Raw genomic sequence first — 132,375 nt, forward strand, 5'->3', positions numbered from 1 at the left:
CAGGACGGCTCGAGGAAGTCGGAACCGGCTCATAAGCCAGTCGTCCTCGTTTGCCAGCACGTCTTCTTGCTGTCTAAAGATGCGTTCACTCCGAATTCTTCCATTTGCCACATCTTCTAAGAGTGCAAGATCAGCCATTGTGCGTCATTACGCATTGTGATGGAACATTTTATTTCCATCCATTTATTGCATCTGACAAGCTACAGATGTCGGTAATAATCGACGTGGAAAAGGGAAATTGTTTAGCAAATGTAATTTCTTGTTGCTTTTTGAATGGTTGAGACATACGCCATACATTGTTTTATCAAAAATAAAACAAACTAAAGGCATATGCATGAATACCATAATTCTGTAGCTTATGAAGAAATATTTTACTATGAAAACAACTTTCCCTAGTGGACAATTAATGCATCTCTCTCTATCTATCCATCTGTCTGTCTGATTGCACCTATATCTGCTCCGCCAGACGGACACACTGACGAGAATATCAGTTTTGTACATTATTTCGTTCTGTTAACTATTATTTATGAGGATGAATTGCACAACATGCCAATATTGCAGAACATATTTCACTTCTCTTTTTCCAAATAAGTGTTCATTTGAATTTCTGTTGTAATTTTCGTTTGATTTTTTTTATTTGTTTCACTGCTGATCGATCAAACGGGTGTTCGTGTAGGCTGTTAATTGTAAGACTTGCTTTGTGAAGTCGTCATGTTATTTCTGAGAGGCAGTATTGTCATTTTCACTTTCACGTGTTTCTTCCATCTGCCGACGGCGTCGCCGTTTCTCATTTCACCCGTTTTTGTGCGTACGCCTGGGTCAGAGCTTGCGTGAAGGACCGCACATTTTCCCGTCAAGTTTGCTTTTTATAAATCTCAACTATTGCGTAGAGAGTGGTGTACGCCTTCTTTTGTGCGTACGCAACGTTTATAAATGAGGCCCCAGAACACAGAATTTTTCCATGACCATCAATTTTTACAAAAAATGTCCTTCTCAAAAAAAAAAAGAAATAGAGTGCAATATGTATTTTTCTTGTTCTAGGTGAAAAATATGGCAATGGAACTAGTAGAATTTGTCTTGGCAAGATTATTTGGTAACGCTTTATAATAGGTGTCCTTAATAAACTATTTATAAGACATTAACAAGCACTTTTAATGTTGTAGTAAGCTGCTTATAAAGACATTTATTAGCAGTTGTAAATGTCTTACAACTGACTCACAAGTTCAAATAAGCTGCTTATAAACACATTAAAGGACTCATTAATAAACTATTTATAAGACATGAACAAGCACTAGAAAGGTTGTGTATTAAGCTGCTTATAAACACATTTATAAGCAGTTGTAATTGTCCTTAATAAACTATTTATAAGACATTAACAAGAACTTTTAATGTTGTATTAAGCTGCTTATAAAGATATCTATTAGCAGTTGTAAATTTCTTACAACTGACTTACAAGTTCAAATAAGAGACTTATAAACACAGTAAAAGACTCATTAATAAACTATTTATAAGACATGAACAAGCACTAGTAATGTTGTATTAAGCTGCTTATAAAGACATCTATTAATCCTTCATAAAATGCCTTATGAGATAATAACAGTGCTGCTATTAACAGTTTATTAAGTGTTTTGCAGCCCCCCAATCTAAAGCGTGATCAAATAGGGGTTCATATTCACAAGCCATTTATAAACTGCTTGTATGGGATTAATAAATATATTTACAGTGTTCTTATTAACAGTTTATTAAGTGTTTTGCAGCCCCCCAATCTAAAGCGTGATCAAATAGGGGTTCATATTCACAAGCCATTTATAAACTGCTTGTATGGGATTAATAAATATATTTACAGGTCCCATGTTAAGTGGACTTACATTTTCTTAAGTCCAGCTGCTATGACTTAACCTCAAAACTACACCACCTGGATAAATGAGAACCTTTACTGACAGTTTGAGTGTTTTGCAGCCTCCTAAAGTGTGGGCTATGTTTTGCCACAAACAAAAGCAAAGTACAGAATATGAAAAATGCCCTTTATAACATTAACCAAAGCCACAAACATATAACAACTCTAACACATCACAACAACATTGTGGATAACATTTTAAACTTTCAACAAACTTTAAAAAAAAAAAAAAAATCAATATCCGCCCTTCCTACATTACAAAAAAAACATTAAGTGGATCAATTGTACTTTTTCTTAATGTCGTGTAGTAACCGTCCAAGTGGACCACTGTGATATTTTTTTGCAAGCCATTCATTCCATTCAATCAAACAGAGGTGATCACGTAGCATATCTTCAGTTTGATTCCCCCGAAGCCTCCATACTTGCTCTTTATAGGTCCGCCATGCCCTTTCTATATGTTGTGTGTGAGCACCGTTCTGTGGATTTACGTAAAACTGACTGTGATTAACAGTGAAGTGTTTGTACCCAAGAGCAGGAAGGATGCGATATGCTCGCCACTCATCACTCATAATAGTGGACCCGGGTTTCACGTGGCGGGCAATGAGTGGTACAAGTTCTCTGCGAGTACGTTTCTTCACAAGTCTCAAAACTGGCTTTCCACTCCTCTGCCCCTGGACTCCTAGCATACCAAAAACCCACATCTTTCTCTTCCATGCTCCCGCCATTCTTCCTTTCCCATACTGTTTAAAAAAATGAAAGAAAAGGATTAACACAAAAACAGTAAACACAAAAATTTTTGGCTTATGATTTTTTTTAATGTAAAAAAAGATGACTGACTAATGGTGCAAGAATAAATATTCTGAGATTTTCATTATATGGACACCTACTGTATTGGATCAAGAATTGGTGATAAATTATACTTCTTTTAATATTACACACTGGTTATTAACAACTACTTGCAAAATTACAAAAACATTACATGTGTACGTATTGAAAAATGTAACAGAAAACATCTTTTAAAAAATAGAAAGTGACTATTTGCAGGCAATTTTCAAAATAAGATGAAACCTTAACCCCTTTCCCTTCCCAGATGAAGGGGTTAAGGTTAAGATTACGAGTTAGGGTTAAACCAAGTGATTCCTGACTGCAGATGTTTCTGCAGCTCACCGCTCCTCCAGGAGAGCACATTTCACACACCTATGTACGTTACAGCTAATGGGACTTTAACTTTATGTTTAACGTTAAATACTTGCAGCCAACAACAACATTCAGCCACTTAAAATACATGCAGGCAACACACTGATGCGCACCTTGGCTGCACATTTTACGTGTGGCCAATATAAATTTCCATCACTTTTTTGTGCTGGTTGCACCATATGTGAAAGTTAGTATTTGATGATTATTATACCCCAAATACTATTTTGAATGAATGCTGTTTGTATGACAGTTGTTATTTCCAAACACAAATGCCTTTGCTTGTTTCAGTATAGATGTCTTTCTTTGGGGCTTTTTTTAAAGGCTGATGTTATTCATACATATTTATGTGAGTTCAAGCACAAAAACTGATGGAAATTCACATTAGCCACACGTAATTCGTGCAACCAAGATGCACATTTCTACATGCCAGCATTTATTTTAAGTGCGTCCAAGGCTGGATTTTGTTGATGGTTGCATGCTTTTGAAGTTAAAGTCAAAGTTATATTAGCTGTTACACACCATAAGTGTGTGAAATTTACTCTTATAGTTGACCCATCTCCTGGGGGAGAGGTGAGTTGCAGAAACAGCTGTGCTTGGAAACCACGTGGTGAATTAATCTGACCCTTATCCTAACCGTAGCCCAAAACCCTCTTCTGGGTTCATGCAGCCAAGAAAAACTTTCAGCACTGGTCACACGTATTTAGAAATTTATGTGCGAATAGTCACTTTCTGTGTATTCTATGCTGCCTTCTGCTTACCTTTCTTTTATGTCGGAAGTGACTCTCATCAATCACAACAAATTCATGTCGTCCACCAATGATTTGTCCCTTGTGTCGCCTCATTCTTTTAACAGCAGTAATGCAGACCTGGCGTAGTTTTTTTGCCATTTTTGTGAGAGTGGTAGAACTTGCTGCTATGTTATCTGCTATCATATCAATCTGCCGTAGACGCAAACCTTGGGAAAATCTGAAGAAGAGAAAACAAGTACAACCTCAGACAATTAATGTTTTTATGTCAAACAAGCTCAAATTGCCTTAAAGACACACTCCAATAAACATCTTTGTTGTGTGTTTTTAACATGTTCTTGTAGAATTTTTCTCATGCTGAAGGACTTTTAGAAAATAATTTAAAATTAAAATTTAATGACTTTCTTTATTCAAATTGTGATGGATCAGGAACAGACCAAAACTTGTGGTTTAAATTTTTTTAAACCAGCAAAAATTTATTTTTAATTTATTTAGCATTTGGCATTTCTCTGAGAAAACTTGTACATTAATACCTTTATGTATTAAATACAAAGTATGAATTTAAAAAATCAATACTTTACTACTTTGGTATTAATACATAGATGTATTAGTATGTGAAATTAGTTAATATCAAAAAATATATTAAAATATTTTTCTAGCTGCCATACCAAATTAATTTCTTATGTTAGATTAATGTAATTCAATTTTATGATATTTTATTCAGTTATTATTTTTTTCTTTTTTGCATGCTTGCTCCTACGCCAAAAGCATACTTTATGTAACATATTGGTACAACCTTTGAACATCTTTAAACCTAAACAAAAGAAAGGTCAACAAAATGTACAAGAGCAGTTTAATCAATGGAACGTGTATGAAGCTGAAGAGTTTCCTGGTTTTATGTGTACCACCTTAAAAAGCAATGATGTGAATATCATAGTTGGAGACAGTCACATACCTGTATATGAACTGCATCCATTCAAAAAGGGATATTTTTGAACGCTGGAATAGAGACTTGTGTCGAATCGATTTCACCCTTTTTTTTCCTCTATGCACAGCACGCTGACATTTCCTGCAAAGTCAAATTATATCAACTTAATAGGCTTCAACCAAAATTTCCAACACAACATTTTTCTTTTAATAACTGCAGCCATTATGTACTGAAAAAACAACAACAATCATACTTACCAAGCATAATGGTCTTTTGTCTTCCATTTTTTCAATTTCATTCGCTTGTGACAGATGCTGCATTTCATTTCCCTTCTTAAAAGATGATTTTTTTGCATCCATTTGATCAGTTTTAAGGCTTTTCTTTTAGATTTGCCCGCAAAAATGAGCCTCCGCAGTCTGGTAACTAAGGTCATTTCTTACGTTAATAAAAGCGCCTTCCTGAGTTTCATACAACCAGTTTGAATTTATTGCCGCCAGTCTTTTGCCGCCAATTTTAATCTCCAATCATTATCGACAACTTTGATCCCCCCACTACGAAACGGACTGTCGTACAAATTAAACGCTACTGGATTGGTTGCTTACATTTTCTTAGTGCGCAGGCCCAGCTTTTGTTCAATCGTTGCTAAGCTTAGTAAGAGTTTGCTGCTCGCTATAGTTATCCACTGTGTCTGTCCCACAAGTCCGAAGCCGCATGTACACCCGCTCTGGAGCTGGAAGGGCGAAGTCGCCCGAGCTGAAGAAAAGTATGAAGAGGAAGCAAACAGATGAAGCACGTCTCCCTGGTAAGCTACAAACAAATATGTCAAGTCCTTCTCTGAAGACCTAAAATAGCTGAATCGTGTTTTAATTATATTTTGTCAAATAACTCAAAATGGGTCAGTCCATTAATATTTATTTTGTTTATGACGTGTTATTAGGGGTGTAACGGTACACGTAGTTGGACCGAAACGTTTCGGTACGGCACTTTCGGTTCGGTTCACGTTCGTACCGTTTCGGTTTTCGGTTTGTTTATTTTTTCCCCGCAAATGTATTAACTTTGCGTTGAGGCGGAACTAATGTTATTCGTGGTATTCCACCGAGACTCTCACTGGTTTCTGCACTCGCGCGCCTGTAGGAAAGGGGGGGGGGGGGGGGGGGTTGTCGCGCGCAGCGCAACAGTTTCTGTGACCGCGCGTTTAGTTTGTGTAGCTCAGTTATGGAGAACTGCAATAAGTCCACACGGGTAAGTGAACCCCGAAGGAAGATCCGCCTTCCACGGCCAAAAACGTCATTGCACTTCAGCTTCAACAGCTATCAGGTGATGGAGGTGACAGTGCGCATGTCCACAGGATCAGGATGGCTAATGCTTAGCTTACGCTCTCCTGTGGGGAATGCTCTGTTGTGTTGACATCGTTACTCAAAGATAGTGTATGCCACAGAATAGATCTGTTAATGCTCTTAAAACGGCATGACCCGACTGTTTCAGTCTACAAGAAAATAAATGTGCAAGTTAATTTTTCATGCCAGTATTAATTATTCAAAGTTTTTAGTTCCTGGCAGCTAATAGTTTTTCTTATTTTATTAAGCAGATCCCCTAGAGAGGTCAATTTTATTTATTCTTATATAAAACCAATAAATGCATTTTGCAAGAAATTATTTTCTGGCTTTTTGTACAGTAAAAATACCAAAATATATGAATTAAAGCTTTATTAATCTCCCAAGGGAGAAAAACACACACAATAAATAACAATAAGATAATACTTTATAAAATATCAGTTCATATCAGGCAGATTTGTTAAACATCAGTACCAAACCGAAACGTATCGAACCGAGCCCCAAGAAACTCTGAATCAAACCGAAATGAGATTTTAGCGTATCGTTACACCCCTAACGGTTATGCTGCTTTCAGACAGACGTATTTTCACATTGGAGCGTTTAAACCAGTGGCGATTTCTTTAAGACTGCAAGGGAAGCTCGGCTTCCCATATAATGTCACAAAATTAATGGTGAAATATGTACTATTGTATTAACATTTCACTAACCCTAACCCTCCCATCGCGGATTTCTCAAGTTCAGTCGAAATAAAAACTGCTGCAGCACGCACTTCTAGCAGGCTAAGACAACGTCACGGTATTCGGACCTTTTGATTGGACATAAGTTTCAGGAAGTCACACGCAGCCTTGTCCAGTTTGACACAGAGCTGCGGAGCACTTTCTGATGTGTCCTAGTTAAAAACAAAGCTGACTGCAATGTACGCCATGGAGGATTTTTTAGGAAAATCTCCCACTTATCTTGACTTCCTTCATCGTAAAAATCTGAGTGAGATCGTGAAGCAGTCATACAGATTTGTGTGTTTGGCGCTGACCATCCCTTAAAAATTGTACCATAAGAATGTTACTTAATATTTGCAAAACACAAAATGTATTCTTCAAAATGTTGTTTTAATGTTGTCTACCAATCCCAAATAGTCTTTTAAATGATAAACTTTTATTTTTTTCCCCCTAACAGATCAGGCTGAAGTGTCACCTACTGCCCAGCTTGTAACAAAACAACAGCAACAACAAATCAAAAAGCTGACAGAAAAAATTCAGAGGCAGGAGGAGCTCATCAAAGAGCTGTCAGCAGAAAAAGATTTTCTGAAAGAACAGCTAGGTATGTGCAAGCAACACCACATACTACAAGTAGTGTTGTTGCCTTTTCTTAATAAAAGTAGTAGCTTAAAAATTACACTGTGCTTTTGGGTTGCAACAATTATATTTTTGTTCTGCAGCAAAACATCCTCCACAAGCCTCCACAAATGACATAATGCTGCATGGGAAACAACAAAAAACTTCCCAAGTTCAGTCAAGTTCATCTGCAAGTACATCAAGCAGTTCTTCAGACTCGAGTGACTCTTCATGCAGCAATTCTTCATCTGACTCTTCGTCTGAGTCTTCATCTTCAGATGAAGAGAAGAAGAAGAAGAAGAAGAAGAAGAAGAAGAATGGAAAGAAGAAGAAGGGAACACCAAAAAAGAAGAAAAAAAGAGGCAAGAGTGGAAAGAAGAGACAAATCAAAGCCCGCAAACATGTCAGAAGAGGTAACTTCAGATTTTCAATTTTTCTTGAGAAATAATTGCTATGGTGTGTCCCCTTACAGAGAGGTAATAACATAGACAGAAACCCAAATGTGACAGGTATAGATAGTTAACATATAAAAATGATGAGATGTGTATTCCATTAAAGGGTAACACAACAGGACAGTTGGAGACTCCACTCCCAGCCCGGATTTAAAAAATGGGGAAAAAAAGTGGCGGGGCGAGGGTTGGTTACACTCACACTGCCTATTTAGTATGGGGAGTGATACTGACCTCAGCAATGCCCAACAGTGGGGCTGCTTGCACAGCTGAGGGTTTGCAGAACCATGTCTGAGTGATAAAATGAAGCTAACATAGTAGCAAAGAATCCTGAGTGAAAGTTCATTCCAAATCCCATCACCAGGACAGAGTTTTCTGGATTAAATGACAATTACACTTAACAACTGTTGTCTAACTTTCACGTCCGACCGTTACACAATCTAAGATGGGCAGGGCTTTTATATGCTGGAGATGTAAAGTATGACACGAATGCTCTGAATTGACATGGGACATAGACATAAATAGACCAATCGTAAAATTCAACTTTAGTACCTTGTTTTAACCTCTAGGGGGCAGCACACAGAGAGTTTTAGACCATCAAATCAGGAACATATATGTTTGATAATTAATATATGTCATGCAAACATGCAGAGTACACAATTTCAAAACATTGCTTGACCATCCTTTCTATGTTTCAGCACGTGTCCCAGATGAGGTGGTGGAGCGTTACAGAAAGGTCCTCAAGGCCTTCAACAAAGGACAAACATTAACTGCAGCATTCAGAAAAGTGGGAGTAGATCGGAACACCGTTGTGTGCAGTGCTGCGGTGGCAGAACTTGCCATTGCAGCCCCACAGAAGTACTCCGAGCTAAAACAGTTTCACAATCCCAAAAAGAAACTTAGCGACTTTACAAAAGCTTGCATCGACACAATTGATGCAAATTCACAAATTGAAGACACAATCAACACTTTTAAAAAAAGTGGACAGTTACTGCCCCTTGGGAAGGGCAGATATTGATTTTTTTTTTTTTAAAGTTTGTTGAAAGTTTAAAATGTTATCCACAATGTTGTTGTGATGTGTTAGAGTTGTTATATGTTTGTGGCTTTGGTTAATGTTATAAAGGGCATTTTTCATATTCTGTACTTTGCTTTTGTTTGTGGCAAAACATAGCCCACACTTTAGGAGGCTGCAAAACACTCAAACTGTCAGTAAAGGTTCTCATTTATCCAGGTGGTGTAGTTTTGAGGTTAAGTCATAGCAGCTGGACTTAAGAAAATGTAAGTCCACTTAACATGGGACCTGTAAATATATTTATTAATCCCATACAAGCAGTTTATAAATGGCTTGTGAATATGAACCCCTATTTGATCACGCTTTAGATTGGGGGGCTGCAAAACACTTAATAAACTGTTAATAAGAACACTGTAAATATATTTATTAATCCCATACAAGCAGTTTATAAATGGCTTGTGAATATGAACCCCTATTTGATCACGCTTTAGATTGGGGGGCTGCAAAACACTTAATAAACTGTTAATAGCAGCACTGTTATTATCTCATAAGGCATTTTATGAAGGATTAATAGATGTCTTTATAAGCAGCTTAATACAACATTACTAGTGCTTGTTCATGTCTTATAAATAGTTTATTAATGAGTCTTTTACTGTGTTTATAAGTCTCTTATTTGAACTTGTAAGTCAGTTGTAAGAAATTTACAACTGCTAATAGATATCTTTATAAGCAGCTTAATACAACATTAAAAGTTCTTGTTAATGTCTTATAAATAGTTTATTAAGGACAATTACAACTGCTTATAAATGTGTTTATAAGCAGCTTAATACAACCTTTCTAGTGCTTGTTCATGTCTTATAAATAGTTTATTAATGAGTCCTTTAATGTGTTTATAAGCAGCTTATTTGAACTTGTGAGTCAGTTGTAAGACATTTACAACTGCTAATAAATGTCTTTATAAGCAGCTTACTACAACATTAAAAGTGCTTGTTAATGTCTTATAAATAGTTTATTAAGGACACCTATTATAAAGCGTTACCGATTATTTTTTTAAATAGGTTGTGATGTCCTGCCCTTTTAAGACCACATCAAATCTTGAAGTTAGCTGTAAAGACTCATATTTAGAGATACCGGTTTGTAATTGGAAATATTACATTTGATAATTAGTGTGTATTGGTTAAAAAAGTATGTATATCTTTCAAATAGCTTTATTTTAAATGCGGCTTAAAATTATATGTAATTATGTGTTTAATACAAAACTTCTGTCCTGCTGCTGTTAAACGCTTTAGTACTTTGTTATGAGTCAAATGAAACTTTCTAGTTTCCCTCAATCTCAGAAGTCTTTTTCTTGCAACAGAACCACTCCACATTCAAACATAACACTTGCGCCTAAAATATTGAGATGTTTAAAAAAATAACTTGGTTCAATAGAGATATTGCATGAAATAGAATGTTTTCACTATCAAATGACTCAACAAAATACTCGAGATTGGTTGTTTCAAAACAAGCCAATTTATTTTGATGACACACACCAATGAAAATTGTGTTTTTGGTGTTTTTAACATTTGTAGTATTTCTATGATGATGGAAGATGTATATAAAGAAAATTAAGCTTTAAGTTGTATTTCTACATATTTCTTTAGACAAATACGTGTGAATCAGAGCAGACAAAACAATGCTGTTGGAAGAAACTTGTGGTAATGACGTGGGTCCTACAATCGGCAAGCCACAAGCTCCCTGCTCTGCTACATTCTGATGCGTCCCATTTTAGACAAATAGATCCATGTACGTATTTGTCCTCTGAGCTGGCATCTGGCTCAAAACTGTATGGCTGGCAAGCTTCAATACTGCTCGCAATTTATGTTGCAGCGGTAATGTTGAATTGGAGTTGAAAGTGGCTGTAAGCCAGCAGGAGAGCGTGTAAACAGATGGATGATGGGAAATGGAGGTGGGCTTACTCTTCCTAGGATCTGCCCACAACTCAGAGGCACATTTCTAATGAACTACTGCTGCTCTGCACCAATTGTGTCCTCGAAAATGACACAGGATTTTTTTTCAGTTTTAACTAAAAATAACAATCATTATTAAAAGACCACTGGAAACACTTTTAAAATAGATCAGAAGATTATCAGAGTGAAGCTTTAATGAACAGCTACTAGAAAAGTAGTTTTGTCATATATCAAGTGTAATAAGCTATTCAAACTAGAAAGTAGACGAAAATGCTTGGTGAGATTTTGTGATTTTGCAATGAGACAATGCAGTTAGCTAAGGATGTGTTCAGTCAAGTGGTAAAATATCTGCAAAGTGACTGTCCTGATTCAATATACACCACAGCATTCTTACTGTTTTACTTGGCTGTACATCTCATTCAAAAAAGTTAGCATCTAAAGATAACAAAACCTTAGACTTGTCACTATGATATTATACGGTCTGTAGATTTGTGGACTAAAGAGCAGTGATGTCATGGAAGAAGTTCTTTTTAGCTCTAAATTCCAACTCCATATCTTTCACCTGAAGGAAGCTTAAAGCATTTTTCTTGGAAAACGTGTTTCTGGTATTTGGATAGATTAAACAAGGGTAAGATGAGGAATGAAAAGCAAATAAATGAATGAGTTCCATCAGGAGTTTTATCAGGAGTGCACTTGGACGAGGAATGCAAGTTCACTTCCTTACCTTCTGTATCTGACAGTAATTACAGGCCTGAATATTTCCTGCTCGAGTCCACAGTATTAAAGAACTGATAGGGTCCCCACAGCTCCAAAAAAGAAAAATCCGGTCTGTCCATCTATTTTCACCAGTCCACTAATGGCTGAGATAAAAGTAGTGTAGATTTCTCTGATAAATGAAGTTCTAAGAAATGTGTTTATCAAAGCTTTCCTTACAGTTGTCAAATGTGCCAGAACAGCTCAGATCAGTGGAAAAAAGCTCCATATTTCGGGCACCGTTTAACTGAAATATGTGGAAATGAATTATCTGGGTGTAAAAGTAAAAGCTGGCACTTTTTTTTAACTGGCATGCAAAGATTTGAGAAAACATTTTTATGCTGCTTGGAAAGGTGGGGGAATGAAAACAACGTGGAATGAATGCAGGGCCTCAGACTGCTGTGTCCAGCATGTGCTGACGAAAGCCAGAAACCAGTTCTGATTCACACTCCTGAACACCAGCCCTTGAATCCACCAGCAAATCCGTCCACTCATGCACAAACACCGGGGAAAATTGCTTATGAGGCTAAAAATGCAAAACCTTTGGCATCCAGCAAAGTAGAACCTGAAAAGATGTCATTGTTTAATGCTCTTTACTCCTTGTAAATAAATTATAGAACAGCTATAATAAGCATTTCTGAATTTTGATGCTTTTTGAATAATAGTAATAATATTGGACGGATTTTTCTGCGCTTTTCCAGACACTCAAAGCGCTTAAAATCTGTTTCCATTATTCATTCACTCGTCAGTCATACTTGGTGATGGTAAGCTACTAATGTAGCCACAGCTGACCTGGACCAGACTGACAGAATGACTAATTGTACGATGCAATAATAAAGCAAGCATTTATTTTCTTGATACCTAAAGGTCAATGATCAAGCCAACATGATGTCTCTAAATGTGCACTATTGCTGTGGGAGTTCAAACCGAGTTTTTGTTCCTCGCCATCATCCAGGACCAATCACGGTTTGAAAGAAGAGAGGAGAGCTGAGTTGGCAGAAAAAGGCGAGCAGTCAGGGAAATCCAGGATGAAAGTACAAGTTCCAGTGGCACAGATGGAACACGACCCCATATTTAATGAACATTTATTTACCTGTAAGTTACAAATTTCCAATAAATCATCACATCATTGACAGTGACAGACCCTGAAAAGACAAGTCCAGAAAATGTAAACTTTGGTGGTGTTCTGTGTAGCAAATGAATCAAAGGGGAAAACAATATTTTGTCATTTTACAAAACAAATGTTTTTTTGCTGAATGAAACATCTAAATCCTTATAGATCTTTGAGTTTGAAACAAATCTTGAATAATCTGAGTTAAATTGTTAGTTGTGGTGTATGATAATAAGATTCAAAGTGCAGTGCAGGGACGCATTGTAGGATTAAGGTTTTGTCATGTGATTGGCGATTGTATTGTATTGTATGGCAGTGGACCAGTGTATGTGGGTGAATGGGACTGTAAAGTGCTTTTTACCTTGATCAAGGTAGAAAAACGTTACATAAGTATACATCATTTCTGCAATTGAAACCTTAGTTTATATTATATATATATATTAGTTTAGACTTACAGGCTGTGTTCTGTCTAGCAGTAAAACTGATTTTGTTTTTAGTGACCACAGATGAAGCCTTTTATTAAGGCATTTAGGATGTTTCAACAATTTACACAATATACATTATACCTCGCAACAATATACACTCCAACACACATGCACACACACACATCCCTGAGTTCTCTGGCAAGACCAGGAGCTGGGGATCACGGATACTTGTCCTTGCCCTCGATTACTGGGCCTCACCAAAACTCCAACAGTTGGTGGGCCTGGTCGGGCCATGTTTGCAATGCTCTTTTGGGACCTCCACTTCTCTTGGCGTCCTCCTCCTGGGCTGGGTTGGGTTCGGTAGGCGGAGTTCCTCTATCTGCTATACCGTACGGGTATTGGGGGTCCTGGCTACCTCTGCTGCTTCAGCGGGGGTGTTGGTGTAAGGTTGACCGGGAACTCTCTCTCTTTTTTTTTACATTCCATCGTCCACCCCAGTAGAAGACAAACACTCGCCTTTACACAAATGGCAAACAAGACTGAATTAAATGTTTTACATGTATTGGTTTGTATGCATAAGTATGTGTGTGAACTGTAGTTGTATTATGTACCTGTTGACATGTTTGTATATGAACATTTTTGGAGCCAACAGGTATGTTGGTAACATCTGGGTGAGTGTGAGGACAGGCCCCGCCCCTTTTAGACTAACATTTACATCTGACAGCAAGGAGTATAAACTTCCAGCAACTTTATGATTCCACCCCACTATAATCATTCTTCTATTCCCTTAACCTCCACTTTTCCCTCCTCTTTTGTGCCCTTCCCCCCCCCCCCCCCCCCCCCCCCCGACATGCCTTTCTGTTCTTCACTCCTCTTCCTAAACCCTAATTACAAAAGGGGTTTATACAAATATACACATTGTGAATCAGATTATTCATGACCCCAGTAAACCGTAAAATATGTCCTACACAAGAGGCCTTCACCTCTCATCTGTTTGCCCAGCTTTTAGAAAGGACAAGTAAATAAAGAAAGATGTTTCAATGACCAAACCAATATAGTTTCCTAATAAAGGATATCTGCTGTGAAAACCTTGTTTTTCATTTCTGAAATTATAAGACTGTAATTTTTAAAAGTACAATGTTTTATTTAAAAAAAAAAATTCTTCCATGACTCATTAGTAACTGCAATGTAACACATTAATCAATCCATCTTACTGTTCTACGCAGCACTTGCTCTCCCTCTAACTACCCCTAAAGGGGGAACCGAGACAGAACGCTGCTGCAGAACTGGTCCTTTAAGTAAGGAGTAACAAAGGGGCTGAACGGAGCAGCTGCATGAGAAGGGGGTTAAGTTAGGTTGCTCAAACTAGAACTTAAATATCACAAACCAACATTCCAGCAACATAATTATAAGTGGCATAAGTTTACTTTACGTGGAATAACTGTTCCACGTGGTGTTGATGCTTCACCCATAGAGAAAAAAAAAAACTTTTCCTGTCTGTATCTAGCCAGGTAAACATTCTTCCTGCCTGAACAGCGGGCTTACACATTATGAACATCTGCTGACAGTTTAGTGGTTTGGAAAGCATTCAGGCAAGGTAGTGCTCAGAGGAGGACGCACAAGGACCTGGGTGATCATTCGTTACAGTAAAGATGAAGTCATGAAATCACTCCCTCCTCTAACATTTAATGTCCTATGAAGACCAGATGAGAGCATATCTTGCAACAGGCCTCTGATCAAATGCTGGAGGTCAAAGTAAACTGATGTAACTAACTCACTCATCTAATGAAATTGCTTGCTCACTCTGGCCGTACAAGTAGCTGCTCTTTGAATCAGTGGGAGTTTAAGAACAAAAGATTGAAAAAGGCCCCCTTTTTCTTAGTACAAGCTTTTCTTGGACTGTAAGTTTCAGTCCAGATGCCCCCGACATATGCAATGTCTTCCTTTCAATCATTGTGTGCAATATGTTGGACATCTGAAAGCTTCCAATGTTCATCATGTAAATATTATGGAGTGTTTGGTTCAAACGTGGGTTTGATTATTTTCCTGAGTGACCTTCTGTAATGGATTCTTGTTTTACTTGGTAGCACATAAAGCATGTAGTGAAGCAGCAGGACTGTAACTCTAGAACCAAGCAGAGTTGGCCCAAATCAATCTCTGAGCAGTTCATTAAAACCCTCTTTAACTTAGATACGCAGGGAATTCTTCCCCTCTGAGTACCGTTTTGACCTAAATAGTAGACCACACCTTTAAAAATGGAAACATGAGCTGTGCAGTGTGCATGTACAAAAGACTATTACTCAAAGGAAAAATACATGACTCAATCCACGACTACAATTTTAGCTGCTGTTTGGCCAGTTTGCTGTTTGGAGAGTGCAGATCTGAGCACAAAGAGTGAAGGAAAGCCCCTCATGATCTTCTTGCTTCTCTGTGCACCTTCACCCGTCTTCCATGTGGGAGGATGCCTTTACCCCAGTCCTGTTTTTGTGTGTGTGTGTGTGTGTGTTTACATAGTTAACTACGACACTGAAAGAAGCCACCACGCAAGTTCAGCTATTGCACAAGCAGAGGCAGACTGTACTATATGGTCTTTTAGCAAATCAAAATATCAGCCCATGCTCTAAAGGCATGTCTTTGGCTTTCTGGGAAAAGACTATGCTGGTAGCTGTATCAGGATAAAATAAACAAAAAACTCTGAGGTTTTTACAAAGGTTAGGGAAAATGTATTTTTTAGAGATCCAATTTTTATTGATAAATGTTTTTTTTATGTTAAGTAACCTATGAAACAAGACTACCACATTTGAGCCTTTTTCCCCCTTTCTATCAGAATCCAATGTAAAGAAAATTGAACAAACCAAACTAAAAACTACATTGACCCTTTTGAGTCAAATTTGTCTCCGTTGTCATGCACATGCACCACTGCGTTTAGAAGCGTTTCGTCTACATTTTTTGCTGACAGCTTCTTTTTCACAGGCTTCTCATCATTACTCATTGGTGACATTCAATTTGTTAGTGTAGTATAAAGAGTCTGGCTGCAAAAGCTCAATTTGGTCTCCGAGCTCAAAGAAGACACAATCTCTTATCACAGCTCAGTGAGCTCACTTCAAAGATTTGACAACTGTGCTGCACTGTAGCTCTTATTTTCTTTATTTTGTTTCATAGGTTTATGATAACCAATGTATATACCTAAATTGATGATGATGATGAATTGATGATGATGGGCCATTTTTCTAAAGGGTATTTTTTTTGTCTAGAAAAAGAAAATAATCAATTCAACAGATTAAATCCTTTTTCCTCAATAAAAAAAAATGAATCTTCAGTTCTGCTTGCTGTTGAATGCTGAGAACTCCTGTTTCCATAGGATATTATTCAGTAAAAGATATCAAATCTCACAGACAATAGGCAAAATGAAGCTGCAGTTGGTTTCTGCTTAAACTGCTGAAAACAACAAAATGTTGATCTGTAATTGCTACAAGATCCAAGATAGGAGGCCTCTGAGGAGACAAAGAGTCTGAGCACTGAACCGTTTTTTTTTTTTTGCATGGATAGTCACTCCTATAGAAAAAGAAAAGGAAATGCAATTGCACCCTATTACTTATGACATATTCCTTTGACATGAACCTCTGGATTCAAACAAAAAGAAGAAAAATGTACATTTATTACAGCATTAATTAGATTTGATGTTGTTTTAGTCTGTGGATTGAGAGATCATAAGTTAGTGTGCTTTTAGATTTGATTAAGTTAGATCAGATACAAAATTACTTTATTGTCACTGCACTGTGGGTACAAGGCAGAAAAATACATTTTTTTCTCTGCAAATTCCATCTATTTGTCTGCAGAAACTACTAATTCAGTTTTGAGTTCACATGGATGCCAGAGCCAAACCACATAACCTTGGGCGAGGATGGGACACACCGTGAACAGGTCACCAGTCCGTTGCAGGGCCACAAACTTACACCTAGAGGCAATTTAGAGTCACAGATTAACCTATCAAATATGCTTTCGGATGGTGGGAGGAAGCCAGGGTGCCTGAATATAATCCATGCATGCACAAGGAGAACATGCAAACTCCACACAGAAAGTACCCAGCCTGGATGTGAACCAAGTTCTTCCTGATGTGAAGCGAGAGTGCTAACCACTCCTCCACTATACTTTAACATCCATGAAGCACTATGAGGAACTAAAAGTATATTTTAGTGTGCAGTGGAAGACAAATATGATAAGTCCAAATCAGTAAAGAAATAAAAAAAAAATTATTTATTGGATTAGTAGGACAAAACAGAAAAAGTGTTAGAAAGAACTGAAAGTTTCTGTGAGCAGAGGTTTTGACAGAACCTCATCTGAATCAGAGTAATGGCAAAAGACAAAAACATTTTGTCAGATTTAAAACTTTGATACCTGAATTTATTTCCAGTCAAGGAAAAAAAAAGGATCTAACTTTTATTTTTGTAGAAACTAAAGGTAATTTTGGAGTCAATGTGGTTTGATGAATGTTTGCATCAATAGGCGTCAAGGAGGTGACTTTTCTAAATTTAAGCAGAAAAGTCAAATCTGGCCATCTTCTGCAGTCTGTGGGAGCAGCTGAGCTGTCAGAAGGAGAACAGATAGGATGAAGACGTCTGTACATCAAAAACAGAAGTTACTGCATCCGCAGCTGATCCACATCCTCACAGCACTGGCTCTACGCAAGACTCAGACGACCTAACCTGAAGGGGTGCGCAACAGAACACAGCTGGTGGACAGGCTGCAGGTTAAAAAAGGAAAACCTCTGTGTAACAAAGCCCATATAGCAACATATTGTGGGATTCAACTTTAACATTCGGATCTTCAACTACTATGAGGGCAGTACTGCATATGCTACTTTCCTGAAGTGGAGAGGGCGGCTTGGGGGCTTGGGCCATTCTAAGTAGTTTCAGCTGTGGTTTGTTTTCAGGGAAGAAAGGTTCAAATCCTCAGAGTGGTGAACCACCGTAAATCTGTACAGAACGTCAAAGCTTGTTATGTTTGCAGTTTCACTTTATGACACTGTACACTTGGTATGTTTTGTATTTCCTATTGAGTAACTAGATCTATGATCAAGAGATTTGTGAGGGAGAATAAAAAATAAAATAAAATAGTCAAAGTCATGGTCTGTCACAACAGTTACCGAGCTGACAGCCGATCAGCCACCATAAGTCATCTTTAAAAAGGATGTTTTAGGCTCGCACACAATCACCTACTGTGTCTCCATCCTCATTAAGAAAGGCGATTGCCTATTCTTGGTCAGTCCAGGACATCTCTGCAGGCCCTGCCCTGCTGGAGGAGTTCATCAGACTGCCAACAGAATGAGAAAGAACAGTCAAGACACAGTCTGCAGAGTGACTCACGCCTTTTTAACTGCCATTCATTGTGACATCTGTCTGGCACTGCACTGTATTATCACCTTAATAACAGATTGGAGCAAGTCTCCTTTCTCTGTGATGCTTTACTGTAATGCTCAGCAGAGCTCAAACTGCCCCGGGGTGAGTTCAGAAACTCAAGCCTGAAAGAATGTCTAAAGTTTGGAGAGAATGAAAGAGCTGATAATTCCAGCCTTCTGTACTGAGATGTGCTGTTTAATCCCACATAAGACACACACATGTATGACTAAATGCATTGTTGCAGCTACTTTCCCCATTAGTTGGAGATTGGAAATGTGGTTTCCCATTAAGCCTTTGTATATTTAACACAAAAGCAGCCAAGGTTAGTTGCAGACTTTTTTGTAAAAATTGTTTTAGTAAATTTTAAAAAGACAATAAAAACAAAATGCATGGAAAGTCTTTTTTGTGCAGTTTCATTTGGGTGAGAAATAACCTCAAAATGTTTTTGTTTTTTTATTACAGTTAAATTAGAACTTTTTTTTTTCTGCTGAGGAAAAAAATTCTGCTTAAAATGAGAACTTCAGTGATTGAACATGATGATTCAATTCAGGATTCAATGTCAGGATTCATGAATCCTGACATTGAATCATGTTCCTAATTTGTCCTGCATTTAGATGTAATTTCAGTCTGTTCTGCTCTGTTGTCCCATTCAATATCTGCCTGCACAAACTGCCAAAAGGTCATTTTTCATCATCACAATATCCCTGGAGAAAATATTGAAATACCCCTTCTTTTCTCTTTTGGAGGCATTTCATTTTAATCCCAACCATTGCTCTGGTGTGAGACCATGTGCTCAGTGATGGACACAGCTCATACACTTAAACATTCACCTTGCTGACCTGAAACTGTGTAGCTACGGTGCCGTGTGACAGTTTAGCGTATATTTATGTGAATGTGCTGTGCAGCTGATTAGCTAAATGCCTGACCCAAAGGCAAAAAGACGGGTGATGACACTTGGTTCTTGATGTGAGCCGTCTGGGTGCTGGAATGAGGAGACAGTGAAGGAGTGTGATAGATAAGCACCTGAGTATGAGAAAACAAGCAGCTCACAGAGATGAACACACAAACCCTTCAGCTACACCTCCTGAGTGGCAAGACCTTTTGTCCGACCGGCTGACAGCTCTACTCGCTTTATTGAAACTGCTTATATAGGGTTGTTGATCCATTTATATAAAAGAAAAGTCTGTGACTTTTGACACAGTTTTCCAATACAAGAATTAAAACTGGGGTCAAAGGAAAATACTTAATTATAAAGAAAAAAAAAGGTTTCAAAGTAAGAAGAACCCTCCAATCTTGTGTGGGAGCTTTTTGAGGTGTTATTTAAAAGACTGTCAAAATCTATGAGGGTTTTATCCAAGTACTCCTGCTTTATCCCTGACAACATTTTTAGCTGTCAGTGATAAAGTTGTCAAGTAGTTTTTGGCCTCATATTTCAACACATGCTTGCAGACAAGTCTTTGTTGGGTTAGAAAGATATCTAAAAATGATCTAAAATATCATAATTGAACCAATTTAACTGGGATAAGATGGCTAAAGACTAATAACTGTCATCATTGCCTAATTTTGCATAGAAAACATTGAATTTTTTTGCATTAAAAATTGTCCAATGTAATTTCATGCTGGACTGCATCAATGCTCTTTGGAACATGTTTTCCATGCCAGAGGGCGCACATAAAAGCTTGCATTTTTTTCAAAAAACTATTTTTTTTTCTCTGGTACTCATGAAGATATAAAAGGTTCTAATACAGTTCTTATCTGCAACTGGCTGAAAACTGGCTGTTAATAAACTAGACCAAGTCGTGGCTCCCACTACTTGTATCTGCGTTGCTTTTCGGCCCATTGGGCACTCACTGGATTTAAGCCCGTTAATGGTCTCCACTGTAAATCAAATACAAACACGTTTTTTCCTGACACAGGTGTTTGATTGTGTTTCCAAACCTCAAAAGATCAAGTGAACGCTAAAAGCTCATCTCATGGGAAAGCCCAGCTTTGACTAATTGAACAGATTTGCGTCTATTAGGCTGCAGGTGGGCTTGTTTCAGGCAAACAGAAGGGAATGCTCTCAGGTGGCACCATTTAATGAAGCCGATTCATTTGGACACAGTTGAATTGGTAATGATTGGATGCGGGAGCAGTTTTATCTTGATCGTTAAGAAATGGTGAAGATGCGGTGCATGTGGATTTCTGTCATTGCTCCTAGCTGGTGAAATGCGAGCTGAGGGATGCAGATCGTTTTAAAGAAACATGCAAATAAAACCAGATGACATTGGCACATATAGTGTGTCCAATTAGCAGTGTTAACAGACAAGCAGCCAGGAGACTTCCTGTGGAGTAATTGGTGCCAGCGCTGGATAAGTGTGAGTTCACCAATGTTAAACAGAACACAGCACAGACAGAAGCTTAAAATATATAAGACTACATCTTCTATGCCATCAGGAACTAAAACAACTTTAAAAAATTAAAGAAATGAAGAATTTGAGCATTTATTTGCTTTGTAAACTACAACTAGATGCATAAATTGACAAAAAAGGGTCACAAAATGTCTTTCTGTGTAGTATTGTCTAGCTTTTCCTATCAATTTTATATATTTCTATAAACTTACCTATGTGCTTCACACTTATATTCCATCAAAATCACTCACCATGTCTTTTACTCATACTTAAAAAAAATTTAGCCTGGCCCCATGGCCCATCAACCCGTACTATGCTTTTTGGGGCACTGTCCATTTCTTCTCCAAGTGGACCGTTTTTACAGTTGAATCTTCTCAAAACTAATGTTTTCAGAGGATTCCATGAAAATTCATGATGTGAATAAATGCAGGGAGGAGCAGTACTTAAGACTTTAATTCAATAAACTGCATAGTTCTTCTCTTTGTTTCCAATGTAAAAGTGATCCCAGCCGTGTAAGCAAGAGAATTGGTAAAGTTGTTCATTCTTAATATCAGAATTTACATGAACAAAATTAAGTGGAGTAAAAACAAACTTAACATTCTAAAGAATTGGTCTACCTTTTAACATGGTACACATTTTATTGTCCTCCTGTAAATGATGAGTGTTCAACAGAATCCCGGAACATTTATCTAAGGTTTTACATATTCATGTGTGAGGAAACCACATCCCAAAATGTACGATTAGGTAGACAGAAGCTTCTAAAAATGTTCTGTCAAAGACCAGATTTTGAGCATAGTTTGATTTTAGGGCAGAACCTAAAAAAATGGTTGCATGGGAAAATCTTTCTCTAAGTTTGTGGATCTGAAGCATTGTTGTAAAAACATAATAATGTGAGACTGAATACACTGCATGATAAAAAAATACTTTTCAGATCAAATTCTCTCATGTGTGTTTGAAGGTGTTTAAAAACAACTTTTATAGTTTGGAAATGTAAAGCATTTATCAAGGTAGATCACTTTATCTTGATGCACAAACAACATTGAGATTAAAAAGGTTTTAGGAATTAACATTCTGTGATTGCTATAATCCAGATATTTAGGTGTCTTTTTTGCTCAGGTAGAAATAATGGTATAATACATTGAATCTGTATAAAATGCAAAACAAAGCTGCATAAGCAAAAAAGAAATACCATGCAGATGGCTTACCATATCACGTAGCAGCTGCCAATAGGGAGAGCTGATACAAATTTGCACGTTTTTTTCTCACCAAGGCTGCCAACTTTCAGGAAGGCTGGGTGGCCCAGCTCTCTGGCTAATGTTAAGTCGTGTGATGAGGGCTGCACGGTCGGATGTTAGTCTTCTCTAGGTTCTCATTGTCTCCAGCTCAGGGGCACGAAACATAATTCCTCCTGCCCACAGACTTGAGTATTATACCCTAATTAACATATTTTCCCCTCCTGATAACCACATGCATAATCTGACCCGCAAGGGTATGGGGCAGTTATGCCTCCACTGCAGATATTATCAGATGAACTCTTCTCTGTAAAGCCTGTTTTGTTCATTGCCACATTTTCCAGCCATTTTTTTTTTTGTTTTCCTGGGGCCTCGTCTCTTCACTATTTCTGAGGGTTGTTTTGACATTCCCCATGTTTACATCATCCGCAGGCACAACAATCTGTGGTCAGCCCGGACCACGCAACAGTGTATCCCAGGCACGGACTCTTGTTATTATCATCCGCGCCCCAGTTTATAGAGATGAAGAGGGCTGTCGCGACCACAGTTTCACCAGTTTCCTAACAGAGCGGAAGAGTCCACAACCCTCACACAAGTCCCTTATCCTGGCCCTGCACTCGGTGGGTTAAATAAAACAAAGCGAGCCCGTACAGGGATGGGATCTGCTGATTAAGATCTGTTTAGCACATTTCCACGGGACAGAAAGCTGGAAGGAGGAGGGAAGAGAAATGTTTAAACGGTTTTGAAGAGGGACTAATGTGTGGGCTCCAAGGATCTTCCCATGAAACACATTTAACTAAAGACCCAGTCAGATCATCTTTTGATCTTTTTTTTTTAAACCTTTCCAGTGGTCTTTTAATTATGATGATGTAATTTTTAGCCAAAAAACCTGTGTTGTTTTCTAGGACATAGTTTCTGCAGAGTGGCAGTAGTGCCTCTGAGTTTTGGACTACTGGTGCAGGGAAAACCCACCCCCACATTCTGTCACCCATCTGTTTACACAGTCTCCCACAATTTACAGCATCTCACACTCCCAACCTAACATTGTAACAAGAAGGGCAACAAAAATGACGAGCAGAAGCGGATCTATCCAGTCCAACAGTTTTGAGCCAGATTCACAACAACACAACAAACAAAGATGTCCAAGAATCCATTTTTCTACAAGTGGATGCATAACAATGGAACTTACCAGGGAGCTTGTAGCTTCTAAATCAAAATTACAAGCTTTTTTAAACAGCATTTGTTTTGACTGCTTCTGATTGACAGCAATTTGAATAAAGAAGTACTCAGAAATGCAGTTTTAGGCTTAATTTTCTTCATATATGTTCCCCATAAGAAAAATGCCACAAGAACATGGTAAAAACCCCATTTTCATCTGGTTGGGTCTTTAAGCACCGTGAACTTCAAGTATTCAGAGATTTGGGCAGATCTTTTCAAGGCTCCACTGCCCCCACAGAGGGGGTCCTGTTGTGCAGAGGTGTAGACAGAATCGCACTGGCAGAGTCCCAGGTGGATGATGGTCAGGTCAGATCTGTAAAGGCTCAAAAAGACTTTAAACGAGAAGAGCTTTTTTCTCTGGAAAATCTGCACAACTGAAGTGCTGCAAGCTGGAGCAAAAATACTTAGGCATATGCCTGCAAGTGTTAAAATAACAAATAAAACCATAAATCTAGATATCTGAGATTGTCCAGCTTTTAGCAAGCCTTTAAAAATAATATTTGATGAATGGAGTGCTGCTCAGACGTGAAGCTGACCTCATTTTGCTAACGTTTTGTTGCGGAACAAAACTGTTGATGGTATTTTAGTGAAGCAATATGACCTTCCACTGAATTCCACAAGCACACATAAAATTACAGCCTGGTGCTGCTGAAAGCTGCACAGAAATGCAGTGAGGAAGTATTTGGAAGGAAACAGGCTTTATTCACATGCCATGTACCAAAGAAAGAAATTTTGATGGTGGGGAGGATTATTTAAAGCACCATTAAAGTTTATAACCAGATACTTCAGTCACAAAGGAAACTTTGTCATGTCAGTCCTCCCAAGATTTATTTATTTTTTGGTGGTTCTTAGTTTGACCTGGAAAAACTGAAACGTCAGAATAACCAATAAAAACACAAACAGGACAGAGCCACTCTGCTATATCAAATTAGACACAGTCTGAAAAGACAGTCGGGAGACAAATCCAGGCAGTTGGGAATTCTAACAAAGCAAGAAATGCCTTGGAGTGTGGAGATTAAAGCTGTGGGAAGGAAAAATATAAAGAATCTTAATAACATAGGTTGTGTCCTCTGTATCTGACAGGCAAAACAGGACGTGCCCAGAGAATGCAGCATGCCTAAAGGAGTTAGACCACTGGAGAATTAACAGCAGAGAAACAGCCATATCTAGATGAAGGATGACAGTTGATCGAGAAATGAGAAAAAGACAAAGAACTTGGAAAAAAAATCTGGGTTTGGCATCGTGACAGTTTTATTTCTTCCTCTTATGAATTACATTTAGATAGTATTAAAAAAATCAGCAGATTTTATCCCTTTATCAATCTTTATTGAAAAGGCTGTGAAAAAAAGAGGGATTATTAATATAAAAAAAGGTTTCATTCACCTTTATCTTGTCTTTTCTTGTTAGGCATTCCACAACCAGCATGACAGTTTTGTTTATTGCAAGATTAGAACAATGTTCATGACCCTGTCCCTCAAAGTGCTTCATAACAGTGAACACACCTTTAACGTTTTCTTCTGAGACTGCTTTAAATGGAGCATTATAAAGAACATGTGACTGGCTTACCTGAGGTGTAGAAACCAGCTTAAAGAATGCAGAAATTCAGATAAGGGAGAAAAAGAGAAGAGATTTTGGTTTTACTATTTAAAAACCTGAACTTAATGAGAGGCTAAAGAATCTGTTAAAATTTGACCTTTATTATGTTCAGCTGCTGCTCTTTCAGAAGAGAGTTACTTTCAGTTTTCTTAATGCACATAATAGTGAGTCACCTCTTGTGTTTGTCTGCCATGGCTTGCAGTACCTATCTAAAACAAGTAAACAAAAAGGAGTGATAAGAAAATAAAAGTGTTTTATTGCACCGTATGACAGAATCTTTGCCCAGCAATGGACTAATGTCCCATCCAGGTTGTACTTCGCCTCCTCCAACAATGGCTGGGATAGGTTCCACAGCAACCCCATGACCCCAAGAGAAGGGTGCAAGGTGGTGCCACTTTTCACTTCACAGCAAGAAGGCCCTGGTTCAAATCCTGAGGGATTCCATACCTTTCTGTGTGCAGCTTGCATATTATTAATGTGCATGCATGGGGTTTCTCCAAGGCACTGTGGCTTCTTCCTACAGTCCAAAAACATGCTTCATAGGTCAAACTGTGTTGGTGTAAATATGAGTGTCAGTGGTAGTGTTTCTGTGTGGTCCTATGATCAGATCATCCATCCATCTTCTCCATCCGTCTTCTTCTGCTCATTTGGGACCGGGTCGTGGGGGCAGCAGTCTAAGCAAAGATGCCCAGACTTCCCTCGCCCCAGTCACTTCCTCCAGCTCCTCTGGGGGGACCTCAAGACGTTCCCAGGTCAGCCGAGAGACGTAGTCTCTCAAGCGTGTCCTGGGTCTTCCCTGGGGACTCCATCCAGTGGGATATGCCTAAAACACCTCCCCGGGGAGGTGTCCAGAGAGCTTCTAATCCCTAATTTTAAGGGAGCGTCCAGCCACTCTACAAAGAAAGCTCATTTCAGCCGCTTGTATTAAGGACCTCGTTCTTTTGGTCATGACCCAGAGCTCATGAGGTGAGTAATGGAACGAAGATTGACTGGCAAATTGAGAGCTTTGCTTTCTGGCTCTGCTCTCTCTTCACCACAACAGACTGGTACAGTGACCGAATAACAGTGGACGCTGCTCCAATCCGCCTGTCAATCTCATGCTCCAATCTTCCCTCACTCGTGAACAAGACCCCAAGATATTTAAACTTCTCCACCTGGGGCAGGAGTACTCCACCCTCCCAGAGAGAGCAAACTACCTTTCTCCGGTTGAAATCAAATCAAATCAAATCCAGCTTTACATATTAGAAAGTGCATTTCTGCCACACAGCTCAAAGTGCTGTGCAGTTAAAAATAAGTAGACAAACAAAATAAAAAATGAAATGTCAAACCAACCCACCCCTTTGGCCTCCTCCTCCCCTCAACTGACACATCCACTCCCATACACAATGAATACAGGCATGAAAACACGACTGTAATTATAAAAGAAACTGATGGACGGGTGAGCCATCCAGGGTGTACCCCTCCTTTGCCTGAAAGTAACTGGGATATGCTCCAGCATCATCGAGACCCCAGAAAAGATCAAGCGGGTTTGGAAAATGGAATGCAATGACAGGATCTGTACGAAGTGATGCTTTCAGAGGCTCAACTGTCATTCACAAGGGGATGTTCTGTGTTTATTCTGTAAAGGAGTGCAATGTTAAAGACAGTGGCAATTATCTTAATTCATAAAACAAGATTACACTTTCCCCAGTGGTGTCCTCGTGTTGACCTAGGACACCACATCATATGTCTCATAATAAAAGTGCAATTCTGTTTTTTTCATTGATTTTTTTTTTTTACAATAGCAGTGGTTGAAAATAAGCATTGCATATCCTTACCCATGCAATAAAGCCAACAGATGTTCTGAAAAAATAAGTCTACATGATCATTTGCAGTATTTTAGCCCTATAGCATTAATTGAAATGTCATGTGTGGCACTTTGTCAGTTTCCCTAATCTTGTCAGGATTTTATGAGCCCAAAAAAAAAACTCAGTTATGTTTTTTGATGAGTCGTTCAGTTCGCTGTCAGCATTTTCTCAGTGATACACAGATGAAAAAGTAAAGGCACAGTTTGCTGGAATAAACTACGACGTTTTTCAGTGATTTAGTATGCACAGAGCTGTGAGAGGATGATTCATGATGGGGAGCAGAAGGTTAGTACATGCTGGACTGAATCAGAGCAGTTTTGTGGTGCAGCAGAGCACATTTTGATTCAAGTACAGACTTTTTTGTATTTAATGTAGAGAAAAACTTTTCAGAATGAGCTTTAAAGCTTTATCTACAGTTCTGAAAAATTAAGACAAGTACTGTCAAACAAAAAAAATGTTTTTATAGGATTTGACACAAATTAGAAGGATAAAATAAAAGAGACATGAAATAAAGCTTTTCCTCCAAGTCAACTTTTTTCCCAGATTTTTTTAAAGACTTTTCCTGCCAAGAAAAAAAACACGTCAGGAAGTTTGTTTTTAAAAGCAGGAGTTGAGTTTAGAGGAAGTGTTCTAAATAAATAATTGTAGATATGAGCACAGCTTCCTCTCCTGTAACTCCACAGGAGGATTACCAGAGACCACAGCCACCATAACAGAAAGCTGTTTTGCCTGCTGCCATCAGGGAGTCTATGTCATCTGGTAAATATCATCACAAAAGGAGGAGGAGAAGGGAGAGGACTGCATTCTATGGAAGAATCAAACTCTTCAGTGAGGCAGATTCACACTTTCTATAACCGCTTTGCTGTTTATTAGCCATTTTGCAGTTGCTCTGCTGTTTGATTTGAGATGTCTTTTGTTACTGTGGTGATTTATTTTTCTTTTATTGTGCAAAGAAAGAAAAATAATGCTCATTTTACTTCTGCCATGAAAGAAAATGGAAATAAAAAATGCATTATTTATTTTTATTTCTAAGGCAGCCAAGTGGTTTTTCTCAACAAATAAAAAAAAATCAACAGTAGAGAAAAATACATTTGGGCCAACTGTCCTAACAGTTTGCCAAGGCAGAGCAGAGTAAAGAAACCTGTGTGAGTCAACTTATTCTTTAGCAACAGAGCAACTTTAGCATTATCTTTATGCCTTTAGGCTTAGTTTTCAACTATGTTTTGATAAACTACTTGAAAAACAATATATTCACCGTGTACTACCATACACTAAACAAAAGTCGAAAATTCTGAAGTTATCAACCAGCTGATTGGTGGATGACAGCAATTTATTTTGGAACTTCTTTCAAATGTTGGATCAATAATCCTTCATGATGGATCAGTGTCACTGCATCTCACATATTTGAGAAATTTTCTTATTTTGTCTTCCATGTGCATCCCTATATTCCTTTTTTTGACTACTGACCCTCATTCTTCCTCAGATGGCTCCATGTCTTTCTGAGGATGACTGCAGACCAGAGATGGAAACACATGAAGGTAAACTGCCTCTTTTTCTTCTGCTTTTCCTTTTGGCTTTTCCCTTCAGAGGTCGCCACAGCGAATTAGCTACTTCCATCTAACCCTTCCATCTTCTACTCTAACACAGATATCTTCATGTCTACTTTCCCTGCATCCATAAACCTCCTCTTTGGTCTTCCTCCAAACCTCTTGCCTGGAAGCTCTAGACTCAGCATCCTTCTACCATTATATTCACTGTCTCTCCTTTGGACATGTCCAAACCATCTCAGTCTGGCCTCTCTAACAACATACTGGTCACTCCCAAAGAGAAGCTCAGCATCTTTATCTCCACTACCTCCAGCACTGCTTCCTGACTATTACTCAGTGCTACTGTCTCTAGGCTGAACAACATGGCTGGTCTCACCACAGTTTTGTACACCTTTCCTTTCGTTTGTGCTGAAACTCTTCTATCAAACATCACTTCTTCCTGCAACCTCACTCTTCCACGTGGGTCCCTCTCATTCGCACACATGTACTCCGTCTTACTGCGGCTAACCTTCATTCCTCTCCTTTCCAAGGCAAACCTCCACCTCTCTAGCTTCTCCTCCACCTGTTCCCTGATATCGCTACAAATCGCAATATCTGCAAATATCGTGATCCTCCTTTTTCTCTGACAAATGACAACTAAACACATATTCTCTACATTTTGTTTCAATTCTTTATTGACTTATGTTTGTCTATTTTTTCAAGGAAACAATACGATTTGAATACCAGAGTTGTTTGAACATTTCCTGAGTGGTGGATAAACTTTATTTCTTAGAAAATTGTGACCTGTGACAAACAATGGTAACAAGTCTCTAAAAAGAAAGAGGACCACAGAAACTGAGCCCTGCAGAGATCAAAGCACCCCTATTTTTCCGTTTTTTATTTGTATCAAACAAGCCTTATCCTATTATATAAGCTCTTTGTAGTTATTTTAGGAGAGCTAAAACAACATTTACAGTCAAGTATCTATCCGTCAATGATTATGGACGTTGTCCCACTTAAACGATAAGAGAAGTCTGTAATGTTCATCATAAATACACTTTAACTGTAAGTTTTTGGTCAATAACAAAAGTTCACCTCAACACTTTGCAATGCAATGCAATGAAACAAGTCAAACATTTCCTGTAGGTCTTGACCAGATTTGCAAAACTCTGCAGTTGCTTTTTTAATCCATTCTTCCAAGAAGATCTTCTCAAGAGCTGTAATGTTTTGGGACTGTTGCTAGGCAATACGGTCTTATACCTGCCTTAACAGATTCTCTAATTGACTGAAGTTTGGACACTGACTAGGCATTCCAGAACCATGAAATGCTTTTAACCCTTGTGCTATCCTAGGCACTTTAACGTTGGGAGTCGGGTCATCTAGACCCACTAGACAATGCTCTGAAGCTTTTTTCTTCAAAGATTTGTGATCTTCACTGGTGTCCAAAGATTATATGAAATCTTTCCACCTTTATCCACCTTTGTCATGGTAGGAATAACACGTTAATGTAAAGGTGGGGTCATCTAAGATAGCACAGGGGTTAATGTAGTCACTCTTTCAGGCCAATTTGTTTGGGATCATTGTTCAGCAATAATATCTGACGTATTTCATTTAAATAAGGAGAGATTCTAGGAATGGGAATAAATAAAGAATTATTTGCGATACAAAAACATGCATGAAATAGTTCATAGTCTCTTGGTGGTTAGGCTCTGGCCAGATGACGTCTTTATTCTGGTGGGATAAGCTCGGACCATAGACGGATAAACCCCCAGAACCTATACTGATATTGGTTGAGGCCAGTCAATGAGTAGTATTGGTGGAGAATGGGACAGAGGAGGGCCACCAAAACTGTCTAGAACATAGAGATAAACGTCCATGAATTTAAAAACAGAAATATGATTATGATTGGCTGAGAATAATTTATCTATAATGCTAAATTGATGAGTGGCTTGTAAAGTGAGTGCGACCCGGAAGTGAAGTAGATCTTCCTTATTGTAAAGTTTCACTATCAATTGCCAAAAATCCCACCATTCATGAAACTATTCAACCTTTCCTTAATACAGATCAGTTGTGCTGACACCTTGACAGAAACGCAGCCCCACAGCAGCCTCACATGTTTTTACATAATTATTTGTTGATTTGTGTTTAACTTTATTTTAATATTATTCAACATCAAATATAACCTTTATATCTTGCCAGATTCTTATGATTCTGACACTTTCTAAACACGTGCACAAAACATATTACAGTACATGTACATCAATAAACTACATCATTGTCAAAACTAAATTTTGTTGTAGAGGATCATCTTCTCTTAAATCATCTATAAACTAAATATACAAACATACATACATACATACATACATACATACATACATACATACATACATACATACATACATACATACATACATACATACATACATACATACATACATACATACATACATACATACATACATACATACATACATATATGTGTGTGATGCTACTTTTACACTTTAAATGGTGACAACATGTCTCAATCAGACAAACAAGAAAAAGACAATGAAGTTTCAACGTCAAATGCCAAAAAGAGACTCAAACTACTCAGTAATTATATTTTTAAACATCTTGTTGTCTCTGTTCTATTTATAGTGTCCTGCAGCTTTTGAGGCACAAAAATCTAAAACAAAAATAGCTCAAATATCTCTAAATACATCTTAGACTGTTAAATTTAGTTGTGACGCTATAATGAGACACAGTCAAACAGGAAGAAATAAGTGAAGCTTTTTCCTGAAGCTGTGTAAAATAAAGAATAGGTAATTGTCATTTGCCTTAGTCATTATACCTGCAGACAATGATTAGTAGAAGCTGTATCGTCTCAGCCTGCAGGATCTGACAGAGCTGTGCATCACTGTTTATGATGTTGTTGGCAGAATGACTGACCCCTCTGAATTCAGTCAACCTGATCTCACTTAGCATGAGCTCACGCACTCTGATCCATGGGATGTTGACTGGGTCATGGGTTCAAGATGTGGGAGAGCCACAAAGGTCAAAAGAGTTTGTCAGGTTTATGTCTCATGTTTCCAAAAGTCTTAAGATCTCGATTTCAAATATGTCAGATGATAAGGATGATTTGTTTAAAATTAAGTGTCACTCATAGGCTCATTATTAAAAGGTCAAGTTCATTTTTATTGAGTTCCCTCAGAGTTGGAGTATGCTTAATCAATTGCATGGTATTCCATGATTGTGCACTCATTGCATTCAGACATTTAAATATCAGTTTTTAGCTGACAAATACTTAAAATCAATGTGGCCCACTGTGACCCATATGACTATGCAACAATAGGCACCTCAAAGTCGAGTATTTAACAACTGTGGTCACACACTGATTTCTGGGTGGTGGCTGCTCTCAAATCTGTGATCATCTCCAACTATTTTGTCTGACACAATAGACAGCTTGCTCTTTTCATATGTCCGCTTGTGCCTTTCATGTTCCCGGATGACTAGGAGTTGTGTTACACAGTCAATGTGAGGAAACATAAAGCACATTGTGCAGTTTGTAGTGCTGGGAAGAAGAACAAATAGGTTTTGTGACCAAGGATCAGATTTCTAAACTCGGTGAAAAGGTTTGATGTCAAGATCCATGATAGATGTAGAATAGGCAAAGCACGCAATTTCCACCTCCTTAAATATTCTTTCATGTGTGTGCAAAATTGATATTATATTTTTTTTATTAAATCTGCACAAACTAAAAAGGTTGTGGTGGTTTTCAGCCACTCAGTCGTGCTGCAGCATTGAGTTAAACCCTGAGGAGCATTTGTCCACTATGCAGAGAGGACCACTCCGTCTGTTCCGGATTGGTGGGGGTTTCTGGTTTAAGCCAATAGGCAAGAAGCAACGCTAATGTCATCTCACTGTGACCGCCGAACAGCGCCACAGCGCACCGTGCCGGGGCTGAAATCACTGCGCTGTGGGGACTGCGTGCGTAAAGTTGCATTTACGCGCGCCCTGCGTCTCCCGTGCAGCCGGTTTCAGGGGTTTAAGCTTATCTCCTCGTGCTCGAGGAACAGGCACTGTCTCTGGCTCGGCTAGTGTGCTACAGCCTCTCTGGACTTTGGTGATGCAAATGAGACGCAATCGATTTCCTCACATCAGGAATATTGGTGCTGGATTCTGTTGCAGTGAGTGACCATTTTTGGAGGTTAGTGGAATAAGAATCGACTTTTTTGTGAGTTTTTTTAGATGTTGGTATTAGATGTATGCTGTCTTTTTGTGTGTGTTTGTATCACGTTCTCCTTAGGTTTATGCTTCAAACCATTTAAATGCGCAGATGAAAGAAGAATCCGATTTGACTCATGCAGAAGTGTGAAGATGTGTTGGAGCAGCAATCTCAGTGCATGCTTCTCACACTCAAACAGCAGCATAGAGTGCCATCTTAATCCCCCCGCTTTGCGCTTTTACGCAGCACTTCTCCAAAAAGACTCGTCTCGCGCTCCGTGCGCGTGTTGCCGGAGTAACTTCATACCTGTCACACTGTGAAGGCTCGGTCAGACGCGTCAGGGGTGTAGAAGTGTTGGCTCCCTGGGGCCCTCCAGATGTATGGACTCAGCTGTCGCCTGTCACTTTGGTGACAACTGGTTTAGTTGGTGACCGCTCTCTGTCAACTACTGACTTCTGTTTGACTGTCAAAAGTGCTGCTCAGTGAGAGGTACCAGTCAATACTGATCTGTGGAGCAGTTTTCGAAATATTTTATGATCACACCTATGTGCTGGTTATTTTAAAAATATTTTGCCATTCATTTACTCAAACGTAAGTAAGTGCTTTGTGAACATGTTCAATAATAAAAGTGGAAAAAAAAGAGACGAGGGACAGCTAAAGTTGAGCATTCATCAGCCCTCATAGACCTTTAGAATTACATATACCTTAAATGACTTTCATTTCCATTCTGAGTGCGCACCCTCTGCTGTGAAACTACCAGACATATGGGAGTAGTTACTGCTACATATTTATACTTATAAACCCAAAGCTTTCTGCTAAGTTTTGTGCTCTGATTGGGCTTTAGTGAACTCTTTTATAAGCCATTAAACCCATTTTGCATTCTTGGTGGTTGACAGAAGGACAGACCCACCTGGCTTGTACCAAACTGCTCAGATATCTGTCACTATGAGCACAGCTGATGCAAACGGAGCACGACTGAACCCAGAGCACTCCACTTAGATTGAAGAAGCAGCGCAGGAGATGGCCTGGTCTTTGCTTTGACATATTTAATGTGTCATGGAAACCATTTTTGTGCTAACAAAAGAAAGCAAAATAAGGGGCACTCGTCCCTATGTTTGATACTATACTTTGGACCACCTGAACTGCATAAAGAGCACTTGACTGCAGCATCTACTCAGAGTCAACTGTGCCTCTCAAAAGGTATTACTCTGTAAGTAATGGTACTTGAATCTTTTTTTAAAGTGTTACTGCTCCCATTTACGATTGTAGCACTTACCCCCCCAAAAAAGTTTTTCTTTTCTTTTTTCTTGTTGGAACACTGGCCAGATGAGAAACATTTCATGTAGAGAGGGACGGCTGGGGAAAAGTTGCTGGCTCGGATGCGAGAGAGGCAGTTCATTACAGGACAAAGGTAGCGGTGTCACCTAGTGGCCAGATCGCAGGTTGACACCCTGACTGCCTGTAAAGACAGAAGACATCAAAGAAAATCATGTTTTTGGTGTTTTTAACATGTTCATGTGGCATTTTTCTAATGATGGTGGACGTATATAAAGAAAATCAGATGTGAAGCTACTGTAGCAAGACAAAAGCTCCCTGCTCTATTCACAAAGCTCCATTCTGTTGCATCCACTTGTTGGTGACCAGAACCAAATGCATCTTTGTTTTCCTCATCCAAGCTGAAATTTGGCTTAATACTGTACGGCTGGATAGCTCCAACATAGATTGCTATTTTTGTTGTACGGGTAATGTATGGTTGGGGTTGTAAAGGGCTGTAAGCTATCGGTAGAGCATTAAACAGATGGATGTCAGGGGAGGGGTGGGCTTACCAACAGTCAGCCAACTACTCAGAGGTGAATATCTGATGAACTACTGCCGCTCTGCAGAAACTACGTCCTAGAAAAACAACACAGGTATTTTGATTGTGTCTATTAAAACAACATAATCATATTTAAAAGACCACTGGGAACACTTTTAAAATAAATCAAAAGATGTTTGGAGTGGGACTTTGACCAAGAAATTGGAAAAAAAAAGGAGAAGTTGGGTGTTTAACTCAAACAGAAATGTACATGTACAATAGACAAGACATTAAGATACTGTGTTTGGACAAGTGAGTCTGCTATTAAAGTAATTTAAAAACAGCATTATTGGTCACAATCATTGTTCATATTTCCCATTTCCAAAAACTGAAATAGAAAAGAAGCACCATGGTGTCCAAATACATTTTAAGAAATTTGGAAAGCAAAAGACCTTTTTCTTTGATCTATTTACCCTCTAAAAGTTGTTTAAAAAATTGAGTTTCTGATTGCAGATGCAGTTTCACCACATATGATCTCATCGTGTAGCTTCAACCAGAGACGCTATAGGCCTCTAACATAAGCACACTTGGTGGCAGTAGAAACAAATCACCAAAATGAAAACAGTTTCAGACATAAACAATAAGCCTGTCATGGCGTGTGTGTCTTCGTCCTGACATGGACAGAAAGAGTGCTCACCTATTTAAGCGTGTAAAAGCTGCAGAGTGTACGCACTTGTCGCAGACACCCAGCTGAGAGGGAATGGGTGGAACGCACCGCCTGGTGCCAGTGTGTATACATTCGGGCGCTGTTGATTTAAAATCCCAGAACCAATGAAATGAACACAGAAGGCTGTTTGTGCAAAGCCAGAATGAATCACTTTGCGCCCGTTTAAATCGCCTGCAAGCCATAACACTCTGGCAGTCTTTTTATCCTCAGACGTGGTCCAGCTCACCTCAGAAGGGCTAAAAGCAGAGCAGCACAGGGCCAAGTGTTGTGAAGAGCTGTCAGACGAGGCCAGTCTTTCATGGCTCTGCACAGGGAGGTGTAGTTGCGTTGCCACAGTCAGATGGCAAAAAGCAGAATCCATTGACTGTACACTGGTTGTGTGTGTGTGGGGGGGGGGGGCTGACAGAAGCATAGTTTGTTTAAATACCAGTGGTGCATGAATCTGCAATTACTGTCCTTGTTTGCTAAATGACAGGTAGCAAAAATACTCAATCTAAGGCAGTGTGACAACAGTGTGAAAGAAAAATCGTTTTTTAATGTAAAAATCAGCACCTTTTTTAGAAAGGTTGCCACAGACTCTCTTCTGATTCAGTAAAATGTTTTGAATTGCAATAAAACCCAGGATAATGAACTTTAACCAAATGTATCTTAGTACAACTTTTTAAATTGTTTTTTGTAGTACACATGCTTTTAGGCAATCATAATATTGTAATTGATAACTGGAAAAAAAAAAACGAAATTAAGATATTCAGGTGTTTGAGACAGATGGAATCACAACTGAAGTAACAACATGTAAATAAATGTGAGATCTCAAAGAATAAAAATAACTTTTTCCATTGCTTTTGTTTTTGTGGATATGAAAACCACCAAATGGTTCCCGAGCTGTGTCTGCAGCTCACCGCTCTTCGGATGGGTCAAATGCGGAGAACACATTTCACACACCTAGGTGTGTGACAGATAATGGGACTTTAACTTTACTTAACTTTAGCTTGACTTTGAAAAGGATTAGCTCTTTTAACTCTAAAGTTTTCAATCATCCACCTTAGTCACATGTGTGACTCAAAAATGACAAAAAATGCAGATATGTTTACCGGTAACGTATCTACTTCAAATTTTTATCTATTTTAAAGTGTTTTAATTTTGTGGTCTTTTAATTATGATCATGCTGTTTTAAAAACAAAAAAACAAAAACTTGTTTTGTTTTCTAGGACATGGTTTTTCCAGAGTAGCAGTAGTAGAATTTACTTCTGTGTTGTGGGCAGGTCTGTTGGTGTGGAACAAACCTTCCCCCACTTCCCAGCATCCATCTTTCTGCACTCCCTCGTGCTCTCTTTCAGCCCTTCGCAACCCCAATCTAAAAATAGCGGTGCAAAAAAATACAGTGAGCGATAGCTATCCTGCTGTACAGTTTTGAACCGGATACCAGCTCAGACAAGGAAAACATTGATGTACATGAATCTATTTGTCTGCATTGGAATGGAGCGGAGCAGGGAGCTTGTGGCTTGTGGACCTTGTGAATGGTTCCATGTAACAACTACTAGCTTTTTCCAACAGCTTTTTTTGGTCTACTTCTGATTCACAACGATTTGAATTAAAGAACAAAATCAGAAATTCAATTTGAAGCTTAATTTTCTTTATATTTGTCCTTCAACATCAAAAAAACACTACAAAAACATGTTAATACACCAAAAAACACAATTTACATCAGAGTGGGTTTTTAAGGCTTATAGCATTAAAAGTGTTCACTCATATGAAGAAAAAATAAAAATTTTAGCTAAATTATTTCAATTGAAAATGACCAAACTAATCTCTGTTTTTAGAGATTGTAGCTTTGTGCTTCCCCTACTGCAGCCTTAAACCAGCATCATGGGAGTTAGTGTGGGATCTGCCTGAAGCAGTGGCACACATTGGATCCACATGTAAAGCATTATTCTAAAGTGATTAAAGGTAGTTAGTGATTTAGCGCTTCGAGGCCCAGCTCTGTTTATTAGGAGCTGCAGGATGATAGAGGGAAAAGGGTTTGGCTTGCTCGCTGGGGTTTGATGCACCGGCAGATCTTTTGTAACCACACAGCATAATTGCAGGGCCAAAAAAAAAACGAAAGAAAGAAAATCAGACCACCACGTTGATGAAAGTCCTGCTCCACACACATGTTTCGCTGTTACCACCATGTATAGGCATAATGTTGAGCTTTGCACATGTAGTGCATAATAACCACAGTGCAGTTCTGCGAAGCTGCTTATTATCAACATGCCTGTAAAGGGGAAGAACAGACACAAAACTATGTCAGCAATTTCACGGATGGAGATTCTTTCTTCTGATATAACGTGACATGGGCTTGTATCTGAAGGGTCTCCAGCCAAGAATCTTGAGACAAAAAGCAAAAAGGAAACTTTATAACCCTGATATGGTCATTAAAAAGTCAAGCTCATTTCCCCCAGCACACATCAGGGGATTTAGTTAAAGCTTTCCGGACATTTGGCTAGAAATATGCTAAACGGGTCGCTCCCACTCCCCTTCCTGAGGCTCTCATTCCTCCTGTTTGTGCTATCAGATGGGTGGAGCCAGTGAGTGTGGACTACAGCAAAAGGTCAGTGAGGTTTAAAAGGGGGACTATGCAAGGCGTTTTGGGCTGACAATGAAGGCATTTCCTGAGATTTTCTAGGAAAGCTGAGGGCAAAAGCTGTTTGTGTGTCCGTTCTATTAAATACTTTTTCATGATGGGGGACATATATGAGGAAATTTAAGCTTAAAATAGCATTGCTGAATATTTCTGTATTCAAATCATTGTGAATCAGGAGCAGATGAAAAAATGCCATTTGAAAAATATCTTATTTGTTATGATGCTTCATTTGGATGCATCCTCTTGTAAACAAACAGTTCCATCTTTTTTTTCCTCCTCTGGCATCTGGCTCCAAATTGAATGGCCGGATAGCTCCAATATTTCTCGCTGTTTTTGTTGCACCTGTAATGTTAAGTTGTGAGGAGCTGTAAGCTAGCGGGAGAATGTGTGAAAAAATAGATGATGGGTACTGGGGGCATAGTTACTCCGCCCACAACTTCTGCCATTCTGCAGAAACGACTCAGGTTTTTTGATTTTGGCCAAAAACTTTATTATATTCATTAAAAGAGCACTTGGAAACGTTTTTACAATAGATCTAAAGATGATCGGAGTGAGTCTTTAAATAAGTAACATTAGAGTTGTTACCTTTTCTTTGTTGTTTTCCAGAAATGTTCCAACTTTACATTGAGTCCTGTCTCCTGGTAGAATTATGTGAGTGCAGGAAATGGTCTTTCAATGTTTTTTATTTTTATTTATTAATCTTGGAAAGAAATTCCAAACATTTTGTAAAAGCTTTATAGAGTAAGGGATTTGTCCGCCATCCCTACCGTCACTTTTTAAAGATTTTTTACATATAAATCTGCAAGAGTTCTTGTGTTCTATTTACGACTGATTTGAAGAATTGGACTTTGTGGTCATCCACAGGTAGAGGGACATTGCTTGATGACAGACAGATGCAGTCATGTTGACAAAGGCCAGCTGGGGACATGTGCAGCGGGACAGCAGCTGGAGGCGGGGGGGGGGGCTCGCCTGAGCTCACTGAGCTGATGCAGAAACAGTTGGTTTGGCCACAACAATCCAATGGCGGCTTCCCGGTGAGAGGCCACTTCAAAGAGGCGAGCTTTTGTTTGCTGTGCTTGCACTGTCTTCCTGTGAGGGGCTGGGCTCCCAAAGAAAACATGAGCTCAGCAGATGTGTGCATCTGTCCTGTGTTCACGAAAGCACACGCTTTTATAGTCCAGCACTGGCGGGATATTTGTTGCAATGAAAAAGAACATTAAGTGAGCAGCTTTCATTCTAATCAGCTCCATGTTCTGTGGCTCTAAATGGTTTGGCATTAGCGACTCCAACATAGTTTGCTGGTGGTGACAAAAACAGACTCATTACATACATAGTTTCCGAGAATAAGATCCACTCTTCAGGGATTTATAATTTGGAAAGTGATAATGCAGCCATCTGTGTGCATACAGAATCTCCCGTCCAAACAGAAAAACCCTAGTATTCACAGAAGGATCTAGTTTGCACAGAATATCTAAGAAACAAACCAAATATTTACTTGTATTAATGTATTATTATTTGTATTTATTTATATATTAACCCTTGTGCTATCCTAGGCACTTTACCATTGGGAGTTGGGGCATCTAGACCCACTAGACAGTGCGCTGAACTTTTTTCTTCAATGATTTGTGATCTTCACTGGTGTCCATGGATTACATGAAATCCTCTCCACCTTTATCCACCTTTGTCATGGTAGGGAGAACACGTCAATGGTCATCTTGACCCCATAGGATAGCACAAGGGTTAAAGTGAATAAATCAGAGGCTTTCATGTTGTTGTGTTTCTCAGCGTAGGCTTCTTTCAACACAACATCAGCCTAACCTAAAATATAGTTTCTCCTTCTTCTCCTTCATCACCCTGGCTCTTGCCAAGGATTGAATGGAAGAGGTACGGAAGGGACAACATTCGGCAGGTTTAAAAATAAATACATTATTACTTATTCTGTCTAAGTTTTAACATTTGCATGTTTCCTCTGAACAACCCTTTATGTATAAAAATAACCTGCACATAGTGAAAGTTTTTACAAAAGAAGGAAAGGTAGACATTATGAGGTGGGACTTCCTATTCTCTGCACTGGATGGTTCAGTCATTGGATGGTTGGTTTTATTTTGATTTAATTGCCATCAACACAATGAAATTTAATAAGATCCTGTAATTTGAATCACACAAACTGTCATTTACTAAAATAGGCTAAAAGAGTGGATGGGTTGATGGAAATAACTAGGATAAAAAAGCAAAAAGAAGGGTAAGGGTAAGGGTTTGATCACTGAAGAAGGTTTGGTTTAAGAGGTTATCATGCAGCAGCATGTTGCACGGTGGCGCAGTGGTTAGCGCTCTTGCCTCACAGCAAGAAGGTCCCCGGTTCAAGTCCCGGCTGGGGGACATGAAAAACACAACATCAATGGGGGACCTTTCTGTGTGGAGTTTGCATGTTCTCCCCGTGCATGCGTGGGTTTTCTCCGGGATCTCCAGCTTCCTCCCACCGTCCAAAAACATGCTACATAGGTTGATTGGCAACTCTAAATTGTCCATAGGTGTGAGAGTGAATGGATGTGTGATTGAGGATATTCCACCCTGCGACAGACTCGCAACCAGTCCAGGGTATCCCTTGCCTACGCCCAAGTGGCCGGGATAGGCTCTGGCAACCCCGTGACCCCGAAAGGGAATAAACGGTTAAGAAAATGAATGAATGAATCATGCAGCAGCCTAGATTTATACAAACATGGCTAAAATAAATGGTTTAAGTTGAAATAGCCTATCTGGGAATTCATTCATAAATACAGATGTAAATTTTATGACTTAATGATTTACAATTTGGCATTATTCAGTTAAATATCAATAAATTGGCAAGTCTTTTAATTTTAAACCAATTTTGTTTGGTTAAAAACTATCAAAACAATGTTGTTGTTCACCTTTTGGCATATCTCTTCAGAGCTCGCCACAGCAAATCAGCTTTCACTGATTCACGCAGATGATCTGGCAGAGATTTTTACACCGGATGGCCTTCCTGACATAACCCTGTATCCGGGCTGGGGACCAGCACAGGGAGACGCAGAATTGGACATCCTTGTGGCTTCACATTTAGACAGTAGTGCAAAACTTCTTGCCCAAGGACAGATGCTGGCTGAAGCTCATCATGCCCCTGGGAAACAAACCCTGATTTCCTATGTGCCAGTCCGGCATTTAACCAACGGAGCGATCCAGCTGCTTAATAACTAAAAAGACAATAGAGATTTAAAAAGAATGTGACAAAGGGGTGGAGCTTCATAACATTAGGAATAATTTACTGAAAATCTAAAATAAAGCTTAAATATTGTCGGAAAGTTTATTTTCTGTTAAAAAATCAAAAGTGAATATTTTAAGTAAAAATTGTTTGAATAAGCAATATTTTAAGTAGAGTGGCCCTGCTTTCCCAACTTAAATGGAAAATATATTGATAATTTATTTTTAATTCCTTTAAAAATCTGATTGGCTGAAGTTTTAGTTTGTAGATTGTGAGTAAACCTTTGCCAGTCCCAGCCATATATATAGAAGCAGGAAGCAAATACGAGTGTTAATAGTTTAGTTTAGTTGCTAGTTTTACTTCACTATCAGTTAAGTAAATTCTCCAATTAAAAAGTTGCATTAAATTAATGAAAAAATATAAAAAACAAAGGCTTTGAAGGTGAAACTTGAGCTCCTATGAATCTCTATAGCCATAATAGACACATATGTCAGCAAAAGTGTCAAAACTCCCATCAAGTGATGGAGTCAGTCACCAGAGAAATATGGTAAACATATGCACAGACACACTTGTAAATGTTTTCCTCTGACTCTTAGACCTGGAAACATATTGACCTCTTTATGCACACACATTAAAAATTGTCTTTATAAGATATTCAATTATACAGACAACATTATTGACTTTTAAAACCTTTTTTTGTTGCATTTTTACCAAATGTAATATGCTTTAATATCTTTGAGGTACAAAAAAAATCATATGAGTGCAAACAAAAAAGTGAAAATGACTCTTTAATTTTTTTTTTTATCTCAAAACAGAATTGACCAGATGAGCTAAAACTGTATGAAACATTGTTTTCTCAGCTGTTTCTGCCCTTTTATTACCACTTTCATGGTTTCCATTATGTCAAATTAAGCTGTGTTGGAAAGAAGCATCCCAGTTGTCAGAGTTCTGCCCCTGTGCTGTAACTGCTGTAGCATGTGTTTAATTAGAACACCCTAAAAGACTGTACCAGAGTTTTTCCTCTGGAATGTTAGTCATTAGTGGGATCCTAAAAAGGCAGCTCCGAAGTGTTTCAGTGTATTGTTGGATTCTATGGTTTGCCATTTGAAGCCAAACAGCTTTGGAGAATGTTTCCACATGTGGTAATTGTCAACCTTTTCTTCCTGTTTTTTTTTTTTTTGAATACTATATCTGTTTAAAAAAAAACAATCCACTCACACCCAAGGGTTCTCTGCTACTGCAGATTCTTTCACTTATCCGTTTCAGTCTAGGTTTGGGGGGAAAAATGCAGAATTTTTTTTTTTTAAAACAAACTCTAAAAATCCATATGTGTGAGATGCCTTAAAGTGGCCTTTAAGTTAATTTCTGTCAAAGGATGTGTTCATGTTCAAGAGCTTTACATTTACCAAAGAATAAATCAAACCTGGGCATAGAAGTGTTTTTAATAAAAAAAGGCTGCCACCTTTCATAACTGAGGGGAGGATTGGGACTTAAATGAAACAATAAAATGACAGCTTAAAAAGAAAGAGTGCTTGAACGTGTCATCTTAAAATTCATGGACTTTGATATCTATGCACATCTCCTGCTCATATCCATAGAGACCACACAGAACAGGTTTGATTGTCTGCTTTTGTTAGAGCAAGTGTGTAGTGTAAGAGGAACCCCATTCATCCTGTGGCTGCTTTGTGTGCAGACAGCCACAGGCTTTTGTTGAATTATGACATCCTCAAATAAAGGGCCTTCCTCCCTTTAACAGCTCCAGAAGCTCTGCTGCTCTGGTTCCCATTGTTGCCAATGAGCTCTGACTTTTACAACTACACAAGAGGGTGTCAAATCTGGCTAAAAAATGAAGAATGAAGAGGAGACGATGAAGAATGAGCCTGTCTTTTTTACCTAAGATTTAATTTATAGATAACGGCATATGGAAACTACGTCTTTTCGCAATAATTTATGGCAAAAAGCTTCAACATCAGGACATAGGAATGCCATGACAGTTGTTATCCTTCCATGTCACCATTTAAATTTACAACGTTGTAATGCAAAATATTAAGTTTTGTTTAATCATTTCACAAACCTACAAAATACAAAAGCAATTGTAGCTTTCTATTATTGCAAATTTGATTTTCAGCTTAGAAATGCCAATGTTTTATCACCAAATTTGGTTCTTTAACTCTCAGATCTTATTTTGTTAACACCCTCACTCAGCCCACTCAACCTGTTCACCATCTTTAAGTCAATTGCTAAATCAAAATGGATTCTTGTGTTATTTTAGAAAAATGTCACTTGTGAGACGCACATTGACTCTGTGGCCTCTATTGTGTCAGAGTGGAACAGTAAAAAGGGGTTATGTGAGGGTTATGGGACTAAGAAGCTCACAGTCTGACCTGGGTTTGTCAGCACCAATCTAGCTAAGTCAATATCAATGCACTGACTGCTCCACCAGTTGACCTTTTCCTCCTTCTTTCAAGGCCTAAAACAGGATTGTTGTTACAGAAGGGTGATAGGCTTTTATTGGCCTTTATAACTGAAGCTTTTGTTGAGCCTGTATCCTGCTAATACCCACTGGCAATTCTTTTAAACCTTAAGAATGCTTTTTTTTTTTACAGGGCAGCTCACATGGAAGTGAAAATTGGTGCTTACAATTGTCATTGGTGACTGGAAGGTTGAGACTGACCTTCCCTTTGCCCCTTTCATTACCCCAATTTAATCCATGTCCCAGGAGCAAAACCTAAACCGGTGATGTTTGGGTGTTGGTCGTGCTTGTGTCGTCATGTCATGGCAACTCACACGGCTCAATCCCAGGATGATGAGTATCAGTCTAAAGCGACGTGTCAGAGAAGAATGAACTTTTATCATTGGGTGTTGGTTCGGACTGTGATCGTCCTCGCCTGTCATTGTCAGAACACGCCGGACATGAACCTCCTGGCCATTAGCACAGGGTACATTTTTCCCCCTTTTTTCTTCTCCTTTTACAGCAGTAGGAAGGTTCAGACCAGGTGTGAGATGCTGTTCAGGTCGTTGTGGCTATGACTGGGGTATGGGCCATAAAGCCCACAGGCAATAGATTTATGGGTCATGTGGTGTTCTTTAAGGTTAAAGGTCAGGGATGCAGTACTTCTCCAACTTTAGACCATTCAGATGTCCAACCTTTTACCATACAGCCAGTTGTCTAACTTTATTTGTTGAGTTTATATGCCAATTCAGACGTTTATGGACGTTTGTCCTAACAAAGTATCTCAGATTTTACTTTCTTTTAAAGAAAATTTGTTGAAATTGTGAACAAATTGTTTAAAATCATAATCTAAAAGACCAGACACTGCCTCTGAACTCTTTAGTTAAGTGATTTCATTTAATCTTATTTTCTGAAGGGGGAATGCATTGCCAGTTCTTACCTTGAAGACTTGCTAATTGAGCAGGGGTGCTGAGTCTTTTGCAACAGCACAATAGCTTCAAGTTTGCTGTGACAAGGCGCCACTCCTCCCTGGCCTTGGCTCCTACAGTGGCATTGTCCGTGCACCTACACACCTCTAAGCTAATCAACACTTGTCACCATTTAGTACAAAAAATACCAGAAAATATGTCAGATTTAATTATTTTTTACTGATTCGACATACACACTATTTTAGGAAAATATATAAGGGGTTTGGAAATCCATAGCTACCATTCATCCAATCTAGAGAATTACATCCAAAATGTTCAAGCTGGTGCTGAAATGTTTCCCAAATCTCCTTTTGGCTCAACATGTTCCCAGATTCTTTCCTCCTAATTAAACAGCTCCTATGCTTTATCTCACTGCCTGAAACATTGTAACATTCCAAAGAAGAAGCTTTGATTTGTACAAGGTTGCACTTCTTTCTCACTTTGAAGCAAAATGATCACACCAACTTTGCCACCAAACAGCCATTAAGAGCAGAGTTTGAATTAACAGCTTCCTCTTGATGTCAAGAGGCAACTTAAGAAGAACCTGGTTCTGACACTCAGGGAGAGTTGAAGGAGAGGCTGAGGTCAATTGCATCCCTCCTGGGGAGTTTTACTGAACAAGCAGACATAAAGGCTTTTATAGAACATTGTAGACTGACCGATAAAATCCGCTCGGAGGCTAATCTGAGATTTTGAAGATGGTAGTAAATCCGTATAAAGCGTGTCTGTGAAATTTAACCACAGGCCTGATGTTCAAATCATCAAACTGATATATTTTTTTAGACATTTCAGTGAAATGAAAATGTAAAAATCTGCAGTTGAGGATGGCCCGTGAAGCTCTCCACTAACTAGTGTTTTACGCTCTACCCTAGTTCATGTCAGCTTTGCTAGTGCTTCTCATTTGGGAGCATGCTTTGAAGTACAGGAGCAGAGTCTCCGGTGCAGAGACGCCTTGCTCTGCGATGCCCTGCCGTTACTGGCTGCTCTGGGGTTAAGGGGCCGGCCTGCAGGTTAAGGGGCCTGGAAGAAGGAGGAGGAGGAGGAGGTGGAGGAGGTGTGGCGGCTGAGAGAAACACGGGTGGGATGACCATCTGGTTGGGCTACTCATGGACACATGTGTGTTTGAAACTCTCTCTTAAACTCTCCCATGTCTACTCAGATATCTCCTGATTTTTTCCATTCTCAGATTTGACATGGGCTGCTCCAGTGCAGACAGCTCTATTCTGGAAGTCTGACTACTCCTGTCCTGGATTTAGAGCTCCCAGGATCTTGCACAGATATGGACCCCAGAGGCTGGAAAAGAAACTAGGGCTGGATATAGTTGTGAGAAGATCTTTTTTTTGTCCCTTTTTGACCCAGGAGAGTAGGCCAAACTTAGGTAAGAACAGCACTGATTGAATGGTTTCTCAATGGCATCCATTCTGGCTCTGTGATGAAAGGTTAAACTGCTAAGAGAAAAGTTTATGTAAAGCATTGCTCTGTCACTCATCCTCAAATGCCATTTGGTGACGGTCATTTTTTTCAATTTCTCTCATATTATGTAAAGATCCACAAATGTGGAGTGTGCAAAACACAAGTGCTCCAGTTGGAGTTTTCCTTACAAAGTCTAAGGCATCAATGAGTATGCTTGAGTTATGTTTTTTATTCAACAGCATGTCACTTTGAAGGAGTATTTTGTAGTAGCATACATGTTGAGCCTGGTCCGTGCATGCAGGTGGTTTAGCTAGCGTGTGGGGATGTCACAATTCCATTCCATTTGCTTTTGGAAAACCACTTTCTACACCACGAAAGGAGCAGCTCTGCAGCACATCCACATGGATAACTTGCATTCATCCACTCCACTTCCACCTTTTCTATTTTTTTAAGCTACTAACGATTCTTTTCTTTGCTAAACAAATTCCACAAATAAATTCCCTCTGTGCAGCTTTTCAGCACCTTTACAAAAATCATTCAGTTACAAGTTTTCGGTTTGCTTAGATGCACACAAGTCTGTCGGTTCAAACAAGGATGCAGTTGTCTAACAAATTCATTTTGTGTGTCGTTTGAGTACATTACATGTTTTGGACAACATATATCAAACAAGGTTCCAAAAGTTAACAGAGTCACCTTTTGGGAAATGTTTGCCAGTACAAGAAGAGCAATAATTCATCACCTTTTTTTTATCTTGTCTGAAATGGAAAGAAATAAACACATTTATTTGAGTTCAAGCACAAGTAGGGACGTACAAGTTAAATCCTTGTTTTTTTTCTCCAACTGTCTGGCAATTCTAAGGCAGCAGAAGCCAAGTTAAACATTCTGGGCCGATCCAAACTGACTGAGAGCACTGTGTTGGTTTGAATGCATGTCCATCATTCACTTCCTAGAGGAATATAGACCCTAATTCAGAGCAGAGGCTGCTTATTTTTCCTCCACACTTTCTGCGGGCTTGTTAAATCTCAAGCTCCAGTATCTAGCTTTTAACAGGGAACTTATGTTTGAGGTTTGCTGAGAGGTTTTTGAAAATAACACAAATGTTTTGTTTGGGTTCTTAAGGTCAATTCTATATGAGGTTTTATAGAGGTTTGAATGTGATCAGGTGATAAATAACATGCTGCCCACAACTAAATCAAGTCCCAGAGTTTTAAAGGTCTATTCAAAAATGATTTAAAATGTGAACAAGTTGGTATTTTGCTCTTCAATGACTCACATTTGCGTCCAACCTTTTAATGTTTTCATGTTGTACAAAGCTTGTTGGAATATAAGCTTCACTGTTTGATTTTTTTATAGCACCCAAAGGTCCTTGATACTTGTGGGATGCATTCAGGTTTGAGCCGCCTGAGACCTTATAAATGACGTGTTTGAGCTTTCATCCTTCCCCTGGCCTGACTTTAACTTCCTCCCCTTTTGTGCAACACAACGTTAACTATTTCATACATGTTAGTCATCCCATTTCAGCTCCAGTCTGGTCGCACCCCCACTGCCCTCTAGCCCCCTGTGGGAAGATCAGTCAGATATGCAGGCCTGCAGCTCCCAAAGCCATGTTAACAAGCACTTTTACAAAAGAGTGAGAGGCTGTTAAACATTCAGGACTGCAGGGGTCTGGAAAGTGTGGGAGGAGGGCAGGGGATTGGGGGAGAGGGGGTGAAAAAGGGGGGGAATTGAAAAAGTAATTTGACAAAGGATACATCCTTGTTGGGAGCCAAACCTAAACAGCCATAAGAAGGGACGAGTCGGCTTAATCACAGCTAGAAGAGCTGGCTCGTGCTTCTGTCATTCATAGGGAAAGGAAGCCCTCTGGGCAAAGAGAGGAAATTAACCAAAAGACGGTGAAAAGAAAAAAAAATGTGGTCAGATAGGAAAGGTGCTTTGCTGAACGCCAAGCTGGGCACATCCTGTGTTCCATTTGAGGGCCTGGCTAAAGTTCACGCCTGACATTCCTGTGAGTCAGGTTTGGCTGCGTTGGACGTCTTTGGTGCTAGTTGGCCAACAAAGCAAACATCTATGCAGCTGGTGACTGATTTAGTACCTGATGTAAATTCTCCTGATTGGACCTGCCTAAAGTTAAGTCATCCCCCATGTGAAACCCAAACCTCTCAACAACGGTTGATTTTTTTACCGTTTTTTTTTTTGTGTCTCATTTGTGAGTCAATACTTGCAACTACAAAGAAAAATACACATTTTTACCCTTCGCTCTGATCTAAAGACACATCCGCCTGCTGAGCTAAATTCCCACCGGCCTCTGCATCACTCATTCCAGTGGCCACTCTCAATGAAAAGTCTATGTAAACACGTGCTTTGGGCTTTTGCAATTAAAACTCTTACATTCAAGCCTCGCTACACAAGTTTCTATGACTGTTTTCAGGCTTTGCATACAAAACGCGCGGCCATTAAATGCACATTGTAAATGAAACCCAGTCCAACTTTGACCAATCAGGAACTGAGATTTGGTCACGATGTATGGATGGCATCCCTTTTAATTCATGGAAGTGCCAACCATTTGAAAAATAATTAAACATGATTAATTATTAATTGGGGTTTGTTCCCAGCCAGGAAATATGGAAATGGAATAGAGCTGTAAAAAAAAACACCTGGCGCAAAATTCACAAGATTTAAACAGCTTCAACATTTCACACTGAGCCTCTTCTAACTGTAGGTGGGGGACATATGGAAGTAAACAGTAGAAAAAGACACGGAAAAAGACACGGAAAAACACTGCTTGTCCAGTGTGAACGTCATGGGCTAAACACGCATTCGTGAATGCATTTCAAATACCTGGTGTTATGCATCTTCATCCTCGTCATGTGTGAGATTATTCACCACAATGTCAGGAACCAAAAATAAAAGACAGTTTGACAAACAAGCCTTTGGTGTTCTCAACAATGACTTTATTGTTAAGAACAAGAGAAGCCTTTTCCTGGAATATTTCAAACACCTGACCTGACACTCTGTGGCGCAACGCCATTATGAATGAATCAGCAGCTACTGCTAGCCATCATAATTTACTGGGCAGACTTGCAAGAACATGCCGGCCATTGATACTTTTACGACCATTGTTGCTACTTTGTCCTTGAAGATCCATTAGATGGTCCAGTGGTTCTATTGGGTGTCTGTACTAAATCTATGTGGATTCCCGCCTCAAGCCCTGAAATCAGTCATTCTAGGAAGAACTGTTGGTTTTCAGGCCATTTTTCTCTGTTCAAAGGCTGTGCTTCACTGTGCCTGGTTTTCTCAGCTGTCCTCCTGGACTCCTCTTTGCCCTCACCAGCCATGGGGGGTTGAAGCTTGGGGGGAGGTGGCATAAAAGGCAGGTTCCTGGAGGGTGGCTGGGTTTCCCTATTTGATCTCAGCCAGACTCCAAAGCCTGTGAGAATTGCCTACAACTGGACGCACATTTATCATCTCCTTGTTGTCCAAAACTCTGACCAACAAGCACTGCTGTTTGGATGAAGCCGATAAAGGCTCTGCTTTGGTTTTGTGTTTCAAAAATACTTAATTCACCAGCATTTTCATTTGCCGGCACTGCCAAAATCTTAGATTGTGAATTTGTAAACATTTTATGTCAAACAATTGTTTGAATTCATTTAAATCTATGAGTGAATGCTCTCACGCTTTGATCTTCTTGCTCAGTTGTGATTTTTTGGTCTACCCGGACTGTCCCGTACCAACCTTTTTACCTGTCTGTCACTGCTTTTTTGTGTCAAAGATAAAAGAACTATCAGATGCTTATTGCAGGTTAGAAAACAAAAAGAAGATGGGAGGAAAAAAAAGAGATAAGAGGTTTGAAGACATTCCCCATATGGTGACTGTCTTCAGGCCAGGCCTGTGTTTATTCAGACTTCACACTCAACTTCTGAAGCCTCAGATCCCATGTGTCCAGTCTCAGGAGGACACAAAATGATGTAAAGCCCAAAAGAAAGCCAAAGATTTAGAAACCAGTGCCTGATCGCGACTCATGCCTTCATATAAGTGGGTGAACTGAGTAACGAGCCATGTCCGAGAGTGCACAGCTTAAGTCTCATGTGTGTATTTCTAAATGGTTTTCTGTTTATTGTCAGCATAATGAGATCGGATATTACCTCATGAAGCTTTGGGAATTTCCTAATGATTTCTGGATCCACAGAAGCCGCACGAGGAGGGCGCGCATTAAACTGCCACCACAATAGCAGTGAAAGGTTGTGGTGCTCTATATGGGAGCTTTTATGTAGGAAGACTCATCACTAGACATTAACCAACAAAAAAGGCCTGCTCAGATGCCATAATTGGCTCTTAAAGTTGGACTTTGAATGAAAGAAGTGGTGATGATGTGTTTAGGCTTTTGAAAACCCAGGCTAATTATGGATTTCATTCAATTAAATTAAATTTTATTGACATAGCCCAATATTTACAACAATAGTCATCTTAGTGGGCTTCGTGGCGGTAATTGCGTTAAAAACATGAATCATAAAGAACAAGTCATAGAATTCAAATAGGTAATGACTAAACTAAGCAGACTTAACTAAATTGGGCATCCCTGTCCTTAGACTGTCCTTTACTGTGTGGATTGACTAGTTGTTTAAATAAGGAAGAAAACGCATTTTTTTTATTCTTTTTATAAATCTTTATGTTTTTTTCTGTTTTTGTAACAGAAAGGGGGTCTGATGAGTGCAGCGGGGACAGCAGCTGGCTTCCATAGTGGGGCACGCCAGCGAGACTTCATGATGGAGCAGAAAGTCAATAAGCTCACCTCTGGCTTCCAGCGCAGCTCCACATCTGACGACGACTCCGGCTGTGCGCTGGAGGAGTATGCCTGGGTACCACCTGGCCTTCGGCCTGAGCAGGTAAGCAGTCTCTTCCTTAGCACAAGTGTTTGTTGTGCTGTTTGCAAGTACCATTTGCAGCCACTTCAATGGTTTGGCCCATTTCTGATCTGAAAAAGCTGCATGACATACTTCTCTTTAACTGTTCGTTTCAACACTTCACAAATCATTCCTTCCCGAAGCCATCATGGTGAGTAATGTTCATCCCCTGACAGAGAATAAAAACAGCCCTGACCTGATTTTAGCTCCCTTACAGCCCATTTTGCTGACCCAGATAAATGGCATTCATCACATTAATAAATAACACATCAGCCTCTAAAACATGGCATCTGTGAAAAAGACAACCTATTTCAGAAAACCTGCAAGCTCTTTTTGTGTTTGGTGTACTCTTGTCAGTGTCAGGCTCTTTCTTACTGGCAGGATGTGTGTACTTTCATTTACACATTGCGGTGCGGCAATGTCTGCTTGTGATTATCTGAGGTTTGTTTGGAGGAGGACTTGGTGCACCGAGCCTGCTGCTCCTGGTGGAATAAGGAATCAACGGGCTATCGTTTAACTGGGCCTGTTTAGTTGTGTCCTGAGGGCAGCCAATGTGATGTGGCACTTAGGAATTTTCACTCTCATCACTCTTTACTTACTTCTCCTTTTCCCAATCTCCCTCCATCCAGCTTTGCTCATAAAAAAAAAACCCACACATGAAAGCAATAAGTGGGTGATGGGTTAGAGAGGACGAGTATTCAGCAGCAGTAAACCCAAAGACTTAAACATGCATGGCTTTTTGTTTAGGGAAAAACCAGAGGTCAACTGTAATGCCTTTACTGCTGCCAATTCCCTAAATGGGCTGTGCATTAGGGGTCATCATTGCAGTGTCAAACCACATAGGTCCTTTGGTTATGGCCGACTGTTCCACAGCCCCTAAGGAGCTAGATGACAATTTAACGGCGGCATGAAGATGTGCATAATTTATGGCGGAGGCAGTAGGGGTGTTGAAATGACCCTCCAACCTCTAGACACTCGAAGCTGCAAGAAGTCCCACAACACACAAAACAGACACATCCCACCTCTTTATCTGGCTGAATGTAATGGCCCCCGCCTCATAAAGTTTAGATTTCAGTTGCCTGCTCCAAGGGTCAGGATGCAAGACACATTGCTTGGTCCTGGGCGCCCCAGGGATGAGCATATCCTACAAAAACCAGCTGTTTAACTGATTGGACCATCTGAAATCTGAAGTAGATTCAGGAGTGGTGCTATTCTTTTTACAAGAAAACATAGAAGTGGGTCAAGGAAAAGTTCAAGAAAGCTCCCCAAATACATTTCCAAAGCGGTTTATAAAAAAAAGGAATTATAACATACTGATGATTTAGTGCTCATTTTCCTAAGGGGAAAAATGGTTTGAATGCTTATTTGCTTTTTCTGTACTGCTGAGAATTTATAACTATAAACTGTAAATCAATGTTCTAACCACTTGTGCTACACTTCATAATTTTTTTTATGTCAATATTTTGGTAGTGAGAGAAGAAACCAATCCAGATATTAGTCATAGAGTAATTATTCATCTATTTAAAGACATTTTTACTGAACTGGGTAACAGATATATTAATATTCCTTAAATTATGTTGCAGGTTTGAGGATAGAACAAAGCTGCATATAAATATTCTGACTTTTTATTTTAAGTTGTACAGTTAACTTGCATATTGATCTAAATTGGCGTCCAAAATTCCCCCCAAAATAAAGAATTCAATGCTTACACTTTTTTAGTCTTTGGTACTATAGTAAGTAATGCTATGTACACACCGGACATGTTCACGAAAGCGGTTCTTGAACTTGTTCTTAGCATGCAGTGTTCACACTGGACAGTTGCTACCTGCTAGCATGTGTACAGCACAGTTGAAGGTGGCTTGGTGTGAAATGTTGAAATGGTGCAACTCTCATTCCAGGTTATTACATTCACAGCAAAGACTTGCAGTCATACAGTTCACCCGGGCACCAAAAAATATCAATTTCTCCTCCATGATCAATTTTCAAAAGGTTGGCACTTCCGTGAACTGAGAAGAACTGTTTGACTTTCAACATGCGTTCAATGGTGGCGGTTTTTGTACAAAGAGCCAGAAAATTGACTTAAAATCTTGGGTAGAGACTCGTGAACACGAACTTTAAACGTGAAGCCCAAAACATGTTTACATAGACTTTTTTTTATTAGTCGCTAAAATGTTTCCAAGCCTGGTATGAACGTAGCATGAGAGGTTAAGTGTGGTGTAAAACAGCTAAAATATTGCAAAAAAATCTATAACCTAGATGTATCGGTTCTTCCAGGTCCAGTTATATTTCTCCTGCCTTCCTGAGGAGAAGATTCCCTACGTGAACAGTCCGGGAGAGAAATTCAGAATTAAGCAGCTCCTGTACCAGCTGCCACCACATGATAATGAGGTGAGAACCATTTGTATGTTGAAGTTTCCATGCACAGCTCATAACTGATCCTCACATGTAGACGCATAGAGGAGGGTAAACTCCTGGTGGTGTTTGAGTCAGCTGCTGGATCTGTTTCCTGCTGTGCAGAAGTACCACTATCTCTGTACCAAAAGTGAGTCCTTGGCATGCGTGTTGACTTCACAGCAGAGGTTTTGTGTTCCACCCTCTTGTAAGCATGTAGTGTGGGCACAATGTGACTTTTGACTTGATGGCTTTATGATGTTTGCCAGAACCCCCCCCCAGAACACCCCCCCCCCCCCCCCCCCCCACCAGAGGGATTCCTGTCATAGCAGTGGTTTTTATGAGGCCTGCTCAGCAGGGGAGAAGGATGCGGTTTGAAAGAGACTTTATACGATGCCACCACCGCACTGGCACCACACTTCGACTTGGCTGCTTCTCTTCCTTTGTTGCCCATCCTCTTGATTTCCCTCTAAACACAGCCCTTGTTTGTGTAAACGTCTGCTTTCTCTCTTGTTAAGGCTTTAGAAAACATCAAAAAGGCCTGTTGTAAAAATGAGCTTCTCCATCAGGGACTGTGGGTGGAGATTTGTTGCCGTGTGTAGGAAGGGCGACCTGGGGTCAGGGGTTGCTTTTGTTCAGCATGCTCCAGTATGAACTCTGTCAGTCTTACCTAAGTTTACAACTGCTAATATGTTTGCCACATTCTGGCAAAAGCATCCTTTGAAGATTTATGGAAAGGTCCCACTTGAAATACAATTTTGTTTTTGCAGAAAAGTGGAAATCATCATAGTTTTCATGCTTATCGTGAGTCAAAAGCTTGATCTTTCCATGCACAACTTATTGCATCCTTTTGTAGGTTCGCTATTGCCAGTCGCTCACCGAGGAGGAGAAGAAGGAGCTCCACATGTTTAGTATCCAGAGGAAGAAGGAAGCATTGGGAAGGGGAACAGTCAAACTGTTACCCCGCAATCTTCTGAACAACATCTGTGAGCTTGTAAGTTGCATCGACGATGCTCCATTTTGAAATATTCCCACTTTGCCCACCGGAACTGACAGTCTCTGAGGGACTTTCAAACATTTTTAATGTTGCTTGCAGTGTAGCGAAAACATCAACGGCGGAGAAATGGCTATATTTGCATCAAGAGCGAGCTCTGGCGTATGCTGGCATCCGGGATGCTTTGCCTGCTCTACGTGCAGAGAACTGCTGGTAGATTTGATTTACTTTTACCATGAAGGAAAGATCCACTGTGGAAGACACCATGCTGAGTTACTCAAACCTCGCTGCTCCGCATGTGATGAGGTAAAGAAACCGCATGAGTGAATAAAAAAAAAATAGCATGCAGAAGGATTCATATCTGTCATTTTTGGCCTTTTGAAAACCCAGTTGAGAAATTATTTATATTATAAATCCAACACTGCACGTTTTCCACAGATCATTTTTGCTGATGAATGCACAGAGGCAGAGGGCCGGCATTGGCACATGAAGCACTTCTCTTGTTTTGAATGTGAAACAATTCTGGGAGGGCAGCGATACATCATGAAGGATGGCAGACCGTACTGCTGTGGCTGCTTCGAGTCTCTCTATGCCGAATACTGTGAGGCCTGTGGAGAACACATAGGTAAGATCCTTCTGACCCGCAGCAGTCTTGGCCTGCAAGGACAATATTGTTGATGCAATTCTTTCCTAACAGCGGCTTTGAGTGAAAATTTGACCCCGCCACATACTTACAACTCGCCAAAATTTGCGCGCAACTATTATCTGGAGGGATTGCCCTCCCCTAAAAAAAGATGTCATCGCAACAGGTGAAACTGTAAAATATGAATGGGGCAAAAATCTCTTATGGGGGGTTAAAAATAAAATTCTAAATCCACTAACTAGTTTAATATTTGTCAATTTTCACATTTACCCACAAAGAAAACTTTTGTTTCAGTGATCTTCACAAAATTTCACACACACCACCAGGTTAAATCTATAACCATGACCAAAGTTTCATTGACCTTTGACTTCAAGAAGAGGCTGCCATCTTACATTTTCAGAAAAGAAACACCTTTAGTACCAGCTAAATGTTTGAAGGGCATGTACCATGATTTTCTTAAGCCTTAGTAAACCATATTCATGTATGATAATATAATACCTGAGACACGCAAACGATTATTAATTATTAATTAATTATTTTCCTGAGTTATTTTCCAACCTGGAAGTAAGAAGACTGGATCTCTGAGGCACCGCCTCTCGCTCATTTCATGACATCATCCTTGAGCCAGCCTCTGCAGCGCGCCTGCGTTTTGCCCACAAAAACAAAAAACATCCAAACTTTTGTAAAGATAGATGTGCATATAGTGCATTTAAAATGAAAGAGTTTTTGCTGATCACCACTACCTCAGTGGATAAAGTGTGTGTTAACCTGGGGGCGGTGCTGGCAGTGCTGACAGCTGGGAGGGGCATAGGTTTTTAGAGGAATCCTCAGAAATGTGTGAATGGATCAAAATACCGATTTGGGGTTGTTTTTTTCTGAGGAATGAACATCGTAATAAACTTAAAAGCTTAAACTCCTAAGGATTTTTGATCTACTGCTTTCAAACTCCTCCAAGCATCATTGGGAGGTTACTTGGGAAAAGTGTTGGAATTAGAAGTTGTAGATTTGAGCAGAGTTGGTGTGGCGAGCAGGCAAAAGTGTGGTTCCCCTGTTGCTTGCATGATTTTAACTGGAATAGAATATTACATACATTACATACAATATTACATACAATAAAATATACATACATATATACATATATATCTATATATATAGTTGTCTTAAGCTGAACAAAACAAAATAACATGATATGAAAATATTAGGAAAGTGGGTGTGGTTAACAAAAAGCACTTAGGTCTAAATCTGAATTTTTACTGGTGTAGATCATTCTAGAAATTACATAGACCTGTTCGTCACCCCCAGGGGACCAAAAAGTAAAATGATTGCTGTTGAGATAAAACCAAAGCAAAAGCCGCACATGCAAGTATGACCAGGTTGGCAGGAGTAGTGGGGGAGAGTGTGTGGGGGGGGGGGGGGGGGGGTCGAAAGGGGGCCACGGCAAGTAGAAACGGCACAGGTAGCTTTTTGAAGAGCTTGCTCCCAGCTTCAATTTTTTTTAGGTTTTCTTTTAAACCAAAGCATTACACACTTGATCAACATTCTAAACTCTACCCTTTTTTCCCAGGTGTTGATCACGCCCAAATGACCTATGACGGTCTCCACTGGCATGCCACTGAGAGTTGCTTCAGCTGTGCCCAGTGTAAGAGTCCTCTACTTGGTTGCCCCTTCCTACCATACCATGGTCACATTTACTGCTCCAAAGCCTGCACTGTCGGAGAAGACGTGCATGCCTCAGACTCTTCTGATTCCGCCTTCCAATCAGCACATTCACGTGAAACTCGCTGCAGCGTGCGCACAGGCAAGAGCAGTCGCTCTGCCGACCAATGTCGTCAGTCTCTCCTCTTCTCACCAACCGTCAACTATAAATTCCAGGGCCTCAGTGGAAACGCCGACGACACCCTGACCAACAAGATTGCTCATATGAACTTCTCAGAGGATCATTTATGGAGGGGGCACGGTGATGAGACTGAGGCCGTGGTAGACCAGGAAGAAGAGTGGGCCGAGCATGAAGACTACATGACTCAGCTGCTCTTGAAGTTTGGCGAGCATGGAGTCTTCCAGCAAGCAAATGACTCCCGACCCACCAATTTCTGGATTGCAGAAAAAGATGCCAAGAAGCAGGAGCCCTCAAAAAGTGGCAGTAGTGGGAGTGGGGGGAAAAGAGGTTTGGTCAATAAGAAGTACCAAGATGACATGTACTGGGCACAGTCGCAGGATGGGTTAGGGGACTCTGCTTATGGTAGTCATCCAGGTCCGGCAAGCAGCAGGAAAATCCAGGAGTTAGAGTTGGATCATGCAGCTGGAGGAGGCCTAAACGGGGAGGAGCCACAGTGGTACACAGACTCTTTGGAGTGCATAACAGATGAGTTCAAGAAGACTGATAAAGGTGTCCATGACTCCATAGAGTCCCTTGCTTTGTCCAATATTACTGGTGAGTAGGAAAACAACCTAACATGGTAAATCAAAGGAAAATAATGCCTTTAAAAAGACTTTTTAAAAATATTTATTTCTCCTTTCCAGGTGCCTCTGTTTGCGGCGACTATATAGCTCGACCTCAAGTATACTCTTTGCAAGGCCTCCATGAATTTGAGACAGAAGACTGTGAGAAAAGCAGCAATATGGGTACGCTCAATTCCTCCATGTTACATCGAAGTTCAAATTCCCTAAAGAGCCTGGAGCAGGAGGATGTGGTGGAAACCGCTGCAGAAGACCACGAAACTCCTCTGCAGAACAGGCCGAAACCACACGTCCCTGCCATAAGGAGAGCACGCTCCCAGTCTCGACCTCAGCAAGTCAAATTCTCAGACGATGTGGTGGACAACGGGCGTTACTGCGATCTGCCACTGCGCCAGCCCCCTATGAGTGAGCGGACTCGTCGTAGGGCGTGCCACTTTGAGGAGCAGGGCCTCCAGTCGGGTCGTCCTAACCACCAGCACAGGAGGCGTCGAAGTCGCAAGTCCCGTTCTGAAAACGCTCTCAACCTTTTGCCCAAGGAGAGAGAACAAACAAACTACAAAGTGGCTCATAAAGGAGGCGCCCTTGGATCAAAGGGGTATCACTTCCTCCACGGTCACCCCAATGCTGCCGCCATGTCAGACTACAGACAAGGCCAAGCAATAGGGAGCTTTTTGGGCCTGTATGGCGACGAAGACGACTGGTGTTCTACTTGTTCGTCATCTTCATCTGATTCTGAAGAAGAGGGCTTTTTCTTGGGGCAGCCCATTCCTCAGCCCAGACCCGAAAGACACTACTATACCGATGACCTTTCTAGCTGTAAAGCCGGCATGTTTTCTCTTCCTCATGACCAATGGACAAAGTCCAAAAAGAAAAAAGGCCGTAAAGGGAAAAACTGCATCATTTCTTAGGCTGTACCATCTTGGTATTTTGTGTTATGCCTACACTCACAAATCTCCTTTGTGTACTGTTAAACTTGCAATTCAAGCTCGCTTGCTAAACCTTGTAATGCCTAGTTTACAAAGCCAGTTGTTTAGGACAAACCACGTCTGTTTGGCATTACAAACTGCTGATCAACTATTTTAGAAAAGCGTATTTATAAAAACCCAATCTAAACCATGTTTATTTAACAGCTATGGAATTGTGTATATACTGTAGAACAGAAAGAAGGAAAAAATGAAAAGGAAAGACTAAATGGCTATTTTTGTATCCTTAAGATGCTTTTAACTGTAACTATTCACAGCTGGTGCAGATCTGTTTTTATCTCAGTGCCGGTTAATGAAACGAAAAACTGCCTGTGACTCCAGCCCTTCAAGTGCTGTCGTTGTCATTAGAGCACTCTGTTGGGCGCTATATTTGTTGGTCATTGTACTTAAAGCAAATCAGTGTAACTTGCATAAATGTACAAACTGGAATATAAAAACCAAAACAGGTGATGGCAGTAATAAAATATCTAAGTATGTGTGTCTATTTACAGTATATATATTGAAATATTTTCTCTTTTTACTTCCCTAAAACACAACAGACATAACATTAGGTACGTTTTCATCATTAATTCTAAATAACCGAAACAGAAATCATTTTCTGGTGCAATGTTTTATTTCTAAAATAATACACTTTGAATATAAAGATTGAAACTCACAAGCAGAATTATGTAATCACGACCTCTAGATCACACTGTTGGATACAGTTTAGTTAATACTTGTGTCAAAAGTTTGATCGATTTTCAAAGTATTTCCAGTGGTCTTTCAATTACGATTGAGCCATTTTTAGTCAAATAAAAAAACAAAACTATTTTCAAGGAAAGTTTCTGCAGAGCTGCAGTAGTAAATTAGAAATTCGTAGAATAGAGTTGTGGGCAGGACTATTGGCGTGGAGTAAGCCCCCCCCCCCCCATTTCCATTTTGTCTTTCTGCTTACGTGCTCTTCTGCAACATTAGAGCCCCTCACATCCCCAAGCTAGCATTGCCGGTGCAGTTTTGATCCAGATGCCAGCTCGGACAGGGAAAACAAAGACGTAAATGGATCTAGTTATATACAAGTGGATGCATTGGAATGGAGCGGAGCAGGGAGCTTGCTGTAGTAACTTGTACAACACATTAACAAGCTTTTTCCAATGGTAGTTTTGTATCTGCTTCGGATTCCCAACAATTTGAGAAAAAGAAATACTTAGAAATGCCATTTTAGGATACATTTTCTTTATACGTGTCCATCATCATCAGAAAATTGCTACAAGAACATGTAAAAAACAAAAACATCATTTTCATCAGACTGGGGTTTTGACTTGCCAAGATGTTACAAGCTGAATGTGACACAAAGAAATACAATGCAAAACTATGAAATATCAGTAGAGAATCTTAGATAAAATGTTTATTTGGTCTTTTTCTCTTATGTAAAGAACTATATACAATAATGAACAGCTCGTAAACCAAAGATTGGTTTACTTCCTTTGAGTAGTAAGGTGATAGGAGTCCTCATTGTCACTGTCAAAGCGGACTGATGTTCGGCTTAAGACGAGCTTTCTGGCTGCTCCAAGATCTCATCCAGCTCTGATATGAAGCCTTTCAGGGCATCCAGGCAGTGCTGTTTGATTTCCACCAGGTTTTTAGCCAGAGGAGCTTCCAGGCTATTTTCCAAACCGGGCTCCTTATCGATGAGCATCTTCACCACTGTGCGGAAAGTTTCACAGTCCTGCTTGTAATGCTGCAAAAAAATGTAATAACACAAACAAATTAAGGGTTTTCTTTAGTTAAAAACATGGAAAGACAACATTTAAATGGTGCAAATGTGGCTCCACTTTATCTCTGTTTTGTCAAACAAAAATGTGGACCATGTATATTTAATATTTATTTCCAAGACCAATTCTTAGCTTTTGATTTTTTTTATTAAAACCACAAATCTTTAAAAAATAATTTACATGCGTTACATAGAAATTCATAATTGACCAATTTTCTGTGTTTTGCTGAGGGTTTTTAACAAATAGAGAATATTTACTGGCCTTAGGGAGGAATTGTTTCAGAGTGCACACACAATTAGCAGTCTACTATCTGTCTGCAAACTCAAAAAAAAGAAAACTTTTTATAATGTTATATTTTATGAAACAGGTGTGTGAATGAGGCCCTGCAATGAGAAAAGTGGTGTGAGGTGAGAAGAGTGGTACTTTTGGGTTCTTTTACTAAGTCTATGCTGGGAAAAATAAAAACAGAAACAACAACTTGACATCGCTGTCAGATTTTACTGCTGACCCGAAACGGCTGTTAAGTTCTCTACTAGAGTTCCAGGTGCGAGCTTGCTACATCTTTATCATCTGGGGATGAGGATCTTAATGTGGGGCTTCTCATTAAAGCTGCTCCATGGTTCGGAGCTACACCAGCAGGTCAAGGAGCAGCATCAGACACCAGATCCTCCATCACCTTTAGCCTCTAATGAGTCACAGCGACGCTTAAGAGGCCAACTCTGCATCAAGCCATTATATTATTATATTAAGCACCCATCCAGAACTACAAACAGAAGACTAAGTTAGCATTTCACACTCACCAACACCAGCTTGTTGGGACCAGATAACTCCACCAGCTTTTTCTAGACTATTGAAATTGAAATATTTACATGTAGAATCAGTACTAAAGCTCCAGCAGAACAATTATTGATGCAATTAAATCTCTTTTTCTAGAGATTTTCTGGACTGAAACACAAAGCAAAGATGATCATATTATAATGAAAGTTTGGTGCATGTACCTGCTGTTGCAGTTACATTCAGGTATCTTGGGGAGCAGGAACTGTCTGGTCTTCATAAAAGACTTGTTCTTCTTTTTATTTCATTTAGTTTGTGAACTTAAACTGTGAAAAAATACAACTCCACAAACATGACATTCAAAGGTCTGAAAATGATCTAAACGCAGTCCAAGATGAATGTGCTGCCGTGCTTCCCAAGTTCTAAAATCCAAATGAATGCCAATATAAAGACATAGCAGCTCCCAGCATGCATCACGCCAATGGGGAACCTGACTGACCAACTGACCACGGCACGACAGGAGCATGAATTACAGCCAAATAGATAACTATAAGCACATGATTTGCAAAGTCAAATTCTATTCTAAAATTCTTCAAATTCTATTAAAAAAACAATAATAAAAAGAGAAGAAAAAGTAAATCGGACTGAAACTTTGTTAAACTTTCCAAAACGCAGCCAGCTTTTTTTTAAACCTTAGAAAAAGGTCAGAAGATTGGAGCTTTAAACACATGAAAAGGTCAGAACACAAAAACATTTTCACATTCATGCTGGAACAGAAAGGGTGGAAATCTCAGGAGAACCATTGACTTTGTTTAGAAGAGAAAGAAAGTCCTAAGAATAGAAGGCTCTGGCTGTAGGACAAAGTGAAAAAAAAAAAAGAAGAGCGTGTTTAGAGAAGAGGATGACATCACATGTTGCTGCCATCTCAACTTTACCGTGTGGCTGCCACCAAAAAAAGAAAGACCATATTATAAACTAAAAGGTCAAGATATATGAGCTTACACAGAAAAAGAGCAATATTTTTATAACATAAATTACATTGAATTTTTCACACAATGAATTGAAAAACAGATGTTGGCACCTTTTCGATTGAGAATCACGTGTTTTAGTCTGCGCCTCATATATGACATCTTTCAACTTAAGCACTTCGATCGAGAACTTGTCTAAGCAGAACCCAGTTAGGCAGAAGGACACAGGAATGGAAACTTTCCTCAATCTAGTCTTTTCAAACCTTTTGAGTGAAACATCGGCGCACTAATGCAGATCGCCGTCACTGCAACACAGTGGAAGCTGCGCACGCATGCAGTGACGGAGGCTCGGCGGGGGCAGAAATATCCCAGACTGTGGCAGACGTTTTCATGTCTGCGGATCAAGTCGAGCGAATTTCGGGCCCGCGTAATGATAGTTTGGACTGTGACCATAAGGAGGGGGAGACACTCACGATACGTGTGGCCAGCTGAGTTTCAGGGTCAGCCCCGGCTCGCCAACATCTCCTCCTCTGTCCTTGTGTTTCCCCTTCGGGTATTTTTAAAGAATCCTTTTTACACCAACTTTAAGAAGAAAGGCTTTTTAAAGGAGTTGAAAGAAAAAGCAGTTGACTTTTGCATTGTTTTTTGTAATAAAGCCATTTATAGCAGAAAAACAACTTTCTAATTTAGCATTTTTAACAGGTTTTTCTTAAATTATACACCGTAAACGGTTACATTTTCATTACATTATGTCTCCTTCTGCACATTTAAAACACTGTTCTGAGCAGAAATTACTTTGTTAAAACTCTTCTGTAAAAACTGTCTCCCACTTTGCTTTAAAATATAAAAAAAACTCCCCTAAATTGTGAAAACTAAAAGCTTACAGTGAGGTTCTGCCAACGTTCTCTGCTCGGAATGGGAGCGATAAGCCGATCTCTAGGCCTGATATACTGCGGGGGCCACACAGGATGCACCCTCTGGAGAAACGGCAACACAGACGGCCTTGAAGAGGAGCCTCGAAACGTGGGCTCCTACTCAAATCGGAAGTTTGCGGAGGTCCAAATTGTGAACATACCGACAAGAAGGAGCAATGGAATTCCAGGTGGGGGGGCTTAAGAGTAAGGTTATACATGCAGCCCTCATGTAGACATTTAGTGAGGCTCTGATGCAAGCAGGGAGTCTGCATAATAAGGGAAGTAGGGTAATGACTTGAGAGCTGGTACACATTAGGGGATATTAAAAGAGCCATTTTAATCACTCGGTGCTGAGGCTAAGAGCTGAAATGGATATGTTTCATTCCCACTGATTGAGATGATGAATAAACCTCTTTGAAAGTCATTCCAAGGCATTTAGCAGCTCAGTTGTTCTTTTAAAAGACCCACTCCAAAGAAAATTGTGTTTTTGGTTTTTTTTGGACATGTTCTTGTATCATTTTTCCCATGATGGAGGACATAAATAAAGAAAATGAAGCTCAAAATAGTGTTTCTGAGTATTTCTTTATTCAAATCGTTGTGAATCAGGAGCAGACGAAAAAAAAGAAGCTAGAAAAAGAATGTATGCCCTAGAATAGATTCTTTATTATGGGTAAAAATTGCATAATTATAATTAAAAGCCCACTGGGAACATTTATACAATGGATTAAAAGATGATCGGAGTGTGGGTCTTTAAATTTATTCTCCAATTTAGCTTCCAACGGTGAGCTAAGCCACATAAGTGAAAGGGCTAACAGGAAGTAGTTAAAGGGTTCATTTGTGGTCCACAAACAGCTACAAAACTATTTTTTTAAGTTTCAGATTAGACAAAAATAAGTTAAAATAAATAAAAAAGTATGAATGAAACAGATCAAATGAAGGAAAAATAAGGAAAGTGAAAGCACAGAAACAATTCCAGGAAAGGTTTACTGTCCACCAACTTTGACCTGAAGCTTTTCCCAAACCACATTATGCCGTTTAGTGGTGCTGCTCTGCCCCCTACCGGATCTACCCCCTCTGCAAAACCACAACAGATCGGTTGTGAGGCAGATGTTACAGGAAAATAAGCGTTCCTGCCACCTCACCGACGTCTCCAGGAGGAGCTGGGAATGGCAGTGCGAGCGCAAACGGCAAAAGATGCACCACACCGTGGGTTGGCCCCGCCCCCGCCCTGCGTCCTGCGGGGCAATTCCTGCCCTGCTTTGACGGGAACAGATAAGTGGTACTGTGATGCAACTCCAAATAGCAAGCCACAGAACAGCTCAACCTGAGGAGACGAGGGCTGGATTTCTTTTTTCTGTCCCTGTTTTACCTTGCAGATGCTCACCACACAGCTGCTAAACGAAACTGAGGTGGATGGATGCTAAACAATTATTTCTACATTTTATTTAAAAAAAAGGCAACAAAGAGTCAAAAACCCTGTAGCTTATACCCTTTTTAAAGGATATACACAGTTTTTACGTTTTGAAAATACACAATGACTTCAAGATTTTCCTTATTTTGTGTTGGAATTTCTTTTTTATATTTTACTTTAAAAAAAAAAAGTTCTGTTTAAATCCAACAGTGAAACAAGTGGGAGAATCTCCCATACCAGAAAAGGAACTAAGACTTTATCTGGTCTGTTATGAAACTGTTCATAGACCTAGAAATAACGGAAATGAGACCTTGCAGATAGGAAGGTCACGTTAGGACATCGGCAACAAAAGTTCACCAGGATTCATAGAAGTCGGGTCATTTCAGAAAACAAATCATCCCACCTTCTCGATTTCCACTGCTTTTGCCTTAATGGCCTCCAAGCGGCGAGCCTTTAAGTCCTCCTCTGGTGTCAATTTTGGCTCCGCGCTGGCAGCCGCCACCTCCTCTGACTCTGCCACAGATGCTGAAGTTTGGTCCTGGCAGGCCAAAGGTTAAGGGTCAGAGCTGGGGTCACCAGGTTTAGAAACTGACTCTGGTTTCAAAGTCTTTTAAATAGAGACAAGTCTGCTTTCTTACAGGTGCCGAGTTCTTGTTTGCATGTGTGTCTTATTATGCTCGCTGGTAATAAACAGACACAAACCCCAATAAACAGTAAATCTTTCTGATTATAAGCTCTTAACAACAGAATGTCACACATGGCACTTTGGAAACAAAAAGACTATTAAGTCCCTTCATTAGTTCTTTTCATAAAAAGGACACATTTTAGCACTTATAAAGTAACTTTTCATAATTTTTAAGTACACTTTTTACTTTTGCAGTAACCAGTCTTACTTTTGGAGGATCAGTTCTTATTTTTGCAGTAACTATAATACTTTTCAGTAATATGTCTTACTTTAGCAGTACTATTTTTTACTTTTTCAGTTAAATTTTTTACTTTTGCCATTACTTTATTACTTATGCAGTTACATTTCTTACTTTTTAAAGTAACTTTTCAGTAACATTTCCTACTATTACAGTCTCTATTAACCTCTATTAACCTTCTTTAGTAAGAAATTTCTCCTTTGCTGTAAAACTTTTTACTTTTGGTGTCACTGTCACTTATTTATCTAAATGTATTGTTTTTTCCAGTAACTTATTACTTTTGCATGACCTTTTTCTTTTACTTTTGCAGTAACATTTATTACTTTTGCAGTAACTTTTCCTAGTTTTGCAGTAATATTTCTTACTTTTCAGTTACTCTATTACTGTTTTAGTAATTTTTGTTTACTTTTGCAGTAATATATATTTCTTATTTTTCAGTAACATTTCTTACTTTTGCAGTACTCTTTTTTACTTTGGCAGCAACATTTCATAGATTTGCAAGAAATCTTTCTTCTTTTGCTGTAACTTTTCTTACCTTTTCAATAACATTTGCTGAAACTTTTTTTTTTTCCTTTTGTGGAAATCATTTTTTTTTTTTACTTTTTCGGTAACATTTTTTATATTTTCAATTACATTTCTTCCTTTAGCACTTCAATACAATCATTTCTGCGATTAAAGATCCTGTTTACCTTTGAAGAACTGTGAGGAGAATCTGTAATGGAGCTGCTGGCAGATTGGCTGGTCTCTGCACTGGACTTCTCTACAGAAAAATAATATGAAAGTAAAGTTAGTCTAGAAAAATGGAAAGAAATTGTACACTACAACAACAAATATAAGGTTTTAATAAAGTATCCTTGCCATGTAGACACTTGACTGAAACTGTTTATAGTCTCCTAAACTATTTTGATTTAAAAAATTAAAAAAAACTCAGCACCATAATTCACACATCTGAACACTTCTAAAGGTCTAAACACAAAGTTAGTCAAATACCAGACCAAACATGATTCTGGAGACTTCATTAAATGTGTGTATTTACTGCTTTCTCACCAAAGTAAAGGTCAGGTTTTGAACGCAAACCCAAACCACCCCAATAAACCAGGGGGATCCGTTTCCCAGCCTCTCAAAGTGTGAGGTGTTGGTGTAATTACCAAGCTAACATGTTGCAGCAAACCATGACGGTTCACATCACACACCTCCTCCTCAAACAGATGTTTCACCTTGAGCGCCTTTGTTTAACTTTAATAGTCAAACTATTCCGACTCTTATAGGCAGAAGTGCCATTACTTAGTAGGGTTGAGTCAAAAAACAAATAGTAAGAAAACTGTCCTTTACTATTTCATATTGAACACTTAAATAAAAGTTTAAAAAACAAAAAAAAGAGACCAGATTGAAGGTGAATGTCCGAGGACTGACAAATGTACCGTCTCTGAAGGCATTTAGCAGACCTTCAAAGTGACACTTACGCTTCTGCTGAGCCTGCTGGTAGTTGCAGCTTTTTTCTCTGTCAGGAGAGAAGTTTCTGCTTGTAGCAGGAGTTGAGGGGGCCTCCTTCTTTATAGGAGAGCGTTCGCGGGTAATTACTAATGACTTATTGGCCCTAAAGTCATCCCGGTCATCTCTGCAGAGAAAAGCAGGTCTCAGTAAGAACAACAGAACAGCATTTATAATGTATACAGCTCGATTCTGACCAAGCTTTGTGATTGGACAAAGGGGTACGGTGCTCCATGAGTGCTGCTATGAAGTACAACAGCATTACGATGTTTACCATATGTATCACTGCTGCCATCCACTGTATATGGTTTGTCTCTGTTTACACCACTTATCAAAGTTCTTTGGCTTTAAACAGTTTTTACCATGATCATTCTTATGTTTGGACAGTCTGTGTGGAACCATCTTACACAGCAGAAATCACGGAGACCTTTGAGGACACAGATGTAGCTTTAGTGGCTTGTACTAACCTTTGAGCATAGCCTGGTCGACATCCTCTCTTATGGAAATGACTATGACTTCTGTTGCCTTTCCTAAATGCCGGCAAAAAAATTAGGATAAATAAAACTTAAAAGGAAGTTTTATTCACCAATAGATTTGAGCAAAATCACCATGAAATAATCAAGCTCCCTCAAAAACACTTGCAAAGAGCTACATAACCATTTTTATGCAAAAGAAAATCAAACATATTTCGACAAATATAAATAAAAAAAATACGTAAAAATATGAATCAAGTTGAGGATCAAACCTAAAGTAGTAAAAGATTGCAATACACATACAAAACGACTAAACAATTTAACAAATGGCAAATCTGTGCTCAAAAAGACCGGAAAAGCTCCAAAAATAGAATTTCTCTCCACATTGTTTTTAATAAGGTGTTTTACACCCTTTGGTAGCTGTTAGATTTCAAATTATATTAAATATCAAAATCCAATTATTTAAAATATCCAAATAAATAGTTGAAACACATTTTTAATACATGGCAGTATCACAATTACGTTCCAAATAAGCAATTTCATGTTGAGAGCAGAACTCTGCCTCCATCTAGTGGTCAAAATGTCAAATTACGCACTTTAATATGTTTTTCAAAAGGGTCACCTGGACCTAATTTTACTAGTTTAAGATGACTTCAGCATAAAAAAGTGAGTCCAGATGATCCTCTTTTGAACTTGCTCTGCTATGGAACCATCCTGGATGAATGACAATGTTCACAGAATTGTATACAACATTTTTTAAACAGCATTTACAGTAGCTGGCCTACCTCGAGCTTAATTGATGTCTCAAGTCATCTTTCCCAAAACCTTTTTGGGAGTATGGGCCCCCCTACAACCACAAAAAACTCTCATAAAAACAGAAATATACATTGACAGCAATTATATTCAAATAAACTAGCTGACTTATTCTTTAAATCCTTACAATTTGCTGCTGTGATGAATTCCTCTGAAAATTGACATAGTAGGGTTTTTCATCAAAGAATTGCTCATCGTTTGGTGGATAACCGTCCTCACTATAATATCCCCTTGCCTCCTGGTAATGTTGAGGACCGCCATACCACTGGGGGTCATTAAACTCTCTGTCGTACTCCAAGCCTGGCCGAGGTCCCAATTTCCTCTTTTCCACAATATTGACCACTCGATGAACCGTCACCTGAAGCGAGAAATGTGCTTCAGAATTCAAGATTAACCTTAATGTAAACACATTTTTTATGTTCTAAGAGCAGCTGTGTTTAACATTTTTACTTTACCTCTCTTTTATCAGGGGAGAATTGCTCCTCGTATTGTTCTCTGATTGACCTTTGACCCCGCCGATATGACACTACAACATAACATACAGAAATGTAATGAGTTTTGTCTCATGTCCAGAAATGTTAAAAAGACACTTTCAGTTACATAAATTTCAGATACTGTGGCAATAAAGTTTCCAAAAGCAAAAACATTTAAAATATATTGATGTTATTTTCTTCACTTCAGACTGACTGTCCGATGCATCGATGGAAACTTGACTGCCTGAAAGTTTACACTGACACAGACAGATTTTAGGCAGTGGGGGCTGTGCCGCTGGTTTTTGTGCACTCCAAGTGGGTTTAGGTCTCTGAATTGCATGGAGTGACTGACAGAATGAGCCTTCTGTAGATACCGGCTCATCCAAATAGGCCACCCTTTCTTTTTCCGGGACATCAGATAGAGTCAGCCTCATGTGTCTATGAGCCTTGACAGTGAAAGCCATTCCTCTACCGAGAGAGAAAGCTGCACAGCGGGACATCCGGAGAGGGTCATCTGTGGCCAGTCTGACCTCGTTCAAATTAGAATGGGGTCTGGTGGGCTGCTGGAAGGTAGCTGTACACCAAGGTCCGCCAGGCACAAAGGCTACGTTCACACTGCAGGGCTTAATGCTCAATTCCGATTTTTTCCAATGAAATACAAACTTTTGTGATCTCCTGTGTGACCCAGAAATGACCCAGAACTGACCCGCATGCGCAGAATAGTACTAAACGGTGAACGACGTCAGTCGTTGTTTGCGGAAGTAGCTAACGTTAACATGGATGTCAACAACAGTACTTCATTGCAAAATGATGACGTTTGTAGCGTATCAATGACCCACGGGTCGGATACATGTGGCCTGGCCGTTCAGACGGCGGTTGCATTAGAAAAGATCGGATCTGTGTCGTTCAGACTGTCATGAAAAGATCTGATACATGTCGCATAGGGGCAAAAAAATCGGAATTGGGTCGTTTCAGCCTGTATGTGTGAACGTAGCCAAATTTTGGTATAATGGAGCATGGTCACCGCGCTCAGAGCCCAGGCCGTGCTGGCTTGTGCTTGATACATTTTCTCCAGCCGAAGGGCAGAAAGTCTGCAATGCTTTGATGGCAATGTGGTGGGGCCGGTCACACCTTGATTGTAGGACGGCGTAAGATAAGCTGCCAAAGACGGCTCCATAGGTGGAGGATGGACCAGGCCTGCTTTCTCAGCACCTTCCAGGTCCAAGTACTGTCCGTAGCCGGGCACAGTCGGGCGTGTGGACAAGGGTTTGCTTTATGACGATGTTAGTTAAAATAAAGTCCAGGTACGTGGGCAAATGGTTCTTCACAGCTGTTGGTTCAGGCAGGAGGGGAAAAAGAAGAAAAATCATCCTGGAAAGCCGGCGCAGCAGCAGCAGCGCGGTGACCCAAAAACACAAGATACTGGTCCTCAGCCTAAAAACCACGCAAATAGACGCCAATGGTCAGAATGTCGTTGTCAGCATAACGCAGGCCCAGCTGGAGTGGAGGCTGCTTGTGCTCCACCTGTTCTCTAGCTAACTCCTCCATTAAGTCCACGAGGTCCGCCCAGCTAGCAGTGTGGCCTTCGACCGAGACCTCATCGTCTGATTTGGACGGAACCTGTTTATTCGACTACGACAGCATGGGGGCTTTGCTGCACCACAGAGGTTTTTCCCAGCACCTTCTCATTGAACTTGACACGCCTTTGCAAAGTGAGCACAGCAAAAGTTGGCATGACTTGCAGGTGTAGGGCTCTGGCCGACAAGACAGGGTTCATGCTGGTCCTTTAAATGCAAAGAGAAGCCGCACTCCTAAGGACAGGAGCGAAAAGAAGACTGCTGCTTTGCTTTCTTGGGCCTCGTGCTAATGATGAGACACAGGGGTAAGGAGCCCTTTCCTCAAAGTCAGTGCTCCGCGGCAGACACTGGCTGAACAGCAACAGTGACTAACAGCAACAGTTGAGCTAACTCTGAGATGGCTGTGGAATAGTCAGCAGTGCTAGCTAGCAGCAGCGTAGCCGCCTCTGACCAGCAGAGGTGTTCATTCATACTTGTTCATCACGAAGTATTAATGAGGAGTGAATGAGTAATGGACACAATGGAAGGGCTTTGAGCATCTGGAAAAGCGCAGATAGATCCATTCCATTATTATTATAATTAAGAGCGTAGGAACTGAGTGAAGATGGCTCAGACTGGACCATATAAGCAGGGAACCTGTCAATGCGCGTCATCTGGCTTAAAAAGCCCTGAACAGAGGTGTCTTCAGCCAGACATGTGGTCTTCTGCTGCTGTAGCCCATCTGCCACAGCGTTGGATGTGTTGTGCATTCACAGATTCTCTTTGCTTGTAACCAGTTATTATTTGAGTGACTGTTGTATTTCTATCAGCTGGAACCATTCTGGTCATTTTCCCCTGAGCTCTGACATCAACAAGGTACTTCTATCCACAGGACTGCCGCTCACTGGATATTTTCCCTTCTTTTGGACCATTCTCTGTACATCCAAGAGATGGTTGCGGGTGAAAATCCCAAATCAGCAGTTTTTGAAATACTCAGAAGAGCTCGTCTGGCACTAACCATGTCCCGTTCAAAGTCACTTCAATCACCCTTCTCCTCATTCTGATGCTCGCTTTGAGCTGCAGCAGATCGCCTTGACCATGTCTACGACGTGCCTTAATGCATTGAGTTGCTGCCACGGGATTGGCCGACTAGAAATTTGCGTTGATGAGCATTTGGACAGGTGTGCCTACTAAAGTGACCAGTGGGTGTGTGTTGGATATATTATTTTTGTCAGCATTTTCTTTCCTTTTATTGCTTAAAAATAAACTTTGGTTATGATTTTGAAAGGTAGAGGTTATTTTTAAGGTAACGGCTTTTACACAAGTCACAGTTTTACATTAATGATTACATTTCATTACTTTGCATTCATTAGCATGACACCTAGCAAAGCAGCATAATAACAAAATATACTGAGATAGTATCACTTTACATTAATATAGGCTATTTTAATACAAATACAAAATGTATGTACTTACTGTTGAATGATGCGTTTAACTTTCGTCTTAAAGTTTATTTATTTTTATGTTATTTTTATTAAGTTTTCTTCGAGGCCTCAGCTCAGGGAAAACCCTAAGAGGAAAAGAAAAGGTCAGTTATTACGATGACAACACTACTATTGCGCATGTGCTATAGCCCAACGTTTAATAACAGGCTAACAAAATACGTTTCGGTACCATCATACTATAAATTCATACAATTACCATCAATTATAATTAAAGCCCTAAATGTGAGACATTTTCTTATATATTCTAACATTGTGATAAGAAATGGAACAGTATGGCCCACAATGTTGGCTAACTCTACAAAACCAGTGCACCAATATGTAACTATTTCCGAATGAAAGATTTCTAAACACATGAGGCCTGCTTAAGCCTAATTAGCATTGTTGTGTTACGTTAGCAGATCAAACTAGTAGCTCAAAGAAAAGGAAAAATGTGGAAAAAGAAACCCACCAAACAACGATGTCAATTCTTCATGCCTCAAAGATCGCGTTGCATATCCTTCAGATGAAAGTAGACTGTTAATATAATGTATGTTTTATTATTTAAGTAGTTTCACTTAGCCTTCAAAAATAAACAGGGAAAATTCCAGCATGCTTCTTCTTCTTTTCCCGTGTCTTCTTCTCCGTTATGGTCGATGGGAAAAACAACAAAGTGGAAAAATAGCGCCCTCGTTTGGACAAAGACGTTTGTGTTTCATTCTTTTCTTTTATTATTGTTATAATAAGAAATACTATTTAAAAATTTAGGAAAGTTATTGTTCTAAAATGACAATAAAATACATTTAGATTAATTTAAAGATAAATAAAATAAATTGAACATCTCAAAAAGAACTTGAACTTAATTGAAACTCTTGACTTGTTCCCAACATTGTTACTACTAATATTCTTTTTTTTTTCTTGAAACAATTGCTTTAAACTAAGCTTTGATCCTAAACCAAATAAAATTGTGATATAATTGTGTTGGTTGGATGATTTCATTCTCCCAGCTGTCCTCTTTCCTAGATCAAATAAATGGCCAAACATAAATTGAAAACAAAAATATTTGGCTTTATATGTAATCATTAAGCTTAAACACATCAATTTATCTGGCCATGGGATCGGCTTTTTTTTTTTTTTTTTTTTTTTTTTTATAAAAGTACATCCTAACCCACTGATTCAAATGCAGAGCCCATCATGGAAAATAAAGTGCTTATCATTTTCTTGCACACCAGACACTGCTGCATCTTTGAACACTGTAGTGAGCCCAATAAAAGGACCAAAAACAATATTTACTATGGACAGGTTTGCATTCAATAAAAAAAGGAAATATTTGTTCTAATTATTTTGTGTATCCTTAAATTTTTTTTTTGAAAAACAGTTAATCTTTATTTTATTTATTTTTTGTAAAGGGAGTGTTTTTCCTCGAGTTCTTAATTTTATCATTTTTTACAACTGTTTTTTCCAATTTTTTGTTTTTTTTTTTGTTTTGGGCTATTTTGTGTTGTCATGTAACCAGGCAACACCAATGAGCTGCGATCGTTCCATTTCTGCAGCTCCTTTAACAGGTAATATCTAGTTGTCAAGATGGGCTGTCTGTTTTTCAGCCCCAGCATGGGGCGTTTTGGTGCATCTGAAAGGAACAATGTTGCCAAGAGGTCCATATCCAGTCCCCAGGCCTTGAGGGTCTTCAGCGCAGGAATTTCAGAACTTGCTGCAAACTGTAATCAGGTATGCAAATGGGGCAGTCCAGTTGGCCTTTAGCATAAAACTTCTCCTGGAGCTTTGCCAATGCCTTCAGGAAGCCCTTCAGAGGACCATACAAAAGGACAGCAGTGTGTCTCCATCCTGTATACCCTACAGCATCATGTTTATGCAGCACAAACAGACTGCAAAGATGGAGACAAACGAGATAATACAGGGGATGAAAGAATTAGCTAAATGATTTAAAGCAAAATTGGTTTTCTATGCTTATAGTAAAAATATAAGCATATTAGTTATAATATTCATTTTCACAATAAAGCTGCGTTTGTTGACTCAAAAATAAAATAAAAAAAATCAATCCACCAAACAGCTTTTTCTTTTTCTTCTTCAACACCGCTCATCCTGTCACTTATTTAAAATTGTATGGTATTTAAATGATATTTGACATGTGCAGAACTCTCTAAAATACCGGAAACGACAGTAGAAGAAGAAATAGTAAGTTCCGTTGTAAACAAACAAACCTGCAGCATAGAGCGAGATGATCTTCTAAACATGCTTTTATTATTGTTATGATTATTATTAGGCACTTGTTTGCTCATAATTTTTTTTTTCTTTGGCGGAACAGAGCCGGAAGAAGGGTTAGGGTTAGGCTAATACGTGCCAACAACAACATTTAGCTGTGGCTGCAGTTTAAATCCATGCAGCAATGCTGCACTATGCATCTTGACTGAATGTAAATATGTGGGAATAACATCAGCCTTTATTTTGTCTGGACACAATTGGAAACATAAATTCACATGATTGTTTACACGGTTTCTCAGGACTGCCCTGCATTTCTCCATTCAAAAGCTGCCTCCATTTGATCACAAACCGTCCCAGAGCTGCTCCTCTCCCTGGAGACACAGTTCTCCTGAGTACGGCAGCTCACTCACACAGAGCGGCTGACGGACTGTGGCCCGAAGCCTCCTCCGAAGTGCACACCGTAACAAAGCCACTGCCCACGAACATGAAGCTACGAGTCCGGTTGCTCTGCTCAGAGACATGCTTCCCACGGGTGGAGCAGGCGACCGGTCCTGATCGAGCTCCAAAGCTTTCTCTGGAACGCCAGACCGTGTATGCACGGCGCAAAGCAAACACAGTAGTGATCCACAGTTGGAATAAACTGTTTATATACATGCCGATTGGATCAACAATCTGCATAACCCACCTATCTCGATCAGAAAGACATTTTGATCCGAATGAGTCTGATCGGGGCAGAGTATTCCGAACAGCGTGTTTACATGACACATTTTGATTCTGATCAAGCTTTCATTGCGATTACTTTTGTCCATGTGAACGCAGGATTTGATTACTCATTCAACCCACAGCAGCTTGTATTAGGTCATTTCCTCATCATAAATCAGAACAGTTACCATTCTGTTTTATTGTTTTCTTTTCTTGAGAAGACTCCCTAACTTGCACCAAAAAAGAAAAATCAAGTTTAAATCAAGCTTTTATCAGATAAAATAAAATGTAACAGAGAAAAATGTGCTCACACAGAAAATTAATGCAAACATTTCTTTAAATAAATATAAAATTTATATCAGTATCTTGGTTCAACTGGAATCTGTCAATTTTAGGCCCCAATAAAGGAGTTTCATAAACATAAATATCGTTTATTCGGTCTCAAGGGTGATAAAACGCATAAATTACATTCTATTGGTTTACATAAATTACATTCTAATAAGTATCTATCATCTAATGAGCTTTTTGCGGATGTTGTCACGTTGTGTAGCTGTTATGATTACATTAACAGCTATTGGCTAAACTCGTGTCACGTGACCACGCCTCGACATTAGTTTCCACGACAGCTGAGTAGATGCTAAATGCCCATTTTCCACCGTTAATAAGCTATCGTTTTCAACTCCTCTGACAACAGATTCTGTATGATGGGAGACAAGAAGAGTCCCACAAGGTAAAACCTTCACTGGTATGTTCGAATAACGACTTAACGGGTCACTTGTTTGATAGAAAGCACAGTCAATGGATGAAGCTGTTTAGTGAAGTGTTCATGGCGGCAGGCTGCAGAAGGCTGACTGCTCGCGTGAACTAACGGCTCAGTCATTGGTCTGGTTCAGGAAGAAAACGCTTTCTCGAATCTGCTTCGGGCTGTGAATTCTACTAGTAGCTGTATTTATAGAACACATAGCTTTGAAACAGCGCTTTTCATTTCAAAGTTGCTCGTGTTCGCTGGTTTGTTTTTGTAGGCCGAAGCGGCAGTCCAAGCCGTTTTCAGACGATGGGTTCTGGGACTGCAGCGTGTGTACGTTCAAGAACAGCGCTGAGGCGTTCAAGTGCATGATATGTGATGTCAGAAAGGGCACATCTACTCGGTAAGTGCAGACGGCTTATTCCATCCCTTATGCTAACCATTTATCATGTTGAGGACTCATTTTAAACGATTTTATTCAAACAGTAATTCATTTTTTGGTTAATATCTCCAATGTTTCATCAAAATCTGCACGTCAGCAAGATTTTTTTTACGGTTCTTTTAATAAAGCAAAAAATAGGGATAAAAAGTAATATCGTGGAATTTAAACGCAACACAGTAGTTAACTCCAGTACAGCTTAATCTTTGTATCACTTCAAGTGTTTACAGCTGAAACAATACTTGCGAAATGTGAACATTGTTAGAATTTCATTTAAAAAAAAAAGCATACAACGGAAGTGCAGGACCTATTACAGAAAATTGGAAAACTTTATTTATAATCTTTATTTATAAAAACAGAAAACCTTGATTGGAACCATATTGGAGCCCAGCTTTGGAGTTTTCTTACTAATAAACAAGTGTTCACACTAAGAACAATTAATGCTTCAAGCTGCATTTTAACAACCGCTGTATTCCATTGTTGGAATATGGGTTATATTTGTTTTTTGATGCCAGAAATTTCAATTTAGTCCCCTCGAAAAGTTAATTTAAAAGTATCAACGGACACACAAATGACAAAGAAAAATCTGTTCTAAGGTTTTTCCTTTAATTAATGTCATTATTGGTTACGTTTATGGCCATATTATCCATACTGATCTGCATATATACAAACCATGGTGTTGGCAGTTAAATTGAACTTTACATGTTTGGCTGCAGTTCAGGAAATTGGCCTCAACGTAATAAAAAATAACTTACTCCATGGCATTTCTTTCCACAGAAATTTCTATGAGTTGTTGGTGATTCTTACAAAACAGTAAGAATAACCAATCAAAATACAATTAGGGACATACCATTTACCCCACTAATACTTTTATAGCAAATAAACTTTTTTTTATCTATGAGAACACTACTATTAGCTGAAAGTTGCTTATTAACTGTATTGAACCCAGTAAAAGTCCTGGAGAAAAACCTGCCAGCCACATCAAATAATCTTCCACACACTCTGCTGACAGCTTTTAGTGAAGTTTTTAAAGTTGTATTGTAATTTTCTGTGTCAGATCTACTGGAACACTTGTTACTGTTAGACATATGGAGGTTGTTTTGCCATTACCTTTCAAAAATCAAGCAAACAAGACATTCAGGATTAAACCTAGTTCATGGATCAGTCTTGATGGAACTGAACTGTCAAGTTTTAGAAGCTTGAGCTTTAGTTGCTGATATTCTTTTGTCTTCGGTTTACACGATCATGTTTAGAGATGTGTGACACCACTGTGGTTTACATAACAATAAAAGCAAAGAGTACAGTGCAAGGTGAGGGTTTATCACTAGGCTGTGTACTATTACAGCGGCTATGCAATAAATCTTTGTCTCTCAAAGGTTAAAACAGGGTTCTTCATTAAGGCAGAGCTCTATCACGGAAGTCATGTTATCTGTATTTTCAGTGTTTTGCTCTGTTCATATCTAAGAGTACCACAGAATGGGCTAAATATCAAGGAACATTTTACAGGTTTGTCCCCTTCCTTATCCCCTTAACACAGCTCTTTGACATACTTATGCATAAAAAGACTGGATAGTTGGGTGCAGGACTGGCATGCAGGAAACCTGGGTTCGCTTCCCAATGTGGGGCCTTAGGTCCTCCCTGTGCGTTGAACAGGGTTGTCAGTAACAATCGTGTAAACTGAAGGCAATAAAAACCGTAAAGAATAGCAGCAACTAAAGCTGACGCCTCTAAATCTTGACAGTTCCCATCATGACTAATCCATGTACTAGTAAAAAGCTGTGGATTGAACTCCTTGACATGCCGTAAATCTTCGACCGTTCACGCGATTCACTGTGAATCAGCTGATTCTGGCGTGGAGGAAAGTGGCTTTTCATACCGGCTTTGGACTGACAACACATTACTAATATATAAGGTGTTGCACAACAGCTCCAGGCCCCTTTTCTCCACGACAGAATCAGCTGATTCACGCTGTTTGAGTAAGCACATCTCTGCTTCAGAATCCTGAATGACATTAATTGCGTAAACAGTTACGGTACTTGAACGAATGTTAACACTGGAGCCAAAGATCTGGTGTTAATGCACTGTGTTTGAGATGAAGAGTCCTCTTCATCATCACTGTAGATTGTCATCTTATGTATAAAAAAGTAGCTCCACCAGCATTGGGTCAGTTTTTTTTTTGAGAGGTAAACAGATTCTGGTTTTTAAGCACACTTATATTATCCAAAAGAGTGGACTTAAAAACTCTGACTTTTGTACGGACAAAGAAAAACCCGCTCATCTTTAGCAAGAGAAACTTGCAAAGAGGAGTGGATTCTGACCAATGACATCCAGCAGTTCATTTTTTTGGTGTTTTTCAGAAAACCACGGCCTGTTTCTCAGTTAGTTGCACAACAAGTGAATCAACAGTTTGCACCACCAACACACCCCAAAAAGGAGAAGAAAGACAAATCTGAGAAGGACAAAAGCGATAAAGACCCAACAATGAAAAAGAAAAGCTACAAAAAAACAAGGTACTGACTTGGCTCAACATTTCTATTTTTCATTAACAAAGGTTTTCTGCATGTGAGTAATTGTTTTTAACCCCTCCTTGTGTCTGTATCCTGACCAGGCCCAGATTAAAAAACGTAGACAGGAGCAGCGCCCAGCATCTTGAAGTCACGGTCGGAGACTTGACAGTCATTATCACAGACTTTAAGGAGAAAGCCAAACCCACGTCGACATCGGCGAGCGCCATCTCAGCGGACCAGCAGAGTCAAAGTGGTTCCAGTTCTGATAACACTGAGCGAGGGATTTCCAGATGCTCCTCGCCGCATGGGGAAGGCTCGTCTGTCAACGGAGAGACTCACTGACCCTCACAGGGCCAGTCGGCATAAGACATTTTATTTTGGCAGCCTCAACCATGGATTCAACTTCAAGAAAAGGATTTTTAAATGATAATACCATAAATAACAGCATTCACTTTCATTTGGGGTTTGTATTTTTCTACTGCCTTGCTGTTAATGGTTAAAAAGTCAGTATGATGAACTACAAACACAAGAAAAGCATTAAACGGTGTGTGGTAATTGGTGCTTAATCTGAGCAATAACATCCTATTCTGGATATTGTTGCTTTAAAGAATAAATGATGCATTATGAAAGAGACATTTAAAAAAGAGGACAACTCTGAATACAAGTTTTTTTTTAATTGTTTTTTGTTGTAATTCTTTGCACTTGATGGCATCCTTTGTTCACAATAGCAATTTGTAGCATCAGTTCATTTCTACCAGTATAATGCTAACAGCCACTGGCATTTCCCAGCTCTCCTTTTTTGTCATTGGATGCAATAACTGTTTTGCTGTTTTTAACATTTGAAAAAATAGATTGAACCATTATGCTAAGTATGCTTTGCTTTAAGCCTGATAAGAGTTGAGCATGATTTATTCCATGAAATGGTTTTTATTATGAAATAAAATGTGTAAATAAATGGGAGTTTGAAATGTTTCATGTTTAATTAATGCAGTTTTATGGAGAAACTTGCATGCTAAAAAAAGTTTGCATTCATCTTCTAAAGCCCTGCTGCAGTGTGTCTAGCCTGGACCATCACTAGGCTTCAGGGTAGACATCCTCACCATAAGACGCTTAAAACCCTTTATCGGGCAAGTGACTGTTTTTGGTCATTTCCGCACGTTTGTTATCACGCCCATCCCCTGTCTCAGTGAGTTCAAGAATCATGTGATCTTTACCCAGCCAATCAGCAAAGATTATTCTACATATAGGTTACTCAATTGTGGAACTTGACCAATCAGCAAAGACTAGGGTCACATCAAATTTCCCTTTTTCTCCAAAGTCAGAAAAATTTGCTTTTGCAGGTCGGTTCACTGAACATTTTCAAAGGAATCGTCAAAACTAACCACGGTAAGTTGATGAAACTCATACATTTTATTGTTGAATAGTTGTGTTAAGTGTTGACATTTAAGTTGTTTGCGGAGAATATATTGAAATGAGTGAAAATACGGCATGAAAAATGCAGGCACCATATTTGATCATACGCCCTTTTCACTAAAAACTACATTTTACTTGGTATGTCTGTTTTTGGACATATGCCCTGTGCATCTAACAAACCATACTTAGTGCATTTTCTTTACAAATAAAGAAATACAACTTAACATTTTATGTTTTAATGTTGCCAAATGTTTTTATATCACTATACAGTGATTCAGAGAGAATTTAAACACTTTTTAGTTTATGAATAGTGATAAAGAGTGATTTTTGTCAGTTTATGATGTTATGACAGTTGTTTTATTGCATGTGTTTAATTTTTAGCTTCCATCAATCTTTTATGGCAAGAGGAGGGAGACTGCTGTTGTTCCAGTCCACCCTGACATTAGTGGTGATGATGATGATCAAGACGATGATGTGTCAGACCCTGACTTCGTCCCACCCACCCGCAACCAGTACATTCCCAGACCCTCACACACAGTTGTGTGTGTGTGGTGTGTGTGTGTGTGTGTGTGTGTGTGTGTGTGTGTGTGTGTGTGTGTGTGTGTGTGTGTGTGTGTGTATATATATATATATATATATATATATATATATATTTCGTGTTTTAACATCCGTGGTCTGTATCTCTTCCTTTGGCCATCTTATTATTCCTGCAGGGTATCTGATAACTGGCAGTGCGTAGCTGTTTATTGCCCGGGTCTTATTTTTGCCATTGAGCTGGCTTCTCAGGACTTGCCTTACTCGTTGGAGGTATTTAGCTGTTGCAGCTTTCCTTGTTGCCTGCTCCAGGTTGCCATTTGCCTGTGGGATTCCAAGGTACTTGTAACTGTCCTCGATGTCTGCTATTGTTCCTTCTGGTAGTGAGACCCCTCCTGTGTGGACTACCTTGCCTCTCTTTGTCACCATCCGGCTGCATTTCTCGAGCCCGAATGTCGTCCCAATGTCAGTACTGTAGATCCTGGTGGTGTGGATCAGGGAGTCAATGTCACGCTCGCTCTTAGCATATAGCTTGATGTCATCCATGTAGAGGAGGTGACTGATGTTGGCCCCATTTCTGAGTCGGTATCCATAGCCAGTCTTGGTGATTATTTGACTGAGGGGGTTGAGACCTATGCAGAACAGCAGTGGGGACAGAGCATCACCTGGTATATCCCACATTTGATGGACACTTGTGCAAGTGGCTTCCCATTGGCTTCAAGGGTGGTTTTCCACAGCTTCATTGAGTTTCCTATGAAGGCTCTTAGAGTCCTGTTGATGTTGTACAGCTCCAAGCATTCAGTGATCCATGTGTGTGGCATTGAGTCATAGGCCTTCTTGTAATCAATCCAGGCTGTGCACAGGTTGGTGTGTCGTGACTTGCAGTCTTGAGCGACTGTTCTGTCGACCAGGAGTTGGTGTTTGGCTCCTCTGGAGTCTCTACCAATGCCTTTCTGTGTGTTACTCATGAATTGATCCATGTGCCTATTTATCTTTGTTGCAATGATGCCTGACATGAGCTTCCATGTTGTGGACAGACAGGTTATTGGCCGGTAGTTGGATGGGACTGCACCCTTTGAGGGATCCTTCTGGATCAGGATCGTTCGCCCTTCCGTTAACCATTCGGGGTGAGTCCCATCTCTTAGCAGCTGGTTCATTTGTGCTGCCAGGCGCTCGTGGAGTGCGGTAAGCTTCTTTAGCCAGTAGGCATGTATCATGTCAGGGCCCGGTGCTGTCCAGTTCTTCATACCTGAGACTCTTTCTTGGATGTCTGCCACTGTGATGGTTACTGGATTCTGTTCAGGGAGGTTGTTATGTTCTTTTCTCAGAGAGACCAGCCACTGGGCATTGCTGTTATGTGCTGTCTCTTTCTCCCATATACTTTTCCAGTACTGTTCAGTTTCTAGCCTTGGTGGGTCTGCTCGGCTGTTTTGACCCTGCCACTGAGCGTACACTTTTGCAGGTTGAGTTGCGAAGAGCCTGTTTATTCGTCTGGCTTCATTGTCTCTTGTGTACCTCTTTAGGCGGCTGCTCAAGGCTAGGAGCCTTTGTTTGGCAGTTTCCAGTGCTTCAGGTATGGGCATCTGGCTGTATCTCTTAGGTACTTGCTTTCTCATTGTACCTCTTTGAGCCTCTGTCAGCTTACTCACATCTTTCCGAGTTGCCTTGATTTTGGCCTCTAACCGTTGCTTCCATGGTGGGTACTGTTTTCTTCCATGGTTGCTCTTGTAGCCAAGCATCTCAAGGATCACTGCTGCTGAAGTGTAAACCAGTTCATTGGTTTCTGTAATGTTTGTGGTAGGAATTGCCCTCAATGCTTCATTCACAGTTTCCAGTAGACTTTCAGGTACGTCACTTAACCGTTGTAGTTGGTGTCGGGGTTGCCTAGTGTTCATTGTAGACATGATCTTGTCTTTAAGGTCAATTGCTGCCTCGCTCAGCGTAATTGTGGTTGTTAGGGCTGTGTACCCAATCTCAGGGTGGGAGTGTGGCATAACCTCCTCTCTGACCTGTTGTTCTGGCTCTCCCGTGGCATTGTATTGTATCGCTTCAATCTCAAGTTGTGATAGGAGTTGCCGTTTGTGGATGTTAGAGCACTGAGCTACCAGTTGTTTGGCAGTTAGCCTTGATTGTGGGTTTCGAAGCATCCATTCATTCCACATTCTCTGCATGTAACCCCTCTGGGTGGGATTACTTGAGTAGTAGCATTCTAACAGAACTTTGTTCTCACATCTAGTCCATTTCCGTCTTGTTCCAGTAGCCCACTTTTCATCAGGGTGCTCTGGTTCCTCAGCACCTGACGCAGACCTTGTTTGGCCGGGCGACGTCTGAGCCGGCATGACACGAAACGAAAGCTCCTCACCATGCATGGAGGGTTCCATCCCAAATCCAGCACCCTGAGACTGTATGCTAGCCGCAAGGAAGGAGGCCGAGGACTAGTGAGCGTAGAAGCCACTATCCAGGATGAAACATCCAAGATCCATGAGTACATCAAGCTCAAGGCCCCAACTGACAGTGTGCTCAGTGAATGTCTCAGGCAATGGAGAGCAGAGGATACAGTGCTGGAGGGCAGATCCTCATGGGAGGACAAACCCCTGCATGGGATGTACCACCGGACCATAACTGAAGTGGCTGATAACAAGAAATCCTACCAATGGCTAGAAAGGGCTGGCCTACAGGACAGCACCGAAGCGCTCATCCTGGCAGCCCAGGAACAAGCCCTGAGCACCAGAGCAATAGAGGCTCAGATCTACCACACCAGACAAGACCCAAGGTGTAGGCTGTGCAAAGAAGTGCCTGAAACAATCCAGCACATAACTGCAGGGTGTAAGATGCTGGCAGGGAAAGCATACATGGAGCGCCACAATCAAGTGGCTGGAATAATATACAGGAACATGTGTGCAGAATATGAACTGGAAACCCCAAGGTCAAAATGGGAAACACCTCCTAAGGTTGTAGAGAATGAGAGGGCAAAGATCCTGTGGGACTTCCAGATACAGACTGATAGGATGGTAATGGCGAACCAACCAGACATTGTAGTGGTGGATAAAGAACAAAGGAAAGCCGTTGTGGTGGATTTAGCAGTGCCAAGCGATGGGAACATCAGGAAGAAGGAACATGAGAAACTGGAGAAATACCAGGGACTCAGAGAAGAACTGGAGAAAGCCTGGAAAGTGAAGGTGACAGTGGTGCCTGTGGTAATTGGAGCACTTGGGGCAGTAACCCCCAAGCTGGAGGAGTGGCTACAACAGATACCTGGAAAGACGTCAGACCTCTCAGTCCAGAAAAGCGCAGTGCTAGGAACAGCTAAGATACTGCGTAGGACCCTCAAGCTCCCAGGCCTCTGGTAGAGGACCCGAGCTTGGAGGAGAAACCACCTGCGGAGGGTGAGAGGGGCGTTTTTTTTATATATATATATATATATATATATATATATATATATATATATATATATATATATATATATATATATATATATATATATGGTGGGTGAGCTTGAAAAGAGTGTTTTAAAGAACTGCAGAACCATCTGTCTACTCTTTTTTTATGGAAAATCTTGAGAGGCTGGACTTGTTTATCCTTTCCATAAAGGAGTTTTTCTACAGTTTTAGTATTTAAGCCAACAGGCTTTCAAAACCTTTTTTTTGTTTTGTGGTGTCAGTTTCTGCCAATGTAGTACGACAGAGTTTTAAAGCCACCAAAAAAAAGTAAATTTACTTAAAGATTAAAGTGAATGTGAGTATACAGAGCAGCAAGTATCTTAGTAGTGGGTTTAGGGGCTGTCATCTGGAGTTAGTTTTTGAAGTTAGAAGACGTTTCACCGCTTATCCAAGAGGCTTTGTCAATTCTGAATTAGCTGGCAAAAGAGCTGGTATATATGCGCTCATGGGGGAGGAGTCAGACCTGAACATTGCGTTCTGAGCATTACAGGTTTATGATGTAAAGAGATAAACTGACTTTTGGGTACGTGAAAGAAAAGGAAAAAATAAAGTAGCGGTCCTCCACACCTGAGCTCCTTATTTTACACATGAAACTCCGCTTTAACGACACTGAACCCCGGAAAGGCGGCTACACTAACAATAATCTGATTTTGAGTTGTCAAAAATTCAGAATTTCTTTGTTTTTGAAACCTATCTGGAAATAAAGCCTCCCCAAAAAGTAAGTACTCTTTGATGAAATGATAAAAATATTGAAAAATGAAAGGATGAATACTAAACATTTGATTTTTAAATAAGAAAGGCATATAAAACATTTGAAAAAAGAAAGAATAAAATTTGAACTCAAATAAAAAAAAACCATACACTTAATGCTGTAACCGAATGAAAGATATACAGCTGCAGTTTTGTCCGCTCATTTTTTGTTTTTCTGTTTCTCTCCCAGTTTCCCTTCAGTCCTCAGTTTACAGTCTCTATTCACAGTTTTCATTTTCAGAGTTGAACCTAATTTTGTGTGGGGGTGGGGCTTTCAGCCAAATGGCTACCAGGACACGATTGACATTGGGTGATGGAGGTTATGATGACATCATTTCCGCTCCAAACAGCAGTTGTTGTTGGCGCTGCCCAAGTCCTCTCTCCTCTGATGTACCAAACTTTGGGAGAGCTGTATGACGCTAAACTCCATGAAACATGATTTCTTACTGTGGGAAGAAGCGGCCGTGGTGCAGCGATTTTGGTCGAACCCTAATCGTAAGACTGCAGGTTTGATTCCCGCCTTCCACGCCCATGTGTCGAAGTGTCCTTGGGCAATACACTAAACCCCACCTTGCCTCTGGTGGACGGTTGGTGTCAGTGGAGCCGCCATCAGTGTGTAAATGGATGAATGGTTCTTTGACTGTAAAGCACTTTGGGCTTTCGAGGAAGGTAGAAAGCGCTATACAAGTATTCGTCATTTATACGCCTCAAAACCAATGAATTCACAAGGAGAACATGCAAAGAAAGTGACAATTTGAACCAGAGGCCTTCTCACTGTTAAAGTGGAAGTGCTAACCACTACATCTCCGTGCCACCTCGCTCAGGGTTTGTGAATTTGTCCTTCAGAACACAGATATGGAGTCTGCAGATCCAGTAATCCGTCATATATCAGTCCGGCGACCCTCTGAGAGACTCCTGCACTTGGTTTTTCCCGTCCTCTTGTTATCCAACTAAATCTTTCTCATCTCAACTGTAAAGCCAGAGTCAAATTCAAAACATGGCAGGTTTCCCAACAGCATTTTTCAAGAATGACCCTGATGTTTTTTGTGTGTTACCCCAGCACCCCTGTGACCCACAGGACAAGCAGGAAGACGGTGAGCCAAAGGAGCTGATCTAAAGCTATCAAGAGCCTCTGACCTGAATGTTCTGTAGTTACACAAATGAATTCACCGGAAACTAACGAAAAAAAGAAAAGAATACGACTGAACATCAAACTTTACTATTGCACCTGGAATTCGGAATTCCGTACTCTGACTCCTTCTTAGTAGCTGACTCGGCACAAATCTAAAGAACACACGGCTGGACAGTTCTTGAGTGAAAGCATCTTTATGATGTCAGCAACTTCAGGGGTCGGATGCTTTGGTTTCCAGCTCTTCAAGTGCCTCCAGGCTTTTCTGAGTGACGTCATATGTGATTTTCTAATACACACATTGAACACACAAATGAAAAAGGCTGAAGAATCATTCGACCCATCTGTTCAGTTCCTCCTAACTTGCAGCAGCGTGGCTTGACAGTCAAATCAGATGGCTTTGGCTCCATACAGAACCGCCTCATTTCTGTTATTTGGTGGGTTACTTACGGTGGCCCTGAAGTGCAAAGCATTCAACAAATCACTCGATACAAAAACATTTTTAAGAACACAACAATTAAAAAAAAAAAAAAAAATTTAAAAAGCAGCATTACATTTTAGAAAACAAAACAAAATTTCAGAAACCAAAACTTGAAAAACAAAAATGACAAAAAAAAAACATTTCAGAAAACAAAATTAATTTCCAGGAAAAAAAAGAAATATTAAAAAATGAAAACATTTCAGAAAAAAATATAATTTCCAGAAAACAAAATGAAATATTAAAAAATGAAAAACATTTCAGAAAAAAAATGAAATTTTAAAAAATGAAAAACATTTCAGAACACAGAATGAATTTCCAGAAAACAAAACGAAATCTTCAAAAATGAAAAACATTTCCAAACCGGAAGAGGCAGGTACTATGGGACAACGCTGATTGGATGATGATTTTTGTCAATCATTTGAACTGAAAAGTATTTTAAATGAAGCGATGCTGGATTTTATTGTCCAAACAACAATGTACTATAATAATCCACGTATTTCCCATTTATATATCAAATAAAAAATGCAGCAAACTGTTAATGAACTTTAAAATTATTTTTTTAACATTTCGCCTGACACACGGTCACCCGGAAGTAGTTTGTGAGCACTTTTACTTTGAACGCTGTGCGCTAATGTCTACGGCTGCGAGGTTCACGCTGTCAATCATCTTTAGGTAAGAATCAAGTCTGTGATCTTTTCTTTTGTCAGTCACATGTCTCTAGGGATGTTAATTTAAGGATGTTAAAGTGCTGCTTTGAAAAGATAATTTATTTTTATCTTGCGCATGCGCAAAAGGAACCCGATGGAGACGAACCGTCTTCACATGATAGCCGTTCCCGTTTTCGGTGACAACATGAGAGAAAAAGCTCCGAGCCAGCCTGATTCTGTGATTTATACAGTAATTACAGTAATTATATGGCATCAGTGTTGCTAAAAATCGACTTTAAGATTGAAATCAGTAAACAAGTTCTTATGGGAAATAATATTAAAGTGTATTGTATATTTTTGAACCATACATATACATATACTGAAACTTAAAAATGAACTTTAAAAGTTTATAAAATACTTAATTGAATTAACATGTGATATTTCTGCAGGTGAAGTTTTCAAAGCGAAGTTCCAGAAAGGTTTGTGCTGCAGAAGAACAGATGGCAGCTCTACATGGGAATACAAAAAGACTAAAGTCATTCATATCATTGTGCAGTGTACAGGCAAGTCACCATGATTTATGTGAAATTATTATTATTATTATTATTTACCAAGGCTGTGTCCCACCAAGGTGGGGTAGCCTAGACAAGGCACACAATTTTAGCTCCCTCTGTCTCTTCCCCAAACCCTCCTCCTTCAGTGCGTGAGTGCGTGTGTGCGTATGTGCGTGCGACTGGTCTGAGATCTGGTCTAAGCCACACCACACTGCACCAGGGTCAGCTGCACAGCCCAGTGTGGGCACCTCCACTGCAGGGCCTCAGCCAAGGCTGGTTTCCCCTTGCCGCTTCATCCCAAGACCAGACCTCTACCACACCCATCCATTCATCCATACACAAACTCTCTCCACCCATCCCTGTCCTGAGCAGCCTCTCTCCCCTGCACCACAGTCATCCCTCTTGCATTCAGCGCTCTTTTTACACCCTCTGTCCATCCCATTCGCGGTCTTCCTCTCATTCTCACTCCACTCACATCAGATTCATATACCTTTTTCACCAATCGCTCCCTTTCCATTCTTTCAACATGTCCAAACCATCCCAGTGCCTTTTGCTCTGCTCTTTCAGCCAACTCTCGCGTCACACCAGTTCTCTCTCGGATAACTTCATTTCTCATACGATCCATACGCGTCACACCACACATACTCCTCAAACATCTCATCTCAACTACATTCAGCTTCCTCTTTTCCGCCACTTTCAGACTCCATGTTTCAGCCCCATATAACGCTGCAGGCACCACCACACCCTCATACAATCTCCTTTTTGCATCCTTTCCCAGTGATCTACATTCAAACACTCTCTTCATTCCCCCCCATATCTTTCGTACTTCATTCATTCTAAACTCTACCTCTCCCCCCATTCCACCATCCACACAGACACACGACCCTAAATACTGAAAACACTCTACCTCTTCCAACAACTCCCCATTTAATGCCACATTCAATCTGCGTTCACCCTTTAACCTCGTACACCTCATCACCTTACTCTTTTCCACATTCACTCTCAACTTCCTTCTGTCGCACACCCTTCCAAACTCCTCAACCAGACGTCCCAAGTTCTCTTCTGAGTCAGCCACTAGTGCAGTATCATCTGCAAACAGCAGCTGATTCACACTCCATTCGCTGCCGTCAGTATTTATCATGCTCACACCCGTACCCGACACCCTTTCATTCACCTCTTTTACCACACCATCCATATACACGTTAAACAACCACGGAGACATCACGCATCCCTGACGCAGACCAACCCTCACAGGAAACCACTCACTCATGCTATTTCCCACTCTCACACACGCTCTACTGTGTCTATAGAAACTCTTCACACCTTCCAACAATCTACCATCAATACCATACATACTCAACACCACCCACAACGCCTCTCTATCAATCCTATCATACGCCTTCTCTAAATCCATGAATGCCCAAAACACCTCCCTCCCCTTAGCCAAAAACTTTTCACACACCTGTCTCACAACAAACACCTGATCCACACACCCTCTACCTCTCCTGAAACCACACTGCTCTTCACCAATCATACACTCAGTTCCCTCCACTACCCTATTAATCAGCACTCTCCCATATACTTTGCCTACAACACTCAACAGACTAATACCCCTAAAACTACCACATTCATACTTATCACCCTTACCCTTGTACAGGGGAACCACACACGCACTCATCCAATCAAGCGGCACCTGCCCATTTGCAAAACACACATTCAACAATCTCACTAACCACTCAATCACGATCGCTCCACCACACTTCAGGCATTCCCCAGCACACCCATCCACACCTGCAGCCTTTCCTACTTTCAACTTTCCCACAGCTTGCTCAACTTCCTCTCCTGTAATCAACGTTTCATTCAACTCTCCCAATACATTCAGTCTACTTTCCCTTCCATCCATCCCAATCACAGCATCCCGATCTTCCTCCACATTCAGCAGCCTCTCGAAATACTCTGCCCATCTTTTCCTTACTGCATTCCCCTCATTCAACATCCTTCCATCCTCTGTTTTCACTTTCTCCTCCCTCCCCGACACTCCCTTTCACACCCTCTTCACCTCCTTCCAAAACATTTTCTTGTTCTCTCGAAAATTGCCCACGTATACTTATGGATCTCTTTCTTTCTGAACCATGTATTCCCAATCACCATCTCTCTTTCAGTGCACATTCCTATCAGTCTCTCACCATTATCATTCTTTCCAGGAACACCATGCCCGCCAACAACACCCTCAATTTTCTCATCACCCACTCTAGCATTCAGATCTCCCATCAGCACTACATTCACATTTGCTCCAAATCCTTGCAAGCACTCATCCAAGTCGTTCCAGAAGGTCACTCTCTCCTCTTCATTCCTCTCACTGCCAGGACCATATGCACTCACGAACACCCACAGCTCCTTCCGAAATTTCGCTTTCACCCATATCAGTCTTGGTGAAACCTCCTTCCATTCAACCACACATCGTCTCACCTCACAGCTCACCAGCAAAGCCACACCTTCTCTTGCTCTCCCGCTCTCTACACCAGACATTCTCCCACTCACACTTCCAAACACACACTCACCCTTCCCTTTCATCTTTGTCTCACTCAGTGCTAACACGCTCATTCCCCTCCTTTCAAACATCCTTCCAATCAGATCTCTTTTGCTTCCGTCTGTACTACACCCCCGCACATTCAACGACCCAATCTTAAGGGTTTGGGGAGGTAATCTCCCCTTCCCAACTCTACCCTGTCCGTAATTAGGAATGTAGTTACAGGGGAGAGGATTCCCAGTCCTCTCGCTCCGTCCCTTTTAGTCGCCTTTTACGACACGCAGGGAATACGTTGGTAGTATTCTTTACGACCCCCCCTAACCACAGGGGGTTAACCTTAATATCTAATTTTTTTTTTTAAATTGCAGGTCCTTTAAAAAAAGTCTTTAACCTGCTGCATAAGCCTGATTAGTTGTAAATGATGCAGTGGGGAGTGAAAAACGAAGCACAATTCCTGGCTTTAGCGTCGGGCTGATGATCTGGAAATCACATCTATGAGGAATCGCATCAAACACGTGTACAACTCCAAACAACTTAATGTTCCTTTAAGCCAAACTCCAGTTTAAAATGTTCATATTAGGCTTGCTTCATTTAGGAGTTTTTCCATGTTTACCATTTTAGGTTTTAAAGCTTTATTAACAAAGATGATGTTTGATTTTCAAAGCTGTTGTTTAGAAATGTTTTTTTGTCAATGAAAAAACTGAATGCTGATGTGAGGATTGTAATAATGAATATGAAAATAAACAAATTTGTTTCATAGCAATGCAGTATATTTATTGAAAACTTAACATGAATACGTTATTCAGTAACAGAAACAAAGAAACAGTTGTGGATTTTCCTTTATGGGCTTCTTCATGCAGTCAATCAAATGTTCCGTTTACAATCAGCATTTACTCAGCGTACCTGTCAGTCACATTTATTAGAGGAAGAAATGCATCTGGGAAAAGTCTGTTTGTGCTTAACAACTATATCAAAAAGAGTCATGTCAGGAAAGGTTTGTCCACATTGCTGCTCAGCATCACATCCAGAGGAAGATGCACAGGTAAGGAACGCCAGTTCCTGCTCGTACATGCTTGCAGCTTCCTCTGCACTGGACTCCAGCTCCATTGAAATCCCTGACAGAAATAAATTAATAAATTAAAAATCCCTGACAGAAAAACATCAGCTGCCGTTCATCTTTCATTCAGGAAAAAGTTGAGTTCATCAAAATGAGGAGAAAATGGGTTAAACCAGAAATTCATTAGGGAGGGGTCAAAACACCAAACTCAGAATAAAATACATTATTTCAGTCTTATAAAAATACATTCTAAAACACTTTGGTATTCCTCCTCTGCCTGAAAGACTAAAATGTTTTTTTTTAAAGAATCTTTTTAGACTACAGACTTTGCCACCTTTAGTTACACACCTGGACGTGTCTGATGATGTGCACATCCAGTCATTTACTGTCATGTTTCTGTGCACTGACACACTCTAAAGTCACAGATCTTAATAGTGTGAATAAGAAGCATTCATAAATGTTATTCTGAGACACAAACTGCTGCAGTTTACCTGACAGCTTTGCTGATTTATGCGGCTGGTACACCTGTCTGAGAATCCTGCCCACGTGACCCCCCCCCCTCTCCAGCTGATGAGGTAACCGGTTAATAACGTATGACTGAAGGATCTTGGATCTGTCTGTAAACACCCACCTAGAAATCACGTTTAACGCTACATGTATTAGATCAAACAAATGTGCTTCCATACCTTATCAGTGGATGGCGGGACTGCATTTCCTGATGTGCGCCGTCTTTAACACCCGTTTCTTCGCAGCTGCTGCTTTAGACAGAATTCTCTCACGACATATCGAAACATTTGTAAACCTGGTTGGTGTTGATATTTCTGCGTGCGTTCTGTCATCACATCCGCTAAATATTCAAAGATTAACGTTTATGTTAACGTTTTACCGTCCCTTTCTCTGTTTACCTGCAGAACGGACGTCATCCACACAAACTACTTCCGGGTGACCGTTCTGCTTCAGACGAAATATTAAAAAAAATAATTTAAACCTTCATTATCTGTTTGCTGCATTTTTGATTTAATATGTAAATGGTAGATACGTGGATTATTATAGTACATTGTTGTTTGGACGATAAAATCCGTCATCGCTTCATTTTTAAATACTTTTCAGTTCAAATGATTGACAAACATCATCATCCAATCAGCGTTGTCCCATAGTACCTGCTTCTTCCGGTTTGGAAATGTTTTTTATTTTTGAAGATTTCGTTTTGTTTTCTGGAAATTCATTCTGTGTTCTGAAATGTTTTTCATTTTTTAATATTTCATTTTTTTTCTGAAATGTTTTTCATTTTTTAATATTTCATTTTTTTCTGAAATGTTTTTCATTTTTTTGTATTTCATTTTGTTTTCTGGAAATTATATTTTTTTCTGAAATGTTTTCATTTTGTAATATTTCTTTTTTTTCCTGGAAATTAATTTTGTTTTCTGAAATCTTTTTTTCTTTTTTATGTTTTGGTTTCTGAAATTTTGTTTTGTTTTCTAAAATGTAATACTGCTTTTTAAATTGTGGCTGTGATCTTAAAAATGTTTTTGTATCGAGTGATTTGTTGAATGGTTTGCACTTCAGGGCCACCGTAGTTACTCCAACAGTCAAGATACAGTGACTTAAAGAGGCAAAGCGCCCCCTGCTGGTCACAGACCTAATCCATCAAGAATGGCAGTGAGGAAAACCTACACAACCTTTTTTTACAATTCTGTTGGGATCACTAGGCCTTAATGGACTAAACTGAGTCCTAAGAAACGTTAGTGAGTGACAGTGACAGGATTTGGACTTCATTCATTTAAATGTTTCTTGTTTTCTCTGCACAAATGCATAAACTAACCTCTGGTTGGAATTGGTGCTTCAAATATGAACTAAATTCAACTGAATTATGGAAGCAGAACTTGTACAAAACCTTTTCATCATCATTTTTTTCTTTATAAAGCACTTTCCAACATCATCCATGAGCCGTGGGGAAGAAATGTGTCTCGACATCGGAAAATGGCAAAAACGTCATCAGCAATTTGTACAGATCTTCACGCTCAGCGCTGATGCCGCTTCTGGAGCTGCCCGGACGCTAGCTCACCTCTCTCCACGGGGTCATAAAAGTAACCCTCCCTCCTCAGTGAGGCCAAGACTGAAGGCACTGAAGTCAGCCAGCTGCTGCTGGGTTAGCGCACAAGCTGCAATCTTCTCTGCCACCTCCTTCTCCTCCTCCAACCCCCTCCTCTGCTCTGCCATTCTACACTCCTGAGATCAGATCAGTCTGATCACTTGCATTAGAACTTACCTTTACCTCATTTGTCATCCGCTGGCCTGAAGGCCTGCAGTGAGTTTATTCTTTGATGAAGTCCTATTTCAAAGCTGTAAAAATATTGCAGCTTTTTTCTCCTTGCATCTCCTTACTGTGTCTCACAGCTACCATGTACAATCTGGGCATTTTCCACGGATGAAATTTCTTTCTTTTGCGATACGAGTGTGAATTACCTAATCCAAAGGTGTTTCTTGTGTTTCATCATTTGTCGATGTGTGCAGAAATCAGTCAAGAGTTTCAGCTGATGGGTCTGTACTTGAATTCTGCTCTGAGCTGTTTGAAATTGTGGTCGGTTTCAGTTCATGCGTAAGTCTCTCACAGGGGGGTGTCAGGCGCCACGCAGAAGGCGGGTCTGTGCGTGAAATGTTTATAGATGTATCACAGAGGAACCACATTAAAACCACGGAACAAGTACACATAACCACGCAAGGAACACATAAATCTGCTTCATTGAATTTCTTTAATTTGACATTCAGAGCACTGAGCAGAGATCACATCAGCACCATGGTCAGCGCCCTCTGCTGGTCCTTCCATTGGTTTGACCATTATGACCAGTTTTCATCCGGGGACAATGCGCAAGTTGTATGTAGTGGGAGTGTGACACGGCCTGAACTTCAGGAATGTCACTCAGTTCTTCCAGGTAACTTTCTGAATGAGAAGCAAAAGAAGAAAACATCTCAGTTTTTGTGAGGCACACTGCTACAACAAAGGTTGGACAGAGTGCAGTGGTTTACCTGTTTGAACATCCAGGTGTTTCCTGCGCTGTAGAGATGGGATTTATGGCTCTTTGGATCAGATCACATGTATTCCCTTTAAGAAGCCAGTCTGGAATTTATTCCTTTTATCCTGGAAATAATCACAGGGAGGATTGATGGGCTGATACCTGGATCAGAATAATTCAAATTCAGATTTCTTACAGGTCATTTAGTTCAAATTCTTTTTGAAATATCAATTCAAGCTTTATTTGACATGTGTGGCCAAGATGTTAAAGTCATTGTAAATATTCCACTTCCAAATCCTCTGAGTTGACAGCAAGATCTATGTAGCCTTTGTAAAAAGAGTGTGTTTGTGTACTTGAATTGTGTTATTACTGCAGCAGCTAAACCAGGGGTCTACAACCTAACGCTAAAAGAACCAATTGGTCCAGTTTCTTACAACCCCTGGCTGCACCACCCTGTTTAGAAAAATGCACTTTATTGGTGTTTTTGTGCTTATTACGCGATCTTTTTGTAACACATAGCTTTGAAATATTTACAATAATGAAATTCCAACAGTCGTGTATTTTATCAGGCCGTGTGACAATGTTGATTTCTTTTACTCTGACAGAAGTACAGACAAGTTCCTTTTCTAAAATCAAAGTCTCTGTCAAAAGAGATCCTCCTGAAGGTGCAGACGTTCTAGCAGTTACCTTTATAGCACAATTCTGTCATTGGAGAACTTCTGAACACATGTAGGAGAAGATAAGGACACATGCTTGAAACTTATTGTAATAAACAGTTCGGACGATATGGAATCCTCATCATTATACTCAGTCATCGGATTGATAAAGCACACAAGGGCTCTTCATTTAGTGTCATGTCAGCAGTGGTGAAAAACGAGTTTATTTTACTATTAAAAGATCACCTCATTAAAAAAATAAGCTGAAACTGTAACCAACAAACCCATCATTTATACACAACACAAATCAGGCTGCTCTGAGCTGCACGCAAAAGCTTCTGGTGAAACATTTGAATACCAGAATTTCAACAAACAGCAAAACTCAAAAATTCCTGTCTTCAGAACGAGCACTGAAAGTTCACGCGCTGTGAGTCTGAGACACGCCTCTTTTCTGTTTTCACGGAGGTCCTCCCGTGAAAGGGGTGATTGCATCTAAGATAAGTAGGGTGAGCTGGTTTGAGGATTTCTGTGAACGTGTGAAGCTCAGGGGAGGGAGGAAAAAAGACAGAGAAAGAGAACAGTTCCCAGCCAAGCGACACTCAAAAGGTTCGGTTCGTTCGTGAGCGCGGGTTCAGGAGTTCTGGCTCTGAACTTCCTCCCTCCTACCTGTTTTGGACCACCAGCTCTGGTTGTGCGCTCCTCCTGCGTGCACATGTCAGACTTGATCAGGCCGAAATGTTGGAAACCGTTTGAATTTTGAGAGTCACGTGCACGTCAGCGAGGTCCATTTCATTCATCATTCATTTAGCCCTCTTAGACAGGCATGACTGACAGCTGGCTCGCGCGCGCGCACACAACCCACGTGACTGCGGTGGTTCTATGAGTGACAAAACTGTCCGGAAATGACGTCAAGAACATCACCCTTCATATTTGGATTACCTCACACTATCCATGATCTGTAATGACAACAATCTGCATCACTTTTATGGATAAATACACGTTATGATGTCATTTTACATCATGGCAATCAAGTAGTGAATCTTTAAATATACCTTGAGTTTCCCATGAGAAACATCTTAAAGTTGCGGATAGAAAGTCAAAAACTTTTGATTAATTGTGTTCTAAGATTAAATCTTTAAAACTGACAGACGATCTGAAGAAGAACAGACTGAAAGAAAAAATGTCAAGAAAAGGAAATAAACAAACTGAAGCCGTGGAGTTGAGGGTAGGCAGTGAGTTGGTTGGAAGTAAGGGGGTCTATATAGTTAAAGAATTCCTGGGAGAAGGAGGTTTTGGAAAAGTGGCTAAATGTAGTAAATTGTGGAGTCTGGAATATTACGCTGTTAAAATCATGAAAATATCCAGAGAAGGACAGAAAGAGTTTGAAACGATGAAACTGATCCAAGACCTGGATCCTGATGAGAACCACTTGATTAAGATGTACGAATGCTTCACTTATAGAAAAATGACTTGCATAGTGTACGAGCTCTTGGAGGTCAATTTTCATGATTCCTTGATGAATGAGCAGCAGCTGGTCCCTTTGTGTTATATCAGAGTCATTGCTCAGCAGTTGCTCAAGGCTCTCAAAGCACTCAAAAGTATCGGTGTGGCACACTGCGACATAAAATTAGACAACATTATGTTTAAGGATCTAGATGACATGAATGTAAAACTCATAGACTTTGGTCTGGCTGTAGAGACAAATGAAATTTTAACCGGAACCAAAATGCAAGTAACTCAATTCAGAGCTCCTGAAGTTATCCTGGGTCTCCCTTTAGATGAAAGTGTTGACATGTGGGCTCTTGGCATGGTGTTGGCCTGTGTTTACTGTGGATATTATCTCTTTCTATCAAGTACCGAATACGAAACAATACGAGCTATGGTGCACATATTTGGTTTACCAGAAGCTGACGTTCTCCACAGGGCAAACTACAAAGATGCCTTTTTCACTAGGGACAACGGTGACTGGAGACTATGCACACCAGAAGAATACACCGAAATAACTGGGAATAGAGTGAGATACATGAATCCTGTGATAGATTTTGATGCTATGACTGATAAACATCGGAACATGTACGAAATGCACGATGATGACGACCACAAAGCTTTCATTGACCTTCTCAAGCGCATGCTGGAAGTCAATCCTCAACGCAGAATCACGCCGAGTCAAGCCCTCGAACACGACTTCATCACCATGAAGCACCTTGCAGGAAAAAGTAAGGCAGCGTATGCTGCTGGATGTGAAGGCGTCATGGGAAAGACCCCACCGTCAGACGCCCAAGTAAATCCCTCAGCACCTTCTAGTTCAAGCATGAGTGGATCCTCTAACCGATGCCTGAAATCATCAATGTCAGAAGATGAAATTGTAGACGTGAGGGAAGTTCCTTCTGCTGGAAGTGCAGATGAACAATCAAGTGACTCCAGCCTTAACAGCTCTGACTCCTGTGAGAAACCCGCGTTCCAGGAAAATTTGGAAAAACCGGAAGATCTGCAGACAGACAAAGACAAGGCAAAAATATCAAGAAAAGGAAATAAAAAAACGGAAGCCCTTGAGCTGATGGTAGGACATTATTTGGTGGGAAATCAGGGGATCTATAAAGTTCAGGAATTCCTGGGAGAAGGAGGTTTTGGAAAAGTGGCTAGGTGTACTAAATTGGGAAGTCCGGAAATATATGCAATTAAAATAATAACAAATGTCCAAGAAGGCAAGGAAGAGTTTGAATCCATGAAACTAATCCAAGTTCTGGATCCCGATGAGAACCACTTGATGAAGATGTATGAGTGTTTCTCATTTCAAAATGTGATTTGCTTGGTGTACGAGATCCTGGAAGAAAGCTTGGTAGATTTCTTGATCAAAAATGAATGCAAAGCCACACCTCTGACTTATGTCAGAGCTCTTGCTCAGCAGATGTTTCAGGCTCTGAAAGCGCTCAAAAGTATCGGTGTGGTTCACTGTGACATAAAATTGGACAACATCATGTTTGCGGATAAAAAATCCTTGAAATTCAAACTCATAGACTTTGGTCTAGCGGTAGAGTCAAAGGAACTTCCAATCGGAACCGAAATCCAAGTAACTCGATTCAGAGCACCTGAAGTTATCCTGGGTCTCCCTTTAGATGAAAGCGTTGACATGTGGGCACTTGGCATGGTATTGGCCTGTGTTTACTTCGGTAATTATCCCTTCCCATCAAGAACCGAATACGAAACAATACGAGCTATGGTGCAGATATTTGGTTTACCTGAAGCTGACGTTCTCAATAGGGCAAAGAACAAAGATACCTTTTTCACTAGGGACAATGGTGACTGGAGACTATGCACACCAGAAGAATACACCAAATCAACTGGGAAAGAATTGAGAAAAAAGAATCATGTGATAGATTTTGATGCTATGACTGATAAACATCGGAACATGTACGAAATGCACGATGATGACGACCACAAAGCTTTCATTGACCTTCTCAAGTGCATTCTGGAAGTCAATCCTCAACGCAGAATCACGCCGAGTCAAGCCCTCGAACACGATTTCATCACCATGAAGCACCTTGCAGGAAAAATTAAGGCAGCGTATGCTGCTGGATGTGAAGGCGTCATGGGAAAGACCGCGCCGTCACATACCCACATAAATCCCTCAGCATCTTTTACTTCAAGCTTGAGTGGATCCTCTAATCAAAGCCTGAAATCATCAATGTCAGAAGATGAAATTGTAGACGTGAGGGAAGTTCCTTCTGCTGGAAGTGCAGATGAACAATCTAGTGACTTCAGCCTTAACAGCTCTGACTCCTGTGAGAAACCCGTGTTCCAGGAAAATTTGGAAAAACCGGAAGATCTGCAGACAGACAAAGACATGGCAAAAATGTCAAAAAAAGGAAATAGAAAAACGGAAGCCTTTGAGCTGATGGAAGGCCGTAATTTGGTGGGAAATCAGGGGATCTATAAAGTTCAGGAATTCCTTGGACAAGGAAGTTTTGGAAAAGTGGCTAAGTGTACTAAATTGGGAAGTCCGGAAATGTATGCAATTAAAATAATAACAAATGTCCAAGAAGGCAAGGAAGAGTTTGAATCCATGAAACTAATCCAAGTTCTGGATCCCGATGAGAACCACTTGATGAAGATGTATGAGTGTTTCTCATTTCAAAATGTGATTTGCTTGGTGTATGAGATCCTGGAAGAAAGCTTGGTAGATTTCTTGATCAAAAATGAATGCAAAGCCACACCTCTGACTTATGTCAGAGCCATTGCTCAGCAGATGTTTCAGGCTCTGAAAGCGCTCAAAAGTATCGGTGTGGTTCACTGTGACATAAAATTGGACAACATTATGTTTGCAGACAAAAATTCCTTGAAATTCAAACTCATAGACTTTGGTCTAGCGGTAGAGTCAAAGGAACTTCCAATCGGAACCAAAATCCAAGCAACTCCATTCAGAGCACCTGAAGTTATCCTGGGTCTCCCTTTAGATGAAAGTATTGACATGTGGGCACTTGGAGTTAATTTGGCAACTGTTTACAGGGGAAATTTTGCTTTTCCAGATGATTATGATTATGAAACCATCAGAGCGATGGTGCAGATATTCGGGTTACCAGAAGAAGAACTTCTTTCTACAGGACTATACACTCAAGACTATTTTACTTGGGACAGCGGTGTAAACGGCTGGAGGCTGCTCACAGCAGAGGAATATACCCAAAGAACAATGTCAAATGTCAATGGGAATCATGTGATAAATCTTGACCAGATGACTGAGATTCATCGAAAGCAGTTTGACATGTACGATGATGACGACCACAAAGCTTTCATTGACCTTCTCAAGCGCATGCTGGAAGTCAATCCTCAATGCAGAATCACGCCGAGTCAAGCCCTCGAACACGACTTCATCACCATGAAGCACCTTGCAGGAAAAAAGTGCTGTCAAGATGAAGAGGTCATAGGAGACAGGCAGCTGGGACGAAAGAAAAGAAACCTCTCCAGTGATAAACACGGTTCTTGAAAAGTCTAGTAGCCACAAGTCTTTTAGGCATCTTCTGAAGTTTTTTTGTGAACATCTGCCTTATTGATGTTAAATTAGTTTGGGTTTTCTCCTGGAGCTCAGGTTTACCCTTAAAAAAAATCCCATTGCCTATTAATATTGTTGTTTATTGCTACAACATTAAAAAATATGTATTTTTTTAAATAATTTATGTTAAATTAGTTTGGGTTTTCTCCTGGTGCTCAGGTTTGCCCTTAAAAAAAGTCTCCATCCCTTATTAATATATTGTTTATTGTTAAATATGTAAAATTAAAATTTGTTTTAGTTGTTATAAATGTTAAATTAGTTTGGGTTTTCTCCTGGAGCTCAGGTTTGCCCTTAAAAATATGTCCATCTCTTATTGATATTGTTCTTTATTGTTAATAGTGTAAACATTTTGTAATTTATGTTAAATTAGTTTGGGTTTTCTCCTGGAGCTCAGGTTTGCCCTTAAAAATATGTCCATCTCTTATTGATATTGCTCTTTATTGTTAATAGTGTAAAAATGTCGTAATTTATGTTAAATTAGTTTGGGTTTTCTCCTGGAGCTCAGGTTTGCCCTTAAAAAAATGTCTCCATCGCTTATTATTATTGTTGTTTATAGTTAAAAATGTAAAAATTAAAACTGTTTACTTATATTTATATTTGTAAATCAATTAATCAATCAATCAATCGATTGGCCGGACGGTCAGTCAGTCAGTCAGTCAGTCAGTCAGTCAGTCAGTCAGTCAGTCAGTCAGTCAGTCAGTCAGTCAGTCAGTCAATGAATGAATAAATGAATGAATGAATCAGTAAATGAATGAATGAATCAATAAATGTATGTAATGCAACCACAGGGGGGCACAATCCAGCTCCCTTATGCCGGTCCCAAGTCCGGATAAATGCAGAGGGCTGTGTGAAAGAGAAACTCAATTAAATATATTAATCACAAGCAGAGATGAATTAATATCTATATACTGTACCGACCAAAAGTTTGGACACACCTCATTCAAAGAGTTTTCTTTATTTTCATGACCGTGAAAATTGTAGATTCACACCAAAGGCAGCAAAACTATGGATTCACACATGTTGACTTATATACTTAACACAAATGTCATGTGGCCTGTCAGACTCCTCCCCCTCCAGCTCTGCTGCTCATCTCCCTCAGCTGTGACTACTCATCTCATCAAACCACCTGCTACTTAAGGAGACCCAGCTTCATCAGTCTTCGCCAGTCCGTTAACCCTGATGGTGCCTAGTCTCCTGAAGTTCGACGTCTGGCCCCCTTGTCTCTGTACTAAGCTAACCTTGTCTTGTCTTCTGCACTCAGGTTACATTCTCACGCCACGAGAGTCACCTGAGTTCACCATCTCAAGCAGCAGCAGCAGCAGCAGCCTCAGCCTTCCACCGCTGACGTTTCTTGCCACTGTGAGCCACAGCCTCTGTTCTCACCTAGTGGCAGCCATGCCACGTGTCCACTGAGCGTCCACGCTCATCAAGATCACCATGCCACGCCAGGGTTCAAGAATCCTGCCCACGAACTTTGTCTCACTCCCGCTCTGGAAGTTCTGGATCTACAATCGAGAGCCACATCCACGACTACCCACTACACCATCAACAACCGCAAAAACATTAAGAAAATAAAACCTCTTACTTACCTCTTCACTTACCTGCCTCTGCCTTTCTCGGTTTTCAGCATCTGGGTCCTCCCTCCGCGTTCTAGTCATGACAAAAAGTGTGAAACAACTGAAAATATGTCATATTCTAGGTTCTTCAAAGTAGCCACAGTTTGCTTTCATTACTGTGTCAGGGTTCTGACTTTTTCCTTAATAAAGAGAAGAACCACACAGGAGATGAGAACTTTTGCTAGACTTCTGCAGAAGGAGAATCGGTCTGTGACAGCGCGAACTGTCACAGAGGAGTTCTGCCTTCTCAGTGTATCCAGTCTGGTTTTATTGATGGCAGGGGTTTATAACATGAAAAGTAAGTCATTAAATCAAGCAGTACACGAACATATTGTATAATCAGAACTTTTCAGGTCATTGTTTTTGTACTGAAAGAACTGAGACGAACATATCATGGTGATAATAGCGTGTAAGCAAATGATAATTACATAACCCTAACAACTGCTTTGCACACTCTTGGCATTCTCTTGATGAGCTTCAAGAGGTCGTCACCTGAAACAGTCTTCCAACAGTCTTGAAGGAGTTTCAATTGTTGGCCTTTTTGCCTTCACTCTGCAGTCCAGCTCAGCCCAAACACCCTCGATTGGGTTCAGGTGCCGGGATGGTGGTCTGTACTGTTTGGTCTGTACTGTAAATATGTGTATGTATGTATGTATAGGTGCCATCAAGATTCTGTTACATCACCCAGATTGGCGTCACCAGGGCCCTGCTCTGGAGGCAAGCAGCTCTGGGCAGGGCCCATCTCTATGGTTCTAGCCAAAGAGCTGATGTGGGATCACTCCCTCCGTGATATGGGGTCACTCTCCCGTGGGCCCACCACCTGCCAGAGAGCTCAAAAGGGGTCAGTGCAAAGTGGATTGGGAGGCAGTCGAAAGAAAGGTGCCTCAGTGGCTGTAACCCCGATGACTGAAGTTGGCTCTAGAACTTGAAAAGTCATCTCTCTAGGATGGTGGAAGCCTGAGAGACGGATTAGACTCACTACCATTCTAGAGTTTCGCAAGATGAGAGGGGGCAGGCTTGTGTGGGCATACTTGTGAGCCCCAGCGCAGCCCCTTAACTTTGGGATAACCAAAAGGCCTGTATCTGTATCTGATTTAGAGTTGTCAAAAGGCTCAGAACGGCTTTGTTTTTGAAACCAATTCGTAAATAAAGCTTCACAAAAAACTTCTCTTTGATGAAATGATAATATCATTGAAAAATGATAGGATGAACTATGGAAAAAAAGGATTTTTAAATTGTAAATCATATTGGGTGATGGAGGTTATGATGACATCATTTCCGCTCCAAACAGCAGTTGTTGTTGGCGCTGCCTAAGTCCTCTCTCCTCTGATGTACCAAACTTTGGGAGAGCTGTATGACGCTAAACTCCACGAAACATGATTTCTTACTTTGGGAGGAAGCGGCCGTGGTGCAGCGATTTCAGTCGAACCCTAATCGTAAGACTGCAGGTTTGATTCCCGCCTTCCACGCCCATGTGTCGAAGTGTCCTTGGGCAATACACTGAACCCCACCTTGCCTCTGGTGGACGGTTGGTGTCAGTGGAGCCGCCATCAGTGTGTAAATGGATGAATGGTTCTTTGACTGTAAAGCACTTTGGGATTTCGAGGAAGGTAGAAAGCGCTATACAAGTATTCGTCATTTATACGCCTCAAAACCAATAAATTCACAAGGAGAACATGCAAAGAAAGTGACAATTTGAACCAGAGGCCTTCTCACTGTTAAAGTGGAAGTGCTAACCACTACATCTCCGTGCCACCTCGCTCAGGGTTTGTGAATTTGTCCTTCAGAACACAGATATGGAGTCTGCAGATCCAGTAATCCGTCATAGATCAGTCCGGCGACCCTCTGAGAGACTCCTGCACTTGGTTTTTCCCGTCCTCTTGTTATCCAACTAAATCTTTCTCATCTCAACTGTAAAGCCAGAGTCAAATTCAAAACATGGCAGGTTTCCCAACAGCATTTTTCAAGAATGACCCTGATGTTTTTTGTGTGTTACCCCAGCACCCCTGTGACCCACAGGACAAGCAGGAAGACGGTGAGCCAAAGGAGCTGATCTAAAGCTATCAAGAGCCTCTGACCTGAATGTTCTGTAGTTACACAAATGAATTCACCGGAAACTAACGAAAAAAAGAAAAGAATACGACTGAACATCAAACTTTACTATTGCAAATGGAATTCGGATTTTCCGTACTTTGACTCCTTCTTAGTAGCTGACTCGGCACAAATCTAAAGAACACACGGCTGGGCGGTTCTTGAGTGAAAGCATCTTTATGATGTCAGCAACTTCAGGGGTCGGATGCTTTGGTTTCCAGCTCTTCAAGTGCCTCCAGGCTTTTCTGAGTGACGTCATATGTGATTTTCTAATACACACATTGAACACACAAATGAAAAAGGCTGAAGACTCATTCGACCTATCTGTTCAGTTCCTCCTAACTTGCAGCAGCGTGGCTTGACAGTCAAATCAGATGGCTTTGGCTGCATACAGAACCGCCTCATTTCTGTTATTTGGTGGATTCCTCCAACAGTCATGATACAGTGACTTAAAGAGGCAAAGCGCCCCCTGCTGGTCACAGACCTAATCCATCAAGAATGGCAGTGAGGAAAACCTATACAACCTATTTTCACAGTTCTGTTGGGATCACTAGGCCTTAATGGACTAAACTGAGTCCTAAGAAACGTTAGTGAGTGACAGTGACAGGATTTGGACTTCATTCATTTGAATGTTTCTTGTTTTCTCTACACAAATGCATAAACTAACCTCTGGTTGGAATTGGTGCTTCAAATATCAACTGAATTCAACTGAATTATGGAAGCAGAACTTGTACAAAACCTTTTCATCATCATTTTTTTCTTTATAAAGCACTTTCCAACATCATCCATGAGCCGTGGGGAAGAAATGTGTCTCGACATCGGAAAATGGCAAAAACGTCATCAGCAATTTGTACAGATCTTCACGCTCAGCGCTGATGCCGCTTCTGGAGCTGCTTGGACGCTAGCTCACCTCTCTCCACGGGGTCATAAAAGTAACCCTCCCTCCTCAGTGAGGCCAAGACTGAAGGCACTGAAGTCAGCCAGCTGCTGCTGGGTTAGCGCACAAGCTGCAATCTTCTCTGCCACCTCCTCCTCCTCCAACCCCCTCCTCTGCTCTGCCATTCTACACTCCTGAGATCAGATCAGTCTGATCACTTGCATTAGAACTTACCTTTACCTCATTTGTCATCCGCTGGCCTGAAGGCCTGCAGTGAGTTTATTCTTTGATGAAGTCCTATTTAAAAGCTGTGAAAATATTGCAGCTTTTTTCTCCTTGCATCTCCTTACTGTGTCTCACAGCTACCATGTACAATCTGGGCATTTTCCACGGATGAAATTTCTGTCTTTTGCAATACGAGTGTGAATTACCTAATCCAAAGGTGTTTCTTGTGTTTCATCATTTATCGATGTGTGCAGAAATCAGTCAAGAGTTTCAGCTGATGGGTCTGTACTTGAATTCTGCTCTGAGCTGTTTGAAATTGTGGTCGGTTTCAGTTCATGCGTAAGTCTCTCACAGGGCGGTGGTCTGTGCGTGAAATGTTTATAGATGTATCACGGAGGAACCACATTAAAACCACGGAACAAGTACACATAACCACGCAAGGAACACATAAATCTGCTTCATTGAATTTCTTTAATTTGACATTCAGAGCACTGAGCAGAGATCACATCAGCACCATGGTCAGCGCCCTCTGCTGGTCCTTCCATTGGTTTGACCATTATGACCAGTTTTCATCCGGGGACAATGCGCAAGTTGTATGTAGTGGGAGTGTGACACGGCCTGAACTTCAGGAATGTCACTCAGTTCTTCCAGGTAACTTTCTGAATGAGAAGCAAAAGAAGAAAACATCTCAGTTTTTGTGAGGCACACTGCTAAAACAAAGGTTGGACAGAGTGCAGTGGTTTACCTGTTTGAACATCCAGGTGTTTCCTGCGCTGTAGAGATGGTATTTATGGCTCTTTGGATTAGATCACATTTATTCCATTTAAGAAGCCAGTCTGGAATTTATTCCTTTTATCCTGGAAATAATCACAGGGAGGATTGATGGGCTGATACCTGGATCAGAATAATTCAAATTCAGATTTCTTACAGGTCATTTAGTTCAAATTCTTTTTGAAATATCAATTCAAGCTTTATTTGACATGTGTGGCCAAGATGTTAAAGTCATTGTAAATATTCCACTTCCAAATCCTCTGAGTTGACAGCAAGATCTATGTAGCCTTTGTAAAAAGAGTGTGTTTGTGTACTTGAATTGTGTTATTACTGCAGCAGCTAAACCAGGGGTCTACAACCTAACGCTAAAAGAACCAATTGGTCCAGTTTCTTACAACCCCTGGCTGCACCACCCTGTTTAGAAAAATGCACTTTATTGGTGTTTTTGTGCTTATTACGCGATCTTTTTGTAACACATAGCTTTGAAATATTTACAATAATGAAATTCCAACAGTCGTGTATTTTATCAGGCCGTGTGACAATGTTGATTTCTTTTACTCTGACAGAAGTACAGACAAGTTCCTTTTCTAAAATCAAAGTCTCTGTCAAAAGAGATCCTCCTGAAGGTGCAGACGTTCTAGCAGTTACCTTTATAGCACAATTCTGTCATTGGAGAACTTCTGAACACATGTAGGAGAAGATAAGGACACATGCTTGAAACTTATTGTAATAAACAGTTCGGACGATATGGAATCCTCATCATTATACTCAGTCATCGGATTGATAAAGCACACAAGGGCTCTTCATTTAGTGTCATGTCAGCAGTGGTGAAAAACGAGTTTATTTTACTATTAAAAGATCACCTCATTAAAAAAATAAGCTGAAACTGTAACCAACAAACCCATCATTTATACACAACACAAATCAGGCTGCTCTGAGCTGCACGCAAAAGCTTCTGGTGAAACATTTGAATACCAGAATTTCAACAAACAGCAAAACTCAAAAATTCCTGTCTTCAGAACGAGCACTGAAAGTTCACGCGCTGTGAGTCTGAGACACGCCTCTTTTCTGTTTTCACGGAGGTCCTCCCGTGAAAGGGGTGATTGCATCTAAGATAAGTAGGGTGAGCTGGTTTGAGGATTTCTGTGAACGTGTGAAGCTCAGGGGAGGGAGGAAAAAAGACAGAGAAAGAGAACAGTTCCCAGCCAAGCGACACTCAAAAGGTTCGGTTCGTTCGTGAGCGCGGGTTCAGGAGTTCTGGCTCTGAACTTCCTCCCTCCTACCTGTTTTGGACCACCAGCTCTGGTTGTGCGCTCCTCCTGCGTGCACATGTCAGACTTGATCAGGCCGAAATGTTGGAAACCGTTTGAATTTTGAGAGTCACGTGCACGTCAGCGAGGTCCATTTCATTCATCATTCATTTAGCCCTCTTAGACAGGCATGACTGACAGCTGGCTCGCGCGCGCGCACACAACCCACGTGACTGCGGTGGTTCTATGAGTGACAAAACTGTCCGGAAATGACGTCAAGAACATCACCCTTCATATTTGGATTACCTCACACTATCCATGATCTGTAATGACAACAATCTGCATCACTTTTATGGATAAATACACGTTATGATGTCATTTTACATCATGGCAATCAAGTAGTGAATCTTTAAATATACCTTGAGTTTCCCATGAGAAACATCTTAAAGTTGCGGATAGAAAGTCAAAAACTTTTGATTAATTGTGTTCTAAGATTAAATCTTTAAAACTGACAGACGATCTGAAGAAGAACAGACTGAAAGAAAAAATGTCAAGAAAAGGAAATAAACAAACTGAAGCCGTGGAGTTGAGGGTAGGCAGTGAGTTGGTTGGAAGTAAGGGGGTCTATATAGTTAAAGAATTCCTGGGAGAAGGAGGTTTTGGAAAAGTGGCTAAATGTAGTAAATTGTGGAGTCTGGAATATTACGCTGTTAAAATCATGAAAATATCCAGAGAAGGACAGAAAGAGTTTGAAACGATGAAACTGATCCAAGACCTGGATCCTGATGAGAACCACTTGATTAAGATGTACGAATGCTTCACTTATAGAAAAATGACTTGCATAGTGTACGAGCTCTTGGAGGTCAATTTTCATGATTCCTTGATGAATGAGCAGCAGCTGGTCCCTTTGTGTTATATCAGAGTCATTGCTCAGCAGTTGCTCAAGGCTCTCAAAGCACTCAAAAGTATCGGTGTGGCACACTGCGACATAAAATTAGACAACATTATGTTTAAGGATCTAGATGACATGAATGTAAAACTCATAGACTTTGGTCTGGCTGTAGAGACAAATGAAATTTTAACCGGAACCAAAATGCAAGTAACTCAATTCAGAGCTCCTGAAGTTATCCTGGGTCTCCCTTTAGATGAAAGTGTTGACATGTGGGCTCTTGGCATGGTGTTGGCCTGTGTTTACTGTGGATATTATCTCTTTCTATCAAGTACCGAATACGAAACAATACGAGCTATGGTGCACATATTTGGTTTACCAGAAGCTGACGTTCTCCACAGGGCAAACTACAAAGATGCCTTTTTCACTAGGGACAACGGTGACTGGAGACTATGCACACCAGAAGAATACACCGAAATAACTGGGAATAGAGTGAGATACATGAATCCTGTGATAGATTTTGATGCTATGACTGATAAACATCGGAACATGTACGAAATGCACGATGATGACGACCACAAAGCTTTCATTGACCTTCTCAAGCGCATGCTGGAAGTCAATCCTCAACGCAGAATCACGCCGAGTCAAGCCCTCGAACACGACTTCATCACCATGAAGCACCTTGCAGGAAAAAGTAAGGCAGCGTATGCTGCTGGATGTGAAGGCGTCATGGGAAAGACCCCACCGTCAGACGCCCAAGTAAATCCCTCAGCACCTTCTAGTTCAAGCATGAGTGGATCCTCTAACCGATGCCTGAAATCATCAATGTCAGAAGATGAAATTGTAGACGTGAGGGAAGTTCCTTCTGCTGGAAGTGCAGATGAACAATCAAGTGACTCCAGCCTTAACAGCTCTGACTCCTGTGAGAAACCCGCGTTCCAGGAAAATTTGGAAAAACCGGAAGATCTGCAGACAGACAAAGACAAGGCAAAAATATCAAGAAAAGGAAATAAAAAAACGGAAGCCCTTGAGCTGATGGTAGGACATTATTTGGTGGGAAATCAGGGGATCTATAAAGTTCAGGAATTCCTGGGAGAAGGAGGTTTTGGAAAAGTGGCTAGGTGTACTAAATTGGGAAGTCCGGAAATATATGCAATTAAAATAATAACAAATGTCCAAGAAGGCAAGGAAGAGTTTGAATCCATGAAACTAATCCAAGTTCTGGATCCCGATGAGAACCACTTGATGAAGATGTATGAGTGTTTCTCATTTCAAAATGTGATTTGCTTGGTGTACGAGATCCTGGAAGAAAGCTTAGAAGATTTCTTGATCAAAAATGAATGCAAAGCCACACCTCTGACTTATGTCAGAGCTCTTGCTCAGCAGATGTTTCAGGCTCTGAAAGCGCTCAAAAGTATCGGTGTGGTTCACTGTGACATAAAATTGGACAACATCATGTTTGCGGATAAAAATTCCTTGAAATTCAAACTCATAGACTTTGGTCTAGCGGTAGAGTCAAAGGAACTTCCAATCGGAACCGAAATCCAAGTAACTCGATTCAGAGCACCTGAAGTTATCCTGGGTCTCCCTTTAGATGAAAGCGTTGACATGTGGGCACTTGGCATGGTATTGGCCTGTGTTTACTTCGGTAATTATCCCTTCCCATCAAGAACCGAATACGAAACAATACGAGCTATGGTGCAGATATTTGGTTTACCTGAAGCTGACGTTCTCAATAGGGCAAAGAACAAAGATACCTTTTTCACTAGGGACAATGGTGACTGGAGACTATGCACACCAGAAGAATACACCAAATCAACTGGGAAAGAATTGAGAAAAAAGAATCATGTGATAGATTTTGATGCTATGACTGATAAACATCGGAACATGTACGAAATGCACGATGATGACGACCACAAAGCTTTCATTGACCTTCTCAAGTGCATTCTGCAAGTCAATCCTCAACGCAGAATCACGCCGAGTCAAGCCCTCGAACACGATTTCATCACCATGAAGCACCTTGCAGGAAAAATTAAGGCAGTGTATGCTGCTGGATGTGAAGGCGTCATGGGAAAGACCGCGCCGTCACATACCCACATAAATCCCTCAGCATCTTTTACTTCAAGCTTGAGTGGATCCTCTAATCAAAGCCTGAAATCATCAATGTCAGAAGATGAAATTGTAGACGTGAGGGAAGTTCCTTCTGCTGGAAGTGCAGATGAACAATCTAGTGACTTCAGCCTTAACAGCTCTGACTCCTGTGAGAAACCCGTGTTCCAGGAAAATTTGGAAAAACCGGAAGATCTGCAGACAGACAAAGACATGGCAAAAATGTCAAGAAAAGGAAATAGAAAAACGGAAGCCTTTGAGCTGATGGAAGTCCGTAATTTGGTGGGAAATCAGGGGATCTATAAAGTTCAGGAATTCCTTGGACAAGGAAGTTTTGGAAAAGTGGCTAAGTGTACTAAATTGGGAAGTCCGGAAATGTATGCAATTAAAATAATAACAAATGTCCAAGAAGGCAAGGAAGAGTTTGAATCCATGAAACTAATCCAAGTTCTGGATCCCGATGAGAACCACTTGATGAAGATGTATGAGTGTTTCTCATTTCAAAATGTGATTTGCTTGGTGTATGAGATCCTGTAAGAAAGCTTGGTAGATTTCTTGATCAAAAATGAATGCAAAGCCACACCTCTGACTTATGTCAGAGCCATTGCTCAGCAGATGTTTCAGGCTCTGAAAGCGCTCAAAAGTATCGGTGTGGTTCACTGTGACATAAAATTGGACAACATTATGTTTGCAGACAAAAATTCCTTGAAATTCAAACTCATAGACTTTGGTCTAGCGGTAGAGTCAAAGGAACTTCCAATCGGAACCAAAATCCAAGCAACTCCATTCAGAGCACCTGAAGTTATCCTGGGTCTCCCTTTAGATGAAAGTATTGACATGTGGGCACTTGGAGTTAATTTGGCAACTGTTTACAGGGGAAATTTTGCTTTTCCAGATGATTATGATTATGAAACCATCAGAGCGATGGTGCAGATATTCGGGTTACCAGAAGAAGAACTTCTTTCTACAGGACTATACACTCAAGACTATTTTACTTGGGACAGCGGTGTAAACGGCTGGAGGCTGCTCACAGCAGAGGAATATACCCAAAGAACAATGTCAAATGTCAATGGGAATCATGTGATAAATCTTGACCAGATGACTGAGATTCATCGAAAGCAGTTTGACATGTACGATGATGACGACCACAAAGCTTTCATTGACCTTCTCAAGCGCATGCTGGAAGTCAATCCTCAATGCAGAATCACGCCGAGTCAAGCCCTCGAACACGACTTCATCACCATGAAGCACCTTGCAGGAAAAAAGTGCTGTCAAGATGAAGAGGTCATAGGAGACAGGCAGCTGGGACGAAAGAAAAGAAACCTCTCCAGTGATAAACACGGTTCTTGAAAAGTCTAGTAGCCACAAGTCTTTTAGGCATCTTCTGAAGTTTTTTTGTGAACATCTGCCTTATTGATGTTAAATTAGTTTGGGTTTTCTCCTGGAGCTCAGGTTTACCCTTAAAAAAAATCCCATTGCCTATTAATATTGTTGTTTATTGCTACAACATTAAAAAATATGTATTTTTTTAAATAATTTATGTTAAATTAGTTTGGGTTTTCTCCTGGTGCTCAGGTTTGCCCTTAAAAAAAGTCTCCATCCCTTATTAATATATTGTTTATTGTTAAATATGTAAAATTAAAATTTGTTTTAGTTGTTATAAATGTTAAATTAGTTTGGGTTTTCTCCTGGAGCTCAGGTTTGCCCTTAAAAATATGTCCATCTCTTATTGATATTGTTCTTTATTGTTAATAGTGTAAACATTTTGTAATTTATGTTAAATTAGTTTGGGTTTTCTCCTGGAGCTCAGGTTTGCCCTTAAAAATATGTCCATCTCTTATTGATATTGCTCTTTATTGTTAATAGTGTAAAAATGTCGTAATTTATGTTAAATTAGTTTGGGTTTTCTCCTGGAGCTCAGGTTTGCCCTTAAAAAAATGTCTCCATCGCTTATTATTATTGTTGTTTATAGTTAAAAATGTAAAAATTAAAACTGTTTACTTATATTTATATTTGTAAATCAATTAATCAATCAATCGATTGGCCGGACGGTCAGTCAGTCAGTCAGTCAGTCAGTCAGTCAGTCAGTCAGTCAGTCAGTCAGTCAGTCAGTCAGTCAGTCAGTCAATGAATGAATAAATGAATGAATGAATCAGTAAATGAATGAATGAATCAATAAATGTATGTAATGCAACCACAGGGGGGCACAATCCAGCTCCCTTATGCCGGTCCCAAGTCCGGATAAATGCAGAGGGCTGTGTGAAAGAGAAACTCAATTAAATATATTAATCACAAGCAGAGATGAATTAATATCTATATACTGTACCGACCAAAAGTTTGGACACACCTCATTCAAAGAGTTTTCTTTATTTTCATGACCGTGAAAATTGTAGATTCACACCAAAGGCAGCAAAACTATGGATTCACACATGTTGACTTATATACTTAACACAAATGTCATGTGGCCTGTCAGACTCCTCCCCCTCCAGCTCTGCTGCTCATCTCCCTCAGCTGTGACTACTCATCTCATCAAACCACCTGCTACTTAAGGAGACCCAGCTTCATCAGTCTTCGCCAGTCCGTTAACCCTGATGGTGCCTAGTCTCCTGAAGTTCGACGTCTGGCCCCCTTGTCTCTGTACTAAGCTAACCTTGTCTTGTCTTCTGCACTCAGGTTACATTCTCACGCCACGAGAGTCACCTGAGTTCACCATCTCAAGCAGCAGCAGCAGCAGCAGCCTCAGCCTTCCACCGCTGACGTTTCTTGCCACTGTGAGCCACAGCCTCTGTTCTCACCTAGTGGCAGCCATGCCACGTGTCCACTGAGCGTCCACGCTCATCAAGATCACCATGCCACGCCAGGGTTCAAGAATCCTGCCCACGAACTTTGTCTCACTCCCGCTCTGGAAGTTCTGGATCTACAATCGAGAGCCACATCCACGACTACCCACTACACCATCAACAACCGCAAAAACATTAAGAAAATAAAACCTCTTACTTACCTCTTCACTTACCTGCCTCTGCCTTTCTCGGTTTTCAGCATCTGGGTCCTCCCTCCGCGTTCTAGTCATGACAAAAAGTGTGAAACAACTGAAAATATGTCATATTCTAGGTTCTTCAAAGTAGCCACAGTTTGCTTTCATTACTGTGTCAGGGTTCTGACTTTTTCCTTAATAAAGAGAAGAACCACACAGGAGATGAGAACTTTTGCTAGACTTCTGCAGAAGGAGAATCGGTCTGTGACAGCGCGAACTGTCACAGAGGAGTTCTGCCTTCTCAGTGTATCCAGTCTGGTTTTATTGATGGCAGGGGTTTATAACATGAAAAGTAAGTCATTAAATCAAGCAGTACACGAACATATTGTATAATCAGAACTTTTCAGGTCATTGTTTTTGTACTGAAAGAACTGAGACGAACATATCATGGTGATAATAGCGTGTAAGCAAATGATAATTACATAACCCTAACAACTGCTTTGCACACTCTTGGCATTCTCTTGATGAGCTTCAAGAGGTCGTCACCTGAAACAGTCTTCCAACAGTCTTGAAGGAGTTTCAATTGTTGGCCTTTTTGCCTTCACTCTGCAGTCCAGCTCAGCCCAAACACCCTCGATTGGGTTCAGGTGCCGGGATGGTGGTCTGTACTGTTTGGTCTGTACTGTAAATATGTGTATGTATGTATAGGTGCCATCAAGATTCTGTTACATCACCCAGATTGGCGTCACCAGGGCCCTGCTCTGGAGGCAAGCAGCTCTGGGCAGGGCCCATCTCTATGGTTCTAGCCAAAGAGCTGATGTGGGATCACTCCCTCCGTGATATGGGGTCACTCTCCCGTGGGCCCACCACCTGCCAGAGAGCTCAAAAGGGGTCAGTGCAAAGTGGATTGGGAGGCAGTCGAAAGAAAGGTGCCTCAGTGGCTGTAACCCCGATGACTGAAGTTGGCTCTAGAACTTGAAAAGTCATCTCTCTAGGATGGTGGAAGCCTGAGAGACGGATTAGACTCACTACCATTCTAGAGTTTCGCAAGATGAGAGGGGGCAGGCTTGTGTGGGCATACTTGTGAGCCCCAGCGCAGCCCCTTAACTTTGGGATAACCAAAAGGCCTGTATCTGTATCTGATTTAGAGTTGTCAAAAGGCTCAGAACGGCTTTGTTTTTGAAACCAATTCGTAAATAAAGCTTCACAAAAAACTTCTCTTTGATGAAATGATAATATCATTGAAAAATGATAGGATGAACTATGGAAAAAAAGGATTTTTAAATTGTAAATCATATTGGGTGATGGAGGTTATGATGACATCATTTCCGCTCCAAACAGCAGTTGTTGTTGGCGCTGCCTAAGTCCTCTCTCCTCTGATGTACCAAACTTTGGGAGAGCTGTATGACGCTAAACTCCACGAAACATGATTTCTTACTTTGGGAGGAAGCGGCCGTGGTGCAGCGATTTCAGTCGAACCCTAATCGTAAGACTGCAGGTTTGATTCCCGCCTTCCACGCCCATGTGTCGAAGTGTCCTTGGGCAATACACTGAACCCCACCTTGCCTCTGGTGGACGGTTGGTGTCAGTGGAGCCGCCATCAGTGTGTAAATGGATGAATGGTTCTTTGACTGTAAAGCACTTTGGGATTTCGAGGAAGGTAGAAAGCGCTATACAAGTATTCGTCATTTATACGCCTCAAAACCAATAAATTCACAAGGAGAACATGCAAAGAAAGTGACAATTTGAACCAGAGGCCTTCTCACTGTTAAAGTGGAAGTGCTAACCACTACATCTCCGTGCCACCTCGCTCAGGGTTTGTGAATTTGTCCTTCAGAACACAGATATGGAGTCTGCAGATCCAGTAATCCGTCATAGATCAGTCCGGCGACCCTCTGAGAGACTCCTGCACTTGGTTTTTCCCGTCCTCTTGTTATCCAACTAAATCTTTCTCATCTCAACTGTAAAGCCAGAGTCAAATTCAAAACATGGCAGGTTTCCCAACAGCATTTTTCAAGAATGACCCTGATGTTTTTTGTGTGTTACCCCAGCACCCCTGTGACCCACAGGACAAGCAGGAAGACGGTGAGCCAAAGGAGCTGATCTAAAGCTATCAAGAGCCTCTGACCTGAATGTTCTGTAGTTACACAAATGAATTCACCGGAAACTAACGAAAAAAAGAAAAGAATACGACTGAACATCAAACTTTACTATTGCAAATGGAATTCGGATTTTCCGTACTTTGACTCCTTCTTAGTAGCTGACTCGGCACAAATCTAAAGAACACACGGCTGGGCGGTTCTTGAGTGAAAGCATCTTTATGATGTCAGCAACTTCAGGGGTCGGATGCTTTGGTTTCCAGCTCTTCAAGTGCCTCCAGGCTTTTCTGAGTGACGTCATATGTGATTTTCTAATACACACATTGAACACACAAATGATAAAGGCTGAAGACTCATTCGACCCATCTGTTCAGTTCCTCCTAACTTGCAGCAGCGTGGCTTGACAGTCAAATCAGATGGCTTTGGCTGCATACAGAACCGCCTCATTTCTGTTATTTGGTGGATTCCTCCAACAGTCATGATACAGTGACTTAAAGAGGCAAAGCGCCCCCTGCTGGTCACAGACCTAATCCATCAAGAATGGCAGTGAGGAAAACCTATACAACCTATTTTCACAGTTCTGTTGGGATCACTAGGCCTTAATGGACTAAACTGAGTCCTAAGAAACGTTAGTGAGTGACAGTGACAGGATTTGGACTTCATTCATTTGAATGTTTCTTGTTTTCTCTACACAAATGCATAAACTAACCTCTGGTTGGAATTGGTGCTTCAAATATCAACTGAATTCAACTGAATTATGGAAGCAGAACTTGTACAAAACTTTTTCATCATCATTTTTTTCTTTATAAAGCACTTTCCAACATCATCCATGAGCCGTGGGGAAGAAATGTGTCTCGACATCGGAAAATGGCAAAAACGTCATCAGCAATTTGTACAGATCTTCACGCTCAGCGCTGATGCCGCTTCTGGAGCTGCTTGGACGCTAGCTCACCTCTCTCCACGGGGTCATAAAAGTAACCCTCCCTCCTCAGTGAGGCCAAGACTGAAGGCACTGAAGTCAGCCAGCTGCTGCTGGGTTAGCGCACAAGCTGCAATCTTCTCTGCCACCTCCTCCTCCTCCAACCCCCTCCTCTGCTCTGCCATTCTACACTCCTGAGATCAGATCAGTCTGATCACTTGCATTAGAACTTACCTTTACCTCATTTGTCATCCGCTGGCCTGAAGGCCTGCAGTGAGTTTATTCTTTGATGAAGTCCTATTTCAAAGCTGTGAAAATATTGCAGCTTTTTTCTCCTTGCATCTCCTTACTGTGTCTCACAGCTACCATGTACAATCTGGGCATTTTCCACGGATGAAATTTCTGTCTTTTGCAATACGAGTGTGAATTACCTAATCCAAAGGTGTTTCTTGTGTTTCATCATTTATCGATGTGTGCAGAAATCAGTCAAGAGTTTCAGCTGATGGGTCTGTACTTGAATTCTGCTCTGAGCTGTTTGAAATTGTGGTCGGTTTCAGTTCATGCGTAAGTCTCTCACAGGGCGGTGGTCTGTGCGTGAAATGTTTATAGATGTATCACGGAGGAACCACATTAAAACCACGGAACAAGTACACATAACCACGCAAGGAACACATAAATCTGCTTCATTGGATTTCTTTAATTTGACATTCAGAGCACTGAGCAGAGATCACATCAGCACCATGGTCAGCGCCCTCTGCTGGTCCTTCCATTGGTTTGACCATTATGACCAGTTTTCATCCGGGGACAATGCGCAAGTTGTATGTAGTGGGAGTGTGACACGGCCTGAACTTCAGGAATGTCACTCAGTTCTTCCAGGTAACTTTCTGAATGAGAAGCAAAAGAAGAAAACATCTCAGTTTTTGTGAGGCACACTGCTACAACAAAGGTTGGACAGAGTGCAGTGGTTTACCTGTTTGAACATCCAGGTGTTTCCTGCGCTGTAGAGATGGTATTTATGGCTCTTTGGATCAGATCACATTTATTCCATTTAAGAAGCCAGTCTGGAATTTATTCCTTTTATCCTGGAAATAATCACAGGGAGGATTGATGGGCTGATACCTGGATCAGAATAATTCAAATTCAGATTTCTTACAGGTCATTTAGTTCAAATTCTTTTTGAAATATCAATTCAAGCTTTATTTGACATGTGTGGCCAAGATGTTAAAGTCATTGTAAATATTCCACTTCCAAATCCTCTGAGTTGACAGCAAGATCTATGTAGCCTTTGTAAAAAGAGTGTGTTTGTGTACTTGAATTGTGTTATTACTGCAGCAGCTAAACCAGGGGTCTACAACCTAACGCTAAAAGAACCAATTGGTCCAGTTTCTTACAACCCCTGGCTGCACCACCCTGTTTAGAAAAATGCACTTTATTGGTGTTTTTGTGCTTATTACGCGATCTTTTTGTAACACATAGCTTTGAAATATTTACAATAATGAAATTCCAACAGTCGTGTATTTTATCAGGCCGTGTGACAATGTTGATTTCTTTTACTCTGACAGAAGTACAGACAAGTTCCTTTTCTAAAATCAAAGTCTCTGTCAAAAGAGATCCTCCTGAAGGTGCAGACGTTCTAGCAGTTACCTTTATAGCACAATTCTGTCATTGGAGAACTTCTGAACACATGTAGGAGAAGATAAGGACACATGCTTGAAACTTATTGTAATAAACAGTTCGGACGATATGGAATCCTCATCATTATACTCAGTCATCGGATTGATAAAGCACACAAGGGCTCTTCATTTAGTGTCATGTCAGCAGTGGTGAAAAACAAGTTTATTTTACTATTAAAAGATCACCTCATTAAAAAAATAAGCTGAAACTGTAACCAACAAACCCATCATTTATACACAACACAAATCAGGCTGCTCTGAGCTGCACGCAAAAGCTTCTGGTGAAACATTTGAATACCAGAATTTCAACAAACAGCAAAACTCAAAAATTCCTGTCTTCAGAACGAGCACTGAAAGTTCACGCGCTGTGAGTCTGAGACACGCCTCTTTTCTGTTTTCACGGAGGTCCTCCCGTGAAAGGGGTGATTGCATCTAAGATAAGTAGGGTGAGCTGGTTTGAGGATTTCTGTGAACGTGTGAAGCTCAGGGGAGGGAGGAAAAAAGACAGAGAAAGAGAACAGTTCCCAGCCAAGCGACACTCAAAAGGTTCGGTTCGTTCGTGAGCGCGGGTTCAGGAGTTCTGGCTCTGAACTTCCTCCCTCCTACCTGTTTTGGACCACCAGCTCTGGTTGTGCGCTCCTCCTGCGTGCACATGTCAGACTTGATCAGGCCGAAATGTTGGAAACCGTTTGAATTTTGAGAGTCACGTGCACGTCAGCGAGGTCCATTTCATTCATCATTCATTTAGCGCTCTTAGACAGGCATGACTGACAGCTGCTGGCTCGCGCGCGCGCACACAACCGTCACTCATAGAACAATGGTTCTATGAGTGACGAAACTGTCCGGAAATGACGTCAAGAACATCACCCTCCATATTTGGATTACCTCACACTATCCATAATCTGTAATGACAACAATCTGCATCACTTTTATGGATAAATACATGTTATGATATCATTTTACATCACTGGATAAAGCTAGACACGTTATGATGTCATTTTAAATCACTGGATAAAGCTAGACACATGTTATGATGTTATTTTACATCATGGCAATCAAGTAGTGAATCTTTAAATATACCTTGAGTTTCCCATGAGAAACATCTTAAAGTTGCGGATAGAAAGTCAAAAACTTTTGATTAATTGTGTTCTAAGATTAAATCTTTAAAACTGACAGACGATCTGAAGAAGAACAGACTGAAAGAAAAAATGTCAAGAAAAGGAAATAAACAAACTGAAGCCGTGGAGTTGAGGGTAGGCAGTGAGTTGGTTGGAAGTAAGGGGGTCTATATAGTTAAGGAATTCCTGGGAGAAGGAGGTTTTGGAAAAGTGGCTAAATGTAGTAAATTGTGGAGTCTGGAATATTACGCTGTTAAAATCATGAAAATATCCAGAGAAGGACAGAAAGAGTTTGAAACGATGAAACTGATCCAAGACCTGGATCCTGATGAGAACCACTTGATTAAGATGTACGAATGCTTCACTTATAGAAAAATGACTTGCATAGTGTACGAGCTCTTGGAGGTCAATTTTCATGATTCCTTGATGAATGAGCAGCAGCTGGTCCCTTTGTGTTATATCAGAGTCATTGCTCAGCAGTTGCTCAAGGCTCTCAAAGCACTCAAAAGTATCGGTGTGGCACACTGCGACATAAAATTAGACAACATTATGTTTAAGGATCTAGATGACATGAATGTAAAACTCATAGACTTTGGTCTGGCTGTAGAGACAAATGAAATTTTAACCGGAACCAAAATGCAAGTAACTCAATTCAGAGCTCCTGAAGTTATCCTGGGTCTCCCTTTAGATGAAAGTGTTGACATGTGGGCTCTTGGCATGGTGTTGGCCTGTGTTTACTGTGGATATTATCTCTTTCTATCAAGTACCGAATATGAAACAATACGAGCTATGGTGCACATATTTGGTTTACCAGAAGCTGACGTTCTCCACAGGGCAAACTACAAAGATGCCTTTTTCACTAGGGACAACATCATAGATAGCATCATAGATTTTGATGCTATGACTGATAAACATCGGAACATGTACGAAATGCACGATGATGACGACCACAAAGCTTTCATTGACCTTCTCAAGCGCATGCTGGAAGTCAATCCTCAACGCAGAATCACGCCGAGTCAAGCCCTCGAACACGACTTCATCACCATGAAGCACCTTGCAGGAAAAAGTAAGGCAGCGTATGCTGCTGGATGTGAAGGCGTCATGGGAAAGACCCCACCGTCAGAAGCCCAAGTAAATCCCTCAGCACCTTCTAGTTCAAGCATGAGTGGATCCTCTAACCGATGCCTGAAATCATCAATGTCAGAAGATGAAATTGTAGACGTGAGGGAAGTTCCTTCTGCTGGAAGTGCAGATGAACAATCAAGTGACTCCAGCCTTAACAGCTCTGACTCCTGTGAGAAACCCGCGTTCCAGGAAAATTTGGAAAAACCGGAAGATCTGCAGACAGACAAAGACAAGGCAAAAATATCAAGAAAAGGAAATAAAAAAACGGAAGCCCTTGAGCTGATGGTAGGACATTATTTGGTGGGAAATCAGGGGATCTATAAAGTTCAGGAATTCCTGGGAGAAGGAGGTTTTGGAAAAGTGGCTAGGTGTACTAAATTGGGAAGTCCGGAAATATATGCAATTAAAATAATAACAAATGTCCAAGAAGGCAAGGAAGAGTTTGAATCCATGAAACTAATCCAAGTTCTGGATCCCGATGAGAACCACTTGATGAAGATGTATGAGTGTTTCTCATTTCAAAATGTGATTTGCTTGGTGTACGAGATCCTGGAAGAAAGCTTAGAAGATTTCTTGATCAAAAATGAATGCAAAGCCACACCTCTGACTTATGTCAGAGCTCTTGCTCAGCAGATGTTTCAGGCTCTGAAAGCGCTCAAAAGTATCGGTGTGGTTCACTGTGACATAAAATTGGACAACATCATGTTTGCGGATAAAAAATCCTTGAAATTCAAACTCATAGACTTTGGTCTAGCGGTAGAGTCAAAGGAACTTCCAATCGGAACCGATATCCAAGTAACTCGATTCAGAGCACCTGAAGTTATCCTGGGTCTCCCTTTAGATGAAAGCGTTGACATGTGGGCACTTGGCATGGTATTGGCCTGTGTTTACTTCGGTAATTATCCCTTCCCATCAAGAACCGAATACGAAACAATACGAGCTATGGTGCAGATATTTGGTTTACCTGAAGCTGACGTTCTCAATAGGGCAAAGAACAAAGATACCTTTTTCACTAGGGACAATGGTGACTGGAGACTATGCACACCAGAAGAATACACCAAATCAACTGGGAAAGAATTGAGAAAAAAGAATCATGTGATAGATTTTGATGCTATGACTGATAAACATCGGAACATGTACGAAATGCACGATGATGACGACCACAAAGCTTTCATTGACCTTCTCAAGTGCATTCTGCAAGTCAATCCTCAACGCAGAATCACGCCGAGTCAAGCCCTCGAACACGATTTCATCACCATGAAGCACCTTGCAGGAAAAATTAAGGCAGTGTATGCTGCTGGATGTGAAGGCGTCATGGGAAAGACCGCGCCGTCACATACCCACATAAATCCCTCAGCATCTTTTACTTCAAGCTTGAGTGGATCCTCTAATCAAAGCCTGAAATCATCAATGTCAGAAGATGAAATTGTAGACGTGAGGGAAGTTCCTTCTGCTGGAAGTGCAGATGAACAATCTAGTGACTTCAGCCTTAACAGCTCTGACTCCTGTGAGAAACCCGTGTTCCAGGAAAATTTGGAAAAACCGGAAGATCTGCAGACAGACAAAGACATGGCAAAAATGTCAAGAAAAGGAAATAGAAAAACGGAAGCCTTTGAGCTGATGGAAGGCCGTAATTTGGTGGGAAATCAGGGGATCTATAAAGTTCAGGAATTCCTTGGACAAGGAAGTTTTGGAAAAGTGGCTAAGTGTACTAAATTGGGAAGTCCGGAAATGTATGCAATTAAAATAATAACAAATGTCCAAGAAGGCAAGGAAGAGTTTGAATCCATGAAACTAATCCAAGTTCTGGATCCCGATGAGAACCACTTGATGAAGATGTATGAGTGTTTCTCATTTCAAAATGTGATTTGCTTGGTGTACGAGATCCTGGAAGAAAGCTTGGTAGATTTCTTGATCAAAAATGAATGCAAAGCCACACCTCTGACTTATGTCAGAGCCATTGCTCAGCAGATGTTTCAGGCTCTGAAAGCGCTCAAAAGTATCGGTGTGGTTCACTGTGACATAAAATTGGACAACATTATGTTTGCAGACAAAAATTCCTTGAAATTCAAACTCATAGACTTTGGTCTAGCGCAGGGGTCGGGAACCTATGGCTCGCGAGCCATATATGGCTCTTTTGATGGTCACATGTGGCTCGCAGACAAATCTTTAATTATAGTTTTTTTTTCTCATTAGACCAGTCCTTCTCGGGCGCTGGGCGATGCCAGAGGCGCGCAGTAGTAGCAGTGCTTAGAGAGAGAAATCTGCGCCAGCGCTATCAGTTTACTATTATCTATTATTTCACAGAGTTTGTACCAGCTGGAAACTTGTGAATTGACGTGCCTAAAACTGCGCGCTCCCGTCTCTGAGAAAGAGCGCGCAGATGCGGGGACGGGATGTGTGAGGGAGAAAGCAGAGGGTGGGGGTGGGGGGACAGCAGGTGAATCGCGCAGGGATTATAAAAACGTAAAACCCGCTGCCCGTCACTCACTGCAGCGTGTGAGTGTGTGTTTGGCTCCCCGTCTGCATGTGATCAGTCTGTCTCACATCTACAGAACATTCAGACCTACGATCACGTTTAAAGTCTCAACGCCTGAACGAAGCAGAAACTCACCACGTATCAACCAGACTAGACCATCAGCAAAACTACCACGAGAAATACTCATCATTTATTAGCAACAGAATAACAATGTTATTAAAAAGAATCCACAGACTTATTCTACTTTAAAAATGTTGAAATTAAATCAAATGCACATATTCATTTGTATATTTAGTTTTAAACAAATTGTCGCGGACTGAGTTGGGTGGCTGTTGGGCAGCGTTAAAAGTTCTGGAGTTCATTGAACGCGTCAAGCAGAGATCTGATTGGCTCTCAGTTCTGTCGCTCAGCCTGTTGTTAGGTAGTTTGGACCAATGGGGTTCAGCTATGGGCCGAATAAGGGAAATGGGAGGGGCTGCAGCGGTAGCAGGGGAATATAAAGTTGGGAGAAGCGCTCTCGTCTCGACGGGAGAGATTCAGGAGTTGCTGAATTAATTGTACGGCGTTTGTTGCGGTCTGCAGTAATCGGAATAAAGAACTTTAAAAGAGGTTAAGTCTCCGTGCCTCAGTGTGGGAAAGGGACACTACATTATTGTATGGCTCTTTCGAAATTACATTTCAAAATATGTGGCATTTATGGCTCTCTTGGCCAAAAAGGTTCCCGACCCCTGGTCTAGCGGTAGAGTCAAAGGAACTTCCAATCGGAACCAAAATCCAAGCAACTCCATTCAGAGCACCTGAAGTTATCCTGGGTCTCCCTTTAGATGAAAGTATTGACATGTGGGCACTTGGAGTTAATTTGGCAACTGTTTACAGGGGAAATTTTGCTTTTCCAGATGATTATGATTATGAAACCATCAGAGCGATGGTGCAGATATTCGGGTTACCAGAAGAAGAACTTCTTTCTACAGGACTATACACTCAAGACTATTTTACTTGGGACAGCGGTGTAAACGGCTGGAGGCTGCTCACAGCAGAGGAATATACCCAAAGAACAATGTCAAATGTCAATGGGAATCATGTGATAAATCTTGACCAGATGACTGAGATTCATCGAAAGCAGTTTGACATGTACGATGATGACGACCACAAAGCTTTCATTGACCTTCTCAAGCGCATGCTGGAAGTCAATCCTCAATGCAGAATCACGCCGAGTCAAGCCCTCGAACACGACTTCATCACCATGAAGCACCTTGCAGGAAAAAAGTGCTGTCAAGATGAAGAGGTCATAGGAGACAGGCAGCTGGGACGAAAGAAAAAAAACCTCTCCAGTGATAAACACGGTTCTTGAAAAGTCTAGTAGCCACAAGTCTTTTAGGCATCTTCTGAAGTTCTTTTGTGAACATCTGCCTTATTGATGTTAAATTAGTTTGGGTTTTCTCCTGGAGCTCAGGTTTGCCCTTAAAAAAATTCCCATTGCCTATTAATATTGTTGTTTTTTGCTACAACATTAAAAAAATATGTATTTTTTTAATAATTTATGTTAAATTGGTTTGGGTTTTCTCCTGGTGCTCAGGTTTGCCCTTAAAAAAGTCTCCATCCCTTATTAATATATTGTTTATTGTTAAAAATGTAAAATTAAAATTTGTTTCAGTTGTTATATATGTTAAATTAGTTTGGGTTTTCTCCTGGAGCTCAGGTTTGCCCTTAAAAATATGTCCATCTCTTATTGATATTGCTCTTTTTTGTTAATAGTGTAAACATTTTGTAATTTATGTTAAATTAGTTTGGGTTTTCTCCTGGAGCTCAGGTTTGCCCTTAAAAATATGTCCATCTCTTATTGATATTGCTCTTTATTGTTAATAGTGTAAAATTTTCGTAATTTATGTTAAATTAGTTTGGGTTTTCTCCTGGAGCTCAGGTTTGCCCTTAAAAAAAATGTCTCCATCGCTTATTATTATTGTTGTTTATAGTTGAAAATGTAAAAATTAAAACTGTTTACTTATATTTATATTTGTAAATCAATTAATCAATCAATCAATCAATCGATTGGCCGGACGGTCAGTCAGTCAGTCAGTCAGTCAGTCAGTCAGTCAGTCAGTCAATCAATGAATGTATAAATGAATGAATGAATCAGTAAATGAATGAATGAATCAATAAATGTATGTAATGCAACCACAGGGGGGCACAATCCAGCTCCCTTATGCCGGTCCCAAGTCCGGATAAATGCAGAGGGCTGTGTGAAAGAGAAACTCAATTAAATATATTAATCACAAGCAGAGATGAATTAATATCTATATACTGTACGGACCAAAAGTTTGGACACACCTCATTCAAAGAATTTTCTTTATTTTCATGACCGTGAAAATTGTAGATTCACACCAAAGGCAGCAAAACTATGGATTCACACATGTTGACTTATATACTTAACACAAATGTCATGTGGCCTGTCAGACTCCTCCCCCTCCAGCTCTGCTGCTCATCTCCCTCAGCTGTGACTACTCATCTCATCAAACCACCTGCTACTTAAGGAGACCCAGCTTCATCAGTCTTCGCCAGTCCGTTAACCCTGATGGTGCCTAGTCTCCTGAAGTTCGACGTCTGGCCCCCTTGTCTCTGTACTAAGCTAACCTTGTCTTGTCTTGTCTTGTCTTGTCTTGTCTTGTCTTGTCTTGTCTTGTCTTGTCTTGTCTTGTCTTGTCTTGTCTTGTCTTGTCTTGTCTTGTCTTGTCTTGTCTTGTCTTGTCTTGTCTTGTCTTGTCTTGTCTTGTCTTGTCTTGTCTTGTCTTGTCTTGTCTTGTCTTGTCTTGTCTTGTCTTCTGCACTCAGGTTACATTCTCACGCCACGAGAGTCACCTGAGTTCACCATCTGAAGCAGCAGCAGCAGCCTCAGCCTTCCACCGCTGACGTTTCTTGCCACTGTGAGCCACAGCCTCTGTTCTCACCTAGTGGCAGCCATGCCACGTGTCCACTGAGCGTCCACGCTCATCAAGATCACCATGCCACGCCAGGGTTCAAGAATCCTGCCCACGAACTTTGTCTCACTCCCGCTCTGGAAGTTCTGGATCTACAATCGAGAGCCATATCCACGATTACCCACTACACCATCAACAACCGCAAGAAACATTAAGAAAATAAAACCTCTTACTTACCTCTTCACTTACCTGCCTCTGCTTTTCTGGGTTTTCAGCATCTGGGTCCTCCCTCCGCGTTCTAGTTTCAGAACTTTTCAGGTCATTGTTTTTGTACTGAAAGAACTGAGACGAACATATCATGGTGATAATAGCGTGTAAGCAAATGATAATTACATAACCCTAACAACTGCTTTGCACACTCTTGGCATTCTCTTGATGAGCTTCAAGAGGTCACCTGAAACAGTCTTCCAACAGTCTTGAAGGAGTTTCAATTGTTGGCCTTTTTGCCTTCACTCTGCAGTCCAGCTCAGCCCAAACACCCTCGATTGGGTTCAGGTGCCGGGATGGTGGTCTGTACTGTTTGGTCTGTACTGTAAATATGTGTATGTATGTATAGGTGCCATCAAGATTCTGTTACATCACCCAGATTGGCGTCACCAGGGCCCTGCTCTGGAGGCAAGCAGCTCTGGGCAGGGCCCATCTCTATGGTTCTAGCCAAAGAGCTGATGTGGGATCACTCCCTCCGTGATATGGGATCACTCTCCCGTGGGCCCACCACCTGCCAGAGAGCTCAAAAGGGGTCAGTGCAAAGTGGATTGGGAGGCAGTCGAAGGAAAGGTGCCTCAGTGGCTGTAACCACGATGACTGAAGTTGGCTCTTGGAACTTGAAAAGTCATCTCTCTAGGATGGTGGAAGCCTGAGAGACGGATTAGACTCACTACCATTCTAGAGTTTCGCAAGATGAGAGGGGGCAGGCTTGTGTGGGCATACTTGTGAGCCCCAGCGCAGCCCCTTAACTTTGGGATAACCAAAAGGCCTGTATCTGTATCTGATTTAGAGTTGTCAAAAGGCTCAGAACGGCTTTGTTTTTGAAACCAATTCGTAAATAAAGCTTCACAAAAAACTTCTCTTTGATGAAATGATAAGATCATTGAAAAATGATAGGATGAACTATGGAAAAAAAAGGATTTTTAAATTTTAAATCATATAAAACATTTGAAAAAAAAAAGAATAAAATTTGAAACTCAAATAAAAAAAAACCATACACTTAATGCTGTTACCGAATGAAAGATATACAGCTGCAGTTTTGTACATTCATTTTTTGTTTTTCTGTTTCTCTCCCAGTTTCCCTTCAGTCCCCAGTCTGCAGTCTCTATTCACAGTTTTCATTTTCAGAGTTGAACCTAATTTTGTGTGGGGGTGGGGCTTTCAGCCAAATGGCTACCAGGACACGATTGACATTGGGTGATGGAGGTTATGATGACATCATTTCCGCTCCAAACAGCAGTTGTTGTTGGCGCTGCCTAAGTCCTCTCTCCTCTGATGTACCAAACTTTGGGAGAGCTGTATGACGCTAAACTCCACGAAACATGATTTCTTACTTTGGGAGGAAGCGGCCGTGGTGCAGCGATTTCAGGCGAACCCTAATCGTAAGACTGCAGGTTTGATTCCCGCCTTCCACGCCCATGTGTCGAAGTGTCCTTGGGCAATACACTGAACCCCACCTTGCCTCTGGTGGACGGTTGGTGTCAGTGGAGCCGCCATCAGTGTGTGAATGGATGAATGGTTCTTTGACTGTAAAGCACTTTGGGATTTCGAGGAAGGTAGAAAGCGCTATACAAGTATACGTCATTTATACGCCTCAAAACCAATAAATTCACAAGGAGAACATGCAAAGAAAGTGACAATTTGAACCAGAGGCCTTCTCACTGTTAAAGTGGAAGTGCTAACCACTACATCTCCGTGCCACCTCGCTCAGGGTTTGTGAATTTGTCCTTCAGAACACAGATATGGAGTCTGCAGATCCAGTAATCCGTCATAGATCAGTCCGGCGACCCTCTGAGAGACTCCTGCACTTGGTTTTTCCCGTCCTCTTGTTATCCAACTAAATCTTTCTCATCTCAACTGTAAAGCCAGAGTCAAATTCAAAACATGGCAGGTTTCCCAACAGCATTTTTCAAGAATGACCCTGATGTTTTTTGTCTATTACCCCAGCACCCCTGTGACCCACAGGACAAGCAGGAAGACGGTGAGCCAAAGGAGCTGATCTAAAGCTATCAAGAGCCTCTGACCTGAATGTTCTGTAGTTACACAAATGAATTCACCGGAAACTAACGAAAAAAAGAAAAGAATACGACTGAACATCAAACTTTACTATTGCAAATGGAATTCGGATTTTCCGTACTTTGACTCCTTCTTAGTAGCTGACTCGGCACAAATCTAAAGAACACACGGCTGGGCGGTTCTTGAGTGAAAGCATCTTTATGATGTCAGCAACTTCAGGGGTCGGATGCTTTGGTTTCCAGCTCTTCAAGTGCCTCCAGGCTTTTCTGAGTGACGTCATATGTGATTTTCTAATACACATATTGAACACACAAATGATAAAAGCTGAAGACTCATTCGACCCATCTGTTCAGTTCCTCCTGACTTGCAGCAGCGTGGCTTGACAGTCAAATCAGATGGCTTTGGCTGCATACAGAACCGCGTCATTTCTGTTATTTGGTGGATTCCTCCAACAGTCATGATACAGTGACTTAAAGAGGCAAAGCGCCCCCTGCTGGTCACAGACCTAATCCATCAAGAATGGCAGTGAGGAAAACCTATACAACCTATTTTCACAGTTCTGTTGGGATCACTAGGCCTTAATGGACTAAACTGAGTCCTAAGAAACGTTAGTGATTGACAGTGACAGGATTAGGACTTCATTCATTTGAATGTTTCTTGTTTTCTCTGCACAAATGCATAAACTAACCTCTGGTTGGAATTGGTGCTTCAAATATGAACTAAATTCAACTGAATTATGGAAGCAGAACTTGTGCAAAACCTTTTCATCATCATTTTTTTCTTTATAAAGCACTTTCCAACATCATCCATGAGCCGTGGGGAAGAAATGTGTCTCGACATCGGAAAATGGCAAAAACGTCATCAGCAATTTGTACAGATCTTCACGCTCAGCGCTGATGCCGCTTCTGGAGCTGCTTGGACGCTAGCTCACCTCTCTCCACGGGGTCATAAAAGTAACCCTCCCTCCTCAGTGAGGCCAAGACTGAAGGCACTGAAGTCAGCCAGCTGCTGCTGGGTTAGCGCACAAGCTGCAATCTTCTCTGCCACCTCCTCCTCCTCCAACCCCCTCCTCTGCTCTGCCATTCTACACTCCTGAGATCAGATCAGTCTGATCACTTGCATTAGAACTTACCTTTACCTCATTTGTCATCCGCTGGCCTGAAGGCCTGCAGTGAGTTTATTCTTTGATGAAGTCGTATTTCAAAGCTGTGAAAATATTGCAGCTTTTCTCTCCTTGCATCTCCTTACTGTGTCTCACAGCTGCCATGTACAATCTGGGCATTTTCCACGGATGAAATTTCTGTCTTTTGCGATACGAGTGTGAATTACTTAATCCAAAGGTGTTTCTTGTGTTTCATCATTTGTCGATGTGTGCAGAAATCAGTCAAGAGTTTCAGCTGATGGGTCTGTACTTGAATTCTGCTCTTGGCTGTATGAAATTTTGGTCGGTTTCAGTTCATGCGTAAGTCTCTCACGCAGAAGGTGTGGCGCCTTAAACAACTGAATATATGTCATATCGTAGGTTCTTCATAGTAGCCACCTTTTGATTTGATTACTGCTTTGCATACTCTTGGCATTCTCTTGATGAAGTTCAAAAGGAAGGTGCCTCAGTGGCTGCAACCGCGATGATCGAGGTTGGCTTCGGAACTTGAAAAGTCATCTCTCTAGGATGGTGGAAGCCTGAGAGACGGATTAGACTCACTGCCATTCTAGAGTTCGAATGGTGAGAGGGGGCAGGCTTGTGTGGGCATACTTGTGAGCCCGAGGCCAGGCCCCTTAACTTTTGGGATAACCAATAGGCCTGTATATTGAAGTTCAAGGTCCGTGAGGGCTAATACTTTAAAATTATATCAGATAAATATGAAGGCCCGAGACCATAAAAACATTTATAAACCAATAAAAGAACTTTAAAATCAATACTGAAGCGCACAGGTAGCCAATGCACCGATTTTAAAAACGTAATGTGTTCCCGAATTGGCGAATTTATTATTGCAAATCCAATTTGAACAACTCATAGTCATTGAAAATGCAGGTAATGTTTTAGAGCTAATAATAGAGCCACATTTTGATTCATTAAAGCTGTAAGTGTCCGACAGAACAAAGGACAAGCATGTGTGTGTTACGGTTTCTGTTTCTTTGCCCTTGTTGGTTTTTTTCCTTTTTGTTCTGTGATGTTTTGAGGTAACTTCCTGTTTTATTTTGTAGTATTTCCTGTTTCGTTTTTGTAGTGAGTTTTACTTTGGTTCCCCTTCCTTCCTGATTGTGTTCACCTGTGTCTCGTTTGTCTGTATGTATTTAAGTCTTGTCATTCCCTTCCTCCTGTGCTGGTCCATAGTATGTTATTCTGCTCTTCCCCAGTTTTGCGTATTAAGTGTTTCGAGTTGTGGTTTGCCTGCTTTAGCAGTGGTTTTTGGTTTCCTTAGTTTTAGTTATTAAAGCTCCTGTTCCCCTGCAGCCTCCTGCTTCCTCTCCTTTCTGCGCCTGGGTACGTCCCTCATCCTCTCCCCGTAACGGTGTGTGGCCAAAAAGGGACGCCTACCTGAGAAAACTGACAACTTCACACATGATTACACATACAGAGACCTCGTGCACAGGATTACCATCTACGGAGAGGACAACGACCTTGTTCTCAATGTAGAGAAAACAAAAGAGATAATCGTGGACTACAGAAGGAAAGCACCGCCACATCAACCGCTCATCATCAACGGGACTGTGGTGGAGCGGACCGACTGCCACCGGTTCCTTGGTCTGCAGATCACAAACAGCCTCAGCTGGGAAAAAAACACTGTTGCCACAGTGAAGAAAGCCCAGCAGAGGCTGTACTTCATCAGGCTGCTGAAGAAGGCCGGTCTCAAGCGCCGGACCCTCACCCAAGCCTACAGGGGGCTTGTGGAAAGCATCCTCACAAGCGGACTAACAGCCTGGTTCGGTAACACCACCTTAAAAGAGAAGAAGATGCTGCAGAGGGTCATTAATACAGCTGGAAAAATTATAGGTTGCAACCTACCATCCATGGACACCATCTACAAACAGCGCTGCAGGAGGAGAGTGACTAAGATCATCAGAGACAGACACCACCCTGCTCATGGACTGATCCAATGCGTGGACTCAGGCCACAACCTCAGGCGTCGCAGGCCTGAAAGCATCCGAGCACACACCACACGCTTCCACAACAGCTTCTTCCCAACAGCAATCAGAATGCTAGCAAAGGACATCAGAGAGGGAAGACTGGACTAAATTACTAAGTGCAATAAACAATAATATGTGCAGTGATTCTATGTGCAATAATGCTACTGTACAGATTGGGTCTCTGCAATATTCATTATCATATTTTACTGATATTTATATTTTTTATACACCATGTAAATTTGTTGTCTAATTTTGACTTTTAACTTTATTCTATTTATTTTGATTTTCTTTATTTCTTCTTCAAATTTTTCTATTGTCCTTTTTTAACTTATCCTGACATGAGAGATGCCAAAGAAAAATTCCGATGTACCGCATGTGCAAACGGCAATAAAACTTGAATCTTGATTACATTTCTTATGAATATACTTAAAAACTGCATATCGTGACCAGAGGAGACTAAATTTTGTTTAAAATGCCCTTTGAATTTACCAAACATCCTTTTAGCGGCCTAGTAAAGCTTCACGGAGGTCCACTGTTTGAGTCTGGCGCCAGTGCACTGAGCTCTTGCCTTCCTGTTTTGTTCAGGACTTTGAGGCAAAAGAAAAAAGAGAAAATCCACTTAAGGAAAACGTAGCTGAGAGTGGAGGGTCAGGTAAGTCTGGCAGTGTATACAGCTCATCCATCTCCTCCGGAATCTCTTCTGCCTTCTCTTTTTCCCTTTTGTCCTCTCCACCAAGACGTCTTCCAGAGGCTGCGGCCTTTTGTCATTCTCTTTTTCGATGCCAATTCTCAGGCTCGGGCAAATAGATGATCCTTTCTTCAGGAGAGAGTCACCAAGCTTGGAAAATACTGGGCTCTACTAAGAAAAAAAAACACATTTGAATACAAAGAGGCAAGGTTTTTCAGTGCTGGTGCTTACACAGCCCCAAAAGCGTTTTAGTGGTTTAACCTTTCATATTAAATTGCTTTAGAAACAGAGGCGGTCCAGGTTAGTATGACGCCCTGGGCCAAACACTGGATGACGCTCCTTTGAAGCCACGCCCCCAATGACTTAAAGCCTGCATGCATACAGACACAAGAACAAAATACATTGTTCATTTACTTTATTCATCATAAAAATATAATACTTGTAAAGTTTAATTCCCAATTAAGATATAGTCTGTAGCTAGTTCAGCTTTCATTTATATAAATTTTACATCATGTATGATTGCAAGTTAAAGTGGTGGGTCAAATGTAGGGATGTCAGCGCCACAATTAGGCATAGGTTTCCTCTCTTTGGGTCATGTGGTTTGGGAGCTATTGAAAAAACTGAACAGAATTAATTTGCGAATTGCTGAAATTTTATTATAAATATTCATATAAAAATATTTAGCATCTTTTATTACAAAATAAATTGGTGTGTCTGATGTTGGGATGTCAGTGTGACAATTCGGGATACATTTGGACTTGTTAGGTCATGTGGTTTGGGAACTATTGAAAAAAATGACCAGATTTTATATGTGAACAGCTGGAATTTTAATACAGAAATTCATATAAATGTTGTATCATCTATAATATCAAAACAAACTGGTGTGTCTGATGTAGGGATGTCAGTACCACAATTTGGCATAGGTTTCATCTCTTTGGGTCACATGGTTTGGGAGCTGTTGAAAAAAATGAACAGAATTCATATGCGGATTGCTGGAGTTTTGATATAAAATTCATATAACATTTTTGTGTGTATTAGTATGTCTGAGCCATAATTCGGCATATATTTGGAATCATAAGGTCACATGGTATGGAAGCTATTGAAACCATAATTTTCACTTCAAATAATTTTTCTTGTAAAATATTGAGCATCTATGATTGCAAAGCCTTTCTTATTAAAACATCGCAAAATAAATAAGATTGCTTAGACACAACATGAGGAAATGTTTTAAAGTAATTTATTTCTTTTTGCAAAGCATTTAGTCTTGGGTTTTATCTAAAATCTCCATCTCTATCTCATGCACTTGTTAATTTAGACAGACAGACAGACCTTTAATAATCTCCCAAGGGAGAAATTCAGGTGTACGGCAGCAAAACACACACAATAAATAACAATAAAATAACAGTTCATAAAGTAGCAGTTCATATCAAGCAGATCTGTTAAATATCCTGATAGCTGAGGGGACAAATTAATTCTTAAAGCGTTCTGTCCTGTAGCACAGTGAAAGCAGCCCATAACTCTGTGTACTCCTCTGTGCTTTGCTGACAATCCCTGAGAGACACCACTGGAGATCCATGCTTAATGTTTGTCGACTATCCAACCTAAAACTAACCTCACCGCAGTGATTTTAAGTTGTAAATTTAAAACTCTGTCGTAAATACAGTAATCCCATGAAAAAAGCACCAAACTGATCCAAACCTGCCCTGACATGTAGGATATTCAGACAGTTTTTTTCCAAACAAAGATTTATGGCTCAACAGTTATTATCTACTTTGTATACTGTCATTACAGCATCTGGTAAACTGACTTAATGCTGCAATTCCTGGGAACAGTAAAACATTATACAGTTAGACATTAATCACTGAACTGCTGATGAAAAGATTATAGTTCAAAAGCACATTCTCTGGGCTTCTTTGCTTCCAATTGTACATTTTTCTCATTTTAACCCCTTCCTTTTACCTCAAGAGAAAAAGCTGTTTTGTGTTAGACAATTACAAAAAAAAAGCACAATGGAAGTGTTGAGTTGTGACTGGGGGAAAAAAAACCTATGTTCAACTATGAGTCCAGATTTTGGCCTACAGTAGTTGGATTGTACGATCGAAAAAAATGGAAATAAATAGGATTGCTGCAAAATCTTT

General features: G+C 40.5%; 6 protein-coding genes and 3 long non-coding RNA genes across 11 annotated transcripts; 4 read left to right on the forward strand and 5 right to left on the reverse strand.

The window, feature by feature from the left end:
* Positions 1–2,010: 2,010 nt before the first annotated feature.
* LOC110016401 lies at positions 2,011–5,229 on the reverse strand. Its single transcript, XM_023955657.1, has 4 exons — positions 5,026–5,229; positions 4,796–4,909; positions 3,853–4,060; positions 2,011–2,637 (listed from the first exon to the last, which is right to left on the reverse strand). The coding sequence occupies exons 1-4, from the start codon at positions 5,199–5,201 to the stop codon at positions 2,176–2,178; spliced, it is 960 nt and encodes a 319-aa protein (XP_023811425.1). The 5' UTR covers positions 5,202–5,229; the 3' UTR covers positions 2,011–2,175.
* Positions 5,230–5,452: 223 nt separating this feature from the next.
* On the forward strand, positions 5,453–9,018 carry LOC111947532 (coiled-coil domain-containing protein 106-like). The gene is made up of 4 exons (XM_023955658.1): positions 5,453–5,570; positions 7,276–7,419; positions 7,538–7,846; positions 8,581–9,018. The coding sequence occupies exons 1-4, from the start codon at positions 5,480–5,482 to the stop codon at positions 8,898–8,900; spliced, it is 864 nt and encodes a 287-aa protein (XP_023811426.1). The 5' UTR covers positions 5,453–5,479; the 3' UTR covers positions 8,901–9,018.
* Positions 9,019–32,245: 23,227 nt separating this feature from the next.
* Positions 32,246–58,595, forward strand: prickle1 (prickle planar cell polarity protein 1). 2 transcript variants are annotated; one of them, XM_023955660.1, is made up of 9 exons: positions 32,246–32,526; positions 45,516–45,707; positions 50,434–50,625; positions 52,918–53,031; positions 53,891–54,028; positions 54,131–54,334; positions 54,467–54,653; positions 56,236–57,102; positions 57,192–58,595. In XM_023955660.1, the coding sequence occupies exons 3-9, from the start codon at positions 50,446–50,448 to the stop codon at positions 58,034–58,036; spliced, it is 2,535 nt and encodes an 844-aa protein (XP_023811428.1). In that variant the 5' UTR covers positions 32,246–32,526; positions 45,516–45,707; positions 50,434–50,445; the 3' UTR covers positions 58,037–58,595. The 2 variants fall into 2 exon arrangements, with proteins under 2 accessions (XP_023811428.1, XP_023811427.1); XM_023955659.1 differs by lacking the exon at positions 45,516–45,707.
* Positions 58,596–58,705: 110 nt separating this feature from the next.
* On the reverse strand, positions 58,706–71,782 carry LOC101159097 (periphilin-1). The gene is made up of 10 exons (XM_011475912.3): positions 71,612–71,782; positions 71,135–71,228; positions 68,085–68,155; positions 67,757–67,987; positions 67,602–67,663; positions 66,811–66,873; positions 66,316–66,470; positions 65,542–65,612; positions 64,333–64,467; positions 58,706–59,828 (listed from the first exon to the last, which is right to left on the reverse strand). Coding segments are annotated over exons 2-10 (984 nt in total). The 5' UTR covers positions 71,136–71,228; positions 71,612–71,782; the 3' UTR covers positions 58,706–59,633.
* A 2,873-nt stretch (positions 71,783–74,655) lies between these two features.
* LOC101159347 (YY1-associated factor 2) lies at positions 74,656–78,727 on the forward strand. Its single transcript, XM_004069515.3, has 4 exons — positions 74,656–74,794; positions 75,087–75,212; positions 77,606–77,758; positions 77,857–78,727. The coding sequence occupies exons 1-4, from the start codon at positions 74,766–74,768 to the stop codon at positions 78,095–78,097; spliced, it is 549 nt and encodes a 182-aa protein (XP_004069563.1). The 5' UTR covers positions 74,656–74,765; the 3' UTR covers positions 78,098–78,727.
* A 14,297-nt stretch (positions 78,728–93,024) lies between these two features.
* Positions 93,025–94,842, reverse strand: LOC111947496. The gene is made up of 3 exons (XR_002873354.1): positions 94,627–94,842; positions 93,318–93,429; positions 93,025–93,231 (listed from the first exon to the last, which is right to left on the reverse strand). It is a non-coding gene; the product is annotated as an uncharacterized LOC111947496 (long non-coding RNA).
* Positions 94,843–104,268: 9,426 nt separating this feature from the next.
* Positions 104,269–106,105, reverse strand: LOC111947497. 2 transcript variants are annotated; one of them, XR_002873356.1, is made up of 3 exons: positions 105,871–106,105; positions 104,562–104,710; positions 104,269–104,475 (listed from the first exon to the last, which is right to left on the reverse strand). It is a non-coding gene; the product is annotated as an uncharacterized LOC111947497 (long non-coding RNA). The 2 variants fall into 2 exon arrangements; XR_002873355.1 differs by having other exon boundaries at positions 104,562–104,673; positions 105,871–106,100.
* Positions 106,106–106,216: 111 nt separating this feature from the next.
* On the forward strand, positions 106,217–113,917 carry LOC110015634 (homeodomain-interacting protein kinase 2-like). The gene is made up of 4 exons (XM_023955458.1): positions 106,217–108,274; positions 109,934–110,165; positions 111,509–111,606; positions 113,861–113,917. The coding sequence occupies exons 1-4, from the start codon at positions 106,385–106,387 to the stop codon at positions 113,915–113,917; spliced, it is 2,277 nt and encodes a 758-aa protein (XP_023811226.1). The 5' UTR covers positions 106,217–106,384.
* Positions 113,918–115,504: 1,587 nt separating this feature from the next.
* On the reverse strand, positions 115,505–117,279 carry LOC105358524. The gene is made up of 3 exons (XR_002289453.2): positions 117,107–117,279; positions 115,798–115,909; positions 115,505–115,711 (listed from the first exon to the last, which is right to left on the reverse strand). It is a non-coding gene; the product is annotated as an uncharacterized LOC105358524 (long non-coding RNA).
* Between the last annotated feature and the right edge of the window lie 15,096 nt (positions 117,280–132,375).

This window comes from Oryzias latipes, chromosome 6 (genome assembly GCF_002234675.1).
Source record: "Oryzias latipes chromosome 6, ASM223467v1".
NCBI classification, from domain to species: Eukaryota; Metazoa; Chordata; class Actinopteri; order Beloniformes; family Adrianichthyidae; genus Oryzias; species Oryzias latipes.

Bases quoted from the DNA above. Each gene is read 5' to 3' on its own strand.
- LOC110016401 (XM_023955657.1), bottom strand. From the start codon at position 5,201: ATGACCTTAGTTACCAGACTGCGGAGGCTCATTTTTGCGGGCAAATCT. The intron at 4,910-5,025 runs GTAAGTATGATT...TTGACTTTGCAG, and splicing joins ACAAAAGACCATTATGCTTG to GAAATGTCAGCGTGCTGTGC. The intron at 4,061-4,795 runs GTATGTGACTGT...TCTCTTCTTCAG, and splicing joins TGGATGCAGTTCATATACAG to ATTTTCCCAAGGTTTGCGTC.
- LOC111947532 (XM_023955658.1), top strand. From the start codon at position 5,480: ATGTACACCCGCTCTGGAGCTGGAAGGGCGAAGTCGCCCGAGCTGAAG. The intron at 5,571-7,275 runs GTAAGCTACAAA...TCCCCCTAACAG, and splicing joins AGATGAAGCACGTCTCCCTG to ATCAGGCTGAAGTGTCACCT. The intron at 7,847-8,580 runs GTAACTTCAGAT...TCTATGTTTCAG, and splicing joins CCGCAAACATGTCAGAAGAG to CACGTGTCCCAGATGAGGTG.
- prickle1 (XM_023955660.1), top strand. From the start codon at position 50,446: ATGAGTGCAGCGGGGACAGCAGCTGGCTTCCATAGTGGGGCACGCCAG. The intron at 54,335-54,466 runs GTAAAGAAACCG...CGTTTTCCACAG, and splicing joins GCTGCTCCGCATGTGATGAG to ATCATTTTTGCTGATGAATG. The intron at 54,654-56,235 runs GTAAGATCCTTC...CTTTTTTCCCAG, and splicing joins GGCCTGTGGAGAACACATAG to GTGTTGATCACGCCCAAATG.
- LOC101159097 (XM_011475912.3), bottom strand. The intron at 65,613-66,315 runs GTAAGTGTCACT...ATTTTTCTGTAG, and splicing joins CCAGCAGGCTCAGCAGAAGC to AGAAGTCCAGTGCAGAGACC. The intron at 64,468-65,541 runs GTAAACAGGATC...TTGGCCTGCCAG, and splicing joins CTCCTCACAGTTCTTCAAAG to GACCAAACTTCAGCATCTGT.
- LOC101159347 (XM_004069515.3), top strand. From the start codon at position 74,766: ATGATGGGAGACAAGAAGAGTCCCACAAG. The intron at 74,795-75,086 runs GTAAAACCTTCA...TTGTTTTTGTAG, and splicing joins GACAAGAAGAGTCCCACAAG to GCCGAAGCGGCAGTCCAAGC. The intron at 75,213-77,605 runs GTAAGTGCAGAC...GGTGTTTTTCAG, and splicing joins AGAAAGGGCACATCTACTCG to AAAACCACGGCCTGTTTCTC.
- LOC110015634 (XM_023955458.1), top strand. From the start codon at position 106,385: ATGTCAAGAAAAGGAAATAAACAAACTGAAGCCGTGGAGTTGAGGGTA. The intron at 110,166-111,508 runs GTGATAAACACG...TTCTGCACTCAG, and splicing joins AAAGAAAAGAAACCTCTCCA to GTTACATTCTCACGCCACGA. The intron at 111,607-113,860 runs GTGAGCCACAGC...GTGTTACCCCAG, and splicing joins CGCTGACGTTTCTTGCCACT to CACCCCTGTGACCCACAGGA.